Here is a 123,840-nt window from a genome sequence, read left to right on the forward strand (position 1 = left end):
GGACAGTGCCCACTCCCTCAGCACTGACCCTCCGACAGTGCCCACTCCCTCAGCACTGACCCTCCGACAGTGCCCACTCCCTCAGCACTGACCCTCCGACAGTGTCCACTCCCTCAGCACTGACCCTCTGACAGTGCCCACTCCCTCAGCACTGACCCTCCGACAGTGCCCACTCCCTCAGCACTGACCCTCTGACAGTGCCCACTCCCTCAGCACTGACCCTCTGACAGTGCGGCGCTCCCTCAGCACTGACCCTCTGACAGTGCCCACTCCCTCAGCACTGACCTTCCGACAGTGCGGCGCTCCCTCAGCACTGACCCTCCGACAGTGCCCACTCCCTCAGCACTGACCCTCCGACAGTGCCCACTCCCTCAGCACTGACCCTCTGACAGTGCCCACTCCCTCAGCACTGACCTTCCGACAGTGCCCACTCACTCAGTACTGACCCTCCGACAGTGCCCACTCCCTCAGCACTGACCCTCCGAGAGTGCCCACTCACTCAGTACTGACCCTCCGACAGTGCCCGCTCCCTCAGCACTGACCCTCTGACAGTGCCCACTCCCTCAGCACTGACCTTCCGACAGTGCCCACTCCCTCAGCACTGACCCTCCGACAGTGCCCACTCCCTCAGCACTGACCCTCCGACAGTGCCCACTCCCTCAGCACTGACCCTCCGACAGTGCCCGCTCCCTCAGCACTGACCCTCCGACAGTGCCCGCTCCCTCAGCACTGACCCTCCGACAGTATCCGCTTCCTCAGCACTGACCCTCCGACAGTGCCCGCTCCCTCAGCACTGACCCTCCGACAGTATCCGCTTCCTCAGCACTGACCCTCCGACAGTATCCGCTTCCTCAGCACTGACCCCCCGACAGTGCCCACTCCCTCAGCACTGACCCCCCGACAGTGCCCACTCCCTCAGCACTGACCCTCCGACAGTGCCCGCTCCCTCAGCACTGACCCTCTGACAGTGCCCACTCCCTCAGCACTGACCCTCCGACAGTGCCCGCTACCTCAGCACTGACCCTCCGACAGTGCCCGCTCCCTCAGCACTGACCCTCCGACAGTGCCCACTCCCTCAGCACTGACCCTCCGACAGTGCCCGCTCCCTCAGCACTGACCCTCCGACAGTGCCCACTCCCTCAGCACTGACCCTCTGACAGTGCCCGCTCCCTCAGCACTGACCCTCCGACAGTGCCCACTCCCTCAGCACTGACCCTCCGACAGTGCCCACTCCCTCAGCACTGACCCCCCGACAGTGCCCACTCCCTCAGCACTGACCCCCCGACAGTGCCCAATTCCCTCAGCACTGACCCCCCGACAGTGCCCGCTCCCTCAGCACTGACCCCCCGACAGTGCCCACTCCCTCAGCACTGACCCTCCGACAGTGCCCACTCCCTCAGCACTGACCCCCCGACAGTGCCCACTCCCTCAGCACTGACCCTCCGACAGTATCCGCTTCCTCAGCACTGACCCTCTGACAGTATCCGCTCCCTCAGCACTGACCCTCCGACAGTATCCGCTTCCTCAGCACTGACCCTCCGACAGTGCCCACTCCCTCAGCACTGACCCTCCGACACTGCCCACTCCCTCAGCACTGACCTTCTGACAGTGTCCGCTTCCTCAGCACTGACCCCCCGACGGTGCCCACTCCCTCAGCACTGACCCTCCGACAGTGCCCAATTCCCTCAGCACTGACCCCCCGACAGTGCCCAATTCCCTCAGCACTGACCCTCCGACAGTGCCCACTCCCTCAGCATTGACCCTCCGACAGTGCCCGCTCCCTCAGCACTGACCGTCCGACAGTGTCCGCTCCCTCAGCACTGACCCTCCGACAGTGCCCAATTCCCTCAGCACTGACCCTCCGACAGTGCCCACTCCCTCAGCATTGACCCTCCGACAGTGCCCGCTCCCTCAGCACTGACCCTCCGACAGTGTCCGCTCCCTCAGCACTGACCCTCCGACAGTGCCCGCTCCCTCAGCACTGACCCTCCGACAGTGCCCGCTCCCTCGGCACTGACCCTCCGACAGTGCCCGCTCCCTCGGCACTGACCCTCCGACAGTGCCCGCTCCCTCGGCACTGGCCCTCCGACAGTGCCCACTCCCTCGGCACTGACCCTCCGACAGTGCCCGCTCCCTCGGCACTGACCCTCCGACAGTGCCCAATTCCCTCAGCACTGATCCTCCGACAGTGCCCAATTCCCTCAGCACCGACCCTCCGACAGTGCCTGCTCCCTCAGCACTGACCCTCCGACAGTGCCCAATTCACTCAGCACTGACCCTCCGACAGTGCCCACTCCCTCAGCACCGACCCTCCGACAGTGCCCACTCCCTCAGCACTGACCCTCTGACAGTGCCCGCTCCCTCAGCACTGACCCTCTGACAGTGCCCGCTCCCTCAGCACTGACCCTCTGACAGTGCCCGCTCCCTCAGCACTGACCCTCCGACAGTGCAGCACTCCCTCAGCACTGACCCTCCGACAGTGCCCACTCTCTGCACTGATCCTCCGATAGTGCCCGCTCCCTTAGCACTGACCCTCTGACAATGCGACGCTCCCTCAGCACTGATCGTCTGACATTGCGGCACTCCCTCAGCATTGACCCTCCAACAGTGAGGCACTCCCTCAGCACTGACCCGCCAACAGTGCCCACTCCCTCAGCACTGACCTTCCGACAGTGCGGCGCCCCCTCAGCAATGACCCTCCGACAGTGCCCACTCCCTCAGCACTGACCCGCCAACAGTGCCCACTCCCTCAGCACTGACCCTCCGACAGTGCAGCACTCCCTCAGCAGTGACCCTCCGACAGTGCGGCGCTCCCTCAGCACTGACCCGCCAACAGTGCCCACTCCCTCAGCACTGACCCTCCGACAGTGCGGCGCTCCCTCAGCACTGACCCGCCAACAGTGCCCACTCCCTCAGCACTGACCCTCCGACAGTGCAGCGCTCCCTCAGCACTGACCCTCCGACAGTGCGGCGCTCCCTCAGCACTGACCCTCCGACAGTGCGGCGCTCCCTCAGCACTGACCCTCCGACAGTGCGGCGCTCCCTCAGCACTGACCCTCCAACAGTGAGGCACTCCCTCAGCACTGACAATCTGACAGTGCCTGCCCCCTCAGCAATGACCCTCCGACAGTGCCCACTCCCTCAGCACTGACCCGCCGACAGTGCCCACTCCCTCAGCACTGACTCTCCGACAGTGCGACGCCACCTCAGCACTGACCCTCTGACAGCGCAGTACTCCCTCAGCACTGACCCTCCGACACTGTCAACTCCCTCAGCACTGACCCTCCGACAGTGCAACACTCCCTCAGCACTGACCCTCCAACAGTGCCCACTCCCTCAGCACTGACCCTCCGACAGTGCGGCGCTCCCTCAGCAGTGACCCTCCGACAGTGCGGCACTCCCTCAGCACTGACTTTCTGACAGTGCCCACTCCCTCAGCACTGACCCTCCGACAGTGCGGCGCTCCCTCAGCACTGACCTTCCGACAGTGCAGCACTCCCTCAGCACTGACCGTCTGACAGTGCCCGCTCCCTCAGCACTGACCCGCCAACAGCGCCCACTCCCTCAGCACTGACCTTCCGACAGTGCCCGCTCCCTCAGCACTGACGCGCCAACAGTGCCCGCTCCCTCAGCACTGACGCGCCAACAGTGCCCACTCCCTCAGCACTGTCCCTCCGACAGTGCGGCGCTCCCTCAGCACTGTCCCTCCGACAGTGCGGCGCTCCCTCAGCACTGTCCCTCCGACAGTGCGGCGCTCCCTCAGCACTGACCCTCCGACAGTGCCCACTCTTTCAGCACTGACACTCCGACAGTGCCCACTCCCTCAGCACTGACCCTCCGACGGTGCGGCACTCCCTCAGCACTGACACTCCGACCGTGCCCATTCCCTCAGCACTCACTCTCCGACAGTGCGACGGAACCTCAGCACTGACCCTCTGACAGCGCAATACTCCCTCAGCACTGACCCTCCGACAGTGCGACACTCCCTCAGCACTGACCTTCCGACAGTGCCCGTTCCCTCAGCACTGACCCTCCGACACTGCCAACTCCCTCAGCACTGACCCTCCGACACTGCCAACTCCCTCAGAACTGACCCTCCGACAGTGCGACACTCCCTCAGCGCTTACCTTCCGACACTGCCAACTCCCTCAGCACTGACCCTCCGACAGTGCCCACTCCCTCAGCACTGACCCCCCGACAGTGCCCACTCCCTCAGCACTGACCCCCCGACAGTGCCCAATTCCCTCAGCACTGACCCCCCGACAGTGCCCGCTCCCTCAGCACTGACCCCCCGACAGTGCCCACTCCCTCAGCACTGACCCTCCGACAGTGCCCACTCCCTCAGCACTGACCCCCCGACAGTGCCCACTCCCTCAGCACTGACCCTCCGACAGTATCCGCTTCCTCAGCACTGACCCTCTGACAGTATCCGCTCCCTCAGCACTGACCCTCCGACAGTATCCGCTTCCTCAGCACTGACCCTCCGACAGTGCCCACTCCCTCAGCACTGACCCTCCGACAGTGCCCACTCCCTCAGCACTGACCCTCCGACAGTGCCCACTCCCTCAGCACTGACCCCCCGACAGTGCCCACTCCCTCAGCACTGACCCTCCGACAGTATCCGCTTCCTCAGCACTGACCCTCTGACAGTATCCGCTCCCTCAGCACTGACCCTCCGACAGTATCCGCTTCCTCAGCACTGACCCTCCGACAGTGCCCACTCCCTCAGCACTGACCCTCCGACACTGCCCACTCCCTCAGCACTGACCTTCTGACAGTGTCCGCTTCCTCAGCACTGACCCCCCGACGGTGCCCACTCCCTCAGCACTGACCCTCCGACAGTGCCCAATTCCCTCAGCACTGACCCCCCGACAGTGCCCAATTCCCTCAGCACTGACCCTCCGACAGTGCCCACTCCCTCAGCATTGACCCTCCGACAGTGCCCGCTCCCTCAGCACTGACCGTCCGACAGTGTCCGCTCCCTCAGCACTGACCCTCCGACAGTGCCCAATTCCCTCAGCACTGACCCTCCGACAGTGCCCACTCCCTCAGCATTGACCCTCCGACAGTGCCCGCTCCCTCAGCACTGACCCTCCGACAGTGTCCGCTCCCTCAGCACTGACCCTCCGACAGTGCCCGCTCCCTCAGCACTGACCCTCCGACAGTGCCCGCTCCCTCGGCACTGACCCTCCGACAGTGCCCGCTCCCTCGGCACTGACCCTCCGACAGTGCCCGCTCCCTCGGCACTGGCCCTCCGACAGTGCCCACTCCCTCGGCACTGACCCTCCGACAGTGCCCGCTCCCTCGGCACTGACCCTCCGACAGTGCCCAATTCCCTCAGCACTGATCCTCCGACAGTGCCCAATTCCCTCAGCACCGACCCTCCGACAGTGCCTGCTCCCTCAGCACTGACCCTCCGACAGTGCCCAATTCACTCAGCACTGACCCTCCGACAGTGCCCACTCCCTCAGCACCGACCCTCCGACAGTGCCCACTCCCTCAGCACTGACCCTCTGACAGTGCCCGCTCCCTCAGCACTGACCCTCTGACAGTGCCCGCTCCCTCAGCACTGACCCTCTGACAGTGCCCGCTCCCTCAGCACTGACCCTCCGACAGTGCAGCACTCCCTCAGCACTGACCCTCCGACAGTGCCCACTCTCTGCACTGATCCTCCGATAGTGCCCGCTCCCTTAGCACTGACCCTCTGACAATGCGACGCTCCCTCAGCACTGATCGTCTGACATTGCGGCACTCCCTCAGCATTGACCCTCCAACAGTGAGGCACTCCCTCAGCACTGACCCGCCAACAGTGCCCACTCCCTCAGCACTGACCTTCCGACAGTGCGGCGCCCCCTCAGCAATGACCCTCCGACAGTGCCCACTCCCTCAGCACTGACCCGCCAACAGTGCCCACTCCCTCAGCACTGACCCTCCGACAGTGCAGCACTCCCTCAGCAGTGACCCTCCGACAGTGCGGCGCTCCCTCAGCACTGACCCGCCAACAGTGCCCACTCCCTCAGCACTGACCCTCCGACAGTGCGGCGCTCCCTCAGCACTGACCCGCCAACAGTGCCCACTCCCTCAGCACTGACCCTCCGACAGTGCAGCGCTCCCTCAGCACTGACCCTCCGACAGTGCGGCGCTCCCTCAGCACTGACCCTCCGACAGTGCGGCGCTCCCTCAGCACTGACCCTCCGACAGTGCGGCGCTCCCTCAGCACTGACCCTCCAACAGTGAGGCACTCCCTCAGCACTGACAATCTGACAGTGCCTGCCCCCTCAGCAATGACCCTCCGACAGTGCCCACTCCCTCAGCACTGACCCGCCGACAGTGCCCACTCCCTCAGCACTGACTCTCCGACAGTGCGACGCCACCTCAGCACTGACCCTCTGACAGCGCAGTACTCCCTCAGCACTGACCCTCCGACACTGTCAACTCCCTCAGCACTGACCCTCCGACAGTGCAACACTCCCTCAGCACTGACCCTCCAACAGTGCCCACTCCCTCAGCACTGACCCTCCGACAGTGCGGCGCTCCCTCAGCAGTGACCCTCCGACAGTGCGGCACTCCCTCAGCACTGACTTTCTGACAGTGCCCACTCCCTCAGCACTGACCCTCCGACAGTGCGGCGCTCCCTCAGCACTGACCTTCCGACAGTGCAGCACTCCCTCAGCACTGACCGTCTGACAGTGCCCGCTCCCTCAGCACTGACCCGCCAACAGCGCCCACTCCCTCAGCACTGACCTTCCGACAGTGCCCGCTCCCTCAGCACTGACGCGCCAACAGTGCCCGCTCCCTCAGCACTGACGCGCCAACAGTGCCCACTCCCTCAGCACTGTCCCTCCGACAGTGCGGCGCTCCCTCAGCACTGTCCCTCCGACAGTGCGGCGCTCCCTCAGCACTGTCCCTCCGACAGTGCGGCGCTCCCTCAGCACTGACCCTCCGACAGTGCCCACTCTTTCAGCACTGACACTCCGACAGTGCCCACTCCCTCAGCACTGACCCTCCGACGGTGCGGCACTCCCTCAGCACTGACACTCCGACCGTGCCCATTCCCTCAGCACTCACTCTCCGACAGTGCGACGGAACCTCAGCACTGACCCTCTGACAGCGCAATACTCCCTCAGCACTGACCCTCCGACAGTGCGACACTCCCTCAGCACTGACCTTCCGACAGTGCCCGTTCCCTCAGCACTGACCCTCCGACACTGCCAACTCCCTCAGCACTGACCCTCCGACACTGCCAACTCCCTCAGAACTGACCCTCCGACAGTGCGACACTCCCTCAGCACTTACCTTCCGACACTGCCAACTCCCTCAGCACTGACCCTCCGACACTGCCAACTCCCTCAGAACTGACCCTCTGACAGTGCGGCACTCCCTCAGCACTGACCCTCTGACAGTGCGGCACTCCCTCAGCACTGACCCTCTGACAGTATCCGCTTCCTCAGCACTGACCCCCCGACAGTGCCCACTCCCTCAGCACTGACCTTCTGACAGTGCCCACTCCCTCAGCACTGACCCTCTGACAGTGTCCGCTTCCTCAGCACTGACCCCCCGACAGTGCCCACTCCCTCAGCACTGACCTTCTGACAGTGCCCGCTCCCTCAGCACTGACCCTCCGACAGTGCCCGCTTCCTCAGCACTGACCCCCCGACAGTGCCCACTCCCTCAGCACTGACCCTCTGACAGTGTCCGCTTCCTCAGCACTGACCCCCCGACAGTGCCCACTCCCTCAGCACTGACCTTCTGACAGTGTCCGCTCCCTCAGCACTGACCCTCTGACAGTGCCCAATTCCCTCAGCATTGACCCTCCGACAGTGCCCAATTCCCTCAGCACTGACCCTCCGACAGTGCCCAATTCCCTCAGCACTGACCCTCCGACAGTGCCCAATTCCCTCAGCACTGACCCCCCGACAGTGCCCAATTCCCTCAGCACTGACCCTCCGACAGTGCCCAATTCCCTCAGCACTGACCCCCCGACAGTGCCCAATTCCCTCAGCACTGACCCTCCGACAGTGCCCAATTCCCTCAGCACTGACCCTCCGACAGTGCCCAATTCCCTCAGCACTGACCCTCCGACAGTGCCCAATTCCCTCAGCACTGACCTTCCGACAGTGCCCAATTCCCTCAGCACTGACCCTCCGACAGTGCCCAATTCCCTCAGCACTGACCCTCCGACAGTGCCCACTCCCTCAGCACTGACCCTCCGACAGTGCCCGCTCCCTCAGCACTGACCCTCCGACAGTGTCCGCTCCCTCAGCACTGACCCTCCGACAGTGCCCGCTCCCTCAGCACTGACCCTCCGACAGTGCCCGCTCCCTCGGCACTGACCCTCCGACAGTGCCCGCTCCCTCGGCACTGACCCTCCGACAGTGCCCGCTCCCTCGGCACTGGCCCTCCGACAGTGCCCACTCCCTCAGCACTGACCTTCTGACAGTATCCGCTTCCTCGGCACTGACCCCCCGACAGTGCCCACACCCTCAGCACTGACCCCCCGACAGTGCCCACACCCTCAGCACTGACCCTCCAACACTGCGGCATTCCCTCAGCACTGACCCTCCGACAGTGCCCAATTCCCTCAGCACTGACCCTCCGACAGTGCCCACTCCCTCAGCACTGACCCTCCGACAGTGCCCGCTCCCTCAGCACTGACCCTCCGACAGTGTCCGCTCCCTCAGCACTGACCCTCCGACAGTGCCCGCTCCCTCAGCACTGACCCTCCGACAGTGCCCGCTCCCTCAGCACTGACCCTCCGACAGTGCCCGCTCCCTCGGCACTGACACTCCGACAGTGCCCGCTCCCTCGGCACTGACCCTCCGACAGTGCCCGCTCCCTCGGCACTGGCCCTCCGACAGTGCCCACTCCCTCAGCACTGACCTTCTGACAGTATCCGCTTCCTCGGCACTGACCCCCCGACAGTGCCCACACCCTCAGCACTGACCCCCCGACAGTGCCCACACCCTCAGCACTGACCCTCCAACACTGCGGCATTCCCTCAGCACTGACCCTCCGACAGTGCCCAATTCCCTCAGCACTGACCCTCCGACAGTGCCCACTCCCTCAGCATTGACCCTCCGACAGTGCCCAATTCCCTCAGCACTGACCTTCCGACAGTGCCCAATTCCCTCAGCACTGACCCTCCGACAGTGCCCAATTCCCTCAGCACTGACCCTCCGACAGTGCCCACTCCCTCAGCACTGACCCTCCGACAGTGCCCGCTCCCTCAGCACTGACCCTCCGACAGTGTCCGCTCCCTCAGCACTGACCCTCCGACAGTGCCCGCTCCCTCAGCACTGACCCTCCGACAGTGCCCGCTCCCTCGGCACTGACCCTCCGACAGTGCCCGCTCCCTCGGCACTGACCCTCCGACAGTGCCCGCTCCCTCGGCACTGGCCCTCCGACAGTGCCCACTCCCTCAGCACTGACCTTCTGACAGTATCCGCTTCCTCGGCACTGACCCCCCGACAGTGCCCACACCCTCAGCACTGACCCCCCGACAGTGCCCACACCCTCAGCACTGACCCTCCAACACTGCGGCATTCCCTCAGCACTGACCCTCCGACAGTGCCCAATTCCCTCAGCACTGACCCTCCGACAGTGCCCACTCCCTCAGCACTGAACATCCGACAGTGCCCGCTCCCTCAGCACTGACCCTCCGACAGTGTCCGCTCCCTCAGCACTGACCCTCCGACAGTGCCCGCTCCCTCAGCACTGACCCTCCGACAGTGCCCGCTCCCTCAGCACTGACCCTCCGACAGTGCCCGCTCCCTCGGCACTGACACTCCGACAGTGCCCGCTCCCTCGGCACTGACCCTCCGACAGTGCCCGCTCCCTCGGCACTGGCCCTCCGACAGTGCCCACTCCCTCAGCACTGACCTTCTGACAGTATCCGCTTCCTCGGCACTGACCCCCCGACAGTGCCCACACCCTCAGCACTGACCCCCCGACAGTGCCCACACCCTCAGCACTGACCCTCCAACACTGCGGCATTCCCTCAGCACTGACCCTCCGACAGTGCCCAATTCCCTCAGCACTGACCCTCCGACAGTGCCCACTCCCTCAGCATTGACCCTCCGACAGTGCCCAATTCCCTCAGCACTGACCCTCCGACAGTGCCCAATTCCCTCAGCACTGACCCTCCGACAGTGCCCACTCCCTCAGCACTGACCCTCCGACAGTGCCCGCTCCCTCAGCACTGACCCTCCGACAGTGCCCGCTCCCTCAGCACTGACCCTCCGACAGTGCCCGCTCCCTCGGCACTGACCCTCCGACAGTGCCCGCTCCCTCGGCACTGACCCTCCGACAGTGCCCGCTCCCTCGGCACTGACCCTCCGACAGTGCCCGCTCCCTCGGCACTGGCCCTCCGACAGTGCCCGCTCCCTCGGCACTGACCCTCCGACAGTGCCCGCTCCCTCGGCACTGACCCTCCGACAGTGCCCGCTCCCTCGGCACTGACCCTCCGACAGTGCCCACTCCCTCGGCACTGACCCTCCGACAGTGCCCGCTCCCTCGGCACTGACCCTCCGACAGTGCCCAATTCCCTCAGCACTGACCCTCCGACAGTGCCCAATTCCCTCAGCACTGACCCTCCGACAGTGCCCACTCCCTCAGCACCGACCCTCCGACAGTGCCGGCTCCCTCAGCACTGACCCTCCGACAGTGCCCAATTCCCTCAGCACTGACCCTCCGACAGTGCCCACTCCCTCAGCACCGACCCTCCGACAGTGCCCACTCCCTCAGCACTGACCCTCTGACAGTGCCCGCTCCCTCAGCACTGACCCTCTGACAGTGCCCGCTCCCTCAGCACTGACCCTCTGACAGTGCCCGCTCCCTCAGCACTGACCCTCCGACAGTGCAGCACTCCCTCAGCACTGACCCTCCGACAGTGCGGCACTCCCTCAGCACTGACCCTCCGACAGTGCCCACTCTCTGCACTGATCCTCCGATAGTGCCCGCTCCCTTAGCACTGACCCTCTGACAATGCGGCGCTCCCTCAGCACTGACCCTCCGACAGTGCGACGCTCCCTCAGCACTGATCGTCTGACATTGCGGCACTCCCTCAGCATTGACCCTCCAACAGTGAGGCACTCCCTCAGCACTGACCCTCTGACAGTGCCCGCTCCCTCAGCACTGACCTTCCGACAGTGCCCACTCCCTCAGCACTGACCCGCCAACAGTGCCCACTCCCTCAGCACTGACCTTCCGACAGTGCGGCGCCCCCTCAGCAATGACCCTCCGACAGTGCCCACTCCCTCAGCACTGACCCGCCAACAGTGCCCACTCCCTCAGCACTGACCCTCCGACAGTGCAGCACTCCCTCAGCAGTGACCCTCCGACAGTGCGGCGCTCCCTCAGCACTGACCCGCCAACAGTGCCCACTCCCTCAGCACTGACCCTCCGACAGTGCGGCGCTCCCTCAGCACTGACCCGCCAACAGTGCCCACTCCCTCAGCACTGACCCTCCGACAGTGCAGCGCTCCCTCAGCACTGACCCTCCGACAGTGCGGCGCTCCCTCAGCACTGACCCTCCGACAGTGCGGCGCTCCCTCAGCACTGACCCTCCGACAGTGCGGCGCTCCCTCAGCACTGACCCTCCAACAGTGAGGCACTCCCTCAGCACTGACAATCTGACAGTGCCTGCCCCCTCAGCAATGACCCTCCGACAGTGCCCACTCCCTCAGCACTGACCCGCCGACAGTGCCCACTCCCTCAGCACTGACTCTCCGACAGTGCGACGCCACCTCAGCACTGACCCTCTGACAGCGCAGTACTCCCTCAGCACTGACCCTCTGACACTGTCAACTCCCTCAGCACTGACCCTCTGACAGTGCCCGCTCCCTCAGCACTGACCCTCCGACAGTGCAGCACTCCCTCAGCACTGACCCTCCGACAGTGCGGCACTCCCTCAGCACTGACCCTCCGACAGTGCCCACTCTCTGCACTGATCCTCCGATAGTGCCCGCTCCCTTAGCACTGACCCTCTGACAATGCGGCGCTCCCTCAGCACTGACCCTCCGACAGTGCGACGCTCCCTCAGCACTGATCGTCTGACATTGCGGCACTCCCTCAGCATTGACCCTCCAACAGTGAGGCACTCCCTCAGCACTGACCCTCTGACAGTGCCCGCTCCCTCAGCACTGACCTTCCGACAGTGCCCACTCCCTCAGCACTGACCCGCCAACAGTGCCCACTCCCTCAGCACTGACCTTCCGACAGTGCGGCGCCCCCTCAGCAATGACCCTCCGACAGTGCCCACTCCCTCAGCACTGACCCGCCAACAGTGCCCACTCCCTCAGCACTGACCCTCCGACAGTGCAGCACTCCCTCAGCAGTGACCCTCCGACAGTGCGGCGCTCCCTCAGCACTGACCCGCCAACAGTGCCCACTCCCTCAGCACTGACCCTCCGACAGTGCGGCGCTCCCTCAGCACTGACCCGCCAACAGTGCCCACTCCCTCAGCACTGACCCTCCGACAGTGCAGCGCTCCCTCAGCACTGACCCTCCGACAGTGCGGCGCTCCCTCAGCACTGACCCTCCGACAGTGCGGCGCTCCCTCAGCACTGACCCTCCGACAGTGCGGCGCTCCCTCAGCACTGACCCTCCAACAGTGAGGCACTCCCTCAGCACTGACAATCTGACAGTGCCTGCCCCCTCAGCAATGACCCTCCGACAGTGCCCACTCCCTCAGCACTGACCCGCCGACAGTGCCCACTCCCTCAGCACTGACTCTCCGACAGTGCGACGCCACCTCAGCACTGACCCTCTGACAGCGCAGTACTCCCTCAGCACTGACCCTCTGACACTGTCAACTCCCTCAGCACTGACCCTCCGACAGTGCAACACTCCCTCAGCACTGACCCTCCAACAGTGCCCACTCCCTCAGCACTGACCCTCCGACAGTGCGGCGCTCCCTCAGCAGTGACCCTCCGACAGTGCGGCACTCCCTCAGCACTGACTTTCTGACAGTGCCCACTCCCTCAGCACTGACCCTCCGACAGTGCGGCGCTCCCTCAGCACTGACCTTCCGACAGTGCAGCACTCCCTCAGCACTGACAGTCTGACAGTGCCCGCTCCCTCAGCACTGACCCGCCAACAGCGCCCACTCCCTCAGCACTGACCTTCCGACAGTGCCCGCTCCCTCAGCACTGACGCGCCAACAGTGCCCGCTCCCTCAGCACTGACGCGCCAACAGTGCCCACTCCCTCAGCACTGTCCCTCCGACAGTGCGGCGCTCCCTCAGCACTGTCCCTCCGACAGTGCGGCGCTCCCTCAGCACTGTCCCTCCGACAGTGCGGCGCTCCCTCAGCACTGTCCCTCCGACAGTGCGGCGCTCCCTCAGCACTGACCCTCCGACAGTGCCCACTCTTTCAGCACTGACACTCCGACAGTGCCCACTCCCTCAGCACTGACCCTCCGACGGTGCGGCACTCCCTCAGCACTGACACTCCGACCGTGCCCATTCCCTCAGCACTCACTCTCCGACAGTGCGACGGAACCTCAGCACTGACCCTCTGACAGCGCAATACTCCCTCAGCACTGACCCTCCGACAGTGCGACACTCCCTCAGCACTGACCTTCCGACAGTGCCCGTTCCCTCAGCACTGACCCTCCGACACTGCCAACTCCCTCAGCACTGACCCTCCGACACTGCCAACTCCCTCAGAACTGACCCTCCGACAGTGCGACACTCCCTCAGCACTTACCTTCCGACACTGCCAACTCCCTCAGCACTGACCCTCCGACACTGCCAACTCCCTCAGAACTGACCCTCTGACAGTGCGGCACTCCCTCAGCACTGACCCTCTGACAGTGCGGCACTCCCTCAGCACTGACCCTCTGACAGTGCGGCACGCCCTCAGCACTGACCTTCCGACAGTGCCCGTTCCCTCAGCACTGACCCTCCGACACTGCCAACTCCCTCAGCACTGACCCTCCGACACTGCCAACTCCCTCAGAACTGACCCTCTGACAGTGCGGCACTCCCTCAGCACTGACCCTCTGACAGTGCAGCACGCCCTCAGCACTGACCTTCCGACAGTGCCAACTCCCTCAGCACTGACCTTCCGACAGTGCCCACTCCCTCAGCACTGACCCTCCGACAGTGCAGCACTCCCTCAGCACTGACCCTCCGACAGTGCGGCACTCCCTCAGCACTGACCCGCCAACAGTGCCCGCTCCCTCAGCACTGACACTCCGACAGTGCGGCGCCCCTCAGCACTGACCCTCCGACAGTGCCCGCTCCCTCAGCACTGACCCTCCGACAGTGAGGCACTCCCTCAGCACTGACCCTCTGACAGTGCCCGCTCCCTCAGCACTGACCCTCCGACAGTGCCCACTCCCTCAGCACTGACACTCCGACAGTGCGGCGCCCCTCAGCACTGACCCTCCGACAGTGCCCGCTCCCTCAGCATTGACCCTCCAACAGTGAGGCAGTCCCTCAGCACTGACCCTCTGACAGTGCCCGCTCCCTCAGCACTGACCTTCCGACAGTGCCCACTCCCTCAGCACTGACCATCCGATAGTGCGGCGCCCCCTCAGCACTGACCCGCCAACAGTGCCCTCTCCCTCAGCACTGACCCGCCAACAGTGCCCACTCCCTCAGCACTGACCCGCCAACAGTGCCCACTCCCTCAGCACTGACCCTCCGACAGTGCCCTCTCCCTCAGCACTGACCCTCCGACAGTGTGGCGCTCCCTCAGCAGTGACCCTCCGACAGTGCGGCACTCCCTCAGCACTGACCTTCTGACAGTGCCCACTCCCTCAGCACTGACCCTCCGACAGTGCGGCGCTCCCTCAGCACTGACCCGCCAACAGTGCCCACTCCCTTAGCACTGACCTTCCGACAGTGCGGCGCTCCCTCAGCACTGACCCTCCGACAGTGCGGCGCTCCCTCAGCACTGACCCTCCGACAGTGCGGCGCTCCCTCAGCACTGATCCTCTGACATTGCGGCACTCCCTCTGCATTGACCCTCCAACAGTGAGGCACTCCCTCAGCACTGACAATCTGACAGTGCCCGCTCCCTCAGCACTGACCTTCCGACAGTGCCCACTCCCTCAGCACTGACCATCCGACAGTGCGGCGCCCCCTCAGCAATGACCCTCTGACAGTGCCCACTCCCTCAGCACTGACCCGCCGACAGTGCCCGCTCCCTCAGCACTGACACTCCGACAGTGCCCACTCCCTCAGCACTGACACTCCGACAGTGCCCACTCCCTCAGCACTGACACTCCGACAGTGCCCACTCCCTCAGCACTGACCCTCCGACAGTGCGACGCCACCTCAGCACTGACCCTCCGACAGCGCAGTACTCCCTCAGCACTGACCCTCCGACAGTGCAGCACTCCCTCAGCACTGACCCTCTGACAGTGCGGCGCTCCCTCAGCACTGCCCATCCGACAGTGCGGCGCTCCCTCAGCACTGACCCGCCAACAGTGCCCACTCCCTCAGCACTGACCTTCCGACAGTGCGGCGCTCCCTCAGCACTGTCCCTCCAACAGTGCGGCGCTCCCTCAGCACTGACCCTCCGACAGTGCGGCGCTCCCTCAGCACTGACCCTCCGACAGTGCGGCGCTCCCTCAGCACTGACCCTCCGACAGTGCGGCGCTCCCTCAGCACTGACCCTCCGACAGTGCGGCGCTCCCTCAGCACTGACCTTCTGACAGTGCCCACTCCCTCAGCACTGACACTCCGACAGTGCCCACTCCCTCAGCACTGACCCTCCGACAGTGCGACGCCACCTCAGCACTGACCCTCTGACAGCGCAGTACTCCCTCAGCACTGACTCTCTGACAGTGCGGCGCTCCCTCAGCACTGACCCTCCGACAGTGCGGCGCTCCCTCAGCACTGACCCTCCGACAGTGCGGCGCTCCCTCACCACTGACCCTCCGACAGTGCGGCACTCCCTCAGCACTGACCTTCTGACAGTGCCCACTCCCTCAGCAATGATCCTCCGACAGTGCCCACTCCCTCAGCACTGACCCTCCGACAGTGCGGCGCTCCCTCAGCACTGACCCTCCGACAGTGCGGCGCTCCCTCAGCACTGACCCTCCGACAGTGCGGCGCTCCCTCAGCAGTGACCCTCAGACAGTGCGGCACTCCCTCAGCACTGACCTTCTGACAGTGCCCACTCCCTCAGCACTGACACTCCGACAGTGCCCACTCCCACAGCACTGACTCTCCGACAGTGCGACACTCCCTCAGCACTGACCTTCCGACAGTGCCCGTTCCCTCAGCACTGACCCTCCGACACTGCCAACTCCCTCAGCACTGACCCTCCGACACTGCCAACTCCCTCAGAACTGACCCTCCGACAGTGCGACACTCCCTCAGCACTTACCTTCCGACACTGCCAACTCCCTCAGCACTGACCCTCCGACACTGCCAACTCCCTCAGAACTGACCCTCTGACAGTGCGGCACTCCCTCAGCACTGACCCTCTGACAGTGCGGCACGCCCTCAGCACTGACCTTCCGACAGTGCCAACTCCCTCAGCACTGACCCTCTGACAGTGCCCACTCCCTCAGCACTGACCTTCCGACAGTGCCCACTTCCTCAGCACTGACCCTCCAACAGTGCCCGCTCCCTCAGCACTGACGCGCCAACAGTGCCCACTCCCTCAGCACTGACCTTCCAACAGTGCAGCGCTCCCTCAGCACTGACCCTCCGACAGTGCAGCACTCCCTCAGCACTGACCCTCCGACAGTGCGGCGCTCCCTCAGCACTGACCCGCCAACAGTGCCCACTCCCTCAGCACTGACACTCCGACAGTGCGGCGCTCCCTCAGCACTGACACTCCGACAGTGCGGCGCCCCTCAGCACTGACCCTCCGACAGTGCCCGCTCCCTCAGCACTGACCCTCCGACAGTGAGGCACTCCCTCAGCACTGACCCTCTGACAGTGCCCGCTCCCTCAGCACTGACCCTCCGACAGTGCCCACTCCCTCAGCACTGACACTCCGACAGTGCGGCACCCCTCAGCACTGACCCTCCGACAGTGCCCGCTCCCTCAGCATTGACCCTCCAACAGTGAGGCACTCCCTCAGCACTGACTCTCTGACAGTGCCCGCTCCCTCAGCACTGACCTTCCGACAGTGCCCACTCCCTCAGCACTGACACTCCGACAGTGCGGCGCCCCTCAGCACTGACCCTCCGACAGTGCCCGCTCCCTCAGCATTGACCCTCCAACAGTGAGGCAGTCCCTCAGCACTGACCCGCCAACAGTGCCCACTCCCTCAGCACTGACCTTCCGACAGTGCCCACTCCCTCAGCACTGACCCTCCGACAGTGCCCGCTCCCTCAGCACTGACCCTCCGACAGTGTGGCGCTCCCTCAGCAGTGACCCTCCGACAGTGCGGCACTCCCTCAGCACTGACCTTCTGACAGTGCCCACTCCCTCAGCACTGACCCTCCGACAGTGCGGCGCTCCCTCAGCACTGACCCGCCAACAGTGCCCACTCCCTTAGCACTGACCTTCCGACAGTGCGGCGCTCCCTCAGCACTGACCCTCCGACAGTGCGGCGCTCCCTCAGCACTGACCCTCCGACAGTGCGGCGCTCCCTCAGCACTGATCCTCTGACATTGCGGCACTCCCTCTGCATTGACCCTCCAACAGTGAGGCACTCCCTCAGCACTGACAATCTGACAGTGCCCGCTCCCTCAGCACTGACTTTCCGACAGTGCCCACTCCCTCCGCACTGACCATCCGACAGTGCGGCGCCCCCTCAGCAATGACCCTCTGACAGTGCCCACTCCCTCAGCACTGACCCGCCGACAGTGCCCGCTCCCTCAGCACTGACACTCCGACAGTGCCCGCTCCCTCAGCACTGACACTCCGACAGTGCCCACTCCCTCAGCACTGACTGTCCGACAGTGCGACGCCACCTCAGCACTGACCCTCTGACAGCGCAGTACTCCCTCAGCACTGACCCTCCGACAGTGCGGCACTCCCTCAGCACTGACCCTCCGACAGTGCCCACACCCTCAGCACTGACCCTCCGACAGTGCGACACTCCCTCAGCACTGACCTTCCGACACTGCCAACTCCCTCAGCACTGACCCTCCAACAGTGCGACACTCCTTCAGCACTGACCCTCCGACAGTGCCCGCTCCCTCAGCACTGACCCTCCGACAATGCCTGCTCCCTCAGCACTGACCCTCCGACAGTGCGACACTCCCTCAGCACTTACCGTCCGATACTGTCAACTCCCTCAGCACTGACCCTCCGACAGTGCGACACTCTCTCAGCACTGACCCTCCGACAGTGCGACACTCCCTCAGCACTGACCCTCCGACAGTGCCCACTCCCTCAGCACTGACCCTCCGACAGTGCCCACTCCCTCAGCACTGACCTTCTGACAGTGCCCACTCCCTCAGCACCTACCCTCTGACAGTGCCCACTCCCTCAGCACTGACCCTCCGACAGTGCCCACTCCCTCAGCACTGACCCTCTGACGGTGCCCACTCCCTCAGCACTGACCCTCTGACATTTCGGCTCTCACTCAGTGGAATATTGAAGTGTGTGTGTTATTTAGGGAATTCTCTGGGAGTGGGATTTAATGCTGTGAGTTTGTTACAAATGGATGAGGGGCCTCCATTGAGTCACAACTGTCGCAAGTTTAGAAACTTCTGCTTTGGCTCAGAGTTTCTCCCTGAGCTAACGGTGAATTGGGAAAGCACATGGTGGTTTAACGCTCTCACTGTGTGAGCTCCCTCTGTTTTGCAATGAACAACTGCTGTTATTTGCTCAGAATCAAACCAGCCGTCACATCAGGGTTAATGAAAGATCGTGCACCAAACACCTTTGGAACCTGCCTCCTAATGAACAGAATGATTATGGGACCAGCTCTGTCCAGACTAAATTCAGACTGAGGTCTGATGTATTGAAATGTTTGATGATAACCTGGGCCTGGTGTCTGCCTGTGTCCCATACTGTTGCCCATGCTGCCTACTGCAGACGCTCAGCCAGAATCAGGATATGCTCATTCTGCCCCTTTCACGGGTACCTCGCATTGGCTGTGACATTCTGTAAGTGTCGCCCCCTGCAGTGGGCAGTGACGTAGTGGTTATATAATTGAATCATTCACAACAGTGGTATAAGGTCGGGATGGAGTTGCTCTGGGAGACCTCAACTTTGACTCCGGATCCCATGAAGTCTCATGGCTTCAGGTTAAAAATGGCAAGGAAACCTTCTGCTGATTACCACATCCCACCCTCCCTCAGCTGACGGCTCACTATTCCTCAATATTGAATAACACATTGACGAGGCACTGAGGATGGCCAAGGCACAAAAAACATCACTGTGCAACTCCTTGCAAGCTCCTACAGCAGATGTAACTTTTAACATTTCTATTCACTGTTCTACACTTTTAAACTTAACGTATAAATCTGCAAAAGTTATTAATGATGTTCTTTGAAATGTAATTTGAACACTCTGTACATTGTAACCTGTGTGCCTCTAAGTCGTTTGGTTCTGTACGTCGTTACTACGATTTACTTGTACTTCTCGTTAACAAAGCTTTTCACTGTATTTCAATACCTGTGACAATAAATCAATCAAATGGAGTCTGGATGGGGATTTCAGTGTTTCTTCTACAAATCCAAGAACGTTGAATCTGCACTTTCTGCTTTAGTCTGCCGATTGTGTTGGACACACACCACTGAAAGCAGACTGTCTGGGTGCATAATGGTCTGGTACAGCAACTGCTCTGCCCAGGACTGAGAGAAACTACAGAAGGTGGTGTGTACACAGCCCAGACCGTCACAGAAACCAACCTTCCACCCATGGATTCGATTTAAACGGCTCACTGCCACAGAATGACTGCCTCAATCAACCAGATTGTGAACCGTCAGTTCTCAGTTTGGAAAACCAGATCATCTTTCTCCAGTTCTCTGCTGCCTTCCAAAAACAGACCCAGTCAGGGTCCACCACCCCCTGGGCCAACCAATGGAGAGCGTTGGTGAGCCAGCTACCCCTCCCATCACCGACTGGATCCTTCTCATATTGGCTGCTGTTGGTTCACCTGAGGGTGGGGGAGGGAGGTGATGCTGGGGGTGGAAGAGACTGGGGAGGGAGGTGATGCTGGGGGTAGGTGAGACTGGGGAGGGTGGGGGAGGGAGATGATGCTGGGGTGGATGGGGGAGGGAGGTGATGCTGTGGATGGGTGAGACTGGGGAGGGTGGGGGAGGGAGGTGATGCTGGGGGTGGATGGGGGAGGGAGGTGATGCTGGGGGTGGGTGAGACTGGGGAGGGTGGGGGAGGGAGGTGATACTGGTGGTTGATGGGGGAGGGAGGTGATGCTGTGGGTGGGTGAGACTGGGGAGGGTGGGGGAGGGAGGTGATGCTGGGGGTGGATGGGGGAGGGAGGTGATGCTGGTGGTTGATGGGGGAGGGAGGTGATGCTGGGGGTGGATGGGGGAGGGAGGTGATGATGGGAGTGGGGTGTGCGATGTTGTGGTGGGAGAGGGAGTTGGAAGCAATGCGGGTGATGGGATGGAGGGAGGGAAGTATTATTGGGCCTATGCATGCAGGGGGGAGTCTGAGGGTTGTTGGTGTCTCCGATGCTCGGGCTGTTTATAACCAATTATGCTAATTGAGAGTCACATTGTTTTACAGCATACAAGAGGCACTTCAGCCCATCCTGTCCATACCAGTCATCAAGTATCTATCTACTCGGATTCCATTTACTAACTTGGTGTTGTCGTACATTATGAAAGAATCTGAAGTCACGCTTTAACTCAATGAGGATTCATTTGAAGTTTATATATTGTAAGTCATGCAAACAGAATATTACTCAATTTCTGAAATAGCCCAAAAGTGGCAAGGCACCTGTTAGTGAAATGTGAGGCTGGATGAACACAGCAGGCCCAGCAGCATCTCAGGAGCACAAAAGCTGACGTTTCGGGCCTAGACCCTTCATCAGAGAGGGGGATGGGGGGAGGGAACTGGAATAAATAGGGAGAGAGGGGGAGGCGGACCGAAGATGGAGAGTAAAGAAGATAGGTGGAGAGGAGAGTATAGGTGAGGAGGTAGGGAGGGGATAGGTCAGTCCAGGGAGGACGGACACGTCAAGGAGGCGGGATGAGGTTGGTCAGCAGGAAATGGAGGTGCGGCTTGGGGTGGGAGGAAGGGATGGGTGAGAGGAAGAACAGGTTAGGGAGGCAGAGACAGGTTGGGCTGGTTTTGGGATGCAGTGGGTGGAGGGGAACAGCTGGGCTGGTTGTGTGGTGCAGTGGGGGGAGGGGACGAACTGGGCTGGTTTAGGGATGCAGTGGGGGAAGGGGAGATTTTGAAGCTGGTGAAGTCCACATTGATACCATTGGGCTGCAGGGTTCCCAAGCAGAATATGAGTTGCTGTTCCTGCAACCTTCAGGTGGCATCATTGTGGCACTGCAGGAGGCCCATGATGGACATGTCATCTAAAGAATGGGAGGGGGAGTGGAAATGGTTTGCGACTGGGAGGTGCAGTTGTTTATTGCGAACCGAGCGGAGGTGTTCTGCAAAGCGGTCCCCAAGCCTCTGCTTGGTTTCCCCAATGTAGAGGAAGCCACACCGGGTACAGTGGATGCAGTATACCACATGGGCAGATGTGCAGATGAACCTCTGCTTAATGTGGAAAGTCATCTTGGGGCCTGGGATAGGGGTGAGGGAGGAGGTGTGAGTTCCCATTATCACCAAGGCACCTGTTAGCTCTAGTTTCCCCACTCGCTATCCTTCAAGTTGCTAACCCATCTCCTCCATGAAGGTAAGCATGCAGGTGCAGCAGGTGGTAGAGAAGGCAAATGGTATGTTGGCCTTCATTGCGAGAGGTTTCAGGTAGAGGAGCAGGGATGTGTTGTTGCAGTTATCCAGGGCCTTGGTGAGACCACATCTAGAATACTATGTGCAGTTTGGTCTTCTTTTCAGAGGAAGGATGTTCTCACTCTTGAGGGAGTGCAGCGAAGGTTTACCAGGCTGATTCTGGGGATGGTGGGACTGACGTATGAGGAGAGATTGACTAGGTTGGGATTAATAGACAGGGTAGATGCTTGGAGGATGTTCCCGATGGTGGGTGCGTCCAGAGCCAGGGGTCACACTATGAGGATTTGGGGTTGGCCATTTAGGAAGGCGATGAGGAGGCATTTCTTCACCCAAAGAGTGGAGAGCCTGTGGAATTCATTACCTCAGGAAGTGGTTGATGCCAAAACATTGAATGTATTCAAGAGGTGACTAGATATTGCAATTGGGGTGAATGAGATCAAAGGTTATGGAGAGAAAGCTGGATTAGGCTATCGAGTTGGATCAGCCATGATCGTGAAGAATGGCAGAGCAGGCTCAAAGGGCTGAATGGCCTCCTCCTGTTCCTGCCTTGGATGTTTTTGTGTACCGAGATACAGTGAAAAGTGTTGTTTTAAGTGCTCTACAGGCAGATCCTATCAAACAAATTGCATCAGGGTAGCATAACAGAGTGCAGGGTACAGTTTTTAGCTGAAGAGAAGGTACAGGCAGAGATATCAACGTTAACATTTGAGAGGTCCATTCAAAAGCCTGACAACAATGGGGAAGAAGCTGTTCTTGAACCTGATTGTACAAGTGTTTGAGTTTTTTTTATCTTCTGCCTGTTGGAAGAGGGTGGAAGGGAGTGTTACCAAGTGGGAGGGGTATGTGATTGTGTTAGCAGCGGGAAGTGTAGATGGAATCACTGGATGAAGGCTGGTTTAGAGTCACAGGGATATACAGCATGGAAACAGACCCTTCAGCCCATGCCGACCAGATATCCGAAATTAATCCAGTCCCATTTGCCGGTATTTTGGCCCATATCCCTCTAAACCCTTCCTATTCATATACCCATTCAGATGCCTGTTAAATGCTGTAACTGTACCAGCCCCCACCACTTCCTCTGGCAGCTCATCCCATACACACACCACCCTCTGTGTGAAAAACTTACCTCTCAGGTCCCTTTTACTGTTTCCCCACTCAGCTTAAACCTATGCTCCTCTAGTTTTCAATTCTCCAGCCCTGGGAAGAAGGCTGTATGCATTCAGTCTGTCTACACCCCTCATGAGTAAGTCCACTCCCATATTCGGCCGTTGGCTAAACCCGAAACACTACACGCATAGTGTCTCCCACCTGTCGTCCTCCTCTAACCAAGAAAGACTGTGCAGAGGGTTGGTAAGGTAAGGCTTTTTCTTTCGTATTCTGGAAATCTCGAGTAGAGGGAGTGGAAGCGAGGGCAGTTGCATGCTCCTCTTGCAGGATGTGGGAGTTGAGGGTCACTGCTGGTGTCCCCTCTGACTACACCTGTGAGAAGTGCACCCAACTCCAGCTCCTCAAACTGCGAGGGAACTGGAGCTGGATGAACTCGGGATCATTCAGGAGGCTGAGGGGGGTGATAGAGAGGAGTTACATGTAAGTGGTCACACCCAAGGTACAGGAAAAAGGTAGCTGGGAGACTGTCAGGAGGGGGAAAGGGAATGGGCAGTGCAGGGATCCCCTGTTCCCCTCAATAATAAGTATACCACTTTGGATACTGTTGTCGGGGGGGCCCTACCAGAAGAAAGCCATAGTGGCCATGTCTCTGGCACTGAGCCAGGCTCTGTGGCTCAGAAGGGAAGGAGGGAGATTGGGAGAGCAATAGCAATAGGAGATTCAATGGTTATGGGAACAGGCAGGAGATTCTATGGTACCGAGTAAGACTCCCGGATGGTATGTTGCCTCCTGGGTGCTACGGTCAGGGACGTCTTGGATCGAGTCTTCAGAATTCTGAAGCGGGAGGGAGAGCAGCCAGAAGTTGTGGTACACATCGGTACTGATGACATAGCGAGGAAAAGAGAAGAGGACCTGACAGGTGAAATTAGGGAGTTAGATTGGAAGCTGAAAGCCAGGATGAGCAGAGTAATAATCTCAGGATTACTACTGGTGCCATGGGCTAGTCAGGCCAGAAACAGAGAGCGAGTGCAGCTGAACCAGTGGCTACAGAGCTGGTGTAGGAGGGAGGACTTCAGGTTTGTGGACCATTGGGATACCTTCTGGGGAAGGTGGGACCTGGACAGGAAGGACAGATTGCATTTGAACTGCGGAGCATAAATTGGGAACAGATGTTCACAGGGAAATGCACGGGGGTTGTTTAGGGAGCATTTGCTATGAGTGCTGGATAGGTTTGTCCCACTAAGGCAAGAAAGGGAATGTAAGGTGAAGGATCCCTGAATGAAACGACATGTGGAACACCTAGTCAAGAGGAAGAAGGAAGCTTGCTTAAGGTTGACAAAGCAAGGATCAGACAGAGCTCTAGAGGGCTACACGGTAGCCAGTAAGGAACGAAGGAATGGATTTAGGAGAGATAGAAGGGGGTAGGAAAAAGCCTTGCCGGGTAGGATTATGGAAAACCCCAAGGCGTTCTATACATATGTGAGGAACAAGAGGATGGCCAGAGTGAGGGTAGGGCCGATCAGCGATAGTGGAAAGAACTTGTGGTGGAGTGAGAGGAGGTAGGGGAGGTCCTTAATGAATACTTTGCTTCAGTATTCACCAGTGAGAGGAACCTTGTCGTTTGTGTGGACAGCGTGAAACAGGTAGATATGCTCGAACAGGTTGATGTTACAAAGGAGGATGTGCTAGAAATTTTGAAAAACATGACAGATAAGTCTCCTGGGCCAGACGGGATATACCCAAGGTTTCTACGGGAAGTGAGGGAAGAGATTGCTACGTCTTTGGCGATGATCCTTGCATCCTCACTGTCCACTGGAATAGTGCCAGAAGATTGAATGGTAGAAAATGTTATTCCAATGTTCAAGAAAGGGAATCGGGATAATCCTGGAAATTATAGACCAGTCAGTCTTCTGTGGTGGGCAAATTTTTGGAGAGGATTCTGAGAGATAGTATTTATGATTATTTGGAAAAGCACAGTCTGATTAGAGATAGCATGACTTTGTGAGGGGCAGGTCATGGCTCACAAGCCTGAGTGAATTCTTTTTCAGGATGTGATAAAACAGATCGATGAAGGTAGAGCGGTGAATGTAGTGTATATGGATTTTAGCAAGGCATTTGATAAGGTTCTCCATGGTCAGCTCATTCACAAAGTAAGGAAGCATGGGATTCCGGGAAATTTTGCTGTCTGGATACAGAATTAGCTGTCCAATAGAAGACAGAGGATAGTAGATGGAAAGTATTCAGCCTGGAGCTCGGTGATCAGTGGTGTGCCGCAGGGATCTGTTCTGGGACCTCTGCTTTTTGTGATCTTTAAATGACGTGGATGAGGAAGCGGAAGGGTGGGTTAGTAAATTTGCTGATGACGTGAATGTTGGTGGAATTGTGGACAGTGTGAAGGGCTGTTGTAGGTTGCAATGGGGCATTGACAGGGTGCAGAGCTGGGCAAAGAAATGGCAGATGAAATTCAATCCGGAAAAGTGTGAAGTGATTCACTTTGGAAGGTCGAATTTGAATGTAGAATACAGGGTTAATGACAGGATCCTCAGCAGTGTGGAGGAACAGCAGAATCTTGGGGTCAATGTCCATAGATTCCTCAAATTTGCAATCCAAGTTGATAGGATTGTTAAGAAGGCGTATGGTGAGTTGGCTTTCATTGGCAGGGGAATTGCATTAAAAAAAGCCCTAACTCTGTCAACCTTTCCTCATAAGATTGTATTTAATCATGGGTGTAAGAAGAATTACACAGGAACTAGATAAAGATCATCAGTTGTCTCACACAGTGCATACCAGAAACGCCACTAACGAACCGACAGAGATACCCTCTGTCCTTATTCCAACAAAACAGAACAGTAACAGCTACTCCAGGGAAGATGGATAGGGCTGACCTATCCCCTCCCTACCTCCCCACCTATACTTTCCTCTCTACCTCTCTTGTTTTCTCTCCATCTTCGGTCCGCCTCCCCCTCTCTCCCTATTTATTCCAGTTCCCTCTCCCCATCCCCCTCTCTGATGAAGGGTCTAGTCCCGAAACGTCAGCTTTTGTGCTCCTGAGATGCTGCTTGGCCTGCTGTGTTCATCCAGCCTCACATTTTATTATCTTGGAATCTCCAGCATCTGCAGTTCCCATTATCACAGTAACAGCTACTCATTGGTTCATGTCTCACAGCAATGGTCTAAGTCCTTCCAGAGCCAACCAGCCCAGTTAAAATGCAAATAAATTCTCCGTGCTCACCATCAATCTTTGTATTTTCCATGATAACATCTTAGATTCCCTGCAGTGTGGAAACAGGCCCTTTGGCCCAACAAGTCCACACCGAACCTCGGTGCATCCCATCCAGACTCATTCCCCCTATAACCCATGTAAGCTACACATCTGAAACACTACGGGCAATTTCCCATGGCCAATCCACCGAGTGTGCACATCTTTGGACTGTGGGAGGAAACCGGAACACCTGGAGGAAACCCACACAGACATGGGGAGAATGTGCAAACTCCACACAGACAGTCGCTTGTGGCCATAAGTGAACCTGGGTCCCAGGTGCTGGGAGGCCGCAGTGCTAAACACTGAGCCACCGTGCCGCCCTGTATAAGCTGAAAAGCATTTTGTATTTATTGGTGAAACTCATAGTTCCTATTCATGCAAATTTAACCACTTTGGTGTTTCAAATGATTAGTTACACTCATTCGAATTTATGGTGCTCTGCAGCTTGTTTTCCAGCCCTGACCCTCCGACAGTGCCCACTCCCTCAGCACTGACCCTCCGACAGTGCGGTGCTCCCTCAGCACTGACCCTCTGACAGTGCCCACTCCCTCAGCACTGACCCTCTGACAGTGCCCACTCCCTCAGTACAGACCCTCCGACAGTGCGGCGCTCCCTTAGCACTGACCCTCCAACAGTGCCCGCTCCATCAGCCCTGACCCTCCGACAGTGCCCACTCCCTCAGCACTGACCCTCCGACAGTGCGGTGCTCCCTCAGCACTGACCCTCCGACAGCGCCACCCTCCCTCATCACTGACCCTCTGACAATGTCGTACTCCCTCAGCACTGACCCTCCGACAGCGCCGCCCTCCCTCAGTACAGACCCTCCGACAGTGCGGCGCTCCCTTAGCACTGACCCTCCAACAGTGCCCGCTCCATCAGCCCTGACCCTCCGACAGTGCCCACTCCATCAGCACTGACTCTCCAACAGTGCCCTCTCCCTCCGGACTGACCCTCTGACAGTGCGGGGGCCCCTTGGCACTGACTCTCCAACAGTGCCCACTCCCTCAGCACCTACCCTCTGACAGTGCCCACTCGCTCAGCACTGACCCTCCAACAGTGCCCGCTCCATCAGCACTGACCCTCCAACAGTGCCCGCTCCATCAGCACTGACCCTCTGACGGTGCCCACTCCCTCAGCACTGACCCTCTGACATTTCGGCTCTCACTCAGTGGAATATTGAAGTGTGTGTGTTATTTAGGGAATTCTTTGGGAGTGGGATTTAATGCTGTGAGTTTGTTACAAATGGATGAGGGGCCTCCATTGAGTCACAACTGTCGCAAGTTTAGAAACTTCTGCTTTGGCTCAGAGTTTCTCCCTGAGCTAACGGTGAATTGGGAAAGCACATGGTGGTTTAACGCTCTCACTGTGTGAGCTCCCTCTGTTTTGCAATGAAGAATGGTGGCTTTATTGTGTGGCTTCTTGGCCTCTGCTGCAAATGCAGCATTTATTGTCCATTGATAATCTCCCCTGAACAGGGGGCCTTCTGTGGCAGTGGGTCTGGAGTCACATGTAGGCCAGACCAGGTACGGATGTCAGCTTTTACCCAAAAGAACATTTGGCAGATTCAAACTTGATGATATCACCACGTCTGCACCTTATTGTTAATGAAATGCGTTCATTGGGACTGGCCAGGTCAACATGACCCAGTGCATTGCTCAAAGACTGAGTTTATGCAGCTGAGTTCCTCCTGACGGATCACTGAGAAACCCCAGAGCCCAGACCGACACACCTCAATGTCCACTCATAGCTGTGAGCTGTTCTGTGCAGCACCAGAGGCCAATCAGCTGGTAAATTACCAGGGATAATGGGAACTGCAGATGCTGGAGAATCCAAGATAATAAAATGTGAGGCTGGATGAACACAGCAGGCCAAGCAGCATCTCAGGAGCACAAAAGCTGACGTTTCAGGCCTAGGCCCTTCATCAGAGAGGGGTCTAGGCCTGAAACGTCAGCTTTTGTGCTCCTGAGATGCTGCTTGGCCTGCTGTGTTCATCCAGCCTCACATTTTATTAAAAGGGATATCTCTGATCAGCTTGAAAGGTAGTGGAGTGGGAGGGGGAGCATCCAGTTGTTGTGGACCACGCTGGAACAAACAACATTGACAAGGCTAGAGTAGTGGACCTGGTCAGGGATCATCAGGAGCCAGGAACAAATTAAAGAGCAGGTCCTCAAGGGTTATAATCTCCGGCTTACTGCCCAAGCCACATGCTAATTGGCATGGGGCATGAGAATAAGGGAAGTAAACACGTGGCTAAAAGAGTGGTGTGGGAAACAGGGGTTCCTTTTCATGGGGCACTGGCATCAATATTGGAGCAGGAGGGATCTGTACCATTGCGACGGTGTCCACCTGAATCAAGCTGGGACCAATGCTCTGGCAAAAAAGGGTGAGTAGGTCTTTAAAGTAGAGATTTTTTTGGGCGGGGTGGTGAAGGGAATGGCGAGACTTGCCCCAGTGGGAAACAAAGCAACAGGTTAATATCTGTAGTGGTGGATTCAACTATGTGGAAAAGTATGAAAGAAATGACAGGGATGGAGAACTCAGGAGAGGTTATTAAAGTCTCCAGCACAGAAACAAATAGGACAGTGTTTGGAAACAGCTAGCAACCAAACACTGGAAAAATGAATTAAAATTACAGAGGGAGGGTTAATACAGGACTGAAGATGTTATATCTGAATGTACGCAGTACAAGGAATAAGGTAAATGAGCTTATGGTGCAGATGGAAATTGGCAAGTATGACATGGTAGGCATCACGGAGACGTGGCTGCAAGGGGATCAGGATTGGGAACTGAATATCCAAGGATGGCCATCCTATTGAAAAGATAGGCAGGTGGGCTGAGAGGATGGCGCTGCCTTTTCAGTGAGAAATGAAATTAAATCAGTACGAAGAAACGAAGTAGGGTGAGATGGTGTAGAATCTGTGTGGGGAGAATGAGGAACTGCAAAGGTAAAGGATCCATAGTTGGAGTCGTGTACAGGCCTCCAAACAGCAGTCAGGAGCTGCGGTGAAAGATGCACCAGGAGACAGTAAAGGTGTGTAAGAAAGGCAAAGTCACAGTGAACACGGGGGATTACAATATGCAGGTGGGCTGGGAAAAACATGATGGTAGTGGATTGCATGAAATTGCAACAAAAGGCTCTGTTCTTGGGCCTCTACTGTTTGTAATTTTTATTAATGACTTGGATGAGGGGATTGAAGGATGGGTCAGCAAGTTTGCAGACGACACAAATGTTGGAGGTGTCGTTGACAGTATAGAAGGCTGTTGTAGGCTGCAGCGGGACATTGACAGGATGCAGAGATGGGCTGAGAGGTGGCAGATGGAGTTCAACCTGGATAAATGTGAGGTGATGCATTTTGGAAGGTCGAATTTGAAAGCTGAGTACAGAATTAAGGATAGGATTCCTGGCAGTGTGGAGGAACAGAGGGATCTTGGTGTGCAGATACATAGATCCCGTAAAATGGCCACCCAAATGGACAGGGTTGTTAAGAAAGCATATGGTGTTTTGGCTTTCATTAACAGGGGGATTGAGTTTAAGAGTCGTGAGATCTTGTTGCAGCTCCATAAAACTTTGGTCAGACCGCACTTGGAATACTGCGTCCAGTTCTGGTCGCCCTATTATAGGAAAGATGTGGATGCTTTGGAGAGGGTTCAGAGGAGGTTTACCAGGATGCTGCTTGGACTGGAGGCCTTATCTTATGAAGAGAGGTTGACTGAGCTCGGACTCTTCATTGGAGAAAAGGAGGAGGAGAGGGGACCTAATTGAGGTATACAAGATAATGAGAGGCATAGATAGAGTTGATAGCCAGAGACTATTTCCCAGGGCAGAAATGGCTAGCACGAGGGGTCATAGTTTTAAGCTGGTTGGAGGAAAGTATAGAGGGGATGTCAGAGGCGGGTTCTTTACACAGAGAGTTGAGAGAGCATGGAATGCGTTGCCAGCAGCAGTTGTGGAAGCAAGGTCATTGGGGTCATTTAAGAAACTGCTGGACATGCATATGGTCACAGAAATTTGAGGGTGCTTACATGAGGATCAATGGTCGGCACAACATTGTGGGCTGAAGGGCCTGTTCTGTGCTGTACTGTTCTATGTTCTATGTTCTATAAAAGGAATTTGTGGAATGTCAATGAGATGGCTTTTTGGAGCAGCTTGTGGCGGATTCCACAAAAGAACAGGCAATATTGGATTTAGTGTTGTGCGATGAGGCAGGCTTGATAAGGTAGAGGAGCCCTTAGGAGGGAGTGATCATGAGATGATTGAATTTACTCTGCAATTTCAGAGGGAGAAGATAGAATCAGAGGTAACGGTATTACGTCTTTGTAAGGCTCTAGTCAGGCCACATTTGGAGTATTGTGAGAAATTTTGTGCCCTATACCTCTGGAAGGATGAACTGGCCCTGAAACAGGTTCACTATCACTGCTGGCAGCACATTCCACACGCCTACCGCTCTCTGTGTGAAGGACCTACCTCTGACGTCACCCCTGTACCTTCCTCCAATCACCTTAGCATTATCACCCGTGTAATAGTCATTTGCGTCCTGGGAAAAAGCCTCTGACTATCCACTCCCTCTATGCCTCTCATCATCTTGTATACTTCTGTCAAGTCACCTCTCATCCTTCTTCGCTCCAATGAAAAAAGTCCTACTCCCTCAACCTTTCCTCATAAGACCTGCCCTCCATTCCAGGCAGCATCCTGGCAAATGGCCTCTGCACCCTCTCTAAAGCTTCCACATCTTTCCTGTAAAGAGGTGACCAGAACTGAACACAATATTCCAAGTGTGGCCTAGCCAGAGTTTTGTAGAGCTGCAGCATAACCTCGCGGCTCTTAAACTCAATCCCCCCGCCAATGAACACACCATGTCAACACACTATACACCTCCTTTATAACCCCATCAACTGGGATAGCAACTTTGAGGGATCTATGGACATGGACCCCAAGATCCCTCTGTTCCTCCACACTGCCGAGGATCCTGTAATTAACCCTGTATTCCTCATTCATAGGACATAGAACATAGATCAATACAGAGCAGAACAGGCCCTTTGGCCCTCGATGTTGTGCCGACCTGTGAACTAATCTAAGCCCCTCCCCCTACACTATCCCATCATTATCCATATGCTTATCCAAGGACTGTTTAAATGCCCCTAATGTGGCTGAGTTAACTACATTGGCAGGCAGGGCATTCCACACCCTTACCACTTTCTGAGTAAAGAACCTGCCCCTGACATCTGTCTTAAATCTATCATCCCTCAATTTGTAGCTATGCCCCTCGTACAAGCTGAAGTCATCATCCTCTGAAAAAGATTCTCACTGTCCACCCTATCTAATCCTCTGATCATCTTGTATGTCTCTATTAAATCCCCTCTTAGCCTCCTTCTCTCCAATGAGAACAGATCCAAGTCCCTCAGCCTTTCCTCATAAAACCTTCGCTCCAGATCAGGCAACATCCTGGTAAATCTCCTCTGCACCTTTTCCAATGCTCCCACATCCTTCCTGTAATGGGGCGACCAGAACTGCACCCAATATTCCAAGTGATGCCGCACTAGCGTTTTGTATAGTTGCAGCATGACATCACGGCGCCGGAACTCAATCCCTTGACCAATAAAACCTAACACACCGTAAGCCTTTTTAACAGCACTATCAACCTATTGCTTTAGTGAGAATGGTTTGGACTGTTAGAAGATCACCCAAAAATTGAACTTCTGAACTCTTGGGAGTTGATTATCATTTAATAAATATGTGAGACATTGAAGTTAATCTCAGGGTAACACGGTGGCTCAGTGTTTAGCACTGCTGCCTCACAGCGCCAGGGACCCGGGTTTGATTCCCCCCTCGGGCGACTGTCTGTGTGGAATTTGTACATTCTCCCTGTGTCTGCGTGGGTTTGCTCTGGTTTCCTGATGCAGGCCAGGTGGATTGGCCGTGGGAAATTGCCTGTAGTGTTCAGGGGTGTGCAGGTTAGTTGGATTATTGGGGGGAATGGGTCAGCGTGGACCTGTTTGGCTGAAGGTCCTGTCTCCACACTGTGGGGATTCTATTAAATAGTCAGTAGCACCTACAAATAAACAAAAAATGCCATGCTGATCGGGAACAATCTCTGTCTGATGTTTATCATTCGATAGAAAGAGCTGGATAAATGTGAGAAACATTAATTTGGTACCTGGCCCATTTTTCCCCAAGGGGGGATCAGGGTAAACCCTAAGGCTTTCTATAGGTATTTAAGGGATAAAAGAATGATGAGAGTAAGATGAGGGCCAATCAAGGATAGTTGTGTGTGGAGTCAGAGGAGATAGGGGAAGCACTAAATGAATATTTTTCAACAGTATTCACTCTAGAAAACAACAATGTTGTCGAGGAGAATACTGAGATACAGGCTACTAGACTAGGTGGGATTGAGGTTCACAAGGAAGAGGTATTAGAAATCCTTCAGAAGGTGAAGATAGATAAGTCCCCTGGGCCAGATGGGATTTATCCTCGGATTCTCTGGAAAGCCAGGGAGGAGATTGCAGAGCCTTTAGCATTAATCTTTAACTCGTCATTGTCTACAGGAATAGTGCCAGACGACTGGAGGATAGAAAATGTGGTTACGTGTTCAAGAAGGGGAGTAGAGACAACCCTGGTAATTATAGACCAGTGAGCCTTACCTCAGTTGTTGGTAAAGCATTGGAAAAGGTTATAAGGGATAGGATTTATAATCATCTAGAAAAGAATAATTTGATTAGGGATAGTCAGCACGGTTTTGTGAAGGGAAGGTCGTGCCTCACAAACCTTATTGAGTTCTTTGAGAAGGTGACCAAATAGGTAGATGAGAGTAAACCGGTTGATGTGGTGTATATGGATTTCAGCAAGGCGTTCGATAAGGTTCCCCACAATAGGCTATTGTACAAAATGCGGAGGAATGGGATTGTGGGAGATATAGCAGTTTGGATCGGAAATTGGCTTGCTGAAAGAAGACAGAGGGTGGTAGTTGATGGGAAATGTTCATCCTGGAGACCAGTTACTAGTGGTGTACCACAAGGGTCGGTGTTGGGTCCACTGCTGTTTGTCATTTTTATAAATGACCTGGATGAGGGCGTAGAAGGATGGGTTAGTAAATTTGCAGACAACACTAAGGTCGGTGGAGTTGTGGATAGTGACAAAGGATGCTGTAGGTTGCAGAGAGACATAGCTAAGCTGCAGAGCTGGGCTGAGAGGTGGCAAATGGAGTTTAATGCAGACAAGTGTGAGGTGATGCACTTTGGTAGGAGTAACCAGAAGGCAAAGTACTGGGCTAATGGTAAGATTCTTAGTAGTGTAGATGAGCAGAGAGATCTCGGTGTCCATGTACACAGATCCTTGAAAGTTGCCACCCAGGTTGACAGGGCTGTTAAGAAGGCATACAGTGTTTTAGCTTTTATTAATAGAGGGATCGAGCTCCGGAACCAAGAGGTTATGCTGCAGCTGTACAAAACTCTGGTGCAGCCGCACTTGGAGTATTGTGTACAGTTCTGGTCACCGCATTATAAGAAGGATGTGGAAGCTTTGGAAAGGGTGCAGAGGAGATTTACTGGGATGTTGCCTGGTATGGAGGGAAGGTCTTACAAGGAAAGGCTGAGGGACTTGAGGCTGTTTTCATTAGAGAGAAGAAGGTTGAGAGGTGACTTAATTGAAACATATAAAATAATCAGAGGGTTAGATAGGGTGGATAGGGAGAGCCTTTTTCCTAGGATGGTGACGGCGAGCACGAGGGGGCATAGCTTTAAATTGAGGAGTGAAAGATATAGGACAGATGTCAGAGGTAGTTTCTTTACTCAGAGAGTAGTAAGGGAATGGAACGCTTTGCCTGCAATGGTAGTAGATTCGCCAACTTTAAGTACATTTAAGTCGTCATTGGACAAGCATATGGACGTACATGGAATAGTGTAGGTTAGATGGGCTTGAGATCGGTATGACAGGTCGGCACAACATCGAGGGCCGAAGGGCCTGTACTGTGCTGTAATGTTCTATGTTCTATGCTATTGTTGAAGGTCTCTGACATTCTTGTTGGGCTGCCCCAGCGTGGGTTCGATTCCTGTGATGGCTGAGCGTCCCACCTTCACAATCTCACCCCCCACCTGAGGCATGGTGATACTCAGGTTATTATCACCAGGTCATCTCTCGCTACTGAGAAACTCAGACTATATCAACTGCATCCTTTACTCGGTGATGTTAATGCCATTGAATGTCAATGGGTAATGTTTAAATTGCCTCCTATTGGAGATGGTTCTTGCCAGGAACCTGTGTGGCACACACGTTACTTATCACTTGTTGGTCCAAGCTAATAATAAAGTGTAGAACCCTCTCTGCTTTATCAGACAATGACTTGTTGTGCCCCTCTCAGTCTCATGTACATTCAGCGCTTCCCCCCTACAGTAACACCACTTGCTTTTTATTATCTCCCCATCCTTTACCACCCAAAATAAAACATATCTCTGCATTAAATTTCATCAAACTCTAATTTCCTGCTCCATCGAAGTGTTTCCATTTGATCTCTTTACTTAACAAATCCACCCCTCCGCAGCACCCACCCTGAGCTGTCAGCCCCACAGCACTTCCCCTTTCCAACTGAACATTCCTGCTTTCCCATCCTGTCTAACGGCCGTCCATAAGTTGCACATTTCCCCAGTTCTTTCTTTCAGAGGGTATTGCTTCAGTGACTATTACCTAAGACTGACCAATCAGATCAGACCGTTAGCTAATAGACAGCCACCATGAGCATCATGTGACAGCTGGCACACTGCCCCCTCCCCCAGCTGCTCCAATATAAATCTCTGAGAAAACCCACGATTCACAACCACTGTGAAAACCATCACAAGGTAAGAGCCTGATCCTGATCGCTCTTCCTGCAGACTGAGTGTCGGCTGGAACTGGGCGCTGGGCGCTGGGCACTGGGACTGGGCACTGGGGATCAGGATGGGGCATTAGGATTTTGGGTTTGGGGATTGGGGATTGGGGATTCGGATTTGGATTTGGAGACTGGAATTGGGGATTGGAAAGCAGGATTGGTCAGGAAGGCATACGGCATGCTTTCCTTCATGGGAGGGGGCATTTAGTACAAGAGTTGGCAGGCCATGTTACAGTTGAATAAGACTTTGGTTCGACGACATTTGGAGTACTGTGTACAGTTCTGGTCGCCACATTATCAAAAGGATGTGGATGCTTTGGAGAGGGTGCAGAGGAGGTTCACCAGGATGTTGCCTGGTATGGAGGGTGCTAGCTATGAAGGGAGGTTGCGTAGATTAGGATTATTTACATTAGAAAGGTGGAGGTTGAGGGGGGACCTGATTGAGGTCTACAAAATCATGAGGGGTATAGACAGGGTGGATAGCAAAAAGCTTTTTCCCACAGTGGGGGACTCGATTACTAGGGGTCATGAGTTCAAAGTGAGAGGAGGAAAGCTTAAGGGAGATATGCGTGGAAAGTTCTTTACACAGAGGGTGGTGGGTGCCTGGAACGCGTTGCCAGCGGAGGTGGTAGACGCAGACACGTTAGCGTCTTTTAAGATGTATCTGGACAGGTACATGGATGGGCAGGGAGCAAATGGACACAGACCGTTAGAAAATAGATGACAGGTTTCGACAGAGGATCTCGATCGCCTCAGGCTTGGAGGGACGAAGGGCCTGTTCCTGTGCTGTCATTTTCTTTGTTCTTTGTTTGGGGATAGGGATTGGGAATTGGGATTTTGGTCTTGGGGAAAGGGATTTGGGTTTGGAGACTGGGCTTGGGAATTGGCATTGGAATTAGGGATTGGGATTGCGGATTGGGCACTGGGTCTGTTGTCTGAAAGTCTGAGGCCTCTTGTCCCTTGTGGAGTAGCTTAATATAGAGCCGTGGGCAAGTGAGAGAAATCTGAGCCTTACCCTGTATCTAAACCCCGTGCTGTCCCTGTCCTGGGAGTGTTTGATGAGGATCTATGGGTATTTTTAAGGAGAAGTTGGATGAACACACAGGGAGAAAGGAGTAGAAGGATATGGTGGTAGGTGAGATGAAGATGTCTGGGTGGAGACGTGATTGTACTGTATAAGATGCAGAGGGAGCTTGACAAGATGAATGTGAGTCAGGGTTAGCCTAGAACCAGGGGACACGTTTTAAATTCTTTGTAAAGGCAACACATTCTGTTGCTGAAGGAACCAGGAGACGGACTAAAGTTGAATTTAATAAGGTGCCACATGGAAGGCTGGCGGTGGTGGAGGTAACAGTGATGCAGAGAGATGATTGGTTGGTGAACAGGAAACAGACTGTAGGAAGAAGTGGGCCTTTTTTCAGGCCAGTAGGATATCGTGAGTGGATCTACCACAGGGTCAGTGCAGGAACCTCGAACCTCTACATTTTTATCGAAATGATTTGGAGGAAAGGATTGAAGGTAAGGGAGCAAAATCTGCTGGTGTCACAAAAATAGTTTAGAAACTGAGTTCTGAAGAGAACATAAAGACCCCATAAAGGGATTTAGATAAGTTACAGGAATGGGCAGAGATCTGGCAAATGGAGAATATTGCAGGAAACTGTAAAATTATCCATTTTGGCGGAAATGTTACTAAACAGTGAGAGATTGTGGAGCTCTGAGCTGCAGTGGAATCTGGGTGTCTGAGTATATGAATCACAGAAGGTGAGTCTGGGGACATAGCACTTAATCAGGAAAGCTCAGAGAGTGTGATGGTTTACTGCGAGGGGGGGAATGAATACAAGAGGAGGGAGGCTACCCCTCAGGTATACAGGGCTCTGGAGAGACTGTACCTGCAGCCGCATGTACAGTGTTGGTCACCTGATGTAAGGAAGGGTGTAGATTTGTAGTATACAGTTCAGAGAAAGTTTCCCAGGCCAATGTCTGGATCAAAAATGGAAATCACAGGAGAAGCTCAGCAGGTCTGGCAGCATCTGTGCAGAAAAAGCAGAGTTAACATTGCAAGACCAGCGATGCCTCATTAGAATTTCTCTGCTTCCTGTTTGCTTTGTCTCCATGGACGCTGCCAGATCTGGAAAAGGAGCTTTCATTTAAAAGGAAAGGTTAGATCGAGTAGACTTGTATATTTTTAAGGCACAGGTGGAGAAATTCTTGTTAAAATAAACTAAATAATTAAAATAGAGATGCCACTCCAGGCACCTATGTTTCACACACACGGTGTTAGAGTTGGTGGACTGCATTGTGGTACAGAATGATCACATTCAGAGTAAGTGTTGGTTTCTCGAGGAACCCCAGCTCAGAGTTAATGAGCTGGATCCTGAGCTTCGAACACTGAGGCACATCAGGAGGTGGGAGAGTTACCTAGATGCTGTGTTTCAGGAAGCAGTCACACTCCTTAGATTAACTGTTTCGGTTTAATTAGCGGTCAGGGGAAGAAATGTGTAGCTCCAAGTGAGGCAGGTCGAGTAATTATGGAGGTGGTACTGATGGAGGCTCAGCCCTTGAACGTGTCTAATAGATTTGAGATTCTTGCTCCCTGTGCGGATGAGAAGGGAGAACGTGCAAACTGATATTGCACTGAGATGTAGGGAGCCAATGAAGAGCAGGGAAGAAGAGAAATGTAGTTGTAAATCAGGGATAGTATAGCTAAGGCACTGTTGTCAGGATTGTGGCCAGGATTGAGAATCCCGAAGGCTGTGTTGCTTGCCTGGTGCCTGGCTTCAGGATATCTCAGGAACTTGGAGTGGAAGGGATAAGATCCAGTTGTTACGATCCAGCGATGCAGATAGAATGAGTAAAGAGTTTCGATTGAGGGAGTATGAGCAGCTAAGGGCTAAGTTAAAAGTCGAGGAGCCACAGAAGGAGTAAAGACTCTGAAGAGAGTTATATACAGAACTTCCAGCAGTAGTCAGGATGTAGGGCAGAAGATAAAGCAGGAGATAGAAAAGGCACAGAAGAAAGGCACTCTTGGGTAGCTCAGAGGTTAGCACTGCTGCCTCACAGCACCAAGGACCCAGGTTCGATCCCACCCTTTGGTGGGTGACTGTCTGTGTGGCGTTTGTATGTTCTCCCTGTGTCTGTGTGTGTTTCTTCCAGGTGCTCCGGTTTCCTCCCACAGCCCAAAGGCTGGGTGAATGTGCCATACTAAATTATCTATTGTATACAGGCTAGGTGGGTTAGCCACGGGTAATGCAGGGTTGTGGGACAGGGAAGTGGGATGGGTCTGGGTGTTATTCAGAGGGTTAGTGTGGACCCAGTGGGCCAAATGGCCTGCTTCCTCACTGTGGGGATTCTATGGTAACAATGATCACAGGGAACTTCAATAATCCAGTGGACTGAGGAAAAATCAGATTAGTTGTAGATTCAAGAAAAGGAATTTGTGGAATGTCTACAAGGTTGGTTATTTTTGAAGCAGCTTGCACTAAGTGCATTAGGAGACAGGGAATTCTGGATTTGGCAAGGCAGCTGAAAGTTCAGGAACCCCCACGGGTCAATGACCATCAATGGATGGAATTGATCCTGCAGCTTGAGAGGGAGAATCTGGAATGACAGCTGAGTGAAGGTAACTGCAAATCATGAGGGAGGAGCTGGCCAGAGCTGATTAGAAGGGTGGCCTAGTCGGGAAGATGATGAAGCAGCAATGGCAGGAATTTCTGGTTATAATTCAGGAGGTATAAGAGGAATTCATTCCAAGGAAGAAGAAACATCTGAAAGGGATGATGTGGAGCTGCTGGTGCTGGGCTGGGGTGGACAATGTCAGAAATCACATGACAGCAGGATACAACGCATCATCCTTCGACACTTCCGCCATCTACAATCCGACCCCACCACCCAAGACATTTTTCCATTCCCACCCTTGTCTGCCTTCCGGAGAGACCACTCTCTCCGTGACTCCTTGTTCACTCCACACTGCTCTCCAACCCCACCACACCCGGCACCTTCCCCTGCAACTGCAGGAAATGCTACACGCCCCCACACCTCCTACCTCACCCCTATCCCAGGCCCCAAGATGACTTTCCATATTAAGCAGAGGTTCACCTGCACATCTGCTAATGTGGTATACTGCATTCTCTGTACCCGGTGTGGCTTCCTCTACATTGGGGAAACCAAGCGGAGGCTTGGAGACCGCTTTGCAGAACACCTCCGCTCGGTTCGCAATAAACAATTGCACCTCCCAGTCGCAAACCATTTCCAATGCCCCTCCCATTCTTTAGATGACATGTCCATCATGGGCCTCCTGCAGTGCCACAATGATGCCACCCGAAGGTTGCAGGAACAGCAACTCATATTCCGCTTGGGAACCCTGCAGCCATATGGTATCAGTGTGGACTTCACCAGCTTCAAAATCTCCCCTTCCCCCACTGCATCCCAAAACCAGCCCAGTTTGTCCCCACCCCCCACTGCATCACACAACCAGCCCAGCTCTTCCCCTCCACCCACTGCATCCCAAAACCAGTCCAACCTGTCTCTGCCTCCCTAACCTGTTCTTCCTCTCACCCATCCCTTCCTCCCACCCCAAGCTGCACCTCCATCTCCTACCTACTAACCTCATCCCACCTCCTTGACCTGTCTGTCTTCCCTGAACTGACCTATCCCCTCCCTACCTCCCCACCTATACTCTCTCCACTTATCTTCTTTTCTCTCCATCTTCGGTCCGCCTCCCCCTCTCTCCCTATTTATTCCAGTTCCCTCTCCCCATCCCCCTCCCCCTCCCTGATGAAGGGTCTAGGCCCGAAACGTCAGCTTTTGTGCTCCTGAGATGCTGCTGGGCCTGCTGTGTTCATCCAGCTTCACATTTTATTATCTAGCAGGTTATAGTCCAACAGGTTTATTTGAAAACACAAGTTTTCGGAGTTTTGCTCCTTCTTCAAGTGTTACACTGATAAAACCTTTTGTTCTTTCAGGACAGGGATTTGAAAGGAATTTGGGGATTTACATATACACATTAATCAACTAAAACCTTCTAAGTGATTAAAGATTTAACAGCTTCTTAGGTTTGTTTAACCCATCCTCATCAGTGATGTGAACCTTTGATCTTTTACTGATAAATTGTGTTTGATACTACCTCTCTCACTAACACCAGGAGAAAGAGCGAAACTCTGAGAGCTTGTGTTTTCAAATAAACCTGTTGGACTGTTACTGGTGTCGTGCAATTTCTGACTTTATTTGTAGGGGAGGATGAGGTAACCATGGCTGACAAGGGACGCATAAAAAGAAGCAGACAGTGTGGTAAAGATTAGTGGGAAGCGATACGATTGGGAAACCTCTAAAAACAAGCAGAGGATACCTAAAAATGAAAATGGGGAGAGCAGATGAAACTGAAGAGTAAGCTAGCTAATAAAATGAAAGAAGACTGCAAGAGTTATTTTTATATATGTAAAAAGTGAGAAAGGTAATAGTAGACACTGGACCACTGGAAAATGAGGCTGCAGAAGTAGTAATGGGGAACAAGGAACTGGAAGAGGCTCTGAACAGCTATTTTACATCAGTCTTCACACTAGGAGACATAAGCAGCATATGAGAACTTTAAGATTGTTGGAGGTAGAGGTCAGTGCAGTGGTCATCAGTAAGAAGAAGGTGCTAGGATAGTGAAAGGTCTGAACGTAGATAAATCACCCAGACCAGATGGACTACACTCTAGGATTCTGAAGGAGGTGACTGAGGAAATTAAACAAAGAACAAAGAAACCTACAACACAGGAACAGGCCCTTCGTCCCTCCAAGCCTGCACCGATCACGATCCTCTGTCTAACCTGTCATCTATTTTCTAACGGTCTGTGCCCATTTGCTCCCTGCCCATCCATGTACCTGTCCAAATATATCTTAAAAGACGCTAACGTGTCTGCGTCTACCACCTCCGCTGGCACCGCGTTCCAGGCACCCACCACCCTCTGTGTAAAGAACTTGCCACGCATATCTCCCTTAAACTTTCCTCCTCTCACTTTGAACTCATGGCCTCGAGAAGTGGCAGATGGAGTACAATGTGAGAAAGTGTGAGATCACGCACTTTCATCGGAAGAATAGAGGCGGATACTATTTTCTGTGGAGGCAAAATCGTTGACTGTATGTAAGACAGAGATGGATGGGTTCTTAATTATTAAGGGGATCAAGGGTTGAGGGAGAAGGCAGGAGAATGAGTTGAGAAGCATTTTGGCCAGGATTGAAAGCACACAGACTCGATGGGCCAAACAGCTGAATTCTACTCCTCTAGCTTATGCCATTATGGTCAGTGGTAGGTGGTAACAGGGATCAGGCCTGAGGGGTCTCCCCCTGATTCCTGTGTGGCTGTAGTCTCTTTTTGTACAGTAATCTCTCAATGATCCTTCAATCCAAGGCTCATTCTGAATGTAAGAAACAAATTGTTATGTTTGTCTGTTCCACAGGATGTTGCCTTGTTACCTGTGGGTGCTTGCCTGTCTCTGGGGCTGCGCTAATTCTCATCCAGCTACAGGTAAGATCTTCATGTGAGCCAGTTACAAAGTGCAAGGGGTTAAACTCACATCTAACCAATGAAGTTTCCTCATCAGCACGATGCTGCTCAGACTAGGTCAGTGTTCAGTGGCGGATCAGCCACCGTCTGTACAGACAGCAGTTCCCTGAGGTCAGCAGCTCAAGCTCTGAGAGACAGTGACAGGAACCAGGACATCCTGGGACAAAGCTGTGAACATCTGAATGTGTGTATGGCTGTGTGACCGTGATGAGTCTTTGATCAGAGAATCATAGCCCTATGCAATTAGGCAGGGGCAACCCCACTGTTGCCTCAAAATTGTTCGAAAATATTCCTGCCTGAAAGTTCCTCTGCTGTCAACACTGACTGGGGCGGCACAATCCAGATCACAGCCTGTGTGTAACTCCTGTCCCCTCTGCTAAACACCTCAAATTCTCGACTGGGTAGACATTCCTTAATCAGCCAGCTTGGAGAAATCATTGCACACATCTGGAGCAGGTGGGACTTGAACCCAGGCTTCCTGGCTCAGAGGTGTGAACACTACCACAAGCACATCTTACAGACAGGATAAACTTTGACAGAGTTGAGGAAAGTTAATTTTTTAAAAAATAACTCTGATGCCTTTGATTCCAGGAAATTTGGCTGGGACTATTCGGGCCACTCAGTCCAGCCTTGCAGACTTTCTAGGAGATGCTTCGAATGCTATTGATGGAAATAATATGACTGATATCAGTAAGGGATCCTGCAGTCGCACTAAAGTGGAATTATCTCCTTGGTGGAGAGTTGATTTTCATTATCATTACCGAGTCTATCAAGTCTCAATTACCACCAGCAGTGACAAAGCTTTGGAAGGAGCAGAAATTCACATTGGAGACCATTTGGAAAACAACGGCATCAGCAATGAACTGTAATTTATAAATATTTCTGTAATTTATCAATATTCCTGTAATTTATCAACACTCCTGTCATTCACAAACCCTGCATTCTTCAGCTCTGAGGAATGGTTTCTGGACTTGAAACATTAGCTCTGCTTTCTTTCCACAGATGCTGATGGACCTGCTGAGTTTCTCCAGCAATTTCTGCTTTTGTTCCAGATCTCCAGCATCCGCAGTTCTTTGGTTTCTCTGTAATTTACAGCCCCCCTTTCTGTAATTCACCAAACCTGTGATAATTCCAATTGCCTATATTATGTGGAAATCCCAGCCACGGACACACTGCACTGCCTTCCTGATTTATTCAACTCTTCCTGTTAAGTTTGATCTTGAGTTTGTTCCTGATTTGTTCCTTGCTTTTTGTGAATTGAGCTTCTCCCTCCATCTCTTATAGCTGTGTGAAAATTGAATCGATCCCAGCAGGACAGACTCAGATGTTTAACTGCAAACCTCTCGGAGTGCATGGTGTGTTTCTGACCATTAGTGTCCCAGGAAAGGAAACGTGCCTTAGGCTGTGTGAGGTGCAAGCTTTTGGAACCTATGAGCCACACTCCATTGTAGAGTGAGTAATCATCGTCAGAATTTAACCCCTGTGTCTCCAATCCCTCTCAGTTACTGGGAGCTACCCACCTCCACACATTCCCTGGGGCCTCTGAAGTGACAAATTCGCTCTGAGAAATGTCTTCATGGGGACGGATGTTATGAATATGAGGGGGGTGGGAGGTGAGTGGGGAAGACAAGCAAGACCTACAAAATTGACAGAGCCTGGATTGCATGTCCACTGCTCCCTTGTAGGCGGCAGCACAAGCAGATAGTGAGTCAGAATATTTAACAACAGGCCTTTGTTCTGATGAGCACATTGGTGGCAACCTCAGGGAAGGTGAGAATGGGGATGGGAGGGGAGGCTGTGTTGATTAACTGCTGGAGAAAGAGGATGTCCCAGAGGGTCAGAGACAGAATCCATTTGGTTGGAGCCGAGGAACAAAAAGATACAATGACATTGCTCAATGCGCACCACCCAAACGAAGGAATGTGGAGGAACAAATCTGCAGGAATACTACAGGAATACAAACATGTTAGTGTGGCTACAGTGGCGGCGGTGGGGGGGGGGGGGGGTTTAATTATCCTAATATAGACTGAGTTGGTGCTTAGGTAAAGTACAGAAGTAGCTGCAACTCCTTTCCACCATCTGTCCCATCCAAGGAAAAGGACGTATGGCAAGATCTGGTTCTTGTGATCAAGGTGGACCAAGTAGATTCCCAGTCAAATTAAAGGGAGGGGGCAGGAGGTTTAGTGTGAGGATAAACCTTTTCACCCAGAGGGTGGGTGGGAATCTATAGCTCACTGCCTGTAACTGTGAGAGGGGCAGAAACCCTCATCACTGATGAAGTATTTAGATGTGCCCTTGTGATACCAAGGTAAACAAGGCTATGGGCAAGTGCTGGAAAATGGGATTAGAATCATTAGGTGGCTGTTTTTGACTGGCACAGACTCAATGGGCTGAAGGGCCTTCCCAGAGCTGTAGATCAGTAGGACAGCAAAATTGCTCACAACATCCCAAATGTGGCCTTAGTAGTACAACTTTGCTCTTGTATTCTAGCCTCTTGAAATAAATGCGAACGATGCAATTTACCATCCTTACTGCAAACTGAACCTACATGTTAACTTTAAGAGAATCCTGAGCAAGGACTCCCAAGGCCTTCAGATTTCCAGAGCATTACCCCATTTAGGAAATCGTCTCCTCCTCTATTTTTCCTACCAAAGTGCATAACCTCACACTTTCCCACTTTGTGTTCCATTGCTGCTATTCCCACTGAATTGGAGCCCCACTAAGTGACTCCAGGCCCAGCAGAATGTGATGAACTCTGAAACTCCCTCTAAGTGAATCCAGTCACATCAAATCAATCACTACTACAGGAAGTGAGGGAAGAGACTGCTGTCCCTTTGGCAAATGTCTTTGCATCTTCACTGACCACGAGAGTAGTACCAGAAGATTGGAGGGTGGCAAATGTTATTCCCTTGTTCAAGAAACGGAATAGGGATAATCCTGGGAATTACAGACTGGTCAGTCTTACTTCTGTGGCAGGCAATTAATGGAGAGGATTCTGAGGGATAGTATTTATGACTATTTGGAAAAGCACAGTTTGATTAGAAACAGTCAGCATGATTTTGTGAGGGGCAGGTCATGCCTCACAAGCTTATTGAATTCTTTCAGGATGTGACAAAACACATGGATGAAGGCAAAGCAGTGGATGTGCTGTACATGGATTTTAGTAAGGCACGTGATAAGGTTCCCCATGGTAGGCTTATTCAGAAAGTAGGGAGGCATGAGATCCAGGGAAATTCGGCTGTCTGAATAGAAGACAGGGTGGTAGTAAATAGAAAGCATTCAGCATGGAGCTCAGTGACCAGTGGTGTGCCGCAGGGATCTGTTCTGGGGCCTCTGCTCTTTGTGATCTTTATAAATGACTTGGATGAGGAAGTGGAGGGATGGTGAGTAAGTTCGCCGATGACATGAAGGTTGGTGGAGTTATGAATAGCATAGAGGGCTATTGTAGGTTGCAATGGGGCATTGACAGGATGCAGAACTGGGCAAAGAAGTGGCAGATGGAATTCAACCCAGAAGAGTGTGAAGTGATTCATTTTGGAAGATCGAATTTGAATGAAGAATACAGGGTTAATGGCAGGATTCTCGGCAGTGTGGAGAATAGAGGGATCTTGGGGTCCACATCCATAGATCCCTCAAAGTTGCTCCTCAAGTTGATAGGGTTGTAAAGAAGGCGTATGGTGTGTTGGCTTTCATTGGCAGAGGAATTAAGTTTAAGAGCCGCGAGGTTATGCTGCAACTGTACAAAGCTCTGGTTAGACCACACTTGGAATATTGTGTTCAGTTCATTATAGGAAGGATGCAGAAGAGGGTGCAGAGGAGATTTGCCAGGATGCTGCCTGGACTAGAGGGCAGGTCTTATAAAGAAATGTTGAGGGAGCTGGGGCTTTTCTCATTGGAGCGAAGAAGGATGAGAGGTGACTTGATAAAGGTTTATGAGATGATGAGAGGCATCAATAGAGTGGGTAGTCAGAGACTTTTTCCCCAGGGTGGAACTGACTATTTCATGGGTGATAATTTTAAGGTGACTGGAGGAGGGTAGGGGGGAGATGTCAGAGATAGGTTCTTTACACAGAGAGTGGTGGGTGTGTGGAATGTGCTGTCGGTACTGGTAGTGGAGTCAGATACTTTAGAGACTATTAAGCGACTCTTGGATAGGCACATGGAGGGTAGTAAAATGTAGATTGATTTCAGAGTAGGATAATAGGTCGGCACATCATGGGCCGAAGGGCCTGTACTGTTGTCTGTTCTTTGTTCCATCAGCAGCAGCAGATTTTCCAACACCCTCCATTCCATAAAGTCATAAATGTTAGCCTTGCAGTTCACGGCCACACCTCGTCAATGAAATATGAAAAGTATTAATTCCAGACATTGTGATTTTGATTTCCATTTAGAACATAGAAGATAGAAAAGTACAGCACAGTACAGGCCCTTCGGCCCACCATGTTGTGCCATGGAATATTCCTAATCCAAAAATAACCTAACCTACATTCCCCTCAATTCATTGCTGTCCATGTGCACGTCCAGCAGTCGCTTAAATGTCACTAATGACACTAACTGAGCATTTTTGTGTGATTTTATCTTCCAGCCATGAACATTAATCCAAAACGCAGCTCATTTGGAGACAGCCATGTTGCGCTTTGAGCTTCTGCAATCAATCTCCTCCTAATCCCTCTGCTTTCAATCTGTTGTACACAAGGATTTCAGACGGGAGCCTGCCTTTCCCAGTTTCTGTCACACATTCACAAACAGACGGTCACTGATCTCGCTGTCAAACAGTCTCCCAGAAGGAACATCAGGCAATCAGGCTGTGCTCAGTCACAAGGAGGGAGCATCATCAGAGAAAGTCTGTGAGAGACTAACCAGAACAGGGGGCAACTGAGAGAAATCACAGCCCATCCTGACTCTCACATCGAACAGCAGCTTTATCAGAACACCCAGAGCTCGGAATCAAACTGGGATTAATCCCCATGGTCTCTGGGTGTTAGGAAGCGAGGACTGATTGACCATTGATGATCTGTATTGTTTGATTACTCTGCTCTGTGAGGATGTGTGTGGGATCTGTAACCTTTCTGCTTTTTCTGGTTTAAAAACCTCAATAAAATTGCTGCTTGCACAGGGTTGAGACAGTGTCTGTTCAGTTCACAGAGTGTGTTACCCACTGGACACTCAGAAACTCATTCCACACAATCACACTGTCCCCTCCTTATGCATCATCATTCCTGGAGGGCTCTCTCTACCACAGTCACCCCCACACCCCATGCCCAACCCCTCTCAGTCCCGGGGAGCTCCTTTTACCACACTCACCGACACTTTTCCTCCGCCCTCATCCTGGGGAGCACCCCTCCCCTTCCCAGTATGCAATCTGGGTATTAAGGAGTGAATTAACCAAAGTGTACTAACTAATGAGGGGCTGTGGTTGAGTGGACAGGGAAGACCCCTATCAGAGATTAATGAAGAAAGGGTGGTAATCTGACCAACAAGAGGGAAATGACAGGTAAAAAGAGCTAGACCTTGTTCAGAAAAGGTCTAGGCCCGAAACGTCAGCTTTGGTGCTCCTATCATGGTGCTTGACCTTCTGTGTTCATCCTGCTCTACACCTTGTTATCGCAGATTCTCCAGCATCTGCAGTTCCTGCTATCTCTTAAAAACAGTAGGGTGCCTGGATGTGACTTCCAAGACTTTTTTCTGTCTGGCACTTCTTTGCCCACTTTCCTATCCTGTCAACGTCCTTCTGCAGCCTCCCCACTTCCTCAGCATGACCTGTTCCTCTACCTGTGCCATCTGCAAACCCAGCAACAAAGCCCTCAGTTCCTTTGTCCAGATTGTTAACGTTTTATGTGAATAGGGCTGTGGCCAATGCAGACTGATGGATCATAAAATATGCTTCAAAATGCTCTGTTACTACATCCTTTCAGAGACTAACCTTTTCCCATTAACAGATGAGAAGCTAAAAGTTACTTATTTTATAATAACTGATATCACGGCAGATTCACTGCCCTCCAATCCAATGGAACCTTCAAATCAAAGAATTAAATCCAATGTTGCAAACATCTAAGTAGGCCCTTAGACCTTGGGATAAAGTCCAACAGGATCCAGGCACTGGTCAGCCTGAAACTCCACCAACTGACTGAGTACCACTTCTCTGATGATTGTATTTTTCCTGTGATATTGTTACTGCAGTGTAAATAGGTATAAATTGTTTTCATTGTTGAATGGAATGATGGCATCACTTAATTGCAGGGAGGGCAGTTCGGAGTCAACCACATTGCTGTGGGTCAGGAGTCACATGTAGGCCAGACCAGGTAAGGATGGCAGTTTCCTTCCCTAAAGGACATTAGTAAACCAGGTGGGCTTTTCCAGTAACTGACAATAGTCATCATTACACTGTTAATTGCAGGCTTGGTTTAAATTGAAATAAAATGGAATTTGATTTGCCATATTAGAAAGGAGACCATTGCCCTCAGAACAATTATTATCAGTATACCCAGTATGTCAACGACTTCAATATCCTGGGATCCACCCCAGCAGCTCCACGTGATGGATAGCCTCCAACCCCATTAGTTTCCCCCTCACACTGTTGTGATAGTATGAGTCATGGGATAATTTCCTCTCCTTCAGCCCCTTGATTATTTCTTCATCTTGGAATGCTATTAGGATCTTGTATAGTGAAAGCTGATGCAGGTCTAATGGTCCACTCCTCTGCCATTTCCTGGGCCCCTATTATTCCCCATCCTTATCTCAAGGGACTCATCACTTGAAACAATACCAGAAAGGAGGGCTGAAAGACTTTGCTCTCCATCTCGATATTATTCATAAACTCACCTTCAGATTCTCTTTTCTGCATCTGATCCTTGGTGCAGACTACAAGAAAGACACCGGAGACACACACAGACAAGACCCATTGGTGAGACTGGGACAAACTCCCTCCAGCTTGGGAGCAGCTTTCCCAGGCATCCTGTTCTCAATGGGATAGTGAACTGGGTAACGCAGGGTCCATACAGTAGCCCTGTGGCTATGCTACAGACTGTGCTCCAAATCAAAGCATAGCTCTTCCTGCAGGCTTCCTCATTATTTGCCACTGGTCTCCACACCTGACATTGGAAGGGGAGCAACTGGAGAGGATTTGGAAACTCAGATACTCCTGCCCTACTGTCTGGCACACCTCAGTCCCATACAAAGCCCTAGTGCCAGAATTTTTGTGCCTCTTTCAGACCTCTCAGCCACATCCAAACCCACAGCAACTGCACCAGGCTCCCAGTGGTGCCACCTTCCCCAACAGATTTGGCCACTGGATCCAACAGACAATAGGTGCAGGAGTAGGCCATTTGGCCCTTCGAGCCAGCACCACCATTATGATCATGGCTGATCATCCATAATCAGTATCCTGTTCCTGCCTTATCCCCATAAACCTTGATTCCACTACCTTTAAGAGCTCTATCCATCTCTTTCTCGAAAGTATCCAGAGACTTGGCCTCCACTGCCTTCTGGGGCAGCGCATTTCATATACCCACCACTCTCTGGGTGAAGAAGCTTCTCCTCAACTCTGTTCTAAATGGCCTACCCCTTATTTTTAAACTGTGTCTTATGGTTCTGGACTCACCCATCAGCGGAAACATGCTTCCTGCCTCCAGAGTGTCCGATCCCTTAATAATCTTAAATTCTCAATCAGATCCCCTCTCATCCTTCTAAGCTCAAGAGTATACAAGCCCAGTCGCTCCAATCTTTCAACATATGATAGTCCTGCCATTCTGGGAATTGACCTCGTGAACCTATGCTGCACTCCCTCAATAGCAAGAATGTCCTTCCTCAAATTGGGAGACCAAAACTGCACACAGTACTCCAGGTGCTGTCTCACCAGGGCCCTGTACAGCTGCAGAAGGACCTCTTTGCTCCTATACTCAATTCCCCTTGTTATGAAGTCCAGCATGCTATTAGCTTTCTTCAGAGGCCTAACTGTCCCAGCTGCCCAGATTTCTCCAGCCCCAGGCCACAAGCCACTTGTGTTCATTTCCAGTCATTCCCAGAAGACTCTCCACTGGTGTCATGCCACTGGCTGGAATTGTCTCCAAAATCCTGCAGTGGGTGAGAAGTGTGCTAAGTGACTCCTGGCAGCTTTTGCTGAAGCCTGGACAGAGTGATGTTACACTCAGCTGGCACATTGCAGAGAGAATGAAACACAGCAGCAGTCACCCAGAAAATCAGAGACTGGGCACCAGCTGACATTTCTCAGCCAGGAGTAAGAGAGAGGTTGGCTGAAACAAGGACATTTTGGGATGAGAGCATCACTGGCTAGGCAGTATTTATTGTCCATCCCTAATTACCAGACCATCACAGAAGCCAACTTTCCATCCACCAACTCCATTTTCACAGCTCGCTGCCTCAAAGGTGGCCATCGAAGACCCATCATACCCCTGTAATGATTTCCTACAAACTCTTCCATCAGGCAGGAGATACAGAAGCCTGAACACAGATGAGCAGGTTCAGGGACAGCTTCTTCCCAGCTGTTATCAGACTGTTGAATGGGCCCTCTAACTTCAAATAATGTAACCTGCATTGTAACCTTTATGCCTCTAAAATTTTTTGATTTGTACATCCTTTGGCTCGCTGTGATCCACCTGCACCACACGTAAACAAAGCTTTTCACTGTATTTTGGTACACGTGGCAATAAAATCAAATAAACTGTCTAGCAGCAGAGAGAGAGTGAGCTCTCTGTGTGTGTTAGTTTCAACTCTAACTCAAACTGAATCCTGAGGTCTGAGAGAGATTGACTCTATGCACTTATGCTTCTTTTGTCTTAAAAGAAACCTCAGTTTTTTAATATTCATTCATGAGATGAGGGTATCGCTGGTTACATTTAAGTCATCATTGGACAAGCATATGGACGAACATGGAATAGTGTAGGTTAGATGGGCTTCAGATCGGTATGACAGGTCAGCACAGCATCGAGGGCCGAAGGGCCTGTCCTCTGCTGTAATGTTCTATAGATCAGTGTTTGTTGCCTGTCTCTAACTGTCCAGGGGGCATTAACAGTAAATCACACTACAGTGGTCTGGAGTCATATGTAGTCCAGTTTCCTCCCCTGAAGGACATTATTGAATCAGATGGGTTTTTCCTGACAATGGATTCATGATCATCATTAGACCATTAATTCCAGGCATTTCTTTAAAAAAAAACTGCATTAAAACTCCATCATCTGCAGTGACAGCATTTGAATCGGGGTCCCCCGAACATTACCATAGTCTCTGGATTGGCAGCACAGCCATAAATATTACTAGACCATCACCTCCCCACTCAACTTCCCCTTTTAGAACTTCTACAGATGCTTACAGACACAAAAAACAGAAATTTGCTTCATCAAGATACAATGGGGGCAGGAGATGGCCTAATGGTTTTATTGCAGGACTGTTAAACCAGAGACCCAGATAATGTTCTGGGGTCCTGGGTTCGAATCCCGCCATGGTAGAATGTGAATTCAATAAATATCTGGAATTAACAATCTAATGATGACTGTGGATCAGTGACAGATTGTTGGGAAAAATCCATTGGGGTCACTAATGTCCTTTAGAGAAGGAAGTGGCCATCCTTACCTAGTCTCACCTACATGTGACTCCAGACCCACAGCAATGTGGCTGACTCTCAAGTGCTCTCTGGGCAATTAGGGATGGACAATATCGGCACCACCTCGTGTTCCCACAAGGAGCCTCAACAGTTCATCCACTTCGCCAACAGCTTCCACCCCAACCTTAAGTTCACCTGGACCATCTCTGATACCTCTCTCCCCTTCCTGGACCTCTCTGTCTCCATCTCTGGCATCCACCTGGAAACCGATATCCATTTCAAGCGCACCGACTCCCACATCTACCTAGAATACACCTCCTCCAAACCCACCTTCCTGCAAAAAGGCCATCCCTTATTCCCAATTCCTTCGCCTGCGCCACATCTGCTCCCAGGATGAGGCATTCCACTCCCTAACATCCTGAATATCCTTGTATTTCAAGGACTGCAACATCCCCCCCCAGTGGTCAAAAACACCCTTGACCGCATCTTTTGCGTTTCCCGTACTTCAACCCTCACATCCCCTCCTCATAATAACAAAGACAGAAACCCCCTCGTCCTCATGTACCACCTCATTAACCTCCAGATTCAACGCACCATCTTCCGACACTTCTGCCATCTACAATCCGGCCCCAAAGACATTTTTCCATCCCCACCCTTATCAGCCTCCCAGAGGGACCACTCTCTCCATGATTACCTTGTCTGCTCCACACTCCCCTCCAGCCCCACTGCACCTGGCACTTTCCCCTGCAACCGCAGGAAGTGCTACACCTGCCCCCACACATTCATCCCAGGCCCTAGGATGACCTTCTATATCAGACAGACAGAGGTTCACCTGTACATCTGCTAATGCAGTATACTGTATCCACTGTTCCCGATGTGGCCTCCACTACACTGGGAAGACCAAGCGGAGGCTCGGAGACCACCTTATGGAACACCTACACTCGGTTCGCGACGAACTACACCTCCCCCTCCCCCTCCCACTCCCTGGACATGTCCACCCTGAGCCTCCTCCAGTGCCACAACAATGCCACCAGAAGGCTGCAGGAACAGCAACTCATATTCCACCTGGGAACTCTGTCGCCCAATGATCTCAATGCGGATTTTACAAGCTTCAAAATCTCCCCACCCCCAAACTCATCCCAAGACCATACCCCCCTCTCATCCCCGCTTCCTTGACCTGTCTGCCTTCTCTCCCATCTATCCCCTCCACTATCTACCTGCTGTCACCGATGCCCCTCTATTTATTTCAGAACTCCCTAACCCTCCCCATTTCTGAAGAAGGGTCTAGACCCGAAACATCAGCTTTCCTGCTCGGCCTGCTGTGTACTTATAGCTTCACACCTTGTTATCTCAGATTCTCCACCTTCTGCAATTCCTAGTCTCTGTCACCTTTCATCTTTCACAGGCAGCTGGTAATTTTCCTACTGCAGATGTTCAGACACAAATTCTTTAGTTGACACGCATGCAGGCTCTGGTCAGAACCTCATGGACCATTTAAGGTGTGAATCTATTCGCATAGACAAGTGCAGCCCCAACAACACTCAAGAAGCTTGACACCATCCAGGACAAAGCAGCTGTTTGATTGGCACCACATCCACAAACATCCCACTCCCTCCACCACCAACGCTCAGTAGCAGTAGTGTGTACTATCTACAAGATGCACTGCAGAAATTCAGAAAAGATCCTCAGACAGCACCTTCCAAACCCACGACCACTTCCATCCAGAAAGAAAGGGCAGCAGATACAAACCACCACTACCAAGCCACTCTCCAAGCTGACTTGGAAATATAATCACCATTCCTTCCTTCAAAATCCTGGAATTCCCTCACTAACTGTATTGTGGGTCAACCTACAGCACGTGGACTGCAGTTCAAAAAGGCAGTTCACCAACACCTTCGCAAGGAGTGACTAGGGATGCCCAGCCAGTGACGCTCTCATTCCATGAGAGGAAATCAGCAAAAAAACAAACTACTACTACTTGAGATTATATTTCAGTGGACAGGCATGCAATGATTGCTGTTTGTGAAAAATTTCCAGAACTCGGGCAACAATTTCAAATTTCACCATTTCACTACTTATCAGTAATACCACACAAGTTTATCACCGACTGACAGATAAACAATATTACACCAATTTGTGGGCATCAGTTTCCACACAATCAGCTTCAGTGTCCAGGAAATAAGATGGCAAGGAAGCAGGTGGCAGATTCTAATAGGTTCAGATTATTATTCAGCTGTAGAGCATTTAGTTTTCACATCTCAGGGGGAAAAAAAAACTGCACAGCATAAGCTTCTTCATTTAATTTCTTTAATAGAAATGGAACTTAACTTTTCTACAATACAGTAAACACATTGGAAAAAATAAAAAGAATTGCAGAGTTTAACCATTCTGAAGAGTGGACTGAGCAATTAGGATTGTTCCATGTCTAGAAATGGTCAAAGAGGAACAAACTCAAGTCTTGCTCTTATGGACCTCAACATGAACAAGTGTCAGCACAGTGACCACCAGTCAGCATCTGCATGAACCCAGCAACAATCCACAGGTTCCATTTTCATTGGGACACTAAACTGTCAAAATTATGCTTCCTCATACTTCTCCGCAGCAAACCCAACCCAACTGCTCCCCCACCCCACCCCTCACACTGACTGGAATCAATAGCTGAACAAACTTATGACACTCTTAAAAACAGGACTAAACAAAGAAATGCGAGCCCCAGCCAGACAGTTCATCGATTTGAACTCTCAGACTGGTCTACACCAGTACAAGCCTGCACTTTTACACATTAAGAGTTGGTACTGAATGGAGGAACTGTACACTAGAACAGTTTAACAGAAACAGAATTGTTTCACTTCATGAATGGAAATCCATTGGGTTCTTCAGCATTCACTGAAGGTTCCCAGGTCAGGTCACATGTTGAGATATAAGGTGTTAGTTCAAGTTCCTGAATACCAGACCCCATAACATGACAGCTCCGTTAACTGAATGACTCGTGTTCATGCAGATAGGTCACTGTTATCAAATCGATCCTGGTCATATATCTCCGCAATAACTTTTCGTCCTCCAAACCAGCGTCCATTCAAAGCTTGGATGGCTTTGTGCATCTCTGAAGCCAAGGAGAACTCAACAAAGATTTTGACAATCACCTCAGCATCTTCCTCCTCACCCTGTTTTTCTTGGTAGATGATCACACGATTCACAGCCCCAAATTTACCACATTCTTCCGTCACTTCACCTTCCAGATCATCATCAATGTCCTCAGGACCTACCATGTTCCGTAAGACCATGACTGTGGACTGAAATGAAAGGAAAAGATTAATTAACGTTCACACAAGCACCACTCTAACACTGCCATTCTACCAATGTATACTCTCATACCTTGCAAAGGAACGACCCCTCCCTGACGGCTCCAACAATTAGACCACCTGTACATCAATTCCATTCTTTAATCTTTAAAACATATCTCACAATATAGTCTTTACAGGGCACTTTGCCCAGCGCAGTAGCAGCCAGAAGGCAGCGAGAGACAAAGTAGCCAGTGCGGTGAGGATCTGGGCCTAGTCCTTACAGGGTACTTATCTTGCAACAGCAGCAGCTGGGAATTGGGGACACAGTAACCAATAAGCTGCAAGAACATCGCGAGAATCTTCAGTGCAGCTCCTGGGGGAAGCTTAAGCTTCAAAAAGGTGAAAAAGGTTTCAGACTCATGAGTACAGGCATGTGACAATTACTGGTAAACCTTTTCTTATCCTACAGACTTAGAGCAGTGGGAACAAGTTATAGTTCACCCTTTCATAACCTTAGTGATAGAATAGGGAAGTCTAACAAAATAAGTCCAACAATTCCAGTCAAGGGCATTAATTGTAAGTTTAAAAGGTGTCAGGAGAGGCCAGCTGAGTGGAATGAACAGTCTGTCACGTATCAGGAGATCTGGATGCCACCAATATTGTAGGTGACCACAAGTGCAGGAAGTGCTCCTGGGTGCAGAAGCTGGAGCTCAAGGTCTCAGAGTTTAAGTAGTGGCACACCTGAGAGGTTGAGTGCTACATGGATAGCATGTTTAGAGAGGTGGCTACACTGCAGTTTGAGGGATTAATGGAAAAAACGGAATGGGATACCACTAGACAGTCCAGAAAGAACAGGCAGATAAGTACAAGGGTCTCCTGGGGTCCCAGTGATTAACTAGTATTCCGTTGATGTGGGTGTTTGGCCTTGGAGGAGTGTGGTCAAAGTCAAGCTTCTGGCAACACAAGCAGCTTGACTGTACGGGTGTGACCAAGAAGAAAGGAACATCCGTCATGATAGGGAATTCTTCAGACAGAGAGCAGACAGGGGTTTCTATGGCTGGAGATGTGACTCCAGGTTGGTGTGTTATCTCCTTGGTGCAAGGGTCAGGGATGGTCACTCAACAACTTCAGGGCTTCTTGAAAGGGGAGGGTGATGAGTTAAGAGGCTGTGGGCAAATTGAGAAAAGAGGTCTTGCTTCAAGAATTCAGCCAGCTAGGCAGCAGATTAAAAAAACAGGACCTCGGTGGTTATAATCTCTGAATGACTCCCAGTGACGTGTGCTAGTGAGTTTAGAAGTAGGAAAACAGGGCAGATGAACATGTGGGTTTGACAAGGTGCAAGAGGGATGGTTTTAGATTCCTGGATCACAGGGAGCATTTTTGCGGAAGCTGGGACATGTACAAATGGGACAGTCTACACCTGAACCTCATTGGGATCAACATCTTTGCAGGTAGATTTGCTAATGCTGTTGGGAGGAGTTTAAACTAGTCTAGCAGGGACAGGGGACACAGAACATCAATGAAACAGAAACACATCATACTACAGAGGAAGACAACATAGCTGAACTCACTGTGACTGAGTGTCAAAGACAGTAAAGCAAGGCTGGATGGTCTTTACTTTAATGCCATGAGTGCCATAAGTAACAGTGATGAGTTAGTGTCATAGATTGACACATGGAAGTATGATATTTTTGCCATCACAGAAACATGGTCGAGGAAGAGCTGGACTGGAAACTTAACATTCTGGACTAGAGGATCTATGGGCAAGATAGAGGAAGGTCTAAAAAGAATGGTGATGTAGCACTATTAATTAAGGAACAATTTACTGCAATAAGGAGAGCAGTTATCTTGGGAGGACCCTCAAATGAGGCTTTGAGGATAGAACTTAGGAATGGTAAGGGGGCAGCCATTTTACTAGGAGTGAATTATAGGTCCCCAAAGAGTCAGTGGGAAATAGGAGTAGCAAATATGTAGACAGTACTCAGAGGTGTGTAAGTGCAATAATTGGGTAATTACACTGGGGGATTTCAACTTTCCCAACATACATTAGGATAGTTATTGTGTTAGAGGAGGCAGATTTCCTAAACATATCCAGGGGAGATTTTTGTATTAATACGTAGAAGGCCCGGATCTGACTCTGGGGAAAACCGCCGGACAAGAGTTTGATGTGCCAGTGTGGGAACATTTTAGCAATAGCAACCACAACTCAATTTATTGCAGACAAGGAAAAAAATCATCTGCGAAAGATAGCTTTGGACTGGGGGAGAAAAATTTTATTAAAATAAAGCAGGATCTGGCCACAGTAAACCAGGAACAGTTCCTTGGTTAAGTATACAGCAGAGCAGCAGGGGACATTCAAGAAGAAGCAACGGAAGATTATAGGTCCAACATGTATCTTTACAGGGAAGTGTAAGAGCAGTAAGTTCAGAGAATCCTGGATATCTAAGATAATTCAGGACTAGATGAGGAAGAGGAATAGAATTTTAGCAAGTCAAAAGGGAGCAATTCACCTGAGGCCCTAGAGGAATTCAGGAAGTGCAAGAAGGAACTTGCAATTAGAAGAGCAAAATGGATGCAGGAAAAAGGACTGGCAAACAGGATTAGGGAGAATCCTTAAGGGAAAGAGTAGGGACTAAGGAGCAACACGTGTGTGAAGCCACAGGATATTGGAAGGGTGTTGAATGATTACTTCTCTTCAGTCTTCACTCTGAAAAGGGAATGCATAGGTATGGAATTCAGGGAAAGGACTGTGAGGAACTTGCAAAGTTTCATATAGGAAATGGAGTGTTATTAGAGATTCTGTTGGGCTTAAAAACACACAAATCACCTGGCCTGGATGAGGTGAGCCCAGGCGGCTGTGGGAGACGAGGCAGTAAATTACAAAGGCTCTGACATAAATTTTTAATTCCCCTCTAGCCACGACAGAAATACCAGAGGACTGGAGGACAGCTAATGTGGTTCCACATTTCAAGAACAGTGGCAGAGGTGAACCAGGAAATTACAGACTGGCGAGTCTCAGGTCAGTGGCAGGAAAACTATTGGAGAAAATTGTGAAGGAGAGAATTAATACCAATTGGAAAGGCATGGGTTAATTAGGGATCGTCAACATGGCTTTGTCAGAGGGAGGTCATGCCTAACAAATTTGTCAGATTTTTTTGAAAACGTGATCAAGTATGTGGATGAGGGAAGTTTGGATGATGTAGTTTATATGGATTTTAGCAAAGCTTTTGACAAGGTCCCACATGGGAGACTGACTGAGAAGGTTAAAGCACATGGAATTGAGGGAAATGTGGTCAGAAGGATCAGAAACTGGCTTAGTAATAGGACACAGAGGGTAGTGGTAGAGGGCTTTTCGAATGACAGGAGGCCAGTATGCAGCAGTGTACAGTAAGGATCAGTACAGGGACCCTTATTGTTTGTTATATACATAAATGACATAGATGGAAATGGGGTGGGAATGTTAAGGAAATTTAGAGACGATCCCCAAGATTGGTAGTGTGGTTAGTAACAAAAAGGATGGTTGTGGGTTACAGGAAGCTATAGATTGGATGGTCAGGTAGGCAGAGCAGTGGCAGATGGTATTTAACCCTGATAAGTGTGAGGGGATGCATTTTGGAAGAAGAAACAAGACAAGAGAGTATTAAGGTGGCAGAGTACATGAGCAGCATAGTTAAGGAGCCTTGTGGGTCATCTGTTTTTGTCAGTCTTAGCATAGAGTACAAGAGCAAGGAGGTAATGTGTGGAAGTTGTACAGAACGTTGATTAGGCCACAGCTGGAGTACTGTGCGCAGTTCTGGTCACCTCACTACAGGAAGGATGTGTTAGCACTAGAAGGGGTGCAGAGGAGGTTCACCAGGATGTTGCCCAAGATGGAGAAACTGAACTATAAGGAAAGACTAGATAGGCTTGGATTGTTTTCCCTGGAGCAGAGAAGACTTGGAGGAGTGGGGGAGGTACATAATTTGAGGATATGAGGGGTATGGGCAAGCTGAATGGAGAGTAGCTGTTCCCCTAGGTTGAGCGGTCAGTCACAAGACGGCACAGTTCAGCGGCAGGAGATTCAGAGAGGATTTTGGAAAAAGCCTTTTGACTCAACAGTGGTGGAAATCCAGAGCGCACTACCTGGCGAGGTAGTGAAGGCCAAAAACCTTACAACCTTTAAAAAATATCCACAGTGAGCACTTTCACATATCAAAACATTCAAGGACATTGAAGGGAACTGCCATCCTTACCTGGTCTGATTCCAGACCCACAGCAATGTGGGTGACTCTTAATGGGGATGGTAAGTAAATGCTGGCCCAACCAATGATGCCCTTATCCCAAGAATAAATTTTAAAAAAGAAGAGACAAGTGCAGGGAAGTTGCAACTAGAGTGTCTTTAGCAGTAGTTAGTGCAAACTTGATGAGTGAAAGGGACTTTTCTGCACTGTAGGAATCTATTACACAGTAAAACTTCAAATTTAAAGGCTCCACATTATGCACTGATTGCATGTATTTTGTGTTGAGGAGGAGTGTGGGAGGAACTGCCTATTTTCACCAAATTGCAAAAAACCCTGCTTCCACATTTCACCCTAAATGGTCAGACTTCTTCATTAAAATTATCAGCACAGAAAAGTTTGTCTCTTCTATCAAATAGTTTTCCAATTTAAACACCTGAAACAGAACAGTTCATCTTCAATACCCAAAGAAATATAATTCCAGGATATGTAATCTTCTCTCACAGTTTAGTAATGAGACCCAGTACCTTTCTTGTGAATTCACTCTAGATCACCTCCAAAGCCAATATATTGTTTCCTGAGATGTAAAGCCCAGAACTAAACACAATTACTTCAGATGGGGTCTGACCTAGGCTCTGTACAATTAAGATGACTGTACCAGTCCCCTAGTTTTTAGCAAGGTACAGCCAGAGGATCAATGTACATAGGATCCATGGCGACTGGCCACGTGGATTCAGAACGAGCTTGCAAACTGAAGACAGAGGGTAGCAGTGGAAGGGTGTTTTTCCAGGTTGGAGGTCCATGACCAGTCATTTCCGCAGGGATCCATATGTGGGCCTCTGCTGTTTGTCATAGATATAAATGACTGATAAAAATGCAGAAGGGTGGCTTAGTAAGTTTGCAGACGGTACAAAGATCGCTGGAGTTGTGGATAGCATAGAAAGTTGTTAAAGGATACGATGGGATACACATCAGTTACAGATATGGGTGGAGAAATAGCAGACTGAGTTTAATCTGGGTTAAGTGTGAAGTGCTGCACTTTGGGAGACCAAACGTTAAGGAAATGTATACAGTTAAGGACAGGAGCCTGAACAGCATTGATGTAGAGGAATCTTGAGGTTCTAGGCCACAGCTCCTTGAAAGTAGCCACATTAAGTAGATAGGGTGGGAAAGAATGTGTATGGTATGCTTGCTTTCATTGGTTGAGGAATAACATTGTGGGTCAATCCACAGTAGGCGGACTGCAGCGCTTCAAGAATTAAGGGTTAGGTCAGTCTGGAGGCAGGGAGCACTTTTCCACTGATGGGTGAGTCCAGAATCAGAGGACACAGTTTAAAAATAAGTGGTAGGCCATTTGGAGCAGAGTTGAGGAAAAACTTCTTCACCCAGAGAGTGGTGGATATATGGAATGCGATGCCCCAGAAGGCAGTGGAGGCCAAGTCTCTGGATACTTTCAAGAAAGAGATGGATAGAGCTCTTAAAGATCGTGGAATCAAGGGTGTTGGGGATAAGGCAGGTACAGGATACTGATTGTGGATGATCAACCATGATCATAATGTATGGTGGTGCTGGCTCGAAGGGCTGAATGGCCTACTCCTGCACCTATTGTCATAAGACAGCTCACCACCACCTTCTCAAGAGCAACAAGGGATGGACAAGAAATGCCGGGCCCAGCCAGTAACGTCCACATCCCACAAACCGAATAAGATTAAAAAATTGAGTACAAAAGTCAGAATGTCATGCTGCAGCTTTATAAGACTTTGGTTAGGCCACACTTGAGTGTATTATGTTCAATTGTGGTTGCTACATTACAGGAAGGATATGGGGATTTTGGAGAGGGTTCAGAAGAGGTTTACCAGGAAGCTGCCTGGATTACACGGTATGAGCTATAAGGAGGAGCTAGAAAAACCCTAGTTGTTTTCTCTGGAGTGACAGAGGCAGGGGGAGACTTGATGGAAGTCTACAAAATTTTGAATTGCATAGATAGGGTTGACTGTCAGAATCTTTTTCACAAAGTTGGAATGTCTAATATCAGGGGGCATGCATTTCAGGTGAAGGGGTAATTTCAAAGGAGACGTGAAGGGCAAGTTTTTTTTTTAAAACACAGAGTGGTAGGACTCTGGAATGTGCAACCGGGGTGGTGGTGGTGGAGACAGATACGATAGGGGCATTTAAGGGACTTCTAAATAGGCACATGAATATGCAAAGAATGGAGGGATATGAACCAAGAGCAGGAAGAAGGGATTAGTTTAACTGTCATCGAGTTTGGCACAACATGGTGGGCTGAAGGGCCTGTTCCTGCACTGTGCAGTTCTATGTTCTGTACCTTCTCCAAATCCCCCAACCCCACCACAGCTACTACAGGCCTCAGATTCAATTTTCATCTCTTACCTCCTGCTTGCGAAGCAGCTTCTGCATCACCATGTGCCTTGCATTACTCCCAGAGATGCTCATGTGTTCTTGCTCACTTAGCATTTCCAGCCTTTCAGTATCCAGTAACTTCTCCTCATCCTCTTTCTTGACTTCTGTAGCAGTACCAGCTGTAGGGGGTGTGGCCAAGACAGGGTTAACCACTCCCACCTGTGGGATGGTAACTGGCAGCGACACTGTTGGACGGGTTGGGGTCACACCTGGAAGAACAAGGACCCTCATGTTTATAGCTAATGACAACAGTACAGCGGAGTTGCAAATGTTACAGTCTTGATCAAAAAGAGTGCAGTAAATGCAGGTCTGGGAAAGCTTCTAGAAATGATGTGAAATAAAACAAATAGTCACTTGGACAAAAATGAAGTAATAAAGTTATACCGGCTTTGTTTAAAGGTAAACCATGTTCAGCTAGCTTGATTGTTACCCCTTCAAAAAAAAGATGGTTGATCAGGGCAAAAAAGGCCAAAAATATATGCTTCATACAATCAAAAACATGAGAAAAATCAACACACATACTAAAAGAAAATGCAATGTAGAATTAAAAAACTGAAACACATGTAGTTAATTGATACCTGTTAAACAGGTCCCCTCAAATGGCATCCACGTGGGACCTGGTCAAAAGCTTTGCTGAAATCCACATAAACTAAAAATCGACCGAGCTTCCCTCATCCACACGAATACATTCTCAAAAAATTCCAACAAATTCGTTCGGCATGACCTGTGATAATGGGAACTGCAGATGCTGGAGAATCCAAGACAACAAAGTGTGGAGATGGACGAACACAGCAGGCCCAGCAGCATCTCAGGTGCACCTGAGATGCTGCTTGGCCAGCTGTGTTCATCCAGCTCCACACTTTGTTATCTTAGTTAGGCATGACCTGCCTCTCTCAAAGCCACGAAGACAATCCACAGCGACTGCGTGCATTTTCAGGTGGATATTAGCGCCTCCTTGACTCACCAATCTGTAACTTCCTGATTCGTTGCTGCCACCCTTCTTGAAAAGTGGAACGACAGTAACTGGTGCTTTCTCCGTGGCCACAGAGGAATTAAAATCTTGTATCAGAGGTTGTTGACTTGCTCGCCAAGCTGGCTAGTTTTCGTTCAGATGTTTAATCATCACACTACGTATTATCATCAGTGAGGGTCTCTGATGCACCAATGTTATTCTACTCTGCTCAGAATTTATTCTTTCCAGTCTGTTATGGTGAGTAGTGTCATTCCTGGTTCTGTTCTGTGTAGGTTTGTGTATGGGGTCCAATTCTGTATGTTTGTTGATGGCTTTACAGGTTGAGAACCATGCCTCTAGGAATTCCTGTGCATGTCTATGTTTGGCTTGGTCTACTATAGTTACATTGTCCCAGTTAAACTGATGGCCTTCATTCTGAGTGTACTGATATTAAGGAAGGTTTGTCATGCCGTTTTGCTGCTAGCTGATGTTTGTGTATTCTAATGGCTAGTTTCCTTCCTGTCAGTCTGATGTAATGTTTGTGACAGTCAGTGCATGGTATTTTTCAAACCATGTAGGTTTTGCATATTGTGGAAATGGGGTCTTTAATCTGTCAGTGTTTGTCGTAGTGTGGCTGTCAGCTTGTGGGCCACCATGATTCCCAGTGGACTTAGGAGTCTCATTGTCAGTTCTGATATGTTCTAGATGTGCGAAGTAGACAACAAGAGAACACAGTGTTCTATTACAGACTTTGCAAATCTCAATGAGTTACTGACCTGTTATAACCCCTGGGGCTTGTGCTGCCATAACAGCCTGTGGCAATGCTCCAAGTGGTTGTGCAAGGGTCAGTGCTGGAGTGACCAGACCTGGTGCAGAGAGACCACTTACACCAAGTACAGCTGCTCCTGCAACAGCCTCCTACAGCAAGGAAGATAGACAATGTTAGGATAGCGTAACATTCTCAAACAGTTTATAGCACAGACTTCTGAGAAGTTCAATTTTGTACCACTCAAATAGTACAGATGCAACAGGTTCAACTCCCACTAATCGTAAAGGTTACAAAAAGGTGTTAAAACCAGGATGAGGACTGAACAGACCAAAATATCCTGGAGACCAGTTACTAGTGGTGTTCATCCTGGAGACCAGTTACTAGTGGTGTTCCACAAGGGTCGGTGTTGGGTCCACTGCTGTTTGTCATTTTTATAAACGACCTGGATGAGGGCATAGAAGGATGGGTTAGTAAATTTGCAGACGACACTAAGGTCGGTGGAGTTGTGGATAGAGATGAAGGATGCTGTAGGTTGCAGAGAGACACAGATAAGCTGCAGAGCTGGGCTGAGAGTGGCAAATGGAGTTTAATGCAGACAAGTGTGAGGTGATGCACTTTGGTAGGAGTAACCGGAAAGCAAAGTACTGGGCTAATGGTAAGATTCTTAGAAGTGTAGATGAGCAGAGAGATCTCGGTGTCCATGTACACAGATCCTTGAAAGTTGCCACCCAGGTTGACAATCCTTGAAAGTTGCCACCTAGGTTGATAGGGCTGTTAAGAAGGCATACAGTGTTTTAGCTTTTATTAATAGAGGGATTGAGTTCCGGAACCAAGAGGTTATGCTGCAGCTGTACAAAACTCTGGTGCAGCCGCACTTGGAGTATTGCGTACAGTTCTGGTCACCGCATTATAAGTATGTGGAAGCTTTGGAAAGGGTGCAGAGGAGATTTACTAGGATGTTGCCTGGTATGGAGGGAAGGTCTTACGAGGAAAGGCTGAGGCACTTGAGGCTGTTTTCATTAGAGAGAAGGTTGAGAGGCAACTTAATTGAGACATATAAAATAATCAGAGGGTTAATTGGGTGGATAGGGAGAGCCTTTTTCCTAGGATGGTGACGGCGAGCACGAGGGGGCATAGCTTTAAATTGAGGGATGAAAGATATAGGACAGATGTCAGAGGTAGTTTCTTTACTCAGAGTAGTAAGGGAATGGAATGCTTTGCCTGCAACGGTAGTAGATTCGCCAACTTTAGGTACATTTAAGTCGTCATTGGACAAGCATATGGACATACATGGAATAGTGTAGGTTAGATGGGCTTGAGATCGGTATGAAAGGTCGGCACAACATCGAGGGCCGAAGGGCCTGTACTGTGCTGTAATGTTCTATGTTCTTTCATTCTATGTTACCCCAGTATCATATTTATGAATCTTCTCTGCATCCCCTACAATACTTTTGTATCCTTTTCCAACATGATGACTAGAATAACATGGATTACTCCAATTCTGGTCAAACTAGTTACCTATAGTTACTCCTCTAGGAAAAAAAGTTTGGTTTGCTTTATGACTCTGCTAACTTACGGAGCAGCTTGCAATGACTGTTGTATTTCCCTTTTGTACCTCTATACTTACACGGTACATAGAATATTACGGCACTGTACAGGCCCTTCGGTCCACAATGTTGTGCCAACCTATTGTCCTACTGAGATCAAACTACCCTGCATACCATACATTTTACTGTCCTCCATGTGTCTATCCTCGTGTCACTTAAAAGTCCCTACAGTATGGCTCCACTATCACTGCCGGCAGCGCATTCCACACTCCCACCACTTGCACCTTTCAAATAGTCAATGGCATTCCAATTCTTCCAACTAAAAATGTAGATCAACATCTGGTTATGTTGAGAAAATTTCTCTGGGTTCAGAGATTGCAAGATGCATGCGTAGGATCTGAAACTCTCACATATTTGCGTGGAACTTAATTTTACCAACTTTTCCCTAATCTGTAGATTTAGTAGTGTTCCCCTGTAACATATTGCAATTTTCTTCAGTATTGTCCCCGCATCTCCAACTCATTTAGCATCATTTGCAAATTTAGAATTGTGTTATGGGTCAAAAGCTAAAATCATTTGTATAATTATATGTAGCAGTGGTCCTGGCAATTATTCCTGTTGAACATTACATTCTACTTACCTCTCTGAATAACTATCCGTTGCTTCTAGACACTGATTCCCATCTTGAAACCATACTTGCTCTGTTATGAAGCATCTCATCAAAAGGCCTTTTGAATTTCCAAATAAACTGCATCTGCTGTATTTTTATTGTTTCCTGTCTGACCTTCTCAAATACATTAATTATATTTATCAAACAAGGTCTTTCCTTTTGAAATCCATACTAAATATTCTTTATATTTTGTTTGAAATGATTTTTTTTATCTTTTATTCTTCCATTTAAGGATTGTAAAATGTGTGAGAAACAGTCCAGCGAAGGTTCACTGAAATTCATTGATGGATCTGAAGGAGGAGAAGATGGACTTCTGTTCATCTGTGTTTGGAAAAACTGGAGGTGATCTTATTGAAACTTGCAAGACTCTAAGGGGCTTGACAGGGTAGATATGGAGAAGATGGCTCCCTTGCAAGAGACAGAATTAGGGGAAAAAACAGATTAAAAATAAGGTGGTGCATATTTAAAACTGAGATGAGGAGGGTTTTATTCCCTCAGATCAACACCTTTTGGAATTCTCTTCCCAGAGTAGATTAGGGGCAGGGTCACTGAATGTTTTTAAGCCAAGTCGAAGAGATTCTTGACTGAGAAGGGAGTAAATGGGTAACAGGGTTATCTGAAAATGTGGAATTGAGGTCCACCATCCAGACGAGTATTTATTACACTCCTAACTTGTGTCTTACAGATGGTGGACAGGTTAAGAGGCGACTTACAAATTACAGGATTCCTAGTATCTGAACTGCTCTTGTACACGCAATATTTATATTGTTAGTCCAATTCAACTTCTGATCAATGATAACCCCAGGAGGTTGACAATTCTTTTTATTCATTAACACAGAGCATTAGTTAGGCTGCATTTGGAATACTGTGTTCAGTTCTGGTCACCACACTACCAGAAGTATGTGATGGTTTTGGATAGGGTACAGAAAAGATTTGCCAGCATGTTGCCTGGTATGGAGGGATTAGCTACGAGGAGAGGCTGGAGAAACTTAGGTTATTCTCACTGGAACGGCAGAGGTTAAGGGGTGACCTGATAGAGGTCTACAAGATTAAGAAGAGCATGGGCACAGTGGACAGTCCAAAGCTTTATCCCGGGGGGCGGGGGGACGCAGTCAGTTACCAGAGGCTGAGGGTTTAAGGTGTGAGGGACAAGGTTTAAAGGCGACGTACCAGGCAACATGTTTGCACAATTTTTACACAGAGTGGGTGGGGGGAAAGAGAGGTAGTGGAAGCAGATGCAAGTGACTTTTAAAAAGGACATTTTGACAAATACATAAACAGGAAAGGAATCGAGGGTTACAGTCCCCGGAAGGGTAGGGAGTTTCAGTTGTGACTGGCAGCACGTTGGTGCAGGCTTGGAGGGCCGAAGGGCCTATAATTTTATGTGCTATAATTTTCCTTTTTTTTGGAAGAGGGCAGCAGTGGTGCCCAGGTCTGGATCTACTGGCCTTCCCAATTGTAGGTTGCACCAGCCTTAGCATGAAGAGGTGTGGCAGTGTAAAGCCCTCAGCTTCTGGCTGGTATAGGACTGAAAGTGCCCGTTACCCACCTGAGCTGTGATCTTTGCTGTTGCTGCAGCTGCTGCCACTGCTGCTGCAGGGGGCAATCCACCAGGTGCTGCAGGTGTCATCAAAGGCATCGGGGGGGTCACTGCCTTCCCAACACGGAGGAACTGGCCACCGAGGTCAAAGAGGTTCATGGAAGATACCGCATCTTGCGAAGACTGAGCCTTTTCATATTCTGCACAAAGCAAACAGGAAGGCCACAGATGAAGCACTTGAAACTGGTTCACAAGATCACAGTCACACACCACCATTCACATACACTAGGTTACACAAGACCGCATAGCCATAGCCCACCATTCCTGCATACGGTCACGTGATCACTCAGAGCAGGCCAGCCCCTATCATTTATTGAAAATTGGCAATGCCAGGGGAGCTCTTTGTCCGTAGTCCAAGCATGCCATCACGCTCCCTTACACCGTATCACCTGCTCTCAAGGAGCAAACAGAAGGGAGTTCAGCAGGGGGCTTTATGAAACAAAAGTGCAGGGAACAATGAAACAGAGAAAGGAGGAAGGTGAATGGAATTTAAAGAGTATGGTAGTGCAATGGTTGTTATGTATTAATAAGTCAGAGACCTATTCCAATGATCAGAAATATTATATCAACAAGACAGCTTGGGAATATAAATTCATCTTATTGAAATGTCCGGAATAAAAGCAAGCTTAAATAACGGTAGGCATGAAACTACCAAATTTATGTAAAACCTCTGATTCACTAATGTCTCTTAGGGAATGAAATCTGCGTTCTTTATTCTGTCTAGTGAATGCAGGCCCACAGCATTGAAGCTTATTCTTAACCCTTCTCAGAGATCCCGTAACAAGTCACTCAGATGTATTTAAACATTCAGTCATCGCCACCTTCAGGGGCAGAAGTGCCAGTCTTGTCAGATATATTCATACCCTATGAGCAACCCAGAAAGGGGACTGTCAATGAACACTAAGAGAAGACAGGAGGACAACTGGAAGCACAGAGCTTCAGCGCTAATAGAAAAGTCGAATACTTCTTGACAGGGGTGAAATTTGTAAATGCTTAGAGGGATTTCAGCACACCCAATCAAGGAATACAAAAATCAGCATGCAGCAGGCAAATGTGAAGACAAATGCCATGTTAGAACTTCGCTGCAAGAGGACTGGAGTACAAGTAAAATAAGAAACTGTACAGTATTTTGGTGCAATCGCACCTGGAACAGTATGCAGCTTTAATCTCCGTATTTAAGAAAAAGAAACCACTTCCGTGGAGATAGTGCAGCACAAATTTACCCAAGGGGTGAGGGAGTTAGCTTATGAGGAGAGGCTGGGTAAATCAGATTCATAGACTACCCATACTATGGAACGAGGTCATTTAGCCCATCGAGTCTGCAACACTCTAAAGAGCATGCCACCTAAACCCAGTCTCCTACCCCTTCCCATAGCCTCTCATTTACCACGAACAAGTCACCCAACTTTATCCTTGGACTGTGGAAGGAAACCGGGGCACCCGGACCAAACCCACACAGACCACAAGGAAAATACGCAGGCTCTACACAGACAATCAGCCAAGGCTGGAATCAAACTGGGGTCACTAGTGCTGACAGGCAGCAGGATATCCACTGAGCCACCGTAACGATGGTTTTTTTTTGGGGGGAGGGGGGGGGCGGCGGCATCGGGCCTTCATTCTCTGGAGAAATGAGAGATGATATTGTAAAGCAGAAGATTCTCAAAGGGCTTGACAGTGTAGACAAGGGGCACTCCCTCTAGCCGGGAAAACTAGAACAGAGGGACGCAGTCCAAGGATAAGGGATTCATCAAAGGATGAGATCCAGAGATGTGCCATGAGTCAGAGGTCTACAGCAAAGAAAAGGCTCCTTCAACCCACCAGGTCTGTGTCAATCAAAACCTACCACCTATTTATTCTCATTTCATTTTCCAGAACTCAATCCGTAGCCTTGTGCGCTTTGGCAACACAAGTTCATGTAGAATACAGAACAGTACAGCACACTACAGGCCCTTCAGCCCACGATGTTGTGCCGAACTTTTACCCTAATCCTAAAGTCTACCTAACCTCCACCCCTACCTGGCCTGTAATTTCCCGGTTTATCCCTATTCCCTTTTTTTGAACAAGGAAATGACATTTGCCTCTCTTCAATCTTCCGGCACTATACCTGTGGACAGTGAGGATGAAAAGATCATTGCCAAAGGCCCTGCAATCTCTTCTCACTTCCCATAGAATCCTTGGGTAAATCGCATCAAGTCCAGGGGACTTATCTATCTTCAACTTCCTGAAAATTCCTAGGAAATCTTTGCTAACATCAACCTCCTCTATCCTACCTGCCTGTTTCACACTGTCCTCTTGAGAGCCAGGGCTCCCTCACTCAAACGCATCTTCTCTGCCTGCTCGGGACAAACATATCAAACACACACAGCATGCATTCCTTAAACAATCTCCACAATTCTATAGTGTTCTCTCCTGACAGCCTCTGTTCCCATTTTATGTTACCCAGTTCTTGCCTAACAGAATTGTAATTACCCTTACCCCAATTATAAACCTTACCCTGCTGTATGTACCTATCCTTATCCATGACAATTGTAAAAGTAACAGAGTTATGATCGCTACCGCCAAAATGCTCTCCTACCAACTTGTCTAACACCTGGCCCGGTTCATTGCCAAGCACCAAATCCAAAGTGGCCTCTCCTTGTGTGGGTCTAACTACATACTGTGTCAGAAATCCTTCCTGAACACACTGGACAAAATCCGCTCCATCTAAACTATTAAAACTAAAATGTTTCCAATCAATATTTGAAAAGCTGAAGTCACCTACGACTACAACCCTGTGACTTCTGCACCTTTCCAATATCTGCCTCACAAGCCGTTCCTCCACTTCTCTGCAACTATTAGGAGGTTTGTAAAAAAAAAACCCTCAAAGTGACTGCTCCTTTCTTGTTCCTGACCTCAACCCAAACTGTAGACATATCATTCTTGAACTGTCATTCAGTAGCTGCTATACTCGTCCTGACGAGCAATGCCGCTCCCCCGCCTCTTTTTCCACCCTCCCTATTTGTTTTAAAGCATCTAAATCCCGGAACTTCCAACAACCATTCCTCTCCCTGAGTTACAAAGTTTCTGTAATGGCCACCACATCATAGTTCCAAGTACCAAACCAAGCTCTAAGCTCATTCGCCTTATTTCTGATACTTCTAGCATTGGAGTACACACACCTCAAACCATCTCTGTGTTCACAATTATACTCCATCGGCCAAATTTCTTTGTAAACAACCTCACTCCCTAATTGTGTCTGCTGGCAGACTGATTACCTCATTCTCTGAATTACAGATCCGGTTCCCCACCCCCTGCCAATCGAGTTTAAATCATGCCGTACAGCTCGAGCAAATCTCCCTCCCAGGGTATTTGTGCCCTTCCGGTTCAGGTGCAACCCGTCCTTACTGTACAGGTCCCACCTTCCCCAGAATGTGCTCCAATTATCCACATAATGGAAGCCCTCCCTCCTACACCCACCCTGTAGCCACGTGTTTAGCTGCACGCTCTCCCTATTTCTTACCCTGTTATCACGTGGCACTGGTAGCAATCCAGAAATAACTACCCTGTTTGTCCTGGACTTCAGCTTCCAGCCTAACTCCCTGGACGCGCTTTTCACGTTCTCAGTCCTCTCTCTCCCTATGTCATTGGTACCGATGTGTACGACGACTGCTGGTGGCTCACCCTCCCCCTTAAGCATCTTGAAGACATGATCTGTGATATCACGGACCCTGGCACCCGGGAGGCAACATACCATCTGTTCTGAGGAAGGGTCATTGCACCCGAAACGTTCACTTTTTTTTTCTCTTCCTCAGACGCTGCCACACCTGCTGAGCTTTTTGAGCAACTTCGTTTTTGTTCCTGATTTATGGCATCCACAGTTCTTTTGGTTCTTATACCATCTGTTCATCTCGTTTGTGTCCACAGAACTGCCTGTCTGTGCCTCTTACTATTGAATCCCCCACTACAATTGCTCTCCTATTCTCCCCCCTTCCCTTCTGTGCCACAGGGTCAGGCTCAGTGCCAGAGACCTGTCCGCTATGGCCTTCCCCTGGTAGGTCCACACACCCCACCCCAAACAGTATCCAAACTGTATACTTATTATTCAGGGGAACGGTCACAGGGGAAAATTTGTTTAAGACGTAAACATTATGAGTGTTTTTGCTTTTACCACACTTACAGGCAATACGTGCCACGTTCCACCATCCTCTGTGTGCAAAGAAAAACCTCTGCTCACATCTCCTTTAGAGTGCCCTCCTTGGGAGGGTGCAACACTGCACCTCCTCTTCGGAAATGAAGTCAGACCAGTGAATTAAGTGTCAGTCGGAGAGCACTGAGTCCAGTGACTATAACTCTCAGTTTTAACACAGTCATGACACAAATTAGGACAGATCCCCGGGTTAAGTTGCTAAACTGGAGCAGGGCCAATTTTGGGGCCATTAGGCAGGATCTTGCAGCAGTCGACTGGGTGAATCTGTTTGAAGGAAAAGGAATAAGTGGCAAACGGAAGGCTTTTAAAAGTGTGATATCAAGAGTCCAGAGACAGTATGTCCCTGTTAGGGTGAAGGGAAAAACTGGCAGATTCAGGGATCCCTGGCTGATGAGGGATATTGAGGGTCTGGTCAGGAAAAAGGAAGGCAGCATACACTGGGTTGAAGCTATCGGGCTCAAGAGAATCCCGAGATGACAATAAGTAGTATCGGAGGACACTTAACAGAGAAATCAGAACAGCAAAGAGGGTGTGAGATGGATCTGACAGATAACGTTAAAGATAATCCCAAGAGGTTCTGTAGCTATATGAAGACCAAAAGGGTAGCAAGGGAGAGAACGGGCCACCTTAAAGATCAGCATGGCCTTCTGCGTGGGAAACTACTGGAGATGGGGGAGATTTTTAAGGAATAGCTCTCCTCAGTAAACACAGGAGAGAATCATGGATACTAAAGAAATAAGTGGGGATATTTTGGAACACGTACATATTCCTAGAGGAGATGTTTTTGCAGCCTTAGATTGCATTAAGATGGATAGATTCCCTGGACCTGATCAAATTCATCCTTGGACATTGTGGGAGGCTAGGGAAGAAATTGAAGAGGCCTTTTCAGACATTTTTGCTTCATCTTTATAGCCACCGAAGTTCCGGAAGACCGGAGAGTGGCTAATGTTGTTCCATTGTTTACGAAAAGTAGCAAAGACAAACCAGGGAATTACAGGCCAGTGAGCCTGACATCAGTGGTAGGCAAGTAATTAGACAGGATACTGAGGGACAGGATCAACAACAACTTGGATAGTCAAGGTCTAATTAGGGATAGTCAGCATGGATATGTGCACAGGAAATCATGTCTGACAAATCTGCGTTCTTCGAAGAGGTAACCAAGAGGATGAATGAGGCTAGAGCAGTGAATGTTGTCCATATGTACTTTTGTAAGACCTTTGACAAGGTCCCACACGGCAGGCTAGTCATGAGGGTTCGGTCGCATGGGATCCAGAAGAATTAGCTAACTGCATTCAAAACTGGCTCGATAGTAGGAAGCAGAGGGTGATGGTCGAAGGTTGTTTCTCGAACTGGAGGCCTGTGACTAGTGGTGTGCCACAGGGGTCAGTGCTGGGACATTTTTTATTTGTTACTTACAAAAAATGATGTGGATGTGAATGTACAAGGCATGACTAGTAAGTTTGCAGATGATACAAAATTAGGAGGCATCATTCTTAGCTAAGAAGGTTATCAGAGGGATCTTGATCAGATGGGGAAGTGGGCTGAGGATTAGCAAATGCAATTCAATACAGATAAATGTGAGCTGTTGCACTTGGAAAGTCAAACCAAGGTGGGACTTATACAGTAATGGTAAGGTCCTGAGGCGTGTCGTGGAACAGAGGGACACAGTTGGACAGGACGGTGAAGGTGGCATTTAGCATGCTGGCCTTCATTGGTCGAAGCATTGAGCATAGCAGTTGGGATGTTATGTTATAGTTGTAAAAGCTGTTAGTGAGGTCACATATTGGTGTACACTTTTGGTCACCCTGATATAGGAAAGACACAGTTCAACTGGAAATTTGACTCCTCTAAACCTTTGCTGGCTTTACGTTAAGTCCAAGTCCTGTTTATTGATCAAAGGAGAAAGTTTCTTCCCGTGTACCCTGTCCATGCCCCACTGTTTTATACATCTCAATCATGAGTCCTCTTAAACACCTCTGCTGCAAGGAAAACAACCCCAGTCTGTCCAATCTCTCCTCATAACTGAACCTTCGAGTCCAGACAACATCCTGATAAAATCTGACCATCCTTTCCAGCCCTAGCACATTCCTCCTATAATGTGGATTACAGAACTGCACATATATTATTCTTGCTGCAGCCTAATCAAGGTGTTATACAGTTTCAACATAACCTCCCTGCACTTCAACTCTATGACTCTGCTAATAAAGACAGGTATATCATATGCCTTCTTCACAAGTTCATGTGCTTTGCTTAAAGTACTTGTTTTTTCACATGCACACCAAGGATTCCCGATCCTTGATGCTTCCAAGGGTCCTATTGTCCATCATGAATTTGTTTGACTTGTTCATCTTGCACAAGTGCATCATGTCACTTATCCTGATTTGCCGCTAATCAGCCAATCTGACCAGCTGGTCTATATCCTCCTGTAATCTTCACTGCTTACCACTTAATTTTCATATCATCTGTAAACTTACTGATCAACTCATGTACAATCATGTCTAAGGGTTCTTAACTCTCAGGGTTCGAAGATTTGGAATTTTCTACCCTAGAGGGTTACATAGAACATTACAGCACTGTACAGGTCCTTCGGCCCTCGATGTTGTGCCGACCTGTCATACCAATATCAAGCCCATCTAACCTACACTATTCCATGTACGCCCATATGCTTGTCCAATGACGACTTAAATGTACCTAAAGTTGGCGAATCTACTACCGTTGCAGGCAAAGCGTTCCATTTCCTTACTACTCTGAGTAAAGAAACTACCTCTGACATTTGTCCTATATCTTTCACCCCTCAATTTAAAGCTATGCCCCCTCGTGCTCGCCGTCACCATCCTAGGAAAAAGGCTCTCCCTATCCACCCTATCTAACCCTCTGATTATTTTATCTGTCTCAATTAAGTCAACTCTCAACCTTCTTCTCTCTAATGAAAACAGCCTCAAATCCCTCAGCCTTTCCTCAACTGTTGAACATATTTGAGGGTGGATTAAGCAGAATGTTAGTGTCTCAGCAGATCAATGGATATTGTCAGAGAACAGGAAAGTGGAATGAGGAAGCACAGCCATGAAGGTTTTGAAAGGAGTGGGGGATTGGTCTCAACAGGCTGAACAGTCTATTATGAGAGCTGAAAGGAGCAAAGAAGTGGAGAGTAGGGTCAATGAAGATGCCAGACAGAGGGAGATAAAAGAAGAGGGAGTAGGGAATACTTAATCACTTGTTGGTTGTCCAATTTCATAAGTACTAAATGTGAATTCCATTCAAACCAACATGGACAAACATTCACACTTGCAACTTAGCAGCAAAAATGAGTGCCTCAGACACATTTAAATTCAACTGAAAACTTAAAATAATTTTGAATTGAAATACAGACTTCCAATTAAAATTTCTCCTTCCCATTCTTGGATAAATCACTGGCTGTAAGTACAACTCTCCAACTCCAGTGAATATGTGCAGAACTCAATGTCCAAGTGCACTCTATTAAAAATAAATCAAGAGTCACTCTTACCTCTCTCTTTCTCACCTTTGTTCAACTTTCCATTACCTTGCTTACTGTTCTCGTGGTGAGATCTGTTGCTCTCTGGCACACTCCTTTGTCTTTTCCTGAGGCCTCCCTGCACTGTTCCTCCTCACTGCAACAGCATGTTACGTTTCCACCGAGATACTTCAAGAAGTGGGACAAGCAGTCTTTTCAGCTCCAGGTGGAAAGTGTTTACCTCTCCAGCTGTTACTCAGCAGTTGACAGTCACCGGTAAGACAGCTGGTGACGCTAACAGTACTGAGAGAGGTCAAAAAAAAAGCAGTGATACTAATCCACAAGGGCCCTCAATGAGCTGGAAGTGCTGTCTTCATTTTGTGCTTAAAGGTTTGTGTGGGCCATTGGGCAATCTGTGGAGATATCCTGGGTGACCAGGATAGAGTCAGAAGCAGCAGCAACAACAATCTGCCCAAGATCTGGAAATATCAGCAGGGAGTGCTGTATAGATTGAAAGTCAAAACAACTGACTGGAAGATGTAGGCTGCCACGTTTAACCATTTAGGAAATAGAATGGCTGTTTGCGAACAAAGTGCCAAGTGTTACCAGCTGCCTCTCAAGGTTGGGATCACAGCTTGTCTTGAGGCATGGAAATTTTCATGTTGCAATCAGAACTTCTGGCAACTCATTATAATTCATTGAGGGAATCTGAGTTAGAGTTAAAGTTAAAAACTACAACAAAACCCTTCTTATACCAGGGCTAAGGGTACACTGTCTGGGACAGTGTGCAATAAGATCTGGAATATTGTTACAGTCAAAGCTCCCTTTCAGCTATTGGACAATGGTCATTCATCCCGAGCAATGTGCGTACAGTGATTGAACTGCTTCCTCAGGCATTTCTGAACTAACTGGGTCACAGTTTTCCATTCTGAAAGCAGATCTGCTGTTCTCTACTCACCACCCTGACCAATAAGAAAACTACCAAGTGGCTTCTTCCAATGCTATACTGCAGGTCTGTAAAGCCCTACAATCAACAAGGTGACATAGGGACCTTTTGATCCAAGTCATTCATTCGCCAGTACTCAGGAACTGGCCCATTGTCAATACTGCTTCAGAATCAATTCTTCCATAGTTCAGTGGTCTTTCACATTTCCCTTTAACAGTATGTTTCCTGCTCTATACTAAGCTTATGACATGTTACAATGCTGTTTGAAACATTCTCTCCCACAGTTCACAACTCCCAAACATGTAATGACATCCTTTAGCCGAAACAAATCAGTAGAAGTGAGCAATTCATATGGCCACGCAAATAACTGGTGATGTGCTCCTTGAGCTGGGTATGCTCATTCTGGTAGTTTCAAATTGAAGTGTCAAACATCGATGCAAACAGCATAACTAATGAGGAAATAGAGGCTGAAGCTGGCAATAGCTGACAGCATTACTTACTAGCCAGAGTTGAAAAACAATTTGGATTTTGGCAGATTCACTGCTTATCTTTACTAGTAAGTCAGACTCATGATCTATGAGGTTTGGAATTTGCCTATACTGTGGTGAACCACAGGATGCACTCTCACTTTTATGTTGAGTTATGCTGTTAACTACACGAAGCAATTATGGAATCTACCGTCTAAATGAGTCGTAGGTCAACATATGGTCATCGATCATCCAACCATCGGCAAGTACAATTGTACCAAGTGAAGATAAAGATCACGGTTTTGTTTAATCCTCGATAGAAAACAGGCAGTGGATACTTAAAGTATACAAACAAACAGTGACAGCCATAATAAGCCAATACTTAAACCATAAGTCCAAAGTCAGTCCGTGGTATTAACAGATGACTGACTAATCACAGATTAATTGAAGGGACCTGAAGGGCCAACACGATCAACCACTTGGTTCTTGGTAAGTCTGTAAAACAATACCGGACCCAGCTGGGCAAGCGGTAAGCATCCAGTGCTCTCTACTGGTGAAGTAAATGTTCATTGTTTACCCTCATACATAGGATCCATGTGGTATCACCGATGTTACAATGCTGAGAAATTGTGTATCATACGTATTTGTAATTAATTTCAATTGGACAACGCCAAACATAGTTGATGTGTGTGTTAAGAATGGAATCCAGGAATCAGCCAATTTTGTCTGGTTTTCCCAATCAACTATCAACCGCATTAGCACTAAGTTCCTACCCATGTAACAATCTCCTGCTGAATCATTAAACAAGATTCTTACCAAAATACCAAGAACATTTGTCTAGTAAGAGCACTTTTCAGTAAAGTCAAAATCTTGTGTCATATCCAAGGATTCTACCTGATCAACACAGTAAATCAGTGAAATAACATATTTTACATCTCCAAAGCACCCTACTGCAACTGGAAATTAATTATTCTATGTATCAGAATTATAAAACCAGTCTTGATTTGACCCTACACAACTGTCCTGATTCCTTTCTCAATCCACATTAAATTACTTAAAGAAGTTCTAACACCACTCAACCCACCACTTCCACACCTAAAAATCAATAAAACAGAAATTTATTGTCATGTGTACTCTTACATGAAAAATAGTGAAAAGTTTTTAAGTCGCCCCACCACGGCGCCTGTATCAATGACCTAAGTCATACATAAGTTAAAAAAAAATAAAGACAAAGTTTGACACAGTTCAGCGAACGGCTCCAATTAACTATAACCAGATATCATTCATCTTCCAACACCTACCCGTACAATTTAAAAATCCAAGAAATTCAATGCAAGAGAAAAGTTCTGCCTTCTACTACCATACACAGTACAACCAAATTAAACCAAACTAAATTTATACTGTCAGATAAACAGATACCAAATTCAAACACCTATGCCAACAAGTGAATCAGATGTAATTAAGTGCCAGAGCCTACACTGCCACTACATTAAGTCTCAAATCCCTTCTAGTTCCAGGTTTTGCTGGAGTGTTAGTAAAAACAAAATCATTGCTCATCTAGTTCATTTCAGAGCATTCTCCTAGTTTTAATGATTCTAAAGTTGTTGACTAATCACAGCAATCGATCTGCAATAGACTCAAAACACAAACTGAGCTGAACACCCAAGTGTGGAAAGCTTTGTCAACCACAGAGTGAAAGTCACCTGTGCTTTCATTATGCTCATTTACAAGATGCAAATTTAAACATGGCATGTAGACTGAACACATTATATAGTAGCTAGGAGGCAGCAGTACAGCGTACATCAAGATCAAGACAGGATGTCCAACAACATCAGTCTTGCAGACAAAAGGCTGTGTACGTGCAACTCTGTAGTGGACAGCACAGATAAAGAGCATCCAGATCCAGAAATTCAAATTGACAGAAATGGCACCAGTCTCGGATAACTGAGTTACAGTGAAAAGCCAAACGTTAAAAATGCAGTGTATCTGCAACATGGCAGTGCCCAGGACATTGAAGTGTCTTTTGCAAATATCACCTTTACTGACAAGTGCACTTGTCAGCTCTCATGAATGTGCAGAGAGATTTATAATTAAAGCTGCACTAGCAGCAGCACAAACTAATTGGAGGAGGCAAGGAGAAGGGACGATGGTGCTAAGGAATGAACTTTTCCACTTTGCTCCCAGCTCTGGCATTAGCTGTGGTCAAGATGAAGTGCATGACTTGTCCTCGGATTCTAGCAATGAGCTTTTTCTTCCAGTCATTTCTAGTGCATCAGGACATTTCTTCCAATTCTGATGTTATCTGTCCTGGCAGCCTATCAACGCTAGATAAGTGGCAATCTGACCAAATTTAGAAGCCAGGATGCTTTGCAGCAGGAGAGGAGGAAGGAGGAAAAAAAGGAGGATCAAAATGACAAAAAGAAATTATGTGGAGAGTGCTGAAATTCATTATTCAGGATTTACGGAAGCTGAGAATAGTCCTTCGCTCCATCTACCTGGATTGGAGTAACTGTCAAGTCCCTGAGATGAAAGATCACACTATTCTATCCAATTTCATCTTTGCTACCTGCCAGGCCTTTGATTTTAATTTTGTAAAATGTGTGTGCCTCCCTTTTTCCGCAATACCGTCACAAAACCAGTATTACCAACAGAACACTCACCAATGAATCCATATCCTTTATGCTTCCCCGTTGTGGGGTCTCGGGCCAAGGTGCAGGATTTAATCTTTCCAAAGGCCTCGAACACACTTTTAATGTCATCATCCGACAGATCCGGGTGAACGGACGCGACATAAATTCTGTTAAACGCCCTGGCTTCCTCTGCAAGCTGGTCTATGATTGGTTGAGCTTGTCCTATGTTACTCGGTCTGCCAACCTGTAACAAAAGAAACCCCCGCCAATTACAGACCAAGCTAGAAATGAATACGAACCATGCCACTTCTCCTGGAAAACACGGGCTAGGAATTGAGATGCCACCTGAAATCTTCCCGGGACATTGCGAGTACCCCAGAAACATTAGCAAATGGCACCATTAGTCATGAAATTGAGTGCATCTCTCAGTCTGTTCCCATCAGGAAGAGGCCATTTTTTGGTTAAAGATTATTATTGAACCGACCTCACTCATTAGGAACACTCGATTTGAGGGTTCAAAAGAAAAAGCTTCGTGTGTTTTACAGGAGAGCATGTAGCATGCTGGCACATCTAATTAAAGGGAAACTACACCTCATTTAAAAAACAGTAAATTTCCTGCTCCCACACACAGTCCCCTGCCAAGTGCTCCGAGTTACACGCTGCGATGCTGCGGAGAAATCCACCCCGTAGCCTCGCGTTTGTTCACCACCAGGAGGGAAAGGGGCAAGGGGAGGGAAGCAGATACACAGTTCACGCGCCGACTCACAGTACATTCTAGGTAGAATGACATCACTGCAGCTGCACTGTACAAACCTTCCACAGAATTTACTTACCTGTGGAAGACTTGTACAGGGCAGCTACAGAACAAGCAGACCAGAGTGATGCCACCCTACCTAGAATGTACTATAAGTAGGAGAAGGAACTGAGACACCAGGCAGTGGGAGAAAATGCAATGTCACGAGCTGGACTTCTCCCCAACATAGCAGCGTACAACTCAGAACAATTGGCAGAAGTCTGCGCCTGACAGCAAGCTATTGAAACTTACCACTTTTTAAATGGGCTGAAGGCCCCTTTAACAGATATCAAATACAAGTGGTTGTTTGTATATGTTTACTGGGAGTGCCCTGACTTGTTCCCCCAGCCAATCGCAGGACATCATGGTGGTGTGATACTGTCTATCAGCACTAAAACGCAACCTGCTGCGGAGACAGGCCAGAACTATCACAGTAAACATACTGGGTGGTGAGAAAGAAAAGATCAGAGACTGGTTTCAGAACTTTTGAGCATTTATTATTAAAACAGGAATTACAAGTTGATTTGGTGTTGGAAGGAGAACACGCATCCTCCAATCAATGTGAAATGTCCAACATGACAGATAACTTTTTAAGGAGGAGGGGAATGAATAGAAGGAACTGGGAAAGGTCTTGAAAAATAGAGTATTCCAAGTATTTCATCCACTGAAGAGTAATTTATAATTTATCTGGAGCATGAAATGAGAGAAAAACTTTGGAAATGTGGGTCAGCAAGAGTTCCACCTAAAATTTTCCTGTGGATCACTGTCAAAGATTATAAACCAGCTCCAAGCACAAAAGAGCTTAATGCTCCAAGAACCAAAGGAGGTTTGGGATTGTAACGCAGGCCATCAGAGAGCAGCTGAACAAGATGAAAACATCTAAATGTGCAGATGGAAAAGTAATCAATAAGTAAGACCAAAGAATACAGATGTCCTCAAGATCAGTAATGTCTGGATCCTAAGGTTCCAGACAAAGCCAGATGCCTCCTTTTGCTCTCTGTGGCCTGGGATGCTAGGGTTCACTAGGTAGTTCCACGTGGAGTCTTCAGTCTTCAACTACAATTAAACAGTAGATTTCTTGTCTAGTAAAGGTCAATGTGTGACCCACAGCAGCCTATATGTTTCACTGGAGGCAAGTAAGCAAAGATCATCACAGTGCCTGCTGAACGTTCTCTTTTGTATCTCTCACAAAAGTTTTCACAGTCAGCTGCCAATGTGAGCAAGCCAAGAAAAGATGCCATGTACTTAATGAAAAGAACAGACCTATTGTCAAATGAGAAGTAATTTTTAAAAAATTACTGGGGAAAATAAATACTTTCATTCCAAAGAGAGAGAAAACCATGACCCTTGCCCTTTGCTCTAATCCCAGGCAAATTTAAAATATCAGGCTGGCTCCTGGAGGTGCAGTCGCTTAGAATGTCGAGTATTCCCACTGGCTGCGGGCACCTTAATGCTGGAATTTACAGCTGCTGATCCTTCTGAACAGAATGGCTGTCGGACTGGTGAGGAGGGAGAGGTCTACAGCCGAGTCCTGTTCTACATAAAAGCTTGGAGGAGACACAAAGAAAAGAGAGGTCGTTTCTAAGCACATAATAGGAATGGTTACGGTAGCATTTATAAAGTCAGCAACAACCCAGAGCTTAAACAAAGTCACCAGAAATCTGCTTCTATCAGGCTGGAGGAACTGACGTCAATCTTGGCAGGATCCATTGTAAAGCCATAAAAAGGGGCTTCTCCCCTTGACCTCCACCCACACTTCACCTACATCATTACCATGCCATTAGTGTCCTAGGAGACATTATTTTTTTCCCGGCTATATACTGAACCTTCATTCATTCGTTTGCCTAATGCCATCCACAGGGCCCCCACAGAATAGAATATATTTCCCTTTTTTCTACAGCCCTTCCCTCCTTGCATCCATTTTTACATCCCCTTCTCAACTAAGCTATTCTTTATGGTCTCCTAGACATATTCATTTTTCTGCTCCATCCCAGTCACACTAATGCTTCAAAAATCTAACATTATGTTCACATAAGCTGGTTAGCAACTCTGCAACACTCTTCCTTGTTCCTATCATATTTGATTCAACCCACCATCTGGGAATCCCAACCACACCCTCATATACTGGACCCATCACTCGCCTCAGGTGAGTGCGCCTTCTAAAGTGTCACAACAATGTTAGTTCTCGGTTTTAACGGCGTTATTCAGCCAACAGGCACAAACCACAGTGAACCCATTTCTGTATTCTATTAAATAGAAGAATTAAACACTGGCATTGCCAGAATAAAAGGGTAAATATGTAGCCTGGCCTTAAATGGGTTATTCTAGCTCCTTCATGCACACCACACGGGGTGGACATTTGGACAGCACTCTGTGGCTAATTTGCCAAAGTCCACTGTGCACTACATCAGTTCCTCCATTTATGCCACATTGATTGCAGCCACGAAGTTTCAGCAATCCCATAACCTATCCCTAGCCTTACTTACCAACTCTGCTGATAAGTCTAAGCTGGTGCAAATAAGCTGTGGTTGACTCTGTGGGTCCAGTTGTCACAGCTGATGTGCAGAGGTGACCTTATTAGCAGCTATGGCACGTACTGATCTATATCAAATGCGCCTGTGACTCAACACCCCATAGCAATGAAATTGGAATATCTTGTATGGGATTAAAGCTAAGGTTAGAAAACAAAAAGAGCTGACTTTGGTGAAAGAAATGCTACATCATTAAGCGTTCAACAGAATTCTGGTGGAGTCATCCAATTTTTGACTTGATAGATGGGATAACGAACAGTGAAGAAATAAAACTGGCCACTTTATACAAACTATTTAAAAAGCAAAACAAAATCAGTTTTGTTTTGCATCTGAAGGGCCTGCTTCAGTCATTGCTGACAAGATGATAATGCAATGAGCTTTCATAGTTGTCACCAAAATACCATATAGATTGCTGACTGTATCATTAACCAACATGCATCCATAAGTAGACAATCGTCATGTGTTTATAGGAACAATGCAAATCAGCGGGATCCTGGAGTTTTCTGACCTGAAGTCACTTTGTGCTTTATTCTTTTACTGGAGCACATTGCATTTCATCGTTGTGTATTTGGAAAAAATTAAAAAGAATTGAGAGTTTTGTGGAGACTCTAATCTGACGAGATAACTATGATTTCAAGTGATGAAGTCGCTTACCTTAATGTTTCTGCCTCCCAGCATCACTGAGTTCATCTGTTCAAGAGCAAGCTGAGCTGCCTCAGGAACTTCATACTCCACAAAGGCAAATCCCTATAAGTAAAAGGAATGGCCTCACTCTCAGCTCTTCTATAGCAGTGTAATCTACAGATCTCGTGCCAGTTGACCCCCATCACCTTGCATACATAAAATGAAGACTTTGCAACCTCATGCTAATCACTTATTGAATGCTTAGCCCAATATGACAGTAGGAACTGCATTAATTTGCTGTTTAAATTTTTTAGTGTTTCTTTGCTAATCTTATTGGACAAACTACTTGTCAAGGCCTGCAATCATGCGAGCACATTCACATTGACACAGATCAGAAAGCACCTCTGGCTCATCCCAGTTTAGCTACAATCCTGCATCAAGATATTTCATAACAAGCCCAAAAAATGAGGAAGAGTCAAGGCCCGAAACGTCAGCCTTCCTACTCCTGATGCCGCTTGGCCCGCTGTGTTCACCCAACTCTACACCTTGTCATCTCAGACTAATTTAATAGTCCTTCTCTGAGAAGATAACAGGAGGCGGCCATTCAGGTCAATTCTGTTTTACTATTAAATCAGACTCAGGCTTGAGGTCCCTTGCTATTGCTGCCTCAAGAAAATCAAGTCTCATCTGAAAATTTTAATCCTGCATCCACAGGCTTTTGGGAGAGAGGGGTCCAGATTTTCACTGGCCATTGAGTGAAGAAATGCTTCTTCACATCATCTCTAAATGGCCTAGCTGTGGATTCAACCTGCAAATTTGGTTTCTGTTCATTGACCCGAACCAATCCATAAGACCATAAGACATAGGAGTGGAAGTAAGGCCATTCGGCCCATCAAGTCAACTCCGCCATTTAAATCATGGCTGATGGGCATTTCAACACCACTTCCCTGCACTCTCCCCATAGCCCTTGATTCCTTCTGAGATCAAGAATTTGTCGATCTCTACCTTGAAGGCATCCAACGTCCCAGGCCTCCACTGCACTCTGCGGCAATGAATTCCACAAGCAATCCCTTTGCCATTGTGAACACCTCAATCTGATGACAGTGCTTGAATTCAACCTGTCTCCATAATTTAACCCCTTTAACCCCAGATTCATTTCCGGGAATCTGTGTCACAGCCTGCAAACAACATATCTGTCCTGTTGCATGGTGGCCAGAATTAAACAGAATTACTCTAGATATAGAATAGAATTGAATCCCTACAGTGTGGAAACAGGCCCATCGGCCCAACAAGTCTACAATGACCCTTGGAGCATCCCACCCAGAACCATCCCCCGATAACTCACCTAAGCTACACATTCCTGAACACTACGGGCAACTCGGCATGGCCAGTCTACCTAACCTGCACATCTTTGGATTGTGGGAGGAAACCGGAGCACCCGGACGAAACTTACGCAGATACAGGGAGAATGTGCAAACTCCACACAGGCAGTCACCGGAGGGTGGAATTGAACCCGGGTTCCTGGTGCTGAGAGGCAGCAGTGCTAACCACTGAGCCATCATACCGCCCCTATGATACGTCCTGGTCAAACTTCTGGAAAACTTACAATTCCCTCACTTTTGAATTCCAATTTCTGAGGTTCAGGTAAACAACTCACTAATTTTTTTTCAGTTATCCTGCATTAGCTTTTAGCAACTTTTCTATGTGGTCTCTCATACGTCTCTCCAGTAAGCAAACGAAAGTGGAGATGGATAATCCTGCACTGCCCACAAACTTAATCTAAGCACATATGAATTAAGAGCAGTGAGGCATTCACCATCTCAAGCCAGGTCCGTCATTATGGCTGATCTGATTATGGTCTCAGTATCCTGCATATCTCGATACCCTTTAATTTCCTTGTTAATAAAGGCCCAGCTTTGTCCACGCAATCTGCTATGCCTCTTCAGAACTTCCTCTTGAATTACACCCACAACAATTTCTATTTGGTCATCCCATGTCACTGATAGATATTGAATGCAGGATGTTCAGCATTAACTCCTGGGGAACACCACTTGTCACAGCCTGCCAACTGCAGATCATTCTTTTTATTTCACTGTTTCCCACTTCCCAACTAGTTCACCTTCAAATATCTCCAATTTCATGCAAACTCATTTTTGCTTACACTTAGTGTAGACCCTTACCTAACGTCAACTGGAAGATCACAACGATCCCTCCTATTGACTTCAGTCAAAAACGGAACCCAAGTGAGTAAATTTCAGCCATATTCATTCTCATCTTCCAAAGGTGACTGCATTTACTCACAGCACCAAAAGTCCAGAAAGCTAACATCACATGCTCAAAAAGGGAGAAGGAAACAAACTCAAGCCAGCAACTTTATCAATAGTGGAATTCATTACTGAGCGCAGAGTGAACATGTAGAAAAATACAGCCAGTCAGGAATAGAGCATGATTTTGCGAAGGTTAAAATAAAGTGAAAGTGTTTGCTAGCAAATCATGAGGCAACACAAAGTGTTTAAAGTGGCCAAAGAATAAATACAGGAGCTAAAGGGTCTATAACAATACACCACAGAAGCCTAAAGTTGGGAAATTCGGTACAAGAGGGCAGGACCGTTGCAAATTTGTCGAATTCCTTCCAGGTTTAGTGGTCAAGGTATAAACTATTTCAGCTTTAAGGATTAAACTGGGTAAGTGAACGAAGGAACAAAGGGAACAGTGCAGATAAACATGTAAACACGCTGAGTGAAATGTAACACTTAGTTTGGTCTGAATGGCCTGTTTTTGTGCTAATGAAGACAACAGATTTTGAAATAGCACTGAAGATTAAACCAATGAATAATTGTACACACCAACAGACTCTTAGGTGCCCAAAGGAAGATTATTATAGACTTAGAGAAAGGCACATGACCACTTAATGAGTGACTATCTAGGACAAGGGTATGAGTTCTATTTAATTTTGGCTCATACCCCTTGGTACAAGGGATCAAGTTGGTGGAAATGGGAGTTGAATTTCTTCCTCTTGCGTGAAAATTCATAAAAACAGAAGTACCATACAACACAAAATAAACTGCTGAAACAAGTCGAAGTTTTATCCTTCCTCAAACAATATGCTAGGGGCATGGATGCACTACTGATAATTAATGAAAACTAATACTTCCTCAGATTACATTAGATTAGATTCCCTACAGTGTGGAAACAGGCCCTTTGGCACAACAAGTCCACACACCCCTGAATACTACGGGCAATTTAGCATGGCCGATCCACCTAGCATGCACATAGAACATAGAAAAGTACAGCATAGTACAGGCCCTACGGCCCACCATGTTGTGCTGCGGATTAATCCTAATCCAAAAATAAAATAACCTAATCTACATTCCCCTCAAATCACTGCTGTCCATGTGCATGTCCAGCAGTCTCTTTGGACTGTGGGAGGAAACCCGAGCACTCGGAGGAAACCCATGCAGACACAGGGAGAATGTGCAAACTCCACACAGACAGTCGCCCGAGGCTGGAATCAAACCCGGGTCCCTGGTGTTGAGTCACCTCAGGAAGTCAGAGATGCAAAGGAAAGACAGGAAAGAAAAATTAAGATAAACGAAACAGCAGAACAAGCTTCTGGACTTTTTCTTGTGCTCACTCAGTTCTCTTACTTTAAGGAAAGAGAGCTCCAACTTCTCCAGTCTTAAAACCCAGTGCTCCCAATGTTACCTACGCGGCTCTTCTCTGCATCACCTCTAGATCTCTCTGATAGCTAAGAGTCATATCAGACTCCAAACATTAACTGATTTCTCTCTCACACAGGTTCTGAGTTTTTCTAACATTTTGTATTTGTCTAGTCTGACTGGTACTCTATTCCTGTCCTATAATTCAGAATTGGCCAGTTGATTGCTGCTCCAGTAACAGGCACTTTGAGCACTCAAGCCAGTAAACCTTGCCATTTCCATCCATCCCTTGACTTCACAGTATGATATACCTCCATCTATTTAAAATCATGAAGTATCAATATTCAGGATTAAAATGAACAAAGCAAACTGTCCTCATTCTGCATTTGTGACAGTGTTGTGGCTCCATAGTTTCAAGATTTCCCACATTACTTCACTGCAGCCAGCTTGTTAACTTATGTTTGATGTTAGTTCCCCAGCCTGCTAATTCTCACGACTATCTTGAGTCAAACTAGAATTATGGCCAAGATCATTAATTTCGGAAGAAGGGTCCCAACTTGAAACGTCAACTTTCCTACTCCTCTGATGCTACCTGGTCTGCGGTGTTCCTGCAACTCCACACTATGTTATCAAGATCATCAAATGTTACTTATCCCAGAGACTAAATTGCAACACTGTGGGAAACCCTGCAAAGAGATCAGCTTAGCTTGAAGTGGTGGGAACTCCATTATGGTTAGGACCCTGAAGATGAATGCCAGTTTTAGCAGCACTACTTTCACTAAGCCTCTGGTGATACTGAGCTGTCGCAGTGTTTCTTGCTAACCAGCCCTCAACAATACAAAATCATGCAATGAAAGAAAAGAGAACCTTGTGTTTCATTGTAACAGAGTCCCATGACATGTCGATGCTCTTGATTGGCCCAAAGGGAGCAAAAGCCTGTCGGATGGTATCTTCCCCCAACTCATAGTAAATCGATCCAACGTAAACACGACACATGATCGCCAGCGCACGCTGTCTCTGTGCTGCCATCTGATCCAGAAAGGGAACAAAAGACGTGTGAATATGTACATCCAAGCAACATTCATCTGAACACCCTAACAGAAATTCTGGACAGTAGGGACAAGTAATAGAGCATTACGGCAGGTGGTTAAATAACAGGCTGTATCTTTCAGGCAACTTATCTGCTAAACTGCAAATGCAGATCTCAGTTAACAAATGCTGTACAAAATAATTAGCTAAATAGAGAAAAAAAACTAGCACTTACTGTGGATAGTACAGCCTCAAATAAGCACATTTCAAGTTGTCAAAATGCTCCCATTGGTTATAACTCATCTTTTACAGTATGCAATGTCAAACCACCAGTTTAAAGAACGGCAGAAGGGATGCTGTCACTTCACCTAAGCTGCAGTCTCTGCTCACACTGTGCTCCAATGAGCTGAATGGCAGGGAGTCTTTGCTGCAATCCTATCCTATCATCTTATCTGCAATCTCATTTAGTGGACTTGTTTCACAATGGATCAGCACTGCTACACCAACTGCACTCTCACTCTCAGACTGAGGGGTAAGTTGGGAGAAGGTTGGAGAAAGCAAGAGAGATTCCCAAAACTGTACTACAATAGGATGTGCCATCAGACGGTCAGCACTTGGGAACTCTAAGCCAGTTCAGCATTGGGGTTGACATCTCAATCCTTGTACAAGGGCCTCATCGTGGGTCAAAAAAAAGGGAAATGTTTATGGAATAGGCATGAACAAGCCAATCGCAAAATCCCACGGCACTAATGGCGATGAAGAGGCGGCCTGGGCTATGTTCTCCCCTGGAGTGGGAAGGAGACATAAAGCATTGCTGCAAATTTAGAAAGGTCACAAGGGGACAGGGAGAAAAGAGGGAGAAAGGTGGGGGGGTGGGGGGGGGGGGTGGGGGGGGAAGAGAAAAAAAAACAAAGCACAAAATTTCTATCCACCCCTTACCACCACTTCCACAAAAAGAAAGTTGACAAAACAGTCGTGGAAATTGTTCAAAAAGCAGTCCAGATGTGATGAGAAGGGAAAACACACAGACATGCAAATGTCATTGTAAACTGTAAGCCTATTAGTGCACGCTTCCTCGAAGCTTAACAATCCCACTTTTAAGAAGTACAACAAAAGAACCCCTATGAAAAACCTCCAAAAAATTGAAGTTAATCAAACCAGTATTCTCAACAGAGAAGAGCAAGTGCTAATTTCATAGCAATTTTAAACTTCTGATAACATTTGCAGTCTCTTTCTCACACTCCCTCTCTATTCTCTCCACACCGCCTGACGAACTGTCTAAACCATTAGAACCAGCTGTTGCCTTGTACGCCTGCACAGGTGCTTACTACACCAGATTATGACCACTCTGCAGTAGAGGAGCTAAAATTGCTTACTGTGGGCTTTAAACCAAAAAAAAATCACACTGCTCAAGACATTTTCAAAACTCCAAGTGTTAGTGCTTTTTGACAGAAGTCCCTACCTGATCTTTGGAGTCGAGACAATCGCACAGTTCCCAGCATGCCCATTTTCGAAAGGAACCCAGTGTCTGATGAGAGGAAGTCACTTATGAAAAAAATCTAATAAAGCCTTTTTGTTTAAATTTGAGGTGACAGTAAGTGTTATGGATGTCGGTACGCCAGAGTTCCCACTAGGATTTTTAAAATTTAAATGGACAGAATAATCAAGTCCTCTTTGAGTTTTTGTACTTATTGGCTAAAACCAGAATTACTGATTTTCGTTATTAGTGCACTCTCCCATAGCCAAAACTTCCATGTATACTGCACTCATCACATTGAGAATGAATAAGGTTAGATACAGTGAAGCCCCCTTATTGTTACTTCTCTATATCCCTCTTTTCACACTGTCTAGTATGCCACAAAACACAAAACTGGTTCCACAGTCAGTTTGGTTCAATCAGTATCTAGTGCTTTAATCTGATTTGAGTCGACCCTGTCTCCCCTCCCCCCTCTCAGAAGTGATCGGGACACATGGGCAATGTTATCCTCCCATCTCTAAAGATGGCTGCGCACTGACAGAATCGTGATGATTTATTTGAGGAAAGTCATTATAATCACTAAATTTGCAACAAAATTCACAAATAAGGTGAGGGAGGGAGAAAAAGAGTGCTAGCAGAAGGGCGTACGGAGTGGAAAGTTTAAAAAGAAATGGTGTACAGACCACACACTGAAAAGGACCCAGAGTATAAGCATCCAGCCGACCTAGAGCCATTCACCAAAAGCACAGCAACACAGTTCTACAGCAGTTTGATGGGCTGAGTGTGACAATAAAAGGGCTTCCATATGGAAAGCTTTTCACTATGGGACTTCACTATTTTGCTTCTGGATTTATTACGATACCCACTATCCGTTCCCCCACCTTTAACTATTCTCAAAAGATCAGAGACAGGGCAAATCTACTCAAGATTTTAAAATAATAGGAACCCTGATGTACACGTACACAGTTTCAAGTAAGCTCAATATTTTTTAAAAAAAGGAACCCAGACTCCAATCAGAGACAGACTCAGGTTTTATATTACTGAGGTGACAAATAAAGTGATAATGTGAGCACACAAACAGTTAGAATGATGAAGACTTCAAACAGGAATAGAGAAAGTGTCCACAACCCAGTATTTGAACTGTCAAAACAGCAAAACTACTGGATTGTAAAAGAAAAAGAAAATGAATGGATAACAAATTGCAACTGAGCTCCAACCAATAAGCTGGGGCACTCCAGCCTAATACTGTTGGTGCAAATTTAGTCATTGCAAGAATTTTAACAAGTTAAGAGAGGCACATGGCCACTGCCATTGTTTAACACCAGTATATGCATTAACACTACTGCCTATAGAAAACGAATGAGTGGGAAATGCTGCTTTACAATGCTGTAGCAAATCCTGAAACACATTTATCTACAATGCAACCCTTTTTTCCATAAATCCTCCAGCACATTTAAAACCTTGCTTCCATAACAGATGAAAGCAGAAGGCAACTGCGTAATAGCTGACTGGAATACGGCAGTGTAAAACACAACACAGTCCAACACAGTACCACTATAAATTTACAATATTAATAGTTCCAATGCTCAACTTCTAAAGCACAACTTTCATTATTCACATGTGTGTGAAGGATCTGGGTTGGAATTATGCCCAAGAGAGCCCACCACCCTCCATTTGGACTTGTGCCTGTTGCAACAGTGCAAATAGACAATAGGTGCTGCAGTAGGCCATCTGGCCCTTCGAGCCAGCACCACCATACATTATGATCATGGCTGATCATCTACAATCAGTATCCTGTTCCTGCCTTATCCCCATAACCCTTGATTCCACTATCTTTAAGAGCTCTGTCTATCTCTTTCTTGAAAGCATCCAGAGAGTTGGCCTCCACTGCCTGCTGGGGCAGAGCATTCCATACATCCACCAATCTCTGGGTGAAGAAGTTTTTCCTCAACTCTGTTCTAAATAGGTTCAATCAACATTACTATTCCTACCATTCTCAACCTAACAACATCTACATGCTGTCCCTTGATGACATCATCCAAAAACATTAGGTTCCACACGTAGACTGACTGCTCCTTCAACAGCACCTTCCAAATCTGCAACTCTAGCACCTAGAAGGACAAGGGCAGCAGATGCCTGGGAACACCACCAGCTGCAAATCTCTCAGTATCCTGGCTTGCAACTATGTTCCCTCACTGTGTCAAAATCCAGTAATACTTGCTCTAACAGCAGATGGTGAAATCAAATTCAATAAACCAACATCCTTCAGGGAAGGAAATCTACAATCTTTACCTGGTCTGGTCTATGTGACTCCAGATCCAGAGCAATGTGGGTGATCCTCGACCACCCAAAGACTGCAGTGGTTCAGAATGCAGCTCCACATTCTCCAGGGCAATTAAGGACAGGCAATAAATGTTGGCCCAGCCGGTGACACTCATCACTTGAATAAACAAATAAAATTTAGACCACACATCCACTTCTTCACCCTCCCATCATGTTTCATCTCTCAATCTGCAGGTCCACCATCCAGTGCTAGATAAGCAGTCAGCCAAGAAATATTGGGAAGACAATATTGGGACAGGGTTGTTAAGAAAGCATATGGTGTTTTGGCTTTCATTAACAGGGGGATTGAGTTTAAGAGTCGTGAGATCTTGTTGCAGCTCTATAAAACTTTGGTTAGACCGCACTTGAAATACTGCGTCCAGTTCTGGCCGCCCTATTATAGGAAAGATGTGGATGCTTTGGAGAGGGTTCAGAGGAGGTTTACCAGGATGCTGCCTGGACTGGAGGGCTTATCTTACGAAGAGAGGTTGACTGAGCTCGGTCTCTTTTCATTGGAGAAAAGGAGGAGGAGAGGGAACCTAATTGAGGTATACAAGATAATGGGAGGCATAGATAGAGTCGATAGCCAGAGACTATTTCCCAGGGCAGAAAAGGCTAACACGAGGGGTCATAGTTTTAAGCTGGTTGGAGGAAAGTATAGAGGGGATGTCAGAGGCGGGTTCTTTACACAGAGAGTTGAGAGAGCATGGAATGCGTTGCCAGCAGCAGTTGTGGAAGCAAGGTCATTGGGGACATTTAAGAGACTGCTGGACATGTATATGGTCACAGAAATTTGAGGGTGCATACATGAGGATCAATGGTCGGCACAACATTGTGGGCTGAAGGGCCTGTTCTGTGCTGTACTGTTCTATGTTCTACACCTTTACATCCTTACCACAAATTCCATTCCCTAACCACTAATTTTCCTTTCTCCCTGCCCAGTGATGCTGATTAAAGGTTAGATATTGTATTTGTCCCACTCTTTCTGGAACAGTGACCAGCAAGTATTTAACTGAAGATGCCTGTGGAAAGAGGCATTTTGAGTTTGTGACAGACAATATGAACATATTAATGTTAAAAGCCTGGTTTTCAGTTTGACTCAGAAGAATCAGGGACTGAGTTCAGACAACATCACAAATTCATAAGTTTTAATTTTCCTCTGAGCAGAAATTTTTCAGTTGAATTCAAGGGAAGCTAGTCACCACAGCAGAAATGCTTAGTTTGTGAAGGTTCAAGGCTAGGACAACTTGGAAAGAAATTTGCAAATTATGAAAAATGAGAAAATTTAGGATAACAGACTTGTGAAGAGTCCATGTCAGTAGATACAGTATGCTCGGAAATGTTTTGACGATCCATGGTAAGGAGTTGAAAGGATTCCTTCAAGTAGAAACACTCAAATGAGATGTAAATATAATTTCTCTGGACTGGAGCCTCTGTAAAGGATAGTTTTGAGAAATATGTTCAAACTTTGCTCTGATGTTTATGTTAAGCTATTCTCAAGTGCAATATCAACAAGATTGTTTCATTTCTTTTGTGTTTTGTTATTCACTCATGGGGCATAGATGTCTCTGACTGGGCCAGCATTTACTGCCTGTCTGTCATTGCCTTGAGGTATTGATGGGGAGTTATTTGCTGCAGTATCCATAGCCTAGTGACTTGCTCTTGGAGCCAGTACTTATGTGGTGAATTCAGCTGAGCTTCTGGTCAACAATAACATCCAAGATGTTGATAGTTGGGTGTTCAGTGATGGTAACACCATCAGACGTCAAGGGATGGTGGTTAGATTATTTCATTGGTGATGGTCATAGCTTGGCATTTGTGTGGCATGAATAGAACTTGCCAGCCCAATCCTAGGTCTGGTCCATATCTTGTTGCATTTGAACATGGACTGCTTCAGTATCTGAGTCGTCGTGAATGATGCTGAATGTTGCACAATCAGCAAAATCCCCCATCCTTATGATGGAGGGAAGGTCATTGATGAAGCAGCTGAAGACAGTTAGGTCTAGGACACTACCCTGAGGAATCCTGCACAGATGTCCTAGAGCTGAGATGACCGCATCCTATATCCACAATCATCTTCCTACGTCCCAGCTATGGCTCCAACCAGTAGAGTTTTGTGACAATGCTGTAGCTTTAAAGGCTTTGTTCTAGTTTTTGCTTTGAAGAGAAGTTGTAAAGCAGAGGTGCCAAGCAATCTGGGGTAATGTAAGCAACTTGTGAAGCCTTGGGTTTTCTTTTAAACAGGCTGAAAATCAGATCCAGATTGCTGGGTTTTGGTTTCTTTCAGCAGCCATCAGAAGTTATTAGGGTCTCAAACAATTTGGAAGCTTCAGTTAATGCCTCTTGGCTGCTACTCTTGTTGAATTTTCTATTGATGTTTTCCCCTCCTGGATGGGAGAACTGCATGTGAGAATCTGAACTTTCCTTTTTGCAAAGGGGTGTGTTTGTGGATGTTACTATATTGGAACAAGCAATTAGTAATAATTACAGTACCTATTATGTTTTCCAATAGTTAAGTTATTGTAAACTCCTCTTTTTCATTGGTTGTATGTTTAACTATAGTGTTTAAATAAATTGTGTCTTGATTAACATCTATTAGTTTGACCAGTTGCATTTTATTTGGAACAGACACAACTTTTTCCTAGTTTAAAGGCAGATGTAAAGAGTCTAGGCTACCTTAAAATATTTTGAGGGGGCCATGTCTGATCAATAACAATTTGTCCCCTGATACACACAGATTTTCCAAAACAATATGGTGTGAGGCTTAGTGCTTCCAGGTGTTCAATGACAGGTGCACTGTCTAGTCTTACTTCTGTGTCAAGACTTTGCAGTAATTGACACAACTGAGTTGCAAGGCCATTTCAGACAGCATTACTGTGGGACAGGAGTCACACATAGGCCGGACTACATAAACATGGTAGATTTCCTTCCTTGAAGTACAATAGTTTATTGAATTCAAATTCTACCATCTGCCATGGTGGTATTCAATCCTCAGTCTTCTGAACATTAGCTGAGTCTCTGAACTAATAAATCTAGTGATAATAGCACTAGGCCATCACTACTACTATTGTTTAAAAAAAAATCTGCAGCCTTTAGAAAATGTGTTTCAGTAATTAAACTGCCACATTGATTGTTAATTTGTTTAGTTAATCAAGTCAGATTTCATTCTGTGTTCTAACTTGTGGCTTGTTTGGGATCAAGATTAATTGAATAGGGATAAGTGACAGGGATGATGCAACAGTGGATTACTGGAAACCATTAAAGCTAAATAGAGATTAAGCAGAGAACTGAAGACTGAAGTAAAAGCAAGGATTTCAGAAGGATGAGATACTCGAAGTGGTTACTCATCCTTTAGAATTAGGAGGGTAGCTTGAAATTGTTAAGTACCAGAATCAGCAACAAAAGCAGTTCTGAGAAAAGGTCACTGGCCCCAAAACTTCGTTCTTTCCTTCACAGATGCTGCCAGGCCTGCTGAATTTTTCCAGGAACTCTATTTTTGTTCCCGACTTAGAGCATCCATTGTTGTTTTGTTATTTTTTCCTAGAATCAGGTATGATTCTATGAAAAAACTTGAGTTGGAGGAACTGGAGCAGGCCATTCATCCCACTAAGCCTGTTCCACCATTCAGGAATATCATGGCTAATCTGTGGCCAAACTCTATTGTACCTTTGCTTAACTAAAATTTCCCTCTCCAAATTAAAAGCAACAACCAACATAGCATTGACAGCAATTTGTGGAAGACAGTTCCCAGCCTTTACCTTTATGTGTAGAAATATTTCCTAACTCCCAATTTTTAGACTACAACTTTAGCTCTGGGATCTCTCAGCAATGGAAAATAGTTGGTCTTTATCTACCCTGTCTTTCAAAGACTTTGATCAAATCACCGCTTAACCTCAAGCACGAGAAATCCTGGAAGCATGGCACTCCACGAAGCAGGCTATTAATAAACACATTGAACTCAACCCCACATACATTCCACTGAGGAGGAAACCCAAAAGTGAGGCAATCCATCGAGACTGACTCCAGACTTTAAAAACCAGGTGGGAAAACACACCGACGCTCCATCGGAGGCTGCATTGAGGACGTTACCAAGTACTGTAACAAAACGTCTGTGGAACAACAAACCAGCTCGGCGAGCCAACCAACCTCAACTCTAGGCTGTACTCCTTCCAAGGCATGATTGAATTGAAAGAAAGGAAAAAAGTGGAAAACAGAAGTGAAGAAACAATTAAAAGGGAAAGGAAAAGGCAGGAAAAGCAAATTAGAAAGACAGCAATGGAAAGGAACATTAAACTTACTGAACTCCACAGGAAGTGAAATCAGATATGACAATTCGAGCTAAAATTTAAAGCGAAATAAAAAGAAGCAAGCAGTATCTCTGAAAATGATCGATTCCAATGAGGGATTTGATTTCTTCTAAACTTGCATTTAATGCTGAAATTTACAGAAGATGAGGTTGAGAATACTTTGTCTCTTTTACAAAGGTAGCAATGCAGATGGTATGGCCTAAAAAAGTTTCAACCTTAACATGAGAGCACTCCGACCAGTACAGCTACGAATGTGTACACCAGTTCGTGGGAAGAACAATCTGCAGGGAATGAAATGAGTGAAAAAGCAGTACTCAATGCTTGAGATCGTCACTGAGCTTATGAAAATTCAGGATCACAAAGGAAGAAACCTATCAGGCATTTGAAGAATTTACAAGAGAAAAAGAAATGTTGTGGGATCAGTATTTTTGGTCACTGGAGTTGAGAAAAATTAAGAATGTAAAGGAAATCTGATTACAGCAGAATGCAGTAATTATATTCCAACAAACCTTCAAACTTATTTAAATAAGCATCAAGTACCAACAAATACGAACATTAGTTCTGACAGATACCAACAGAATCTCGCAGAGACAGTTAGTGGGGAGATGGTCATATAGGAATCCACAAGAAATTGGAGGAATAAAAGAATTCTGTGGCTGGAAGAGGTATTAGTTTTGGGGATGAAGGAGATCAAAATAATAAACATGAAAGGCTAAAAAAAAGAAGTGATAAGGAAAATAACATGCCTCTACTGTCATATGGCTGGACACACCAAAGCCAACAGATGGAAATTAAGTGGGAGACCAATCACAGCAGTAGGAATGCCTATGGAATCTTAGCCAAAGGAAGAAAAAGAACAAAAACAAAAGAGAAGTCCAGCACAGGAACAGGCCCTTTGACTCTCCAAGTCAGTGCTGATCATCATGCCCTAACTAAATTAAAAAGCAAACCTTCTGCCCTTATTCAGTCCATATCCCTCTATTCCCTCCCTATTCATGTAACCACCCAGATGCCTAGCAAGTTTTGAGAAGATTTGTAGCTCAGGTTGAGGTTCTGGATGAGAGTTTGCTCGCTGAGCTGGAAGGTTCGTTTTCAGACGTTTCGTCACCATTCTAGGTAACATCATCAGTGAGCCTCCGACGACGCGCTGGTGCTATGTCCCGCTTTCTATTTATCTGTTTAGGTTTCCTTGGGTTGGTGATGTCATTTCCTGCATCGGTGATGTCATTTCCTGTTCTTTTTCTCAGAGGATGGTCAATGGGCTCCAAACCCAGATGCCTCTTTAATGTTGCCAACGTGCCTACTTCTACCATCTCTTCTGGCAGTGAGTTCCAGGCTCCTACCACTGTCTACATGAAAACCTTTATCTCGCACATCCCCTTTAAACTACCCACCCTCGCCCCTCCCCCCCACTTGAACCTGTGCCCCCTTTTAACTGAAACTTCAATCCTGGGGAAAAGCCTGACTATCCATCCTATCTATGCTTCATAATTTTGCAGACCTCTTATCAGGTTTCCATTCAGCCACCATCTGTCCAGTGAAAATAACCTTAATCTATTTAACCTTTCTTCACAACCAATGCCCTTGAGATCAGGCAACTTCCTGGTGAACCTTCTCTGCACCCTCTCCAAAGCTTCCATGTCCTTCCGGCAATGTGGCGACCAATACTGCACATGATACTGCAAATGCAGCCTAACAGAGGTTTGATATAGCTGCAGTATGGTTTGGCAACTCTTGTGCTCTGTGCCCCGGCCGATGAAGGCAAACATGCCATATGCCTTCTTAATCACTTTGGCAACCAGTGTTACCACTTTTAGGGAACTGTAGACCTGCACACCCAGATCCGGCCATGTTAATGCTCCTAAGGGTTCTGACATTTACAGCAGAATTCACACCGAAATTTGTTCCTCCAAAATGCGTCATCTTGCATTTGTCTGGATTAAACTCCTTCTGTCATTTCTGTGCCCAAGTCACCAACCAAAATCCTGTTGTATCCTTTCACAATTGTCAGCATTATCAGCAACTCCAATCTTCATGTCATCTGCAAACTTACTTAGAGTACCCACATTTTCCTCCAGATTATTTACGCACACAGGGCCTAAGACTGATCCTTGTGAAACACCTCTAGTTACCAGTCTCCATTCTAAAAGACACCCTTCCACTGCTACCCTCTGAATTCTACGACCAAACCAGTTTTCTGTCTAGAGCTAGTAGGAACTGCAGATGCTGGAGAATCTGAGATAACAAGGTGTGGAGCTGGATGAACACAGCAGGTCAAGCAGCATCAGAGCAGCAGGAGAGCTGATGTTTCAGGCCTATAACCTTCTTCTGAAGTTACAGAACCATAAAAAAGACAAATTTCCTCAAAAGAGAGTAAGGAGGGAGAGATGATTATTGATTACTAGAATCAGAGCTTATGCTTCTTCTCAAAAGAAGTTATTTTCTTTATTTTTGAAATCAAGAAGATATTAATACATACTGGAGCAACTCAGTTGCTGACATGAGATCTTAACACAATTTAGCTTCTAGCAGGGTTAAAGAAGAAAATATTACTTAGAGATGTTCGTAGAGGTTACAAGCCATTCCCATTACAGAGATTATAGAGAGCTAAATTAAAAAGTGACCTCGTAACTGGAGAAGTTGTAGTTAGAGTAGTGAAACAAATTGCTTTGAAGGATTTAATTTTATCTTCGTAAATGACATGGCTAAATCAAAAATATTGGCATCACCAGGATTTAGGAACAACCAGCTGAGGCAAAGGAAACAAATGTTATAGGACATTCTCCATAGATTTTTTTTTTGTTAACTCTGTGGCCAGATGGAGGCCACTTAATGATTACTTCCTTTATTCTTTATTCATTCATGGGATAAGGGCATCGCTGGCTAGACAGCCTTTATTGCCCATCCCTAACTGCTCAGAGTAAAAATGTTCAGAGTCAACCACATTGCTGTGGGTCTGGAGTCACGGGTAGGCTAGACCAGGTAAGGATGGCAGTTTCCTTTCTTAAAGGGCATGAGTGAACCAGATGGGTTTTTCCGACAATTGACAACAGATTCAGAGTCATCATTAGATTCTTAATTCCAGATATTTTACGGAATTCAAGTTTCACCATCTGTCATGGTGGGATTTGAACCTGGGTCCCAGAACGTTATCTGTATCTCTGGTTTAAAGGTCCAACGACATTACCTCTAGGTCATCACTTCTCCATTAATGAGGACTGGGCAGCTCCATTGGAGCGAAGGAATAAAATCTTAAAAATGACTCAAAATTCAAATGACAGGTCATCAAGGTATTTGGAGAAAGGCTAAAACGCAAAAACCTTTTCACTTGAAAAGATCCACAAATGGGTAAAATTTTGCCAGACTTGTCAGGTGGTGAGAAACCCCAATCAATTAGATTTAATTTTAACACCAGGTTTCAAAAAACTGTTTTGCGAAGTCTTAACAGATTATAAAGAACCCTTGCCTAAAATCAAGAACATGAATCAGTATTTTAACAATCATGGACATGCCAACAAGACTTCCTGAAGCAAAACCTTTGATGACAATTTCTGCTAAAATGGTAGTGGAATGATGATTTTTTTTCAAACAAGAAATACAAATGAGATCATGGATGACATTTGTCAGAAATATTTAAAGACAGGATAAAGAAAAACACAAAAGGGCTTTGTATAAATATGTTAAGAGTAAGAGGATTTCCAGATTACCAGGGAAAAGGTAGTGTAAATTAGAGATCAAAGGAGCAACCTACGCACAGACATCATGGACATGGATGAGGTTTTAAATGAATACATCTCATTTGCATTCACAGGAGGAAAAAGTTTTGCATTTAGGGATTTCAGCTGGGACAGTGAGGCTCTAGAACACATTAAGATTAATAAGGAGATATTAGATGTTTAACAGGCATACAGGTGCACAAATCCCCAGGGCATATCCCCCAGACTGCTGTGGGAGGCAAGGGAGGAGATTGCTGAGGCATTGGAGATATTTAATACTTCGTTGACCATAAGTGAAATGTCAGGTTACTGGAAGATAGCTAATGCGACTCTTTTGTTCAACAAGGGGGAAAAGTTCAATGGAGATATGAAGGGCAAGTCTTTTTAAAACAGTGTTATGGGCCTGGAACACAGCCATGAGTAGCAGAGACAAATATGATAGGGGGTTTAAAGGACTTTTAGGTGAGAACATAAGCATGCAAGGAGCGGATGGATATGGACTATGGGCAGGCAGAAGGAACTAGCTTAACTTGGCCTCAAGCTCGACACATCATTATGGGCAGAAGGGCCAGTTGCTGTGTTGTATTGTTCTACTCCAAGGACGGCAGCAGGGCTAGGCCAAGTAATTTCACACTTGCCACTTCAACGCACCACCCTGCTCCCTGGCCAACATCTATTTCTGGCTTGCTGCAGTGTTGCAGTGCAGCCCAATGCAAGCTGGAGGAACAACACCTCATTTTCCACTTGGGGACCCTACTGCACTCCAGACTCAATATTGAGTTCAATAATTTTAGGGCCTAAACTCTCCCATATCCCAGCCCCTACACCCCACACACCAGGCCTTGTTACCACATAGCGTGCCATTACACACCCCTTGTTGTTAGTCACTAACAGTCCCATTAACAACTAATCACCCTCCCAGCCTGATCATTAGCAACTCCTTTGTGCGTCCAACTGCCTGCCTCTCTTTGGGCTCTATTCTTTCATTCACTTCCTACTCCACCCACCTCCCTCTTTTCTGCACATAGACTGACATTTTCCCAGCCACCAGACCAGAAATGTTAACTGTTTTCTCCTTCACAGATGCTGCCAGACCTGCTGAGCTTTTCCAACAATAAAATGTGAGGCTGGATGAACACAGCAGGCCAAGCAGCATCTCAGGAGCACAAAAGCTGACGTTTCAGGCCTAGGCCCTTCATCAGAGAGGGGTCTAGGCCTGAAACGTCAGCTTTTGTGCTCCTGAGATGCTGCTTGGCCTGCTGTGTTCATCCAGCCTCACATTTTATTATCTTGGAATTCTCCAGCATCTGCAGTTCCCATTATCTCTGAACTTTTCCAACAACTTTGTTTTCCTGATTTACAGCATCCACAGTTCTTTTGATTTTTAATTACACTAGTTAGTTCGAATCAACATGGGGACATTATTGGAAAACATTCTGAAGGAAAGGATCAATCAAGATTTAGAAATAGAGTTTGATCCAGGGATTGTCAGATTTTTAGAGGAAGATCCTGACTATCTAAATTGAATCTTTTGAAGAATATATTGATGAAGATAGTGCAGTTGACGTGGTTTACACTGACTTCAGTAAGGCCTTTGACAAGGTTCCGCATGGAAGGCTGGTCCAAAAACCAATAGTCCATGGGATCCATGACAAGTTGGCAAAATTGGCTCACAAACAGGAGGTAAAGCATGATGGTTGCGAGTTTTTTTAAAGTGGAAGCCTCAGACACTTGGAGTATCACAGGGTTCAGTGCTGGTGGGACCCTTGTTCTTTGTTATGTACATTAACCACTAGGATGTAAATATTCAAAGTTATAATTAGGAGGTTTGCAGTTAATAAAAATTGGTGATGTTTCTGATAGTGAGGAGGATCGTCTCAGCTTACAGTCTGATATTGATCTGCTGGTAAGTTGGGCAGAGCAATGGAAAATGGAGTTTTACTTCAGTAAGTACAAGGTGATGTATTTTGGGAGGTCTAAGAAGGGAATGGTATGTCCCGAGGGAACACTGAGGAACAAAGTGGCCTTGGTGTACAAGTGCACAGACTGAAGGTGCCAGCACAGATAGAGGGGACGGTGAAGAGACTTGTTACAACATAATAAAACACTGGTCAGGCCACAGAGACAGTATACTTTGCAGTTCTGGTCACCACACTGTCAGAAGGACATGACTGCACTGTAGAGGGTGCAGAGAATTTCACCAGGATGCTGCCAGGGATGAAAACTCTGTTATGAGGACAGACTAGGTAGGCTGGGTTTGTCTTCCTTGGAACAGAGGCTGAGGGGAGGAACAAGAGGTTTACAGGAGATAGGAGAAGAACTTTTCTTTTTAAACCCAGAGGGTGGTAGATATATGGTGCATGCTTCTGAGAGCGCGGTGGGGCAGATACACTTTACAATTAAAAAACATCTGGATAAGCGCTTAAAATGCCACGGCATTGTATGCTATAGACCAAATGCAGATAAGTGGGATTAATTTAGTTTAGAGGCCATCGACTGGTATAGGTTAGAAACAAGCCCTCCAGCCCACCACGCTCTATGACTATGAAATAATGAATAGTTTGGGATTAAAACAATTTCAAGTATTGGAAAGGAGACATCAAACTTTGAAGGCTTTCATTACAGCTTTTTGCCGAGAATGCCCTATTCATTGGGATAAAGGAGTTCCCTTATTGTTGTTTGCCATTAAGGATGCTCTGGACAAGCCCACAAGGTTCAATTCTTTTAAACTAATAAATAGACACAAGGTGACTGGATCCTTTAAAGTGACAAGTGAAACTGACAAACCAAAGTTCAGAGGCCATGCTTCTGAGCTATGTTTCAAGTTTTAGGGAGTAATTCACTGAGCAAATATCAGTCAAAAACTTCTGAAAAGTGCTTAACTAACAAGAATATCAGAACAGGTAAAAAAAAAAGGTCAAAATTAAAAATGCCGTTGCGAGAGACAAGGTATCATTGCCTTCTTTCAGGAGCCATTTAAAGCAAGGCTTACTGGACCATATCAAATCGGAAAGAAACTCAATGATGTAAATTACGTAGTGAGCACTCTAGATAGCAGCAAAGAAAATTGGCCGGTATGTCAAGTTACATACATTTAAGATATCACACTGGAGGGGTCCGTTAAAACATTGAAAATAGAGGGCAGCCATTTGTACCTGCTCCATCACAGATTATGACCATGGTTGATCATCCAACTCGCCACATGTTTTTTGATCCCTTTAGTCCTAAGTGCTGTACTGAACTCCTTGAAACCATGCGTGTTGGCCGCAACTGCTTTCTGTAGCAACGATTCTACAGGCTCACCTTTCTCATCTCAACTAAATGGTTTACCTTGTACCGTTAGACTGATAACCTTGGTTCCAGGCTCCCCGGTCATCTTTCCTGCATCAACCCTGTCTAGTCCTGTTCGAATTTTACAGGTTTCCATGAGATTCCCCACACCATTCACCTGAACTCCAGCAGGTCAGCTCCACTGGTGTGTAGTAACAAAATGTCACAAGTCGTTCACAAAACTCCACAGCAAGTCTTCAAGACATTTGGAGAAAACAGGCTAAAATATAAAAACAATTTTGACCTTAGCCAAACCAGTCTCCCCTCGTATCCACCACCACGCCCGGCACCTTCCCCTGCAACTGCAGGGGATGCTACACTTGCCCCCACACCTCCTCCCTCACCCCTATCCCAAGCCCCAAGATGACATTCCACATTAAGCAGAGGTTCACCTGCACATCTGCCAATGTGGAACACTGCATCCACTGTACCCGGTGTGGCTTCCTCTACATTGGGGAAACCAAGCGGAGGCTTGGGGACCGCTTTGCAGAACACCTCCGCTCGGTTCGCAACAAACAACTGCACCTCCCAGTCGCAAACCATTTCCACTCCCCCTCCCATTCTTTAGATGACATGTCCATCATGGGCCTCCTGCACTGCCACAATGATGCCACCCGAAGGTTGCAGGAACAGTAATTCATATTCCGCTTGGGAACCCTGCAGCCCAATGGTATCAATGTGGACTTCACCAGCTTCAAAATCTCCCCTTCCCCCACCGCATCCCTAAACCAGCCCAGTTGGTCCCCTCCTGCCACGGTACCACACAACCAGCCCAGCTGTTCCCCTCCACCCACTGCATCCCAAAACCAGTCCAACCTGTCTCTGCCTCCCCAACCTGTTCTTCCTCTCACCCATCCCTTCCTCCCACCCCAAGCCACACCCCCATCTCCTACCTACTAACCTCATCCCACCTCCGTGACCTGTCCGTCTTCCCTGGACTGACCTATCCCTTCCCTACCTCCCCACCTATACTCTCTCCACCTATCTTCTTTTCTCTCCATCTTCAGTCCGCCTCCCCCTCTCTCCCTATTTATTCCAGAACCCTCACCCCATCCCCATCTCTGATGAAGGGTCTAGGCCCGAAACGTCAGCTTTTGTGCTCCTGAGATGCTGCTTGGCCTGCTGTGTTCATCCAGCCTCACATTTTATTATCTTGGATTCTCCAGCATCTGCAGTTCCCATTATCTCTGATCCCCTCATATCAGTCCTGTCACCCCAGGAATCAGTCTGGTGAATCTTCCGTGCACAACCTCTATAGTAAGAGCAGAACGACAAAATATTCCAGTGCAATCTCACCAAGGTTGTGTTTAATTGCAGCAAGACAACAGTGTTCCTGCACCCCTATTCTCTCGCTATGCACGCCAATGTCCTATATTCCTTCCTTACTATTTGGTGCACCTGCATGCATACCTTCAGCAACTGACATACAAGGGAACCCACATCTCATTAATTATAGCCATTCCAAATGAAAACTGTCTTCACAATTTCGGGTAAAAGGAGTCAATTAAGTGGAAATCTAATCAGTTGAGATTGGGGAGAAATCTCTCCGGTTTGGAGTCTCTAATTCTTTTGGCAAATGGATCCAAAAATTAATTTGATGTACACTGATATCCTTCCGATTCAAATAAATATTGCTCGAACTGCTTCCTCTCATTTAATTTACTTATGTTTTGCTGTTAAAGAACATCTGAATCCTTATGTAAATATCTTTCAGTAGCTATGCAACACATTAATTACCTAACAAATTAGATATCATTTATCAAGTCAAGATTCATTCTGGGATCTGACCGGTAGAGTAGTAGCTTCAGCTGGGATCACAAAGAAGCATGAACTACTTGAATTACTGCTGTTCCAAGGGGTGTCAGTACACTCTCAGTGCTGCTAGAGACTGAGATCCACCACGCGGACCTAGTGACAGCAAAGGAATGGCAATGTGTTTCCAGGTCGGCTTGGAGAGGAACTCAAAGGCAGTGATGTTCCCATGTATCTGCTGCCCTAGTCCTTCTGTTTTTTGGATTGGGAGGTGAAGGTGGCGGCTTGTTGAGTTTGTGTTTGGAACTGTGTGCATACACATTGCCAAATGATCACACATGCACAGCTGCTCATAGTTGCAGATTTATTAATTTAGTTTAAATTTCAAAACCTGCTGTGTTGGGAGTCAAACCCTACACCATTAGTCTAGGCATTCTGTTTACTGATTCTGTAAAATTACCACCATACCATCACCTTTACCAGAATACACCCAAGACAGAACATTTAGGGCTAATAAGAATATATTTCTTCACTCAAATGGCGAAGTTGTGCAATTCTCAACCACAAGATCATCGAGGTAAAGTCACTGAATATATTCATGTAAGAGATAAATAGATTTTTAAAATTTAAAAGGCATCTAGGACGTATGGGGAGAAAGCAATACTATGTCACTGTGAGAGAACAGCCATGATCATACTGGATGGCAGCAAAGGATCAAAGGGCTGAATGACCTAGTCCTGCTCTCAAAACCCCATTCTCTCACCAATGGGCAAAATACAACTTTTGCTGAGTGTAACAACAGCTGAGAAAGTGTCAGTCATCATTCCTTCAATCATGTCTGCTTTGTTAACTATGTTACTATGTACACTCTCCCAATGCTCTTCATGTCCATGAAATACCACATCACTGCTAGTTCCTGCAACAACTACACTTGCCAACAGCTGACAATATATCAGCTAGTAGCACAACTAGACAAACTGTGGCTGGGATGTGGAAGGACATCTGCAATACCAGGTGACAGTCTTGTGATGTGTTAAATGGCTTTACACTGATTGGACCTACAGGATGAGAAACATAGTCCGCAGCAAAAAAAATCAATCAATATTCAACAAGTGGAAATCAGTAACACTCAAGTTTTAAAACCATGAGATGTCTGTGGAATTTGAGAGGTAAGAATATTGTTCATGCTTGGACAAACAGATGAACAAGCAATGAAGAAGAGATGGGCCGTGGAGCAGGAAGGAGGAAAAACGTAAAGCAAAATAACTTTTCTCCAGTCAGAAATTGGGCAGGGTCTTAGTCAGTAATTCTGCCAGGGTTTCACGTAAGCCTATCATTGCCTCACTTGATGTCAGAAACGTGATCATGGTGAAGAATCTTGTAGATGGCACTGCGTCAGCTAAACACCTAATTCAGTCCACCTATGACAATAACCCAGTCACATGGATGTACAACCCTGGACCCTCCTGTACCATTACATGCTGAAAGCATTCAGAAAGCGTGATATAAGTTGAGAACTTTTTTTGTCAATACAGAAATGGAGAAGAGGCAAGACCATGACTATGTAAAGACGTGGATGTAAGCCACTGTCAGCATGAATTATCACATAAATTTTTTGAGTATCGATGTTTTGAGAAGAGGTTCCTGATGTTACACATTTTCTAATAACCACGCCAGTTTTGAAATTTTTCAGTGTCCTTATTTGAGCCTGACACCATCATTGTTTACATTTTTAAAATGGAAAAAAATTCAAAAATCAAAGTTTGGAACACAGAGGTGGAAAATTTTATACTTCAAACAGTAGGATCTGCCACATGAAAGCAACTCTAACACTGTCGACGTCATCCCCAGAAATGATAGTGCTCACAAAGAGGACCTCATTAGAGAAAGCCAATACTTTCTCGCAATCCCAAGTAAAACGTCAGGGCACAAATGACTGAACAGATCCAATACTAGTTCAAGAAAAACGTTCCACCCCCAAAATCCAAACTTGCCTAGGTCATCACAGCAGTAATGGCATAAAAGTATAACACTTTAAATTTATATAATCCAATGGAACAAAGAAACGCTCCTCCATTAAGCTCTGCTCGCCATATTCACAACAACAGTCTTACAGCAACTGACAGGCACATTATAAGGGTCTGCAATATGGGAGTTTGTTAGAAAAAAATGGAAGAGGCATAAATCAGGAATTACCTAACATCTAAACCCCAAACCAAAATGCAGATCTCAAAAACAAAAAACAAACCAAATGCATCCATTTTATTTTACATACTGTGTTATCATTATAGCAAAAAACAAACAGATGCAACAACCTTCAGTAAGAGGCTTTTGTGCACCCTGCAGCAGAGCTCTATTAGGAAGCAGCTACACTTGGAACTTGCTCATACCAGCAAGTGAAGAACCCCAGGGTCCATAAGTGAGACTCTTCTGGAACAGAAAGGAGCCTCTAACTGGTATGAATTGATTGAAAGTGCAAGAGGAAAGGATCTTCCCAAACCTATACCTTACCAACTGCCCAGCACACATGGGCCCCATCACTGGCTGACCCCTAAGCCAGTTCTGCCATGACTGGTCTACAAACTAACATTATGGAACTACCTTTACCCCATATCCCTTCATGCCTTTGGACAAATATCCAATCTCAATTATTGATAGCAATAAATTATTGATCAGACTTCGATCTGGTTTTGTGGAAGAGACTGCCAAACTTCTGCCACCAGAATCAAGTAGCAGCTACTTCTTTGTTTCTATAATACGTTTTAATCAAAATACTCCTTAACCTTCTAAATGCCATAGAACGCAACCCAGTCTGTGAGCAAACTCCCCTTGTAATTTAACCCCTTCAGAGCAGATTATCATTTTGACAAATCTACACTGTACTGTGTCAAAGGTTAACACATTCCTAAGGTGTGGCACTGAGAAATGATTGCAGCAAAGCACAGTACATACAGGTGACAGAACTTGGAAGTATTCAGACCTGCAAGGAGCCTAGTGTAGAACTTCTATACAGACTGAAAGGGTGAACAAGGACCAGCAATCCAAAGGGTACAATTCTAAACAGGGGAGTGTAGCAGACGGTCAGAGACATATATGGACAAAATCAATTAATGTGGCAAGGCAAACAGTAGGTAAGATATACAAAATCCCTGGAATTAAAGAAATAAGGAGAACAAAAGAAAGGAAATTATATCAGACATATAAAAAAAAGATTCACCCTCAGCTGGAGTATTCTTAGGACACTACACGTTAGGAAAGATGTATGAGCATTTGAAAAGATGCAGAAAGATCAAACGGTTCTGGAGATAGAGATGACAAGGTGTAGAGCTGGATGAACACAGCAGGCCAAGCAGCAGAGGAGCAGGAAAGCTAACATTCCGGGTCTAGACCCTTCTTCACAAACCATTTCTGAAGAAGGGTAGAGACCCAAACCGTCAGCTTTCCTGCTCCTCTGATGCTGCCAGGCCTGTGTTCATCCAGCTTTACAACTTGTTATCTCAGATTCTCCAGCAGCTGCAGTTCCGTCTATCTCTGGATATAGAGACGTCTTTTACGTGGATAGATTGGACAAGCTGAGATTGTTCTCCACAAAGATAGGTGAAAAGATATTTGAAACAGTGTTCAAAACCATGAGAGTTGATACAATAGACAGAGGAACTGCTCCCACTGGAGGAAGGATCAAGAAGCAGATTAATTATTTCAATTGTAAAATATGCAGGGCTGTGTAGAACAGGCGGTGGGAGTGGGACAAACTGGGTTGTTTTCAGAGGGCTGGCACAGATATAATGAAGTGAAGCAGCTGCAAACATTCTGTGGCTCTAATCAAGGCTGCGTACAACTGAAGTATTTAAGGGTCAATACTCCATTAGAATCTTCTCTAGACCTATTTGACATTTTAATCAGTGCACCTGCCCCAAAGTGTCTCTTTGGATGGCTGTTTCCAGATTTTTGCCATCTATAAAATAAATTAAGACAAGGGTTTTTAAAAGTCCAAAGTGGATGCTCTCGTTTGTCTCTATTTTGAAATTCAGCAGCTAGTTTTACCATTCACTTTAATCTCTGAAATGTTATGCTTCATCTGCATTGCTAACAATGCTTCCTATAGCTGTGCCTTCAAACTTGAACAGTGCTACACAGGTCCCAATGACAAATGTCCCACACCATTTCCTGTCTGCAGCAGAATGTTTCAATCAACAGGTCACTGTAGACAGGAATTGAGAGAACTACACAAATAGTTCAAGTCTTCTTCATCTCAAGCTGTTGCAGAGGGATTCCTAAGTAAATAACTAATTTAGCTTGGATAAACACGTATTTTCTTCACAAGCTAGCCAGTCAGATACAAAGTGTACACTGTACAGAGTGCAAAGCTGAACTTTCTGCCCCCCACTGTCAGATTAGTCCTTGTGATCACATGCCAAATCCAGCTGTTTCTTGGTAGGAACTGGGGAACTTAAAGAACAGTGCACAAACCATAAGCCCAATTTTTAGCCTAAAACTATTGAACCTCAAAGCAGTCTCTTGGTAATAACTTGGGAAAGTGCTAACATGTCAGATGAGCATAGATGATCCCACCTCAGAGAGAAGTGCCCACCCTTTACATTAAGAGGTGGACCAACTGCATCCATAAGTAATGTGGCACAGCACCAGTGACAGCAGGAAAGCAGGACCATGGGAACCCCAAGAAAGACTCACCTGCAAGTTGGTGAGCTGTTGCTGCTGGTGAGCAATGGTTTGCTTCACTAACACGCTCTTAATGCTTTGTTCCATTGCATACTTCTTAGCCTGAAAGAGATAAGTGAGAAGATGAAGCTTTGCCAGGACAACTCCCCAGCTGAGATAATATCCATTTATATCCAATAGACTTGGAAGGTTTCTATTTTACATTCAGAGCAACAGTCCCTTTGGCCCACCATGTCGATGCTGAAGAACAGACACTGATCTCATTTACCTGCATTTCATTCATAGCCTTCTTTTCTCAGACATTTTAAATACTCATCCAGATGCTGCCTAAATGTTGAGGGTACCTGACTGCATCCCACTTTCAGGTAGTACATTCCATTTTTCCACCCTACAAGCAAAAAGCCTATTCCTCATATTTCCTCTTACCACTTACCCTTCACCTTAAACTTATGCCCTGTGGTTTAAGAGATGTCTGCAATGGGGCAAGGATTCTCATGATCTATGCTTCTCAATTTTGCAAACCTCAATCAAATTTCCCCATCAGCCTTCTCTGTTCCAGGGAAAGCAAACACAGCCTATCCCGTCTCACCGCAAAACAGACTTTTTATCCCAACACCGGAGGTGAAACTCCTCTGAACTCTCTCCAGTGCAGTCACGTCCTTCTGTGTGGCCACCAGAACTACAGTTTTCCATTTGTGACCTAACCAATGCATTATAAAGTTGGAGTAAGACTTCCCTGCTCCTACATTCTACACACCAACTAATGAGGGCAAACATTCCACACATCATCTCCACTACACTGTCCACCTGTGCTGAAACCTTCTGGGATCTGTTGAACTTTGTGTACAGTCACTTTGTTCCTCAGTACTCCCTAGGCATGTACCATTCATTGTGTATATCCTTCCCTTACTAGACCTTCCAACATGTCAGATGAGCAGAGATGATCCCACCTCAGAGAGACGCGCCCACCCTTTACATTAAAAAGTGGGCCAACTGCATCCACAAGTAATGCGGCACAGTACCAGTGACAGCCAGGAAAGCAGGACCATGGGAACCCCAAGAAAGACTCACCTGCAAGTTGGTGAGCTGTTGCTACTGGTGAGCAATGGTTTGCTTCATTAACACACGGTGGCTCAGTGGTGAGCACTGCCGCCTCACAGCACCAGGGACCCAGGTTCGATTCCAGCCTCGGGTGACTGTCTGTATGGAGTCTGTGCATTCTCCCTGTGTCTACGTGGGTTTCCTCCAGGTGCTCCGGTTTCCTCCCACAGTCCAAAGATGTGCAGGCTAGGTGGATCGGCCATGCTAAGTTGCCTGTAGTGTTCAGGGGTGTGTGGGTTATAGGGAGGTGGGTCTCGGTGGGATGCTTCAAGGGGCAGTGTGGACTTGTTGGGCCGAAGGGCCTGTTTCCACACTGTAGGGAATCTAATCTAATCTGAACGTTCTAAGCCCTGGTGTGCTGAGCTGCCAGTTCTGCCTTTCATCCATGTCTCAGTGATTGCAACATCATATTTCCACGTGCGGATCAACACCCTAAGACCATTTGCCTTACCAGTCAGATTCCTTGCATTAAAATAGCTACAATTTAGCTTTTGGACATTCCCACGTATCTTACCATGTCAATGCCTTCTCCACCTGCTGGACAGTCCTCATAATCCTTCTATATCTGATTGAACGTTGTTCCCAACTTTATATCCACTGTTCAAAGCCACATGTTGAGCATTTAGATAATTCTTTAAAAGAACGATTTCAAGACCGGCCCTAAAATAGTTCTATCCAGTGGGTTAAAAGAGCCATTTCTCTTGGACCCAACACCATCGCTCAACTAGCAACGAAGATGAAATATCATTCTCACTGCTTACAGTAGGTGCGTTTGAATAAGCTCACCTTATCTGATAAGGGTACAAATTTATAGAAACAGGTTATGGGAGAACTAAACTATGGTGTAAATGCTGTATAAATGACTAGTGCTTACTACTATTTTTCAAGAAGGAATTCTAGAGATTGTCACTGTCCAACATGGGCCGCTACTGACAATAAAAAAAATCTCATGCATGTTTTATTGCTGACATGGTACATACAACAAGTGATCAATGGACATTTATGTTCCACACAAGCTTCCTGCCACCCTACCCCATCAATAGATTAGATTAGATTCCCTTACAGTGTGGAAATACCACCTTTATTCACTCTTCCCTCTTGTGCTTTTCTACCTTTCACTAAATGCAATGGGATTCTCAGGCTGCAAATGAACCCTGATGATTTGCCTTTCTTTTAAAATCAAAACTAATCCACATTGCTACTTTTTACATGGTCTACCTGGAAGCTCAAATTCCTGCTCCTCTAGTCTAACACTTATTTGCCCAGATTAAGTGATTTCTTAGTATTTTTAAAGAAACATATCTTACACTTAAAAGACATTTTCCAAAAGGCAGTCAGACTGTAAGATTATTAATGACTGCTTCTAATCATTAACTTGTTGCAAGGCTGCCTCTGGTTGCTGTTAAATTCTTAAACAGTTAATCAATGCAGTGCTGCGAGCTTACAGCACATGCCCGAGTGAGACAACCAACAGTATAAAGCTCAAGGCTTTAAAATTCATAACCCAAGTATGCAGCATTCCTGCTCCATTTCACCAAACATGCAGCAGTTGCAGGGGGCTGTGGAGTGACCCGTTGTTTTGGGACAGCCTAAATGGGCACGGTGACAGAGAATCACACTTTAAAAAGACGCTCAAAATATTTGCTGACATCTTATGATTTAATACGCCTACAAAAGTAACAAATTAATTTATTAGCTCGAGATAGGTCAGCGATTGGACAAAAGGACAAAGGAGTTAATTTGGTCCCCTGCATCCAACACCACAATGGTCCTAACCCACCCGTTGAATCCTGCACCCATCTCCCTCTATGCATAAATTACTTTCAATTTGATTTGGCTTAAAATTCAACCATCAGATTGTGTCACCTTTTGCAACGCTTCCTGTTGCTCAGGGTTTAGAGGTGGCAGGCCAAGCTTTGACTGTCCATTCTCCAGCTTCATAATGTCACCACCCTGAAATAAAGCAGATTTCAGTTCATTGTTAAGTTCACTTTTCAGTGTTAATTTGAGGCGTTGCAACAATAAAATCAGACAGGCACATCTCTGCTTTAATGAAAGCTGCAATAAAAGCTTGCTGAGCTAGCAAAACCCACCTCTAACAAATGACTTCAAAAAATTACCCGTCAAGAGTAGAACAATTGGGGAAGGAATGCGTTGTTTAAGGAAGGATTGGATAGGCTGGGTTTACTTCCACTGGATTTTAGAAAAGTAAGTGACAACTTGTTTGACACATGATCCTGAGGTTATGGTAGTTGAGAGAATGAACAGGAGAGGAGAAGAAAGGAGGTTCAATAATATCAGGGGATTCATTAGACAAGGGAACAAGCATTTCAGTGGCTGCATGCCAGGATGTCATGAGATTTGGAGGGGCTGGTGTGGTAGAAATGGGGTGAATTACACTACAGGATGAAAGTGGGAGAAATTACACTGCTTGGTGCAGTCTACAGACCATTAACTAGTGGGAACATTGTAGAGAAACTAATCTGCAGGGAAATTACAGACAGAGACCAACACTATACAGTAGTTATAAAGGGGGGGACTTTAATTATTCAAGTATTGTCAGAAAATACAACTGAATCAACAGAAGCTCCAAAAATTTGATGGAGAGTTCAAAATGCAAATAAGTGCAAAGATGAAAAAAGTTAGCATAAAAATGAAATTCCAAAGTCTTCGACAGGGATATAAATAGTAGCAGTTAAAGAGGGGGTACGGACACTCAAAACAAAATGGATTGACACACTCAGGAAGGGCATGGCTAAGCTGTTAAAATGAAAACTTTTTATCTGTCTTCACAAAAGAGGTTGCAGCCCAGGCAGTGGTGGTAGAGGAGGAAAGAGTGTTACTAGAAAAGGGTAAAATATTGAACAGGAAGAAAGCTTAGACAAATGGCTGGCACTTAAAGTTAACAAGGCACTTGTTAACAATACACAATGAAATCCATCCAGTCTCCCAACCTGCCTCGATCCCCTACAACTTGCCTAACGACGTAACAGGTCCACAGCGGATGCCATTTCCCTAGCCCTGCTCTCATCCCTGGAACATCTGTACAATAAGTACACCTACATCAGACTCCAGCTGATTGAAGGCAGAACTGTAGTCACCACGATTATCCTCTCCAGAATGATTTCAAAACTGTGATCTTGGTCTGAACTCTGCAATTGAATCCTCAGCTTTCTGACCCGCAGACCGCAGCGAGGATAGGTAGCCGCGCCTGCTCTACGATAACCCTCAACACTTGAGCCCCCTAATGTTGCACCCTCAGCCCCCTACTGCACTCCACGTACATCCACAACTGTGTTGCCAAATTCCAAACAAGCGTCATCTCCAAGTTTGCGGATGACACTGACATTGTAGGATAGATATTTAACGAGTCAAAATACAGAAGGGAGATAGGGGGCTTGGTGACGTGGTGCAATGAGAACAATTTCTCTCTCAACTTTAGCAAAACTGAATAACTGGTCACTGACTTCATAAAGAAAAGGAGAACATGCTCCCATCGACATCAGCAGAACCGAGGTCGAGAGTTTTGACAGCATCGAGAGCGCCAAGTCCCTTTGGAGTGACAATAACCAACAACCTATCCCAAAAGGTCCACGCAGGTACGACAGTGAAGGTGGTACAACAACAACTTTTCTTCCTCAGGAAACGTGACATGTCCATAAGGACCCCCATTATCTTCTACAGATGCACTATTGAAAATGTGTTGTCCAGGTGCATAACAGCCTGATATGGTAACTGCGCTGCCCACGACCGTAAGAAGTTACAGTAGGTGGTGTACACAGCCCAAACCATCACAGAAGCCAACCTTCCATCCATGGACTCTCTTTACACGGGTAACTGCTGCAGAAAGGCTGCCAAAGACCCATCGCACCCCTGTATTGACCTCCTGCAATCTCTTCTGTCACAGAAGCCTGAACATGTACCAGAATGTTAGGAATAGTTTCTTTCTTTATTCATTTACAGGATGACGGCATTGCTGGCCAGGCAGCATTTACTGCCCATCCCTAATTGCCCAGAGGGCAGTTCAGTTAAACACATTGCTGTGGGTCTGGAGTCACATGCAGGCCAGACCAGGTAAGGATCCCTAAAGGGCATTAGTGAACCAGGTGGGTTTTTCCCCAACCATCAGCAATGGATTCACGGCCATCATTAGACTCTTAACTTCAGCTATTACACTGAATTCAAATTCCACTACCTGCCATGGCGGAATTCGAACCCACATCCCCAGAACATTGTCTGGATCTCTGGGTTAACAGCCCAGCGATCATAGCACTAGGCCATGGCGACCCCTTTTCTCCACTGTTAATATAGAATGATTAATGGCTTCTCTAGCCGCAAATAATGCTGATCTTGCTAACATTGATCTCGCCTAGCGCACGCTCTCTGCAATGTAATCAGTATGCCTCTAAGTCTTTTGGTCTGTACATACTTGCTTACGATGAACTGCCTGTACTGCTCGTAAACAAAGCTTTTCACTGCACTTTGGTATATGTGACAATAAAGGGTTCAAGGAAATGAGGGTTGAAATTGCAGGAAGTTTCCATAATATACCAATGTTTTGAGCCCTCCAGAGAGTTGCTAGAGGTTGATGATAATCCTGGCAATTTCAGACCACGGAGCACAACTTTGGGGTTGCAAGAACACAAAATGCTGGAGAATTTCAGTATTCTTGTATTCAGTATTCTGCAGAAGAAATGTGTGTGTGTTTTGGATCCAGTAAAACTTTTTGAGAACTTTTTAGCTTAACTTTGGCAGTGAGTACACTTCCACAATAAATAAGTTGGGATAGAGCTAGTAATCACATGGAAAAGGGTGGACCTGCTTAGGAAAAGTCAGCATGCATTTTGACAGGGGAAATAGTGTTTTTAACAGTTTTTTTTAAAAAAACAACAGAAAAGGTTAATATTGGCAAATATTGGTAACGCTGTTAATGCCATAGATTCCAGAGGCAGTTGATACAATGCCACAAAACAGACTTGTGAAGTAAGTTAGGTCATAAAAGGGACAGCGATAACATGAATACTAAACTGGCTGAGTGATAAGAAACAAGCAATTATTTTCAGTCCAGAGAAAAGTTTGTAATAGAGTTCCCCAATCGGGAGCATTGCTTTTGCTGATATGTTAATGATAGGGACATTGGTATGCAAGGGACAAATTTAAAACTTTACAGGTGACATGAAAATTCGGAGAATTGTAAACTACAAAGGGAACAGTGCGAAACTCCAACAGGACATTAACGGAGTGGACAGATAGGCCCCAGATGAGGTTCAATACAGAGAAGTGAGTTGATGCACTCAACATGGAGATAATAAGAGCATTGCTGGCCATTCCAGCACGCAATGCTATCTGTAACTGCCCTCGAGAAGTTAGTGCTGACCTACCACCTTGAACCACTGCAGTCTGTGTGTTGTAAGGAGATCCACAATGCTGTCAGGTTATTGAGGTTAACCCAGCTACACTGAAGGAACGGCGATACATTTCCAAACCAAAGATGGTCAGTGGATTGGAGAAGTTGTTGGTGGTGTTCCCATTGTCTGTGCTGCCATTATCCTTCCAAATGGTAGTGACTGTGGTTTTGGAAGGCTTTCACAACAAGCCTCAGGTGAACTTCTACAGCATATCTTGCACATGGTACACAAAGCTGCTGAGTGAATAGTACAAACAGAACCCTCAGGAATATAACATACAGACAGATCTGGACGTGCAAATCCATCGTTCCCTTGAAGTGGCAACATAGGTAGTCAAAGTGATTAAGGCGGCATATGGCATGTTTGCCCATTGGCCGGGGCAGACAGCACAAGAGTTGGCATACCATGTTGCAGCTATATAAAACCCTTGTTAGGCCGCATTTGCAGTATCGTGTGCAGTATTTGTCGCCACATTACCAGAAGGACATGGAAGCACTGGAGAGGGTGCAGAGAAGGTTCATCAGGACGTTGCCCCGTCTCAAGGGCATTGGCTGTGAAGAAAGGTTAAATAGATTAGGGTTTTTTTCACTAGACAGATGGTGGCTGAGAGGAGACCTGATAGAGGTCTGCAAAATTATGAAGCATAGATAGGGTGGAGAGTCAGAGGCTTTTCCCCAGGATTGAAATATCAGTTACAAGGGGGTATAGGTTCAAGGTGGTGGTGATGTAGTTTAAGGGGGATGTGCGAGAGACGTTTTTCATGCAGAGAATGGTAGGAGCCTGGAACTCACTTCCAGAAGAGCTGGTGAAAGCAGGCACTTTGGCGACATTTAAGAGGCATCCGGGTGGTTACACGAATAGGGAGGGAGGGAATAGAGGGATATGGATTGAATAAGGGCAGAAGATTGGCTTTTTAATTTAGTTAGAGCATGATGATCAACACTGACTTGGAGGGCCAAAGGCTGTTCTTATACTGTACTTCTCATTTGTTCTTTCGAATATAGCACCAAATAGGTTGCTTTGATTTGGTGGCAAGTGTTAGTCTAGCCTCTTACCTGCTATTGTAGGCACCGTATTTATATACTAGTGCAGTCCTGTTTCTGATCAGCAGTAACCCACAAACAGGAGTTTCAGCATTGGCAATGCCATTCAATATTAGATTTACTACTTTGAATTCAATCAGGGACTTTCTTAGTTTCCTTAACTTCTATCTCTGCTTTACAGGATGTTATTCACTTGGAATGTATTGGCTTATCTTTGTGAAGGTCTCCTTATAGCTTTGTGTGTTTCATAATAATGACTGCCTTAGTAGCGCCTCAGCATTATCGAATGGGTAGGGTTGATTTTTAGTAGCTATATCATTCCTTATCTCTTCCGTAGGATGTTTTTGTGCACTTAGTTTGGAATTGCCCCCACATGCATCATCCGCTGCTAAATGCCTGGCCACAATGAGACAGTGTACTTCACTACTCCCATTTTAAATCCTACCCAATTGTACAGAGAAACCACCACAATCTCACAACTGATAGTAAAGTGTGAAGCTGGATGAACACAGTAGGCCAAGCAGCATCTCAGGAGCACAAAAGCTGACGTTTTGGGATGAGAGGGGGATGGGGAGAGGGTTCTGGAATAAGTAGGGAGGCAGGGGGGGAGGCAGACCGAAGATGGAGAGAAAAGAAGATAGGTGGAGAGGACAGTATAGGTGGGGAGGTAGGGAGGGGATAGGTCAGTCCAGGGAAGATGGACAGGTCAAGGAGGTGGGATGAGGTTAGTAGGTAGGAGATGGAGGTGTGGCTTGGGGTGGGAGGAAGGGATGAGTGAGAGGAAGAACAGGTTAGGGAGGCAGAGACAGGCTGGACTGGTTTTGGGATGCAGTGGGTGGAGGGGAAGAGCTGGGCTGGTTGTGTGATGCAGTAGGGGGAGGGGAAATTTTGAAGCTGAATTCCACATTGATATCATTGGGCTGCAGGGTTCCCAAGGGGAATATGAGTTGCTGTTCACTGCAACTCACAACTGTCTCTTTCACCAAGGCCTGCTACTCCATTAACCCAATGGTCTGGTTTTCCCAGGTGACAGGATAACAACTGCACTAATTGTGGTTACAGAGATAGTAGGAACTGCAGATGCTGGAGAATTTGAGATAACAAGGTATACAGCTGGATGAACACAGCAGGCCAAATAGCAGAGGAGCAGGAAGGCTGATGTTTCATGTCTAGCCCCGACTTCAGAACAATTGAGGTTAATTCCCTTGGTGAGTTTAATTATTTGTGTAACCTTGTCCAGCAATTTAATTTATTGCCTTGTTAATACTCCTTTCTCGGATGTTTGAATATCTTTGGCTTTCTAGTCTCGATCCCTAAACCACTACTTTTAAAAAACTACGTATGCCTCACCCATTTGAACAAACCTTTTGACACCTACTAAACTTAGCTGTACTTTGGGTAATGAGCCCGGCCAGGCGTTAGATTTGGAACTCGGTGAGCACTTTGGTGAAAGCGATCACAGTTCTGTTATGTTTACTTTAGTGATGGAAAGGGATGTGTATATACCACTGGGCAAGAGTTATAGCTGGGGGAAAGGTAATTACGATGAGATTAGGCAAGTTTTAGGGAGCATAGGATGGGGAAGGAAACTGCAGGGGATGGGCACATTAGAAATGTGGAGCTTATTCAAGGAAAAGCTCCTGTGTGTCCGAGATAAGTATGTTCCTGTCAGGCAGGGAGGAAGCTGTAGAGTGCGGGAGCCGTGGTTTATGAAGGAGGTAGAATCTCTGGTTAAGAGGAAGAAGGCGGCTTAATTTAGGATGAGATGTGAAGGCTAACTTAGGGCGCTTGAGGGCTTCGAGGTAGCCAGGAAAGACCTAAAGAGAGAGCTCAGAAGAGCCAGGAGGAGACATGAGAAGTTGTTGGCAGATAGGATCAGGGTAAACCCTAAGGCTTTCTATAGGTATTTAAGGAATAAAAGAATGACAAAAGTAAGATTAGGGCCAATCAAGGATAGTAGTGGTAAGTTGTGTGTGGAGTCAGACGAGATAGGGGAAGCACTAAATGAATATTTTTCAGCAGTATTCATCTAGAAAACGACAATGTTGTCGAGGAGAATACTGAGATACAGGCTACTAGACTAGGCTGGTTTGAGGTTCACAAGGAAGAGGTATTAGAAATCCTTCAGAGGGTGAAGACAGATAAGTCCCCTGGGCCAGATGGGATTTATCCTAGGGTCCTCTGGGAAGCCAGGGAGGAGATTGCCGAGCCTTTGGCATTGATCTTTAACTTGTCATTGTCTACAGGAATAGTGCCAAATGACTGGAGGATAGCAAATGTGGTTCCCCTGTTCAAGAAGGGGAGTAGAGACAACCCTGGCAATTGTAGGCCAGTGAGCCTTACCTCAGCTGTTGGTAAAATGTTGGAAAAGGTTATAAAAGATAGGATTTACAATCATCTGGAAAAGAATAAATTGATTAAGGATAGTCAGCACGGTTTTGTGGAGGGAAGGTCGTGTCTCACAAACCTTATTAAGTTCTTTGAGAAGTTGACCAAACAGGTAGATGAGAGTAAACCGTTGATGTGGTGTATATGGATTTCAGCAAGGCGTTCGATAAGGTTCCCCACAGTAGGCTATTATACAAAATGCAGAGGAATGGAATTGTGGGAGATATAGCAGTTTGGATCGGAAACTGGCTTGCTGAAAGACGACAGAGGGTGGTAGTTGATGGGAAATGTTCATCCTGGAGACCACTTACTAGTGGTGTACCACAAGGGTCGGTGTTGGATCCACTGCTGTTTGTCATTTTTATAAATGACCTGGATGAGGGCGTAGAAGGATGAGTTAGTAAATTTGCAGACGACACTAAGGTCGGTGGAGTTGTGGATAGTGACGAAGGATGCTGTAGTTTGCAGAGAGACATAGATAAGCTCCAGAGCTGGGCTGAGAGGTGGCAAATGGAGTTTAATGCAGACAAGTGTGAGGTGATGCACTTTGGTAGGAGTAACCGGAAGGCAAAGTGTTTTAGCTTTTATTAATAGAGGGATCGAGTTCCGGAACCAAGAGGTTATGGTGAAGCTGTACAAAACTCTGGTGCGGCCACACTTGGAGTATTGCATACAGTTCTGGTCACCGCATTATAAGAAGGATGTGGAAGCTTCGGAAAGGGTGCAGAGGAGATTTACTAGAATGTTGCCTGGTATGGAGGGAAGGTCTTACGAGGAAAGGCTGAGGGACTTGAGGCTGTTTTCATCAGAGAGAAGGTGGTTGAGAAGTGACTTAACTGAAACATATAAAATAATCAGAGGATTAGATAGGGTGGATAGGTAGAGCCTTTTTCCGAGGATGGTGACGGCGAGCACAACGGGTGAAAGATATAAGACAGATGTCAGAGGTAGTTTCTTTACTCAGAGAATAGTAAGGGAATGTAACGCTTTGCCTGCAACGGTAGTAGATTTGCCAACTTTAGGCACATTTAAGTTGTCATTGGATAAGCATATGGACGTACATGGAATAGGGTAGGTTAGATGGGCTTGAGATCGGTATGACAGGTCGGCACAACATCGAGGGCCGAAGGGCCTGTACTGTGCTGTAATGTTCTATGTTCTTCCATTTTTGATTAATTCCATTGAACTATAACAAAGGAGAAGAATTAAGCCATTTAGCCTATCAAGTTTGCTCTGCCTCTCAATTAAGGCCAACATGTTTCTTCACTCCATTTTCCTACCTTCTCAAGTACCCTTGATCCTCTTTTTAATCAAGAACTTACCTGTCTTAAATTTACTCAATGACTTGGCCTCCTCAGCCTTCTGTGGCAACGAGTTCCACAGGTTCAACATTAGCCGACAAAATTTTTCATCTCAGTTCTCAAGGGTCGTCCTTTGACTCTGAGGTTGTGCCCTCGGGTCCTCGTCTCTCCTACTGCTGGAAGCACCATCTCCACATCCACTTTATTAAAGCCTCTCAGTATTCTAACTTTTAATCAGATGGCCCTCATCTTTCTCAACTCCGTTGAGTACAGGCCCAGAGTCCTCAGCTACTCATGACAAGCTGGGGTCACTCTTGTAAACATCCTCTGGATCTGCTCCATCACCAGCACATCCATCCTTAGGAACGAGGCCCAAAACTGTTCACAAAATTCAACTGCAGTCTGACCAGAGACATATATAATCTCTGCTTCCTTGTGAAAATGTCTTTTTCTTTTCCAGGGGTGGTCGAGGGGTCGGTGGCAGGCATGGGAATGAATACAAACAAACACACACAGGCACACAAAACAAAGCCAAAAGCCAGTTTCATGACTTCTCCATCAGCTGAAGTATGATTTTATCATGGCCAATCAGGGTAGACTTGCTAACCAATCAGCACCTTGCCTCCAGCTGTATATATTGTAGTAAACATTGATCATACAAGACCAAACACTTTAGCAACGTGTTGCTAGTGCTCAAGCAGACATTGGCTCAATTTTCCAAATCTCTATCTGACAAGGTCAGAAGTCATATGACACCAGGTTATAGTCCAATCAGTTTATTTCAAATCACAAGCGAAGTAGAACTCTGAAAGCTCAGGATTTCAAATAAAGCCTGTTGGACTATAATCTAGTGTACTGTGACTTCTGACTTTGTCCACCTCAATCCAACACCAGCAGCTTCGTCTCATTTATCTGAGGAAGTTGACATTTAACACAAACTTCTGCTATCCAACCAGTTTCAGATTTTGCAGCACTTTTGAACAATTGGACCATTTCAGAGTGCAGTTAAGAGTTAACCACATTATTATTGATCTAGTCACAAACCAGACCAAGCAAGAATGGTGGACTATCTTTTCTAAAGGACACTAATATGAGTCAATACTTTCAAAAAAAAAACAATGGTTATGTGGCAGCTAGCAAACTGGTTCTTAATCCCATTTCTTATTGAATGCAGATTTCAGCACCAGTGTTAGGATTGAAACCCATGTCCCTAAAAGATGGCCCCAACCCTAAATGTCAAGCTTTCCTGCTCCTCTGATGCTGCTTGACCTGCTGTGCTCATCCAACTTCACACTGTTATCTCAGGTTCTCCAGCAATGGCAGTTCCTACTATCTCCCTAAAAGATAAGCCTGGGGTTTTGGATCACTATACGAAAAGAGAACAAATACAGATCAAATGTTCTGCTTCACTGTCCAACGGTCATTCGCACTCTCCCCAAACACACAACAACATATGTACTCACACCTCACCCACATCTACTCCACAGAGTAAATTACATCCTTGCCCCTTCCATTACATTCAATAGGTTTCTGTTCCTGCAGTCACTGTTTGTGGTACCTAAACCCAAGGGTCTGTTCAACATTACAGTGTACCATGTCAGATCAATCTGTTGAGTAATTGAGTATGACAGTGATGAATAAAGCTTTCAGATAGACCTACCAACATCATCTGCAATGTGGGGCTTCCAAGGGTTCCAGCATCTGTTGGATTAAACAAGAATTTCAGAGAATTTAAGAATAACCACAATCCCATCTGAACTCACTGGAAAGCACAGCTCTTGTAAGCATAGCTTTGGATCCAGTGCTTCAAATTCACCCAAAGGGGTGGGTTTCTTTGAACACAGTCAACTAAATCCTTCAATAATGAAAATACTTCCATGTTTGTTTCAACCTACAAACTCCTAAGAAACCTGTAGACAGGATTCTGGAGCAAACTGAAGGACTTGGGAAGGCCAGTTGTTACTGCGGAGTTCAGAATGAATCAATTTGCGAACAAACACCATTAGAGGTTGGTGCCACATAGAAGACACAAGGCCCACAATGGAAATGCTCATGGCCCCAAACTATTCACACGCAACAATAAAAGTAATTAAATTAGTCATCTTCTACTCTTCTGAATCCCCACAACCATCACCCTCACAAACAACTCCGAACTAGTGACCTGACCTGCCCCTCCCCTCCTTGGTTATCCCCACTCTCCCACACCTCTCTGACCTTGCTCCCCACCTACTCCCTCCCTCCCTCTCCCCACTGTATTGCCAGGCACCTTTAAACCCCAGTACCTGGATCCCAGATCCCCGGAACCCAACCCACCCCCACAGTACCCATGCCGTGACCCCCCCCCCCCGGAAACCAACCCACCGCCCCCCGCACCCATACCGTGACCACCACCCCCCCCCCCCGGGAACCCAACCCACCCCCCCACCCCCCCCGCACACATACCGTGACCCCCGCCCCCCCAGGAACCCAACCCCCCCCCCACCCCCATACCGTGGGGCCCCCCCCGCGGAACCCAACCCCCCCCCCCACCCATACCGTGACCCCCCCGGGAACCCAACCCCCCCCCACCACCATTACCGTGACCCCCCCCCGGGAACCCAACCCCCATACCGTGACCCCCCCCCCGGTAACCCAACCCCCCCCCCCACCCCCATACCGTGACCCCCCCCCCGGTAACCCAATCCCCCCACCCCCATACCGTGACCCCCCCCCCGGTAACCCAACCCCCCCCACCCCCCATACCGTGACCCCCCCCCCGGTAACCCAACCCCCCCCACCCCCATACCGTGACCCCCCCCCCCCCGGTAACCCAATCCCCCCACCCCCATACCGTGACCCCCCCCCGGTAACCCAACCCCCCCCCACCCCCATACCGTGACCCCCCCCCGGTAACCCAACCCCCCCCCCACCCCCATACCGTGACCCCCCCCCGGTAACCCCACCCCCCCCCACCCCCATACCGTGACCCCCCCCCCCCCGGTAACCCAACCCCCCCCCCCCCCGGTAAACCAACCCCCCCCCCACCCCCATACCGTGACCCCCCCCCCGGTAACCCAACCCCCCCCCCCACCCCCATACCGTGACCCCCCCCCCCGGTAACCCAACCCCCCCCACCCCCCATACCGTGACCCCCCCCCCCCCCCGGTAACCCAACCCCCCCCACCCCCATACCGTGACCCCCCCCCCCCCGGTAACCCAACCCCCCCCCACCCCCATACCGTGACCCCCCCCCCCCCCCCGGTAACCCACGCCCCCCACCCCCATACCGTGACCCCCCCCCCCCCCGGTAACCCAACCCCCCCCACCCCCATACCGTGACCCCCCCCCCGTAACCCAACCCCCCCACCCCCATACCGTGACCCCCCCCCGGGAACCCAACCCCCCCCACCCCCCGCACCCATACCGTGACCCCCCCCGGGAACCCAACCCCCCCACCCCCCGCACCCATACCGTGACCCCCCCCCGGGAACCCAACCCCCCCCCCCCGGAACCCAACCCCCCCACCCCCGATACCGTGACCCCCCCACCCCGGAACCCAACCCACCCCCACCCCCGATACCGTGACCCCCCCACCCCGGAACCCAACCCAACCCACCCCCCCGCACCATACCGTGACCCCCCCGGGAACCCAACCCCCCCCACCCCCGCACCCATACGTGACCCCCCCCCGGGAACCAACCCCCCCCCCGGAACCCAACCCACCCCCACCCCCGATACCGTGACCCCCCCACCCCGGAACCCAACCCACCCCACCCCCGATACCGTGACCCCCCACCCCGGAACCCAACCCAACCCACCCCCCCGCACCCATACCGTGACCCCCCCCCCGCGGAACCCAACCCAACCCACCCCCCCGTACCCATACCGTGACCCCCCCCCCGCGGAACCCAACCCACCCCCCCCCCGCAGCCCATACCATGACCCCCCCCCCCGGGAACCCAACCCACCCCCCCCGCACCCATACCGTGACCCCCCCCGGGAACCCAACCCAACCCACCCCCCCGCACCCATACCGTGACCCCCCACCCCCGGGAACCCAACCCAACCCCCGCACCATGACCCCCCCCCCCGGGAACCCAGCCCAACC

General features: G+C 47.9%; 2 protein-coding genes across 3 annotated transcripts; one reads left to right on the top strand and one right to left on the bottom strand.

Moving 5' to 3' along the window:
* Positions 1 to 34,933: 34,933 nt before the first annotated feature.
* Positions 34,934 to 46,690, top strand: LOC125463114 (fucolectin-like). Its single transcript, XM_059640935.1, has 5 exons — positions 34,934 to 34,997; positions 41,466 to 41,533; positions 42,164 to 42,437; positions 42,857 to 43,024; positions 46,158 to 46,690. Exons 2-5 carry the CDS (start codon positions 41,467 to 41,469, stop codon positions 46,168 to 46,170), a joined length of 522 nt encoding a protein of 173 aa, XP_059496918.1. The 5' UTR covers positions 34,934 to 34,997; position 41,466; the 3' UTR covers positions 46,171 to 46,690.
* A 6,731-nt stretch (positions 46,691 to 53,421) lies between these two features.
* Positions 53,422 to 121,521, bottom strand: LOC125461245 (poly(U)-binding-splicing factor PUF60). Of its 2 annotated transcripts, XM_059640943.1 has the most exons (11): positions 121,414 to 121,521; positions 111,480 to 111,566; positions 108,525 to 108,614; positions 88,391 to 88,456; positions 86,767 to 86,928; positions 82,271 to 82,363; positions 78,323 to 78,536; positions 66,541 to 66,731; positions 62,782 to 62,923; positions 61,024 to 61,262; positions 53,422 to 54,424 (listed from the first exon to the last, which is right to left on the bottom strand). In XM_059640943.1, the coding sequence occupies exons 1-11, from the start codon at positions 121,504 to 121,506 to the stop codon at positions 54,125 to 54,127; spliced, it is 1,677 nt and encodes a 558-aa protein (XP_059496926.1). In that variant the 5' UTR covers positions 121,507 to 121,521; the 3' UTR covers positions 53,422 to 54,124. The 2 variants fall into 2 exon arrangements, with proteins under 2 accessions (XP_059496926.1, XP_059496927.1); XM_059640944.1 differs by lacking the exon at positions 88,391 to 88,456 and having other exon boundaries at positions 121,414 to 121,496.
* Between the last annotated feature and the right edge of the window lie 2,319 nt (positions 121,522 to 123,840).

Source organism: Stegostoma tigrinum, chromosome 2, assembly GCF_030684315.1.
Source record: "Stegostoma tigrinum isolate sSteTig4 chromosome 2, sSteTig4.hap1, whole genome shotgun sequence".
In the NCBI taxonomy this organism is placed as follows: Eukaryota; Metazoa; Chordata; class Chondrichthyes; order Orectolobiformes; family Stegostomatidae; genus Stegostoma; species Stegostoma tigrinum.

Coding starts and splice junctions, on each gene's coding strand:
- LOC125461245 (XM_059640943.1), bottom strand. CDS start 121,506: ATGGGATTGTGGTTATTCTTAAATTCTCTGAAATTCTTGTTTAATCCA. Junction 108,615..111,479: donor AACAGGAAGCGTTGCAAAAG/GTGACACAATCT, acceptor TATCTCTTTCAG/GCTAAGAAGTATGCAATGGA. Junction 82,364..86,766: donor CTGTTACAATGAAACACAAG/GTTCTCTTTTCT, acceptor TTTTACTTATAG/GGATTTGCCTTTGTGGAGTA.
- LOC125463114 (XM_059640935.1), top strand. CDS start 41,467: ATGTTGCCTTGTTACCTGTGGGTGCTTGCCTGTCTCTGGGGCTGCGCT. Junction 41,534..42,163: donor TAATTCTCATCCAGCTACAG/GTAAGATCTTCA, acceptor CTTTGATTCCAG/GAAATTTGGCTGGGACTATT. Junction 42,438..42,856: donor AACGGCATCAGCAATGAACT/GTAATTTATAAA, acceptor CATCTCTTATAG/CTGTGTGAAAATTGAATCGA.